This window comes from Patiria miniata, unplaced genomic scaffold (genome assembly GCF_015706575.1).
Source record: "Patiria miniata isolate m_02_andy unplaced genomic scaffold, ASM1570657v1 HiC_scaffold_8, whole genome shotgun sequence".
Taxonomy (NCBI): domain Eukaryota; kingdom Metazoa; phylum Echinodermata; class Asteroidea; order Valvatida; family Asterinidae; genus Patiria; species Patiria miniata.
The window spans coordinates 163633-307066 of NW_024037075.1; the positions used below are offsets into that span (position 1 = coordinate 163633).

The 143434-nt window shown below is 42.4% G+C and overlaps 4 protein-coding genes across 8 annotated transcripts; 2 read left to right on the top strand and 2 right to left on the bottom strand.

Annotated features, from left to right (window-relative positions):
* Positions 1–47541: 47541 nt before the first annotated feature.
* On the top strand, positions 47542–81633 carry LOC119719317 (uncharacterized protein C20orf96-like). Of its 2 annotated transcripts, XM_038188726.1 has the most exons (10): positions 47542–47651; positions 57033–57221; positions 64133–64355; positions 67859–67913; positions 68198–68242; positions 68827–68926; positions 69283–69440; positions 75154–75321; positions 77252–77394; positions 80348–81633. In XM_038188726.1, exons 2-10 carry the CDS (start codon positions 57050–57052, stop codon positions 80406–80408), a joined length of 1125 nt encoding a protein of 374 aa, XP_038044654.1. In that variant the 5' UTR covers positions 47542–47651; positions 57033–57049; the 3' UTR covers positions 80409–81633. The 2 variants fall into 2 exon arrangements, with proteins under 2 accessions (XP_038044654.1, XP_038044655.1); XM_038188727.1 differs by lacking the exons at positions 47542–47651; positions 57033–57221 and adding an exon at positions 61430–63432.
* Positions 81634–85609: 3976 nt separating this feature from the next.
* On the bottom strand, positions 85610–111947 carry LOC119719609. Of its 2 annotated transcripts, none has more exons than XM_038189090.1 (4): positions 111792–111947; positions 102956–103185; positions 87214–87345; positions 85610–86719 (listed from the first exon to the last, which is right to left on the bottom strand). In XM_038189090.1, exons 1-4 carry the CDS (start codon positions 111848–111850, stop codon positions 86583–86585), a joined length of 558 nt encoding a protein of 185 aa, XP_038045018.1. In that variant the 5' UTR covers positions 111851–111947; the 3' UTR covers positions 85610–86582. The 2 variants fall into 2 exon arrangements, with proteins under 2 accessions (XP_038045018.1, XP_038045019.1); XM_038189091.1 differs by having other exon boundaries at positions 111796–111928.
* Positions 111948–118023: 6076 nt separating this feature from the next.
* Positions 118024–123607, top strand: LOC119719610 (protein SYS1 homolog). 3 transcript variants are annotated; one of them, XM_038189092.1, is made up of 4 exons: positions 118024–118148; positions 120731–121182; positions 121977–122044; positions 122826–123607. In XM_038189092.1, the coding sequence occupies exons 2-4, from the start codon at positions 121021–121023 to the stop codon at positions 123064–123066; spliced, it is 471 nt and encodes a 156-aa protein (XP_038045020.1). In that variant the 5' UTR covers positions 118024–118148; positions 120731–121020; the 3' UTR covers positions 123067–123607. The 3 variants fall into 3 exon arrangements, with proteins under 3 accessions (XP_038045020.1, XP_038045022.1, XP_038045021.1); XM_038189094.1 differs by lacking the exon at positions 118024–118148 and adding an exon at positions 118187–118206; XM_038189093.1 differs by lacking the exon at positions 118024–118148 and adding an exon at positions 118197–118312.
* An 8484-nt stretch (positions 123608–132091) lies between these two features.
* Positions 132092–142347, bottom strand: LOC119719611. Its single transcript, XM_038189095.1, has 4 exons — positions 142109–142347; positions 136146–136339; positions 134272–134430; positions 132092–133334 (listed from the first exon to the last, which is right to left on the bottom strand). The coding sequence occupies exons 1-4, from the start codon at positions 142302–142304 to the stop codon at positions 133119–133121; spliced, it is 765 nt and encodes a 254-aa protein (XP_038045023.1). The 5' UTR covers positions 142305–142347; the 3' UTR covers positions 132092–133118.
* Between the last annotated feature and the right edge of the window lie 1087 nt (positions 142348–143434).

Sequence of the window (143434 nt, forward strand, 5' to 3'; positions counted from 1 at the left end):
TATAAAAGTTAAGTAGTTGTAATTTTACCCCCTCTTGAACTCGGGTCTGAAAAGTTGGATCACTGTCCTCTTTTCAGATCTGGGGGCAGGACAACCGTGTTGTTTTGTTTGATGTGAGTGTGGGCCCTTGTCTCTGTGTTGAAGTCTAAGAGTTTATTTCCGAAACCCGCGATCTTGCCATTTGGAACACTTGCGCAAAATGTCTGAAATTGTGCGACTGAAATTCTTATATTTTGGGAGCTTCATTGTCTCCAACAAGTCGAAATTGAGTGGGCGCAGCATGAAAAGCATAACGAAAGCATCGCGTCTGGCTGGAAGTGAACTCTTTCTTTGCATGTGTATGTGTTATTTATGTATGTGTTGAATTTTGAAAGATGTACATTTGTGACTGGTATTAACATAGTCCTGCCTATATTTGGCAGTCTTTTTTTTCTGTCTTTTTGTCCGTGTGTCCTGTGCAGGTCCATGAGGAAGAAGATGAGGGTCGCTGGTGAAGAAGATGACGGGCAGCTTTCGTCGATTTAAAAGTTAAGTAGTTGTAAATTTTACCCCCTCTTGAACTCGGGTCTGAAAAGTTGGATCACTGTCCTCTTTTCAGATCTGGGGGCAGGACAACCGTGTTGTTTTGTTTGATGTAGTGTGGGCCCTTGTCTCTGTGTTGAAGTCTAAGAGTTTATTTCCGAAACCCGCGATCTTGCCATTTGGAACACTTGCGCAAAATGTCTGAAATTGTGCGACTGAAAATTCTTATATTTTGGGAGCTTCATTGTCTCCAACAAGTCGAAATTGAGTGGGCGCAGCATGAAAAGCATAACGAAATAGCATCGCGTCTGGCTGGAAGTGAACTCTTTCTTTGCATGTGTATGTGTTATTTATGTATGTGTTGAATTTTGAAAGATGTACATTTGTGACTGGTATTAACATAGTCCTGCCTATATTTGGCAGTCTTTTTTTTCTGTCTTTTTGTCCGTGTGTCCTGTGCAGGTCCATGAGAAGAAGATGAGGGTCGCTGGTGAAGAAGATGACGGGCAGCTTTCGTCGATTTAAAAGTTAAGTAGTTGTAAATTTTACCCCTCTTGAACTCGGGTCTGAAAAGTTGGATCACTGTCCTCTTTTCAGATCTGGGGGCAGGACAACCGTGTTGTTTTGTTTGATGTAGTGTGGGCCCTTGTCTCTGTGTTGAAGTCTAAGAGTTTATTTCCGAAACCCGCGATCTTGCCATTTGGAACACTTGCGCAAAATGTCTGAAATTGTGCGACTGAAAATTCTTATATTTTGGGAGCTTCATTGTCTCCAACAAGTCGAAATTGAGTGGGCGCAGCATGAAAAGCATAACGAAATAGCATCGCGTCTGGCTGGAAGTGAACTCTTTCTTTGCATGTGTATGTGTTATTTATGTATGTGTTGAATTTTGAAAGATGTACATTTGTGACTGGTATTAACATAGTCCTGCCTATATTTGGCAGTCTTTTTTTTCTGTCTTTTTGTCCGTGTGTCCTGTGCAGGTCCATGAGGAAGAAGATGAGGGTCGCTGGTGAAGAAGATGACGGGCAGCTTTCGTCGATTTAAAAGTTAAGTAGTTGTAATTTTACCCCCTCTTGAACTCGGGTCTGAAAAGTTGGATCACTGTCCTCTTTTCAGATCTGGGGGCAGGACAACCGTGTTGTTTTGTTTGATGTAGTGTGGGCCCTTGTCTCTGTGTTGAAGTCTAAGAGTTTATTTCCGAAACCCGCGATCTTGCCATTTGGAACACTTGCGCAAAATGTCTGAAATTGTGCGACTGAAAATTCTTATATTTTGGGAGCTTCATTGTCTCCAACAAGTCGAAATTGTGGGCGCAGCATGAAAAGCATAACGAAATAGCATCGCGTCTGGCTGGAAGTGAACTCTTTCTTTGCATGTGTATGTGTTATTTATGTATGTGTTGAATTTTGAAAGATGTACATTTGTGACTGGTATTAACATAGTCCTGCCTATATTTGGCAGTCTTTTTTTTCTGTCTTTTTGTCCGTGTGTCCTGTGCAGGTCCATGAGGAAGAAGATGAGGGTCGCTGGTGAAGAAGATGACGGGCAGCTTTCGTCGATTTAAAAGTTAAGTAGTTGTAAATTTTACCCCCTCTTGAACTCGGGTCTGAAAAGTTGGATCACTGTCCTCTTTTCAGATCTGGGGGCAGGACAACCGTGTTGTTTTGTTTGATGTAGTGTGGGCCCTTGTCTCTGTGTTGAAGTCTAAGAGTTTATTTCCGAAACCCGCGATCTTGCCATTTGGAACACTTGCGCAAAATGTCTGAAATTGTGCGACTGAAAATTCTTATATTTTGGGAGCTTCATTGTCTCCAACAAGTCGAAATTGAGTGGGCGCAGCATGAAAAGCATAACGAAATAGCATCGCGTCTGGCTGGAAGTGAACTCTTTCTTTGCATGTGTATGTGTTATTTATGTATGTGTTGAATTTTGAAAGATGTACATTTGTGACTGGTATTAACATAGTCCTGCCTATATTTGGCAGTCTTTTTTTTCTGTCTTTTTGTCCGTGTGTCCTGTGCAGGTCCATGAGGAAGAAGATGAGGGTCGCTGGTGAAGAAGATGACGGGCAGCTTTCGTCGATTTAAAAGTTAAGTAGTTGTAAATTTTACCCCCTCTTGAACTCGGGTCTGAAAAGTTGGATCACTGTCCTCTTTTCAGATCTGGGGGCAGGACAACCGTGTTGTTTTGTTTGATGTAGTGTGGGCCCTTGTCTCTGTGTTGAAGTCTAAGAGTTTATTTCCGAAACCCGCGATCTTGCCATTTGGAACACTTGCGCAAAATGTCTGAAATTGTGCGACTGAAAATTCTTATATTTTGGGAGCTTCATTGTCTCCAACAAGTCGAAATTGAGTGGGCGCAGCATGAAAAGCATAACGAAATAGCATCGCGTCTGGCTGGAAGTGAACTCTTTCTTTGCATGTGTATGTGTTATTTATGTATGTGTTGAATTTTGAAAGATGTACATTTGTGACTGGTATTAACATAGTCCTGCCTATATTTGGCAGTCTTTTTTTCTGTCTTTTTGTCCGTGTGTCCTGTGCAGGTCCATGAGGAAGAAGATGAGGGTCGCTGGTGAAGAAGATGACGGGCAGCTTTCGTCGATTTAAAAGTTAAGTAGTTGTAAATTTTACCCCTCTTGAACTCGGGTCTGAAAAGTTGGATCACTGTCCTCTTTTCAGATCTGGGGGCAGGACAACCGTGTTGTTTTGTTTGATGTAGTGTGGGCCCTTGTCTCTGTGTTGAAGTCTAAGAGTTTATTTCCGAAACCCGCGATCTTGCCATTTGGAACACTTGCGCAAAATGTCTGAAATTGTGCGACTGAAAATTCTTATATTTTGGGAGCTTCATTGTCTCCAACAAGTCGAAATTGAGTGGGCGCAGCATGAAAAGCATAACGAAATAGCATCGCGTCTGGCTGGAAGTGAACTCTTTCTTTGCATGTGTATGTGTTATTTATGTATGTGTTGAATTTTGAAAGATGTACATTTGTGACTGGTATTAACATAGTCCTGCCTATATTTGGCAGTCTTTTTTTCTGTCTTTTTGTCCGTGTGTCCTGTGCAGGTCCATGAGGAAGAAGATGAGGGTCGCTGGTGAAGAAGATGACGGGCAGCTTTCGTCGATTTAAAAGTTAAGTAGTTGTAAATTTTACCCCCTCTTGAACTCGGGTCTGAAAAGTTGGATCACTGTCCTCTTTTCAGATCTGGGGGCAGGACAACCGTGTTGTTTTGTTTGATGTAGTGTGGCCCTTGTCTCTGTGTTGAAGTCTAAGAGTTTATTTCCGAAACCCGCGATCTTGCCATTTGGAACACTTGCGCAAAATGTCTGAAATTGTGCGACTGAAAATTCTTATATTTTGGAGCTTCATTGTCTCCAACAAGTCGAAATTGAGTGGGCGCAGCATGAAAAGCATAACGAAATAGCATCGCGTCTGGCTGGAAGTGAACTCTTTCTTTGCATGTGTATGTGTTATTTATGTATGTGTTGAATTTTGAAAGATGTACATTTGTGACTGGTATTAACATAGTCCTGCCTATATTTGGCAGTCTTTTTTTTCTGTCTTTTTGTCCGTGTGTCCTGTGCAGGTCCATGAGGAAGAAGATGAGGGTCGCTGGTGAAGAAGATGACGGGCAGCTTTCGTCGATTTAAAAGTTAAGTAGTTGTAAATTTTACCCCCTCTTGAACTCGGGTCTGAAAAGTTGGATCACTGTCCTCTTTTCAGATCTGGGGGCAGGACAACCGTGTTGTTTTTGTTTGATGTAGTGTGGGCCCTTGTCTCTGTGTTGAAGTCTAAGAGTTTATTTCCGAAACCCGCGATCTTGCCATTTGGAACACTTGCGCAAAATGTCTGAAATTGTGCGACTGAAAATTCTTATATTTTGGGAGCTTCATTGTCTCCAACAAGTCGAAATTGAGTGGGCGCAGCATGAAAAGCATAACGAAATAGCATCGCGTCTGGCTGGAAGTGAACTCTTTCTTTGCATGTGTATGTGTTATTTATGTATGTGTTGAATTTTGAAAGATGTACATTTGTGACTGGTATTAACATAGTCCTGCCTATATTTGGCAGTCTTTTTTGTCTTTTTGTCCGTGTGTCCTGTGCAGGTCCATGAGGAGAAGATGAGGGTCGCTGGTGAAGAAGATGACGGGCAGCTTTCGTCGATTTAAAAGTTAAGTAGTTGTAAATTTTACCCCCTCTTGAACTCGGGTCTGAAAAGTTGGATCACTGTCCTCTTTTCAGATCTGGGGGCAGGACAACCGTGTTGTTTTGTTTGATGTAGTGTGGGCCCTTGTCTCTGTGTTGAAGTCTAAGAGTTTATTTCCGAAACCCGCGATCTTGCCATTTGGAACACTTGCGCAAAATGTCTGAAATTGTGCGACTGAAAATTCTTATATTTTGGGAGCTTCATTGTCTCCAACAAGTCGAAATTGAGTGGGCGCAGCATGAAAAGCATAACGAAATAGCATCGCGTCTGGCTGGAAGTGAACTCTTTCTTTGCATGTGTATGTGTTATTTATGTATGTGTTGAATTTTGAAGATGTACATTTGTGACTGGTATTAACATAGTCCTGCCTATATTTGGCAGTCTTTTTTTTCTGTCTTTTTGTCCGTGTGTCCTGTGCAGGTCCATGAGGAAGAAGATGAGGGTCGCTGGTGAAGAAGATGACGGGCAGCTTTCGTCGATTTAAAAGTTAAGTAGTTGTAAATTTTACCCCCTCTTGAACTCGGGTCTGAAAAGTTGGATCACTGTCCTCTTTTCAGATCTGGGGGCAGGACAACCGTGTTGTTTTGTTTGATGTAGTGTGGGCCCTTGTCTCTGTGTTGAAGTCTAAGAGTTTATTTCCGAAACCCGCGATCTTGCCATTTGGAACACTTGCGCAAAATGTCTGAAATTGTGCGACTGAAAATTCTTATATTTTGGGAGCTTCATTGTCTCCAACAAGTCGAAATTGAGTGGGCGCAGCATGAAAAGCATAACGAAATAGCATCGCGTCTGGCTGGAAGTGAACTCTTTCTTTGCATGTGTATGTGTTATTTATGTATGTGTTGAATTTTGAAAGATGTACATTTGTGACTGGTATTAACATAGTCCTGCCTATATTTGGCAGTCTTTTTTTTCTGTCTTTTTGTCCGTGTGTCCTGTGCAGGTCCATGAGGAAGAAGATGAGGGTCGCTGGTGAAGAAGATGACGGGCAGCTTTCGTCGATTTAAAAGTTAAGTAGTTGTAAATTTACCCCCTCTTGAACTCGGGTCTGAAAAGTTGGATCACTGTCCTCTTTTCAGATCTGGGGGCAGGACAACCGTGTTGTTTTGTTTGATGTAGTGTGGGCCCTTGTCTCTGTGTTGAAGTCTAAGAGTTTATTTCCGAAACCCGCGATCTTGCCATTTGGAACACTTGCGCAAAATGTCTGAAATTGTGCGACTGAAAATTCTTATATTTTGGGAGCTTCATTGTCTCCAACAAGTCGAAATTGAGTGGGCGCAGCATGAAAAGCATAACGAAATAGCATCGCGTCTGGCTGGAAGTGAACTCTTTCTTTGCATGTGTATGTGTTATTTATGTATGTGTTGAATTTTGAAAGATGTACATTTGTGACTGGTATTAACATAGTCCTGCCTATATTTGGCAGTCTTTTTTTTCTGTCTTTTTGTCCGTGTGTCCTGTGCAGGTCCATGAGGAAGAAGATGAGGGTCGCTGGTGAAGAAGATGACGGGCAGCTTTCGTCGATTTAAAAGTTAAGTAGTTGTAAATTTTACCCCCTCTTGAACTCGGGTCTGAAAAGTTGGATCACTGTCCTCTTTTCAGATCTGGGGGCAGGACAACCGTGTTGTTTTGTTTGATGTAGTGTGGGCCCTTGTCTCTGTGTTGAAGTCTAAGAGTTTATTTCCGAAACCCGCGATCTTGCCATTTGGAACACTTGCGCAAAATGTCTGAAATTGTGCGACTGAAAATTCTTATATTTTGGGAGCTTCATTGTCTCCAACAAGTCGAAATTGAGTGGGCGCAGCATGAAAAGCATAACGAAATAGCATCGCGTCTGGCTGGAAGTGAACTCTTTCTTTGCATGTGTATGTGTTATTTATGTATGTGTTGAATTTTGAAAGATGTACATTTGTGACTGGTATTAACATAGTCCTGCCTATATTTGGCAGTCTTTTTTTTCTGTCTTTTTGTCCGTGTGTCCTGTGCAGGTCCATGAGGAAGAAGATGAGGGTCGCTGGTGAAGAAGATGACGGGCAGCTTTCGTCGATTTAAAAGTTAAGTAGTTGTAAATTTTACCCCCTCTTGAACTCGGGTCTGAAAAGTTGGATCACTGTCCTCTTTTCAGATCTGGGGGCAGGACAACCGTGTTGTTTTGTTTGATGTAGTGTGGGCCCTTGTCTCTGTGTTGAAGTCTAAGAGTTTATTTCCGAAACCCGCGATCTTGCCATTTGGAACACTTGCGCAAAATGTCTGAAATTGTGCGACTGAAAATTCTTATATTTGGGGAGCTTCATTGTCTCCAACAAGTCGAAATTGAGTGGGCGCAGCATGAAAAGCATAACGAAATAGCATCGCGTCTGGCTGGAAGTGAACTCTTTCTTTGCATGTGTATGTGTTATTTATGTATGTGTTGAATTTTGAAAGATGTACATTTGTGACTGGTATTAACATAGTCCTGCCTATATTTGGCAGTCTTTTTTTTCTGTCTTTTTGTCCGTGTGTCCTGTGCAGGTCCATGAGGAAGAAGATGAGGGTCGCTGGTGAAGAAGATGACGGGCAGCTTTCGTCGATTTAAAAGTTAAGTAGTTGTAAATTTTACCCCCTCTTGAACTCGGGTCTGAAAAGTTGGATCACTGTCCTCTTTTCAGATCTGGGGGCAGGACAACCGTGTTGTTTTGTTTGATGTAGTGTGGGCCCTTGTCTCTGTGTTGAAGTCTAAGAGTTTATTTCCGAAACCCGCGATCTTGCCATTTGGAACACTTGCGCAAAATGTCTGAAATTGTGCGACTGAAAATTCTTATATTTTGGGAGCTTCATTGTCTCCAACAAGTCGAAATTGAGTGGGCGCAGCATGAAAAGCATAACGAAATAGCATCGCGTCTGGCTGGAAGTGAACTCTTTCTTTGCATGTGTATGTGTTATTTATGTATGTGTTGAATTTTGAAAGATGTACATTTGTGACTGGTATTAACATAGTCCTGCCTATATTTGGCAGTCTTTTTTTTCTGTCTTTTTGTCCGTGTGTCCTGTGCAGGTCCATGAGGAAGAAGATGAGGGTCGCTGGTGAAGAAGATGACGGGCAGCTTTCGTCGATTTAAAAGTTAAGTAGTTGTAAATTTTACCCCCTCTTGAACTCGGGTCTGAAAAGTTGGATCACTGTCCTCTTTTCAGATCTGGGGGCAGGACAACCGTGTTGTTTTGTTTGATGTAGTGTGGGCCCTTGTCTCTGTGTTGAAGTCTAAGAGTTTATTTCCGAAACCCGCGATCTTGCCATTTGGAACACTTGCGCAAAATGTCTGAAATTGTGCGACTGAAAATTCTTATATTTTGGGAGCTTCATTGTCTCCAACAAGTCGAAATTGAGTGGGCGCAGCATGAAAAGCATAACGAAATAGCATCGCGTCTGGCTGGAAGTGAACTCTTTCTTTGCATGTGTATGTGTTATTTATGTATGTGTTGAATTTTGAAAGATGTACATTTGTGACTGGTATTAACATAGTCCTGCCTATATTTGGCAGTCTTTTTTTTCTGTCTTTTTGTCCGTGTGTCCTGTGCAGGTCCATGAGGAAGAAGATGAGGGTCGCTGGTGAAGAAGATGACGGGCAGCTTTCGTCGATTTAAAAGTTAAGTAGTTGTAAATTTTACCCCCTCTTGAACTCGGGTCTGAAAAGTTGGATCACTGTCCTCTTTTCAGATCTGGGGGCAGGACAACCGTGTTGTTTTGTTTGATGTAGTGTGGGCCCTTGTCTCTGTGTTGAAGTCTAAGAGTTTATTTCCGAAACCCGCGATCTTGCCATTTGGAACACTTGCGCAAAATGTCTGAAATTGTGCGACTGAAAATTCTTATATTTTGGGAGCTTCATTGTCTCCAACAAGTCGAAATTGAGTGGGCGCAGCATGAAAAGCATAACGAAATAGCATCGCGTCTGGCTGGAAGTGAACTCTTTCTTTGCATGTGTATGTGTTATTTATGTATGTGTTGAATTTTGAAAGATGTACATTTGTGACTGGTATTAACATAGTCCTGCCTATATTTGGCAGTCTTTTTTTTCTGTCTTTTTGTCCGTGTGTCCTGTGCAGGTCCATGAGGAAGAAGATGAGGGTCGCTGGTGAAGAAGATGACGGGCAGCTTTCGTCGATTTAAAAGTTAAGTAGTTGTAAATTTTACCCCCTCTTGAACTCGGGTCTGAAAAGTTGGATCACTGTCCTCTTTTCAGATCTGGGGGCAGGACAACCGTGTTGTTTTGTTTGATGTAGTGTGGGCCCTGTGTCTCTGTGTTGAAGTCTAAGAGTTTATTTCCGAAACCCGCGATCTTGCCATTTGGAACACTTGCGCAAAATGTCTGAAATTGTGCGACTGAAAATTCTTATATTTTGGGAGCTTCATTGTCTCCAACAAGTCGAAATTGAGTGGGCGCAGCATGAAAAGCATAACGAAATAGCATCGCGTCTGGCTGGAAGTGAACTCTTTCTTTGCATGTGTATGTGTTATTTATGTATGTGTTGAATTTTGAAAGATGTACATTTGTGACTGGTATTAACATAGTCCTGCCTATATTTGGCAGTCTTTTTTTTCTGTCTTTTTGTCCGTGTGTCCTGTGCAGGTCCATGAGGAAGAAGATGAGGGTCGCTGGTGAAGAAGATGACGGGCAGCTTTCGTCGATTTAAAAGTTAAGTAGTTGTAATTTTACCCCCTCTTGAACTCGGGTCTGAAAAGTTGGATCACTGTCCTCTTTTCAGATCTGGGGGCAGGACAACCGTGTTGTTTTGTTTGATGTAGTGTGGGCCCTTGTCTCTGTGTTGAAGTCTAAGAGTTTATTTCCGAAACCCGCGATCTTGCCATTTGGAACACTTGCGCAAAATGTCTGAAATTGTGCGACTGAAAATTCTTATATTTTGGGAGCTTCATTGTCTCCAACAAGTCGAAATTGAGTGGGCGCAGCATGAAAAGCATAACGAAATAGCATCGCGTCTGGCTGGAAGTGAACTCTTTCTTTGCATGTGTATGTGTTATTTATGTATGTGTTGAATTTTGAAAGATGTACATTTGTGACTGGTATTAACATAGTCCTGCCTATATTTGGCAGTCTTTTTTTTCTGTCTTTTTGTCCGTGTGTCCTGTGCAGGTCCATGAGGAAGAAGATGAGGGTCGCTGGTGAAGAAGATGACGGGCAGCTTTCGTCGATTTAAAAGTTAAGTAGTTGTAAATTTTACCCCCTCTTGAACTCGGGTCTGAAAAGTTGGATCACTGTCCTCTTTTCAGATCTGGGGGCAGGACAACCGTGTTGTTTTGTTTGATGTAGTGTGGGCCCTTGTCTCTGTGTTGAAGTCTAAGAGTTTATTTCCGAAACCCGCGATCTTGCCATTTGGAACACTTGCGCAAAATGTCTGAAATTGTGCGACTGAAAATTCTTATATTTTGGGAGCTTCATTGTCTCCAACAAGTCGAAATTGAGTGGGCGCAGCATGAAAAGCATAACGAAATAGCATCGCGTCTGGCTGGAAGTGAACTCTTTCTTTGCATGTGTATGTGTTATTTATGTATGTGTTGAATTTTGAAAGATGTACATTTGTGACTGGTATTAACATAGTCCTGCCTATATTTGGCAGTCTTTTTTTTCTGTCTTTTTGTCCGTGTGTCCTGTGCAGGTCCATGAGGAAGAAGATGAGGGTCGCTGGTGAAGAAGATGACGGGCAGCTTTCGTCGATTTAAAAGTTAAGTAGTTGTAAATTTTACCCCCTCTTGAACTCGGGTCTGAAAAGTTGGATCACTGTCCTCTTTTCAGATCTGGGGGCAGGACAACCGTGTTGTTTTGTTTGATGTAGTGTGGGCCCTTGTCTCTGTGTTGAAGTCTAAGAGTTTATTTCCGAAACCCGCGATCTTGCCATTTGGAACACTTGCGCAAAATGTCTGAAATTGTGCGACTGAAAATTCTTATATTTTGGGAGCTTCATTGTCTCCAACAAGTCGAAATTGAGTGGGCGCAGCATGAAAAAAGCATGAAACATAACGAATAGCATCGCGTCTGGCTGGAAGTGAACTCTTTCTTTGCATGTGTATGTGTTATTTATGTATGTGTTGAATTTTGAAAGATGTACATTTGTGACTGGTATTAACATAGTCCTGCCTATATTTGGCAGTCTTTTTTTTTCTGTCTTTTTGTCCGTGTGTCCTGTGCAGGTCCATGAGGAAGAAGATGAGGGTCGCTGGTGAAGAAGATGACGGGCAGCTTTCGTCGATTTAAAAGTTAAGTAGTTGTAAATTTTACCCCCTCTTGAACTCGGGTCTGAAAAGTTGGATCACTGTCCTCTTTTCAGATCTGGGGGCAGGACAACCGTGTTGTTTTGTTTGATGTAGTGTGGGCCCTTGTCTCTGTGTTGAAGTCTAAGAGTTTATTTCCGAAACCCGCGATCTTGCCATTTGGAACACTTGCGCAAAATGTCTGAAATTGTGCGACTGAAAATTCTTATATTTTGGGAGCTTCATTGTCTCCAACAAGTCGAAATTGAGTGGGCGCAGCATGAAAAGCATAACGAAATAGCATCGCGTCTGGCTGGAAGTGAACTCTTTCTTTGCATGTGTATGTGTTATTTATGTATGTGTTGAATTTTGAAAGATGTACATTTGTGACTGGTATTAACATAGTCCTGCCTATATTTGGCAGTCTTTTTTTCTGTCTTTTTGTCCGTGTGTCCTGTGCAGGTCCATGAGGAAGAAGATGAGGGTCGCTGGTGAAGAAGATGACGGGCAGCTTTCGTCGATTTAAAAGTTAAGTAGTTGTAAATTTTACCCCCTCTTGAACTCGGGTCTGAAAAGTTGGATCACTGTCCTCTTTTCAGATCTGGGGGCAGGACAACCGTGTTGTTTTGTTTGATGTAGTGTGGGCCCTTGTCTCTGTGTTGAAGTCTAAGAGTTTATTTCCGAAACCCGCGATCTTGCCATTTGGAACACTTGCGCAAAATGTCTGAAATTGTGCGACTGAAAATTCTTATATTTTGGGAGCTTCATTGTCTCCAACAAGTCGAAATTGAGTGGGCGCAGCATGAAAAGCATAACGAAATAGCATCGCGTCTGGCTGGAAGTGAACTCTTTCTTTGCATGTGTATGTGTTATTTATGTATGTGTTGAATTTTGAAAGATGTACATTTGTGACTGGTATTAACATAGTCCTGCCTATATTTGGCAGTCTTTTTTTTCTGTCTTTTTGTCCGTGTGTCCTGTGCAGGTCCATGAGGAAGAAGATGAGGGTCGCTGGTGAAGAAGATGACGGGCAGCTTTCGTCGATTTAAAGTTAAGTAGTTGTAAATTTTACCCCCTCTTGAACTCGGGTCTGAAAAGTTGGATCACTGTCCTCTTTTCAGATCTGGGGGCAGGACAACCGTGTTGTTTTGTTTGATGTAGTGTGGGCCCTTGTCTCTGTGTTGAAGTCTAAGAGTTTATTTCCGAAACCCGCGATCTTGCCATTTGGAACACTTGCGCAAAATGTCTGAAATTGTGCGACTGAAAATTCTTATATTTTGGGAGCTTCATTGTCTCCAACAAGTCGAAATTGAGTGGGCGCAGCATGAAAAGCATAACGAAATAGCATCGCGTCTGGCTGGAAGTGAACTCTTTCTTTGCATGTGTATGTGTTATTTATGTATGTGTTGAATTTTGAAAGATGTACATTTGTGACTGGTATTAACATAGTCCTGCCTATATTTGGCAGTCTTTTTTTTCTGTCTTTTTGTCCGTGTGTCCTGTGCAGGTCCATGAGGAAGAAGATGAGGGTCGCTGGTGAAGAAGATGACGGGCAGCTTTCGTCGATTTAAAAGTTAAGTAGTTGTAAATTTTACCCCCTCTTGAACTCGGGTCTGAAAAGTTGGATCACTGTCCTCTTTTCAGATCTGGGGGCAGGACAACCGTGTTGTTTTGTTTGATGTAGTGTGGGCCCTTGTCTCTGTGTTGAAGTCTAAGAGTTTATTTCCGAAACCCGCGATCTTGCCATTTGGAACACTTGCGCAAAATGTCTGAAATTGTGCGACTGAAAATTCTTATATTTTGGGAGCTTCATTGTCTCCAACAAGTCGAAATTGAGTGGGCGCAGCATGAAAAGCATAACGAAATAGCATCGCGTCTGGCTGGAAGTGAACTCTTTCTTTGCATGTGTATGTGTTATTTATGTATGTGTTGAATTTTGAAAGATGTACATTTGTGACTGGTATTAACATAGTCCTGCCTATATTTGGCAGTCTTTTTTTTCTGTCTTTTTGTCCGTGTGTCCTGTGCAGGTCCATGAGGAAGAAGATGAGGGTCGCTGGTGAAGAAGATGACGGGCAGCTTTCGTCGATTTAAAAGTTAAGTAGTTGTAAATTTTACCCCCTCTTGAACTCGGGTCTGAAAAGTTGGATCACTGTCCTCTTTTCAGATCTGGGGGCAGGACAACCGTGTTGTTTTGTTTGATGTAGTGTGGGCCCTTGTCTCTGTGTTGAAGTCTAAGAGTTTATTTCCGAAACCCGCGATCTTGCCATTTGGAACACTTGCGCAAAATGTCTGAAATTGTGCGACTGAAAATTCTTATATTTTGGGAGCTTCATTGTCTCCAACAAGTCGAAATTGAGTGGGCGCAGCATGAAAAGCATAACGAAATAGCATCGCGTCTGGCTGGAAGTGAACTCTTTCTTTGCATGTGTATGTGTTATTTATGTATGTGTTGAATTTTGAAAGATGTACATTTGTGACTGGTATTAACATAGTCCTGCCTATATTTGGCAGTCTTTTTTTTCTGTCTTTTTGTCCGTGTGTCCTGTGCAGGTCCATGAGGAAGAAGATGAGGGTCGCTGGTGAAGAAGATGACGGGCAGCTTTCGTCGATTTAAAAGTTAAGTAGTTGTAAATTTTACCCCCTCTTGAACTCGGGTCTGAAAAGTTGGATCACTGTCCTCTTTTCAGATCTGGGGGCAGGACAACCGTGTTGTTTTGTTTGATGTAGTGTGGGCCCTTGTCTCTGTGTTGAAGTCTAAGAGTTTATTTCCGAAACCCGCGATCTTGCCATTTGGAACACTTGCGCAAAATGTCTGAAATTGTGCGACTGAAAATTCTTATATTTTGGGAGCTTCATTGTCTCCAACAAGTCGAAATTGAGTGGGCGCAGCATGAAAAGCATAACGAAATAGCATCGCGTCTGGCTGGAAGTGAACTCTTTCTTTGCATGTGTATGTGTTATTTATGTATGTGTTGAATTTTGAAAGATGTACATTTGTGACTGGTATTAACATAGTCCTGCCTATATTTGGCAGTCTTTTTTTTCTGTCTTTTTGTCCGTGTGTCCTGTGCAGGTCCATGAGGAAGAAGATGAGGGTCGCTGGTGAAGAAGATGACGGGCAGCTTTCGTCGATTTAAAAGTTAAGTAGTTGTAAATTTTACCCCCTCTTGAACTCGGGTCTGAAAAGTTGGATCACTGTCCTCTTTTCAGATCTGGGGGCAGGACAACCGTGTTGTTTTGTTTGATGTAGTGTGGGCCCTTGTCTCTGTGTTGAAGTCTAAGAGTTTATTTCCGAAACCCGCGATCTTGCCATTTGGAACACTTGCGCAAAATGTCTGAAATTGTGCGACTGAAAATTCTTATATTTTGGGAGCTTCATTGTCTCCAACAAGTCGAAATTGAGTGGGCGCAGCATGAAAAGCATAACGAAATAGCATCGCGTCTGGCTGGAAGTGAACTCTTTCTTTGCATGTGTATGTGTTATTTATGTATGTGTTGAATTTTGAAAGATGTACATTTGTGACTGGTATTAACATAGTCCTGCCTATATTTGGCAGTCTTTTTTTTCTGTCTTTTTGTCCGTGTGTCCTGTGCAGGTCCATGAGGAAGAAGATGAGGGTCGCTGGTGAAGAAGATGACGGGCAGCTTTCGTCGATTTAAAAGTTAAGTAGTTGTAAATTTTACCCCCTCTTGAACTCGGGTCTGAAAAGTTGGATCACTGTCCTCTTTTCAGATCTGGGGGCAGGACAACCGTGTTGTTTTGTTTGATGTAGTGTGGGCCCTTGTCTCTGTGTTGAAGTCTAAGAGTTTATTTCCGAAACCCGCGATCTTGCCATTTGGAACACTTGCGCAAAATGTCTGAAATTGTGCGACTGAAAATTCTTATATTTTGGGAGCTTCATTGTCTCCAACAAGTCGAAATTGAGTGGGCGCAGCATGAAAAGCATAACGAAATAGCATCGCGTCTGGCTGGAAGTGAACTCTTTCTTTGCATGTGTATGTGTTATTTATGTATGTGTTGAATTTTGAAAGATGTACATTTGTGACTGGTATTAACATAGTCCTGCCTATATTTGGCAGTCTTTTTTTCTGTCTTTTTGTCCGTGTGTCCTGTGCAGGTCCATGAGGAAGAAGATGAGGGTCGCTGGTGAAGAAGATGACGGGCAGCTTTCGTCGATTTAAAAGTTAAGTAGTTGTAAATTTTACCCCCTCTTGAACTCGGGTCTGAAAAGTTGGATCACTGTCCTCTTTTCAGATCTGGGGGCAGGACAACCGTTGTTTTGTTTGATGTAGTGTGGGCCCTTGTCTCTGTGTTGAAGTCTAAGAGTTTATTTCCAAAACCCGCGATCTTGCCATTTGGAACACTTGCGCAAAATGTCTGAAATTGTGCGACTGAAAATTCTTATATTTTGGGAGCTTCATTGTCTCCAACAAGTCGAAATTGAGTGGGCGCAGCATGAAAAGCATAACGAAATAGCATCGCGTCTGGCTGGAAGTGAACTCTTTCTTTGCATGTGTATGTGTTATTTATGTATGTGTTGAATTTTGAAAGATGTACATTTGTGACTGGTATTAACATAGTCCTGCCTATATTTGGCAGTCTTTTTTTTCTGTCTTTTTGTCCGTGTGTCCTGTGCAGGTCCATGAGGAAGAAGATGAGGGTCGCTGGTGAAGAAGATGACGGGCAGCTTTCGTCGATTTAAAAGTTAAGTAGTTGTAAATTTTACCCCCTCTTGAACTCGGGTCTGAAAAGTTGGATCACTGTCCTCTTTTCAGATCTGGGGGCAGGACAACCGTGTTGTTTTGTTTGATGTAGTGTGGGCCCTTGTCTCTGTGTTGAAGTCTAAGAGTTTATTTCCGAAACCCGCGATCTTGCCATTTGGAACACTTGCGCAAAATGTCTGAAATTGTGCGACTGAAAATTCTTATATTTTGGGAGCTTCATTGTCTCCAACAAGTCGAAATTGAGTGGGCGCAGCATGAAAAGCATAACGAAATAGCATCGCGTCTGGCTGGAAGTGAAATCTTTCTTTGCATGTGTATGTGTTATTTATGTATGTGTTGAATTTTGAAAGATGTACATTTGTGACTGGTATTAACATAGTCCTGCCTATATTTGGCAGTCTTTTTTTCCTGTCTTTTTGTCCGTGTGTCCTGTGCAGGTCCATGAGGAAGAAGATGAGGGTCGCTGGTGAAGAAGATGACGGGCAGCTTTCGTCCATTTAAAAGTTAAGTAGTTTTAAATTTTACCCCCTCTTGAACTCGGGTCTGAAAAGTTGGATCACTGTCCTCTTTTCAGATCTGGGGGCAGGACAACCGTGTTGTTTTGTTTGATGTAGTGTGGGCCCTTGTCTCTGTGTTGAAGTCTAAGAGTTTATTTCCGAAACCCGCGATCTTGCCATTTGGAACACTTGCGCAAAATGTCTGAAATTGTGCAACTGAAAATTCTTATATTTTGGGAGCTTCATTGTCTCCAACAAGTCGAAATTGAGTGGGCGCAGCATGAAAAGCATAACGAAATAGCATCGCGTCTGTCTGGAAGTGAACTCTTTCTTTGCATGTGTATGTGTTATTTATGTATGTGTTGAATTTTGAAAGATGTACATTTGTGACTGGTATTAACATAGTCCTGCCTATATTTGGCAGTCTTTTTTTTCTGTCTTTTTGTCCGTGTGTCCTGTGCAGGTCCATGAGGAAGAAGATGAGGGTCGCTGGTGAAGAAGATGACGGGCAGCTTTCGTCCATTTAAAAGTTAAGTAGTTGTAAATTTTACCCCCTCTTGAACTCGGGTCTGAAAAGTTGGATCACTGTCCTCTTTTCAGATCTGGGGGCAGGACAACCGTGTTGTTTTGTTTGATGTAGTGTGGGCCCTTGTCTCTGTGTTGAAGTCTAAGAGTTTATTTCCGAAACCCGCGATCTTGCCATTTGGAACACTTGCGCAAAATGTCTGAAATTGTGCGACTGAAAATTCTTATATTTTGGGAGCTTCATTGTCTCCAACAAGTCGAAATTGAGTGGGCGCAGCATGAAAAGCATAACGAAATAGCATCGCGTCTGTCTGGAAGTGAACTCTTTCTTTGCATGTGTATGTGTTATTTATGTATGTGTTGAATTTTGAAAGATGTACATTTGTGACTGGTATTAACATAGTCCTGCCTATATTTGGCAGTCTTTTTTTTCTGTCTTTTTGTCCGTGTGTCCTGTGCAGGTCCATGAGGAAGAAGATGAGGGTCGCTGGTGAAGAAGATGACGGGCAGCTTTCGTCCATTTAAAAGTTAAGTAGTTGTAAATTTTACCCCCTCTTGAACTCGGGTCTGAAAAGTTGGATCACTGTCCTCTTTTCAGATCTGGGGGCAGGACAACCGTGTTGTTTTGTTTGATGTAGTGTGGGCCCTTGTCTCTGTGTTGAAGTCTAAGAGTTTATTTCCGAAACCCGCGATCTTGCCATTTGGAACACTTGCGCAAAATGTCTGAAATTGTGCGACTGAAAATTCTTATATTTTGGGAGCTTCATTGTCTCCAACAAGTCGAAATTGAGTGGGCGCAGCATGAAAAGCATAACGAAATAGCATCGCGTCTGGCTGGAAGTGAACTCTTTCTTTGCATGTGTATGTGTTATTTATGTATGTGTTGAATTTTGAAAGATGTACATTTGTGACTGGTATTAACATAGTCCTGCCTATATTTGGCAGTCTTTTTTTTCTGTCTTTTTGTCCGTGTGTCCTGTGCAGGTCCATGAGGAAGAAGATGAGGGTCGCTGGTGAAGAAGATGACGGGCAGCTTTCGTCCATTTAAAAGTTAAGTAGTTTTAAATTTTACCCCCTCTTGAACTCGGGTCTGAAAAGTTGGATCACTGTCCTCTTTTCAGATCTGGGGGCAGGACAACCGTGTTGTTTTGTTTGATGTAGTGTGGGCCCTTGTCTCTGTGTTGAAGTCTAAGAGTTTATTTCCGAAACCCGCGATCTTGCCATTTGGAACACTTGCGCAAAATGTCTGAAATTGTGCAACTGAAAATTCTTATATTTTGGGAGCTTCATTGTCTCCAACAAGTCGAAATTGAGTGGGCGCAGCATGAAAAGCATAACGAAATAGCATCGCGTCTGTCTGGAAGTGAACTCTTTCTTTGCATGTGTATGTGTTATTTATGTATGTGTTGAATTTTGAAAGATGTACATTTGTGACTGGTATTAACATAGTCCTGCCTATATTTGGCAGTCTTTTTTTTCTGTCTTTTTGTCCGTGTGTCCTGTGCAGGTCCATGAGGAAGAAGATGAGGGTCGCTGGTGAAGAAGATGACGGGCAGCTTTCGTCCATTTAAAAGTTAAGTAGTTGTAAATTTTACCCCCTCTTGAACTCGGGTCTGAAAAGTTGGATCACTGTCCTCTTTTCAGATCTGGGGGCAGGACAACCGTGTTGTTTTGTTTGATGTAGTGTGGGCCCTTGTCTCTGTGTTGAAGTCTAAGAGTTTATTTCCAAAACCCGCGATCTTGCCATTTGGAACACTTGCACAAAATGTCTGAAATTGTGCGACTGAAAATTCTTTTATTTTGGGAGCTTCATTGTCTCCAACAAGTCGAAATTGAGTGGGCGCAGCATGAAAAGCATAACGAAATAGCATCGCGTCTGTCTGGAAGTGAACTCTTTCTTTGCATGTGTATGTGTTATTTATGTATGTATTGAATTTTGAAAGATGTACATTTGTGACTGGTATTAACATAGTCCTGCCTATATTTGGCAGTCTTTTTTTTCTGTCTTTTTGTCCGTGTGTCCTGTGCAGGTCCATGAGGAAGAAGATGAGGGTCGCTGGTGAAGAAGATGACGGGCAGCTTTCGTCCATTTAAAAGTTAAGTAGTTGTAAATTTTACCCCCTCTTGAACTCGGGTCTGAAAAGTTGGATCACTGTCCTCTTTTCAGATCTGGGGGCAGGACAACCGTGTTGTTTTGTTTGATGTAGTGTGGGCCCTTGTCTCTGTGTTGATGTCTAAGAGTTTATTTCCGAAACCCGCGATCTTGCCATTTGGAACACTTGCGCAAAATGTCTGAAATTGTGCCACTGAAAATTCTTATATTTTGGGAGCTTCATTGTCTCCAACAAGTCGAAATTGAGTGGGCGCAGCATGAAAAGCATAACGAAATAGCATCGCGTCTGGCTGGAAGTGAACTCTTTCTTTGCATGTGTATGTGTTATTGATGTATGTGTTGAATTTTGAAAGATGTACATTTGTGACTGGTATTAACAGAGTCCTGCCTATATTTGGCAGTCTTTTTTTTTCTGTCTTTTTGTCCGTGTGTCCTGTGCAGGTCCATGAGGAAGAAGATGAGGGTCGCTGGTGAAGAAGATGACGGGCAGCTTTCGTCGATTTAAAAGTTGAGTAGTTGTAAATTTTACCCCCTCTTGAACTCGAGTCTGAAAAGTTGGATCACTGTCCTCTTTTTAGATCTGGGGGCAGGACAACCGTGTTGTTTTGTTTGATGTAGTGTGGGCCCTTGTCTCTGTGTTGAAGTCTAAGAGTTTATTTCCGAAACCCGCGATCTTGCCATTTGGAACACTTGCGCAAAATGTCTGAAATTGTGCGACTGAAAATTCTTATATGTTGGGAGCTTCATTGTCTCCAACAAGTCGAAATTGAGTGGGCGCAGCATGAAAAGCATAACGAAATAGCATCGCATCTGGCTGGAAGTGAAATCTTTCTTTGCATGGGTATGTGTTATTTATGTATGTGTTGAATTTTGAAAGATGTACATTTGTGACTGGTATTAACATAGTCCTGCCTATATTTGGCAGTCTTTTTTTTCTGTCTTTTTGTCCGTGTGTCCTGTGCAGGTCCATGAGGAAGAAGATGAGGGTCGCTGGTGAAGAAGATGACGGGCAGCTTTCGTCGATTTAAAAGTTAAGTAGTTGTAAATTTTACCCCCTCTTGAACTCGGGTCTGAAAAGTTGGATCACTGTTCTCTTTTCAGATCTGGGGGCAGGACAACCGTGTTGTTTTGTTTGATGTAGTGTGGGCCCTTGTCTCTGTGTTGAAGTCTAAGAGTTTATTTCCGAAACCCGCTATCTTGCCATTTGGAACACTTGCGCAAAATGTCTGAAATTGTGCCACTGAAAATTCTTATATTTTGGGAGCTTCATTGTCTCCAACAAGTCGAAATTGAGTGGGCGCAGCATGAAAAGCATAACGAAATGGCATCGCGTCTGGCTGGAAGTGAACTCTTTCTTTGCATGTGTATGTGTTATTTATGTATGTGTTGAATTTTGAAAGATGTACATTTGTGACTGGTATTAACATAGTCCTGCCTATATTTGGCAGTCTTTTTTTTCTGTCTTTTTGTCCGTGTGTCCTGTGCAGGTCCATGAGGAAGAAGATGAGGGTCGCTGGTGAAGAAGATGACGGGCAGCTTTCGTCCATTTAAAAGTTAAGTAGTTTTAAATTTTACCCCCTCTTGAACTCGGGTCTGAAAAGTTGGATCACTGTCCTCTTTTCAGATCTGGGGGCAGGACAACCGTGTTGTTTTGTTTGATGTAGTGTGGGCCCTTGTCTCTGTGTTGAAGTCTAAGAGTTTATTTCCGAAACCCGCGATCTTGCCATTTGGAACACTTGCGCAAAATGTCTGAAATTGTGCAACTGAAAATTCTTATATTTTGGGAGCTTCATTGTCTCCAACAAGTCGAAATTGAGTGGGCGCAGCATGAAAAGCATAACGAAATAGCATCGCGTCTGTCTGGAAGTGAACTCTTTCTTTGCATGTGTATGTGTTATTTATGTATGTGTTGAATTTTGAAAGATGTACATTTGTGACTGGTATTAACATAGTCCTGCCTATATTTGGCAGTCTTTTTTTCCTGTCTTTTTGTCCGTGTGTCCTGTGCAGGTCCATGAGGAAGAAGATGAGGGTCGCTGGTGAAGAAGATGACGGGCAGCTTTCGTCCATTTAAAAGTTAAGTAGTTGTAAATTTTACCCCCTCTTGAACTCGGGTCTGAAAAGTTGGATCACTGTCCTCTTTTCAGATCTGGGGGCAGGACAACCGTGTTGTTTTGTTTGATGTAGTGTGGGCCCTTGTCTCTGTGTTGAAGTCTAAGAGTTTATTTCCAAAACCCGCGATCTTGCCATTTGGAACACTTGCACAAAATGTCTGAAATTGTGCGACTGAAAATTCTTTTATTTTGGGAGCTTCATTGTCTCCAACAAGTCGAAATTGAGTGGGCGCAGCATGAAAAGCATAACGAAATAGCATCGCGTCTGTCTGGAAGTGAACTCTTTCTTTGCATGTGTATGTGTTATTTATGTATGTATTGAATTTTGAAAGATGTACATTTGTGACTGGTATTAACATAGTCCTGCCTATATTTGGCAGTCTTTTTTTTCTGTCTTTTTGTCCGTGTGTCCTGTGCAGGTCCATGAGGAAGAAGATGAGGGTCGCTGGTGAAGAAGATGACGGGCAGCTTTCGTCCATTTAAAAGTTAAGTAGTTGTAAATTTTACCCCCTCTTGAACTCGGGTCTGAAAAGTTGGATCACTGTCCTCTTTTCAGATCTGGGGGCAGGACAACCGTCTTGTTTTGTTTGATGTAGTGTGGGCCCTTGTCTCTGTGTTGATGTCTAAGAGTTTATTTCCGAAACCCGCGATCTTGCCATTTGGAACACTTGCGCAAAATGTCTGAAATTGTGCCACTGAAAATTCTTATATTTTGGGAGCTTCATTGTCTCCAACAAGTCGAAATTGAGTGGGCGCAGCATGAAAAGCATAACGAAATAGCATCGCGTCTGGCTGGAAGTGAACTCTTTCTTTGCATGTGTATGTGTTATTGATGTATGTGTTGAATTTTGAAAGATGTACATTTGTGACTGGTATTAACAGAGTCCTGCCTATATTTGGCAGTCTTTTTTTTTCTGTCTTTTTGTCCGTGTGTCCTGTGCAGGTCCATGAGGAAGAAGATGAGGGTCGCTGGTGAAGAAGATGACGGGCAGCTTTCGTCGATTTAAAAGTTGAGTAGTTGTAAATTTTACCCCCTCTTGAACTCGAGTCTGAAAAGTTGGATCACTGTCCTCTTTTTAGATCTGGGGGCAGGACAACCGTGTTGTTTTGTTTGATGTAGTGTGGGCCCTTGTCTCTGTGTTGAAGTCTAAGAGTTTATTTCCGAAACCCGCGATCTTGCCATTTGGAACACTTGCGCAAAATGTCTGAAATTGTGCGACTGAAAATTCTTATATGTTGGGAGCTTCATTGTCTCCAACAAGTCGAAATTGAGTGGGCGCAGCATGAAAAGCATAACGAAATAGCATCGCATCTGGCTGGAAGTGAAATCTTTCTTTGCATGGGTATGTGTTATTTATGTATGTGTTGAATTTTGAAAGATGTACATTTGTGACTGGTATTAACATAGTCCTGCCTATATTTGGCAGTCTTTTTTTTCTGTCTTTTTGTCCGTGTGTCCTGTGCAGGTCCATGAGGAAGAAGATGAGGGTCGCTGGTGAAGAAGATGACGGGCAGCTTTCGTCGATTTAAAAGTTAAGTAGTTGTAAATTTTACCCCCTCTTGAACTCGGGTCTGAAAAGTTGGATCACTGTTCTCTTTTCAGATCTGGGGGCAGGACAACCGTGTTGTTTTGTTTGATGTAGTGTGTGGGCCCTTGTCTCTGTGTTGAAGTCTAAGAGTTTATTTCCGAAACCCGCTATCTTGCCATTTGGAACACTTGCGCAAAATGTCTGAAATTGTGCGACTGAAAATTCTTATATTTTGGGAGCTTCATTGTCTCCAACAAGTCGAAATTGAGTGGGTGCAGCATGAAAAGCATAACGAAATAGCATCGCGTCTGGCTGGAAGTGAACTCTTTTTTTGCATGGGTATGTGTTATTTATGTATGTGTTGAATTTTGAAAGATGTACATTTGTGACTGGTATTAACATAGTCCTGCCTATATTTGGCAGTCTTTTTTTTCTGTCTTTTTGTCCGTGTGTCCTGTGCAGGTCCATGAGGAAGAAGATGAGGGTCGCTGGTGAAGAAGATGACGGGCAGCTTTCGTCGATTTAAAAGTTGAGTAGTTGTAAATTTTACCCCCTCTTGAACTCGGGTCTGAAAAGTTGGATCACTGTCCTCTTTTCAGATCTGGGGGCAGGACAACCGTGTTGTTTTGTTTGATGTAGTGTGGGCCCTTGTCTCTGTGTTGAAGTCTAAGAGTTTATTTCCGAAACCCGCGATCTTGCCATTTGGAACACTTGCGCAAAATGTCTGAAATTGTGCGACTGAAAATTCTTATATGTTGGGAGCTTCATTGTCTCCAACAAGACGAAATTGAGTGGGCGCAGCATGAAAAGCAAGGAGCAACCTCGCCGGCTCCGCTCCATTGACTCTCGTGCGGAGCAAGTCCATTGGATCCGCTCCATAGAATTACGTGCGGAGCAACCTCGCCCGCTCCGCTCCATTGAATCCTGTGCGGAGCAACTCTACCGGCTCCGCTCCATTGACTCGTGCGCGGAGCAAGTCCACGGGCTCCACCCCACTGACTCGTCCGCGGAGCAAGTCCACTGGTCCCGTCCCATAGAGTCGTGCAGTGCGAGCCTGCTCCGAGTGGAGGTCAGGACTCGCCATACTGCGATAGTGGGGATGAACGTACTGCTGGGGGAGATCCACTCCCGGTCGTGCCGCCTGAGGCGCGCTCGGACGGTTTCCCGCCCCCGGTGTATGGGCAAATCCAGCCTGGGGGCGCCCAGAATGAGAGGCCGCACCAGTCATATCCATGTTAGCACCGAGTGGTGCTTCCATGTGGGGCCTAGCGCTATTTTCATTAGCGTAGGGGTTCTGGGTTGCCCCAGGACGAAAACCCGCCCCCGCTGCATCAACCAGCACAGCTCGGAATCGCTCCGAATGGAACAAGACGTCTGCTGCGCCAGTGTCTACAGCACGGGGCGGCCCCTCGTGGGACTTGGCATGTACTGTGTTATTACCAGCAAACTGGGGTCTGTCCCGACGAAGCCCCGCCCCCGCTGCATCGGACAGCACAAATCGGGATCGCTCCGAGCGGAATGAACCGTCTGTTGCGCCATCGTCTACAGCACGGGGCGACCCCTCGTGGGACCTGGCACGTGTGTTGATGCGGGGTGTCTCCAGACGATCAAGCCCGGCCAGCCCCGCTTTATGAACAGGCGCAACTCGGCAGTGTTCCGAGTGTTGCGCCGTGGTGCACAGCGTGACGCGATTCTCCATGGGATTTAGCATGTGGGCCTAGCTGGCTCCCCGAAACCCTGAAAAAGTCCAACTCCGAGTCATCCAACGTGACGAACGCTTTGCTGGCCATCTCACCAGGTTGGTTTACGCTCTGCTAGGCCCTGATCCAGCGGGCGTACCCGCCACGTGGCGAGTCGGACGCCAGACTAACTCGACCCGGTGTATTCATGGCGAAAAACACTCCAAATTCTACCTGTTTTTCCTCCGTCAGACACGCCACGGCTGCCACCAATGTAACGTAGAACGAATCTGGGGTTCTCACACGCCAGACGAAGGAAACCACAGACACTATTCTTCAGGGTTTCGGGGCTCTCAAGCCATTTATTCTTGCCACTTTCTTTACACGAGGCTCTCCTTTGTACAACTCACAACAAAAAAGGCGCTATTCAAAAGTCACACTACTGAGTCGGCGCAGTCTGGCAACGGGTCTCCCCGGCCCAGCAGCAGTGGTCCCAACGCTACGGTTGCACCGTGGGTCCGTGCTGGCAACGGGTCTCCCCGGCCCAGCAGCAGTGGTCCCAACGCTACGGTTGCACCGTGGGTCCGTGCTGGCAACGGGTCTCCCCGGCCCAGCAGCAGTGGTCCCAACGCTACGGTTGCACCGTGGGTCCGTGCTGGCGCCCTCTGCCGGCGGCCCGGCACCGCCGTTACAGTATCAATGTGTAAAATGCGCAATGCACCAAAAGGTATGTCGTGTTAGAAAAAAAGTGACACGGTATATTACACACGTATATAAACAATTTGGCGGGTAGGCCTATATGGAATGGTATTTCAACGTACAATATTTAGCAATGCAAAGGACACAATTGTGTTTATAAACAAAATGGTAATTGTGTGTACAAACAAAATAGTAATTGTGTAGACAAACAAAATGGACATTTAATAATTGTACAAATGCATGGTACCTTTTGACAAATTGTGTTTCACAAAGATATGGCCGAAATTAATTGTACTCACGTATGCATAGTGCCTTTTCTTGTTTTCATATAAGCACATAAAAAGGGCAATTTAAATGAAAAAATGGCAGCTTTATGGTACAATATTCAATAATGCAAAATACAACCTCATGTACAAAGAGCACACGGATGACAACTTTTCTTAGCAATAACTATCATTCTTATATGTCAACACAATATTTAGCAATAAGACTAATTCATCGCTTTGCTCACGAAGTGACAAAAACCTCGAAAATCGATAATTATTCGATTTTGAGTTTTACTAGCCATTTTATTATAGTTGTCTCAAGGAACAATTTGACCAAGTTTCAAGGCAAATTTTGTTTATTTTCTTAATTATTGTAAACAAACAATTGGCAAAAAGCCTGAAATCAGTGATTTTCATTTTTACGAAGTGTAAAAAAGTGTAAAATGTTTTCACGAAGTGACAAAAAGTCACCTCGTGAACAAGGCCGGAGGAATTATACATTGGTCTACACGCGGCAGGATGGGAGCATACACGCGCGCGCGAACGATGTTGAAAAAGAACAGAAGGGCGCGCGCTCAACTGTCGTGACGCGCAAAAGTAACAAGTTTGTTGCGTCGAAAAAAGTACAAATAGTTAAAGCCTCCGCGAATTATGATCCCACGAAGTAACAAAAACTGCCGAGTTGCGCCTGTTCATAAAGCGGGGCTGGCCGGGCTTGATCGTCCGGAGACACCCCGCATCAACACACGTGCCAGGTCCCACGAGGGGTCGCCCCGTGCTGTAGACGATGGCGCAACAGACGGTACATTCCACTCATTACAAACAGTTCAGTCGCATCTTCCATAGACAACCATGCGCGTGTACTTGTAGTGGCATGAACACGATGCGCTCTACTCCATAGCGATTCTACATAAAGCAAAGAAAAATGACGGCCTCACGGCTGTTTCCAAGACTGTCAGATTAATGTACACCGAGTTTAAACTAGAAGATATATTACTTAAACATTCTGGAGGCAAAGTTTTACAAAATGAACAATTAAACATCCGTACCTGGTACATTTCCCTACTTGTGACAACACGCACATTTTGACTAACAGCAGAATGAGCAACGGAGATTTGCACGTAATTGACAGTGTGCCCGGCGGACTACCGCAGTGTGCGTACTGCACTGAAAGTTCCAGGATTCATGACGCGCCGTTACTTCGAGTAATAAATGCACACTTGGCACTCTAAAGAGGATTTTGTAAGCTTCATTTTGATCGGTCATTCAATGCAGTTGGTAAAACTAATACCCCGTACCAAGGACCAAACAAATTTGTCAACTAAACAGTCCTTTGGCCGCCATAAAATACGGCGAACATCATTTTGCTACGCTCCACCACTGTGTTGTTACAAAGTAACAACTCAGCGCGCGCGCGCCCGCGCGATCAGGCGATGGTAGACTTGTACTGACACACACGGCGTATACACACATGCAAGGGATAAACGCAATTGCTGCGACAAAAAACGTTCCACACGCACTTCACGTAATCAATAACTGACTTAATGAAGTTTAATACCGCTGTTCATGTTGCGACTCGCCGTGTACAAACTGTTTGTAATGTCGGAGCGATCCCGATTTGTGCTGTCCGATGCAGCGGGGGCGGGGCTTCGTCGGGACAGACCCCAGTTTGCTGGTAATAACACAGTACATGCCAGGTCCCGCGAGGGGCCGCCCCGTGCTGCAGACGCTGGCGCAGCAGACGTCTCGTTCCATTCGGAGCGATTCCGAGCTGTGCTGGTTGATGCAGCGGGGGCGGGTTTTCGTCCTGGGGCAACCCACAACCCCTACGCTCATGAAAATAGCGCTAGGCCCCACATGGAAGCACCACTCGGTGCTTACATGGATACGACTGGTGCGGCCTCCCATTCAGGGCGCCCCCAGGCTGGATTTGCCCATACACCGGGGGCGGGAAACCGTCCGAGCGCGCCTCAGGCGGCACGACCGGGAGTGGATCTCCCCCAGCAGTACGTTCATCCCCACTATCGCAGTATGGCGAGTCCTGACCTCCACTCGGAGCAGGCTCGCACTGCACGACTCTATGGGACGGGACCAGTGGACTTGCTCCGCGCACGAGTCAGTGGGTTGGAGCCCGTGGACTTGCTCCGCGCACGAGTCAATGGAGCGGAGCCGGTAGAGTTGCTCCGCACAGGATTCAATGGAGCGGAGCCGGCGAGGTTGCTCCGCACGTAATTCTATGGAGCGGATCCGATGGACTTGCTCCGCACGAGAGTCAATGGAGCGGAGCCGGCGAGGTTGCTCCGCATTGGAGTCTATGGAGCGGAGCCGATGGAGTTGCTCCGCACGGGAGTCAATGGAGTGGAGCCGACAGAGTGGCTCCGCACGGGAGTTAATGGAGCGGAACCGTGGAGTTGCTCCGCACGGGAGTCAATGGAGAGGAGCCGGCGCAGTTGCTCCGCACGGGACTCAATGGAGAGGAGCCAATGGAGTTGCTCCGCACAGGAGTCAATGGAGAGGAGACCCGGGGTGGGCCCAGAGGAGAACCCAGAGGTGATCCCAGAGGTGATCCAAGCGGAGCCCCAGAGGAAAACCCAGAGGAGACCCCAGAGGTGACACCAGAGGAGACCAGGAGACCCAAGCGGATACCCCAGCGGAGGCGCCGCCTTGTTCGGGGACGAACAAGGGTCCTCGGAGGGGGCTGTGTAACAGCGGTGCCGGGCCGCCGGCAGAGGGCGCCAGCACGGACCCAAGGTGCAACCTTAGCGTTGGGACCCCTGCTGCTGGGCCAGGGAGACCCGTTGCCAGACTGCGCCGACTCAGTAGTGTGACTTTTGAATAGCGCCTTTTTTGTTGTGAGTTGTATAAAGGGAGAGCCTCGTGTAAAGAAAGTGGCAAGAATAAATGGCTGGAGAGCCGCGAAACCCTGAAGAGTAGTGTCTGTGGTTTCCTTCGTCTGGCGTGTGAGAATCCCAGATTCGTTCTACGTTACAATACAAAAGCCATTTGAATACGAGGCCGGCGCACTGGGCGTGGTCATTGACTCCGGTGGTTCTTATTGATAAAAAAAAATGAAAGCCCGCGCGCGCGTTATCTGGCCAGGTGCACGTACTGTCCGTGCTAAACTTTCAAAGACATTCCAACGAAGGGCTTTTATAGGGATTTACTCTAAAGCTAACGCAAACATGTTTAAATTTCAATTGAAAATGGAGAGTTCCTTGGAATTAAGTTGCCTTTGCCGTTATAATTGCATTCAAATAATGTTTCGTTTAAAGACTGAATAATTACATCAGAACTGTTTCCAGCTTCTACATAATTATTTAAGATAAAACAAACGACACCATGAAATCGAGGAGCTAACAGCGGAGCCAACGGATTTATCGGATGCAAGTATAATTATTTAGTTTACTGTAAAGCGGTATTCCAATGGGCCAAACAAATTTTAGGGACAATGTTGTATCCACGCATTTCATAGGTTTTTTTTCAAATTGCTAAAAATAAAGATCTTTACACCATTAATCTTTAAGCGATTTGTATATATATATTATAATGTACATGCTATTCAGTTCAAGAAGACGGCAGAAGAAAACAAATTTATTCAGGGCTGTTTTGACAATTATGATTCTATAAATTGAGATTTTGAGAGATGGCCGACAGAATTATTTGAAGCTCACAAGTACAATTGGAGAAGACCTACTGTTGAGGATCGCGATGACCAGCGATAATTGGACTTTTGAAACGAGGGAAATAATCCAAAGATTTATTAATGTATTTAATTACCAATTACGACATTTTAAGGTCAAGGTGTAGGATTCGGGCGGTGTGGAGTTGGGTACAGGCACATGGCAGCCGAACACATCAGCAGCATTAAATTAATCATTACCTGGCGCCGTCGTGTACAAATTAAATTATTGAAATATTTTGAAAACTAAAGTTTTCTAAACATAAAATTCCCAAGTCAGGCAAAAAGACAAATAATAGCGAATAATAAGTAATTATTATTACCTTATATACGATCATCATACAAGACAGTCAACCAATAATTTGTATAGAGATAGCAAGGGTTGAAAAAATACACTATATCGAAATAATAATCCGGCTTTTCTATGAAATTTGGTTTTGAAATCAGTGAGCATGAATACCAGAGCTCTTGTATCTTGTATAAATATTTTGAAAACTAAACTTTTCTAAACATAAACTTCCCAAATTAGGCAAAAGGAAAATAATGGCAGATAATAAGTAATTATTATTACCTGAACGATAATCATACAAGACAGTCAACTAATAATGTGTAGAAAGATGGCAAGGGTTAAAAAATACACTTATCAATATACTAATCCGGCTTTTCTATGAAATTCGGTTTTGAAATCAGTGGGCATGAATACCAGAGCTCTTGTGCGGTACATGGGTTTATGAGGATCTTTTTTAAGTATCGCGGGAGGACATTTTAGGAGTATGGCTAGTCGCCATGTTACCTTAATTGTCGTATCGTCAAACCATCATGGCAGGCGCGGTTCTACGGGGGGGGGGGGGGCTGGGGGGGGCTTTAGCCCCCCCAACATTTTGTCTAGCCCCCCAAAAATAAATTCCTTAAAAAAAATTGTGATGTACATGCGAAGGGTCTCCCCCTCAAGAAATAGTCGTGACAAGGGTGCATTAGTTAATATAGTGTGAATGATTTTAGGATTTTATTGGCGCTCCCCATTGAAAATATGGCATGGCCCCCCCCCCCCCCCCCCCCCCCCCCCCCCCCAATTGATTTTCGGAGGCCTAAGTGTCTGGAGAAAATAACCGGTCTACATTTCAGCACACCTCCCTGAAAAAAATCTGGATCCACCCTGCAGGCCCCCCCCCCCTCCGGTGTCGACTAAAAGTTCGCTGTCTTGGTCGCATATCTGCACTCGCAAAAATGCAGACATGCCTTGAAATTGCTGTCTACCCATTCGGATAGTGTTCTGTTCATTGGGACGGACCGGTGCCAGGCCGGACGGCACGGTCCGCGTTAGTTTTCCGTCTGTATGACGACGACCTCCTTGGCCGCTATGTCGGGGCACTTGTTTGCAAAGTGGCCGGGCTTGCCACATTTGAAACAAGTAACATTCATCTGCTGTTTCTTGGCTTCAGCAGGCTTGGCGGATTTCTGCTTGTTGGCGGTCTTATCTTTGATCAGTTTGACAATTCCGTTTAACCGTCGGTCGAGGTTGCCTCAGATGCTGCCTGTACGGTGTTCACACGATGTGATTTTCCCGAGCTTGTGGTGTCACGGAGGCTCAGGAAGTTTTCCACCGCCGTTGTTGCCTCCTCAAGGGACTTGGGATTCGTCAACGGAAACTGCCATCTGCTGGTCGGGGAGGCCCTTCAGAAAATGGCGAAGGGCGATGCTCTCTCTGGTAACTGGATCTGCCGTAGGGTAGCCACGAAAGACGAGGCGGCGAATGTCGGCTACAAACTCCGCCAGCTTCTCCTTCGGCTGATGTCTCCTCGCTTCTAGCTGGGCGATGTAGTAATTTGGCAATTGTCGTTCGCCAAATCGTTTACCAAGCTCGTTCACCAGGGTGTCGGACGACTTGATTGCTTCAGGATCCAGTTGCTGGTACACGTACTCGGCCGCCTTTCCACGTAGACTGCTGACAAGTCGGAAGCGCTTTTCTTCCTCGGACCAGCCGCAAGCCTCGGCGAGACCCATCTGCTGCTTTTGGTTTAGGGGCGTCAGCTTGTGGAACGGTGGAAGGGGCAGTACTGGGAGCGGACATCACTGGCTGTGAGTCCTTGGGCGATTTCGCTGAAACATTGGCATCTGTCTGCTCAGCCGTTGATGGGCTGTGTAATGCCAGCAGTTGCTCGGAGTTGTTTCAGCTCTTTCTCCGCCTCCACCGAACGAAGCTTGAAAAGTTCGAACTGTTTTTTAAGTTCTTGGAGTTCTGCACTCTCTGCCTGTAGACTTGAATACAGGTTGGTGTCATCATCATCGTACAACGACTATAACCTGCGAGATTTTCGCTTGGCAGGCATGTTGGCTGTTGAAATTGACAAGCAGAAAGTCAGAGTCTAAAGCTGGGAGATCCGTTCAGTGGAGGGGTACATGAAGTGACTTAATTAAAAGTCATGGTATAGCGCGATGGTGTGTGTAAGTTCGTATCCCACCGCTTGCCACCAGTGTAACGTCTCTCTCGGGTGAGAGACATTATCAAATAAAGAGTCAGATACAAATATCTTACACACACACTAGTACTTTATTCGGGATTATTTACATCTCAGGTCAATAGAGGGCGCACTATATGCATGTAAAGTTAAGGCGTACATGATTATCTGTGTACAGACGTAGGTCTATGGCCAGTGAGCGGACAGCTCGATAATCTGCGTGTACATGTCGGGCACTCTGTCGGGGTCAGAGCCCAGATCAACAATCTAATGCATCATATGCGGGAGCTCTGTGTAGGTCAGAGCTCAGCAGAAGAACCTACTGGGGAAGAGCCCAGTTCAACAATGACCAGAACTGCCATTTCTGCGCGCTTTTGGGTGCGCGTCTTAGCCAATGGGAGCATTGGATTCCGGTAGTGATGAATAATGCATACGTGTACAAAGGCATGGGGAAAGTTCTCTATGGGAGATTTGTACACGACTGACTTAGACAATCTACTGGAAGAAAGTCCGAGAGCAGTGGTTAGCGGGCGAAGTAGGATCACTCGTGGGTGCCTTACGGGGAACTGATCCTCAAGGAAAAGGAAAAGGGAATAGCTTTCTCGGTACATAGGGTTGTGTACAAGACTTAGTCCCTAGACTAGGTAAGAATCTACACACTAATGCTATGGAGTAAAACTATGAGATGAAGGGCGTAACCTGACCTCTAGCTACCGTAGGTCTCGGCCAGTGGGTAATTCCTTCCTCCATGGCGGGACACACTCGCTGGGGTGTACGGGGTCACTAAGGGGTGAATACACGGATAGGTTTTAGCGAGCCACATTCGCTAAATGCTTGGGGTCAATGTGGGTCGGATGCGAGGTAAGGTGTGTGAGGGGAATTCGCATCGACTCCGGGGAAAGGTGGAGCGAAAATGGCTAAGTCCTAAGTACATGTCCCATGGCGGTACATGTTCAATAGCAGTGAGCGCTACATGCATTGCGCGCTATACAATAGCGTACTGTACAACGTGCTGCACTATGGGCGGCCATTAGGGCAAAAAAGACAAAAACAAAAATAAAACAAAACCACAAAATTAAACGAAAACACACAGAAATAAACGAACAACTCAGAAATAAACGAATATAACTCAGAAATAAACGAACAACTAAGAAATAAACGAACAATTCAGAAATAAACAAACAATTCAGAAATAAACAAATATAACTCAGAAATAAACGAACAACTCAAAACTAAACGAACAACTCAAAAATAAACGTACAACTCAGAAATGAACGAACAACTCAGAAATAAACGAACAACTCAAAAATAAACGTACAACTCTGAAATAAACGAACAACTTAAAAATAAACGTACTACTCAGAAATAAACGAACAACTCAAAAATAAACCATCAACGAAGAAATAAACCATCAACTCAGAATTAAACGATCAACTCAGAAATAAACGATCAACTCAGAAATATATACGAACTCAGAAATAAACGAACAACTCAGAAATAAATGAAGAACTCAGAAATAAACGAACAACATCCCCAGGGTGTCGAGCAGCAGTATGCGCCCACCATGTGTACCAATGCAGTACAGTACAACATAATGTTTACCGCGGCATCCAAAATGGCGGACACCTTGCATCGCTTCACGCGATGAACACCGTAGAAAAACGGAGGGTAAAAATGTGGTGATTTTTCGTCGACGACCTCTGAAGCCAGAAAGAAGTCTATGCGAAAGGTAAGCCTGGGATGCAGTTTAATTTTTATGATGAAAAACGTTGACTTTGTAAACGTTTACCATGGCATTCCGTCATATGTCTAGTCTGTACGTCATGTGTACCAACGGTATGCCGATACCGGCCGGGTTTGGCCACATGTACTGGGCTGGGATGGCGCGGTGTGGTACTGCGCCATGACCACGGTGGTCAGACTGGAAAGAATTACATATACGTACGCCACTAGTTTTTCCCTGCAATGACTTAGTAATAGTACTAGTAGTAGCCACCAGAAAGCGGTAACATGTCCTAAAAAGTGATATTTAGCAGGGAAAATATTGAAATATTTAGTCAGAAAACACATAATTTTTCAGACCAGTCTCATCATACTGGTTTGTACACAGGGTGTGAAGTAACGTCCATCTAGACATGGAGGTAGACTATGTAATTCTTTCCCCGGACGGGCATGGTCCATATGTCTTGTTTATTTTTTGAGCATTTTGCCGCTTTAAAGATCAAACGACTTCCGCGACTCTAAAATTGTATTCATAATTCTAATAAAAGAGACTTTTTACCCATTATTTTTCAGTTCGAGTTGAATTTTTTTAGTATCTTTACACAACAGTTTTTACAAACGCAAAAGGCCCCTAGCCCCCTAGTTCTAGTATTAATGTTGAGCGCGATTGGTTGATCGTGATGCTATTTGTCGATTGCGCTGCCACCAGTCGAACCGCTTCGCCATTGACACGGTTAGTTAACTGTTTAGCCAGAAATACTCGGTGAACTCCAAATAAACTGTGAACTACTGTGTGCATATTGCATTATTTTGGTGACCCACAGAAAATATCATGCATTGTGTGTTTGGAAGCAGAGAAAATGAAGAAAAAATGAATTGGATTTACTTAAACAAAATCAGCAGTTCATATCAGTTCTCTTTGGTTCCACTGGTTGCACAGGGTACAAGGGTAATGGTAGTAATCAGAACAGGATGTCAGCATGATGATTAATTTGTAACTCTCAAATGTTGGTTTCAGGACGATTCTAGTAACATGGAAGGGAAGCCTGTGATGAAACAAGATCCTGCCGAGAAGCAACCATGAAGCGGAAACTACAACTTTAATATGCCTCATTTTCACATGGGACTGGAGCAGACCAAATGCAGCCTCATCAGCTGGTTAAGTCTGTTGCAGTAGCATGTGCGACTGTTCAACGGTAAATGGGAAAACAGTGACATTTTCTTGGAAAGAAGATACCCCTAACCTACAGGAAGCGTTCAAAGTACGCTGCTATGCTACAATATTTTGCCCTCACTAAATGAAGTAGGCCTACTTTTTTGTCTGTGTAGCCTACATATGTTCATGTACATGTACATGTAGGCCCTACTTTAGTCTTTGTTGTCACTCCAAGTCTAATCCATGTCACATTTGCAGTTCTACATGTACATGTAAATTGTAACTGTACAACTTCTGCACACAGAAACTAAAAGAGGTGCTACATTTTATTCTGCAGATATTTGTAAAAATTATTAAATTTAAATAGATACATACAGTGCTAGATACATGTAATGTAGCCGCCAAACTCAGATTTCTTCTTTTTGCCTAGTGAGGGCACTGTACCAGAAAGACGGTAACCAAGCGCTCCATAGCAACATAGCTTTAGCGTTGTAGAGTTTGCAACTTGTGTGTTAAATTCTTCGCCCAAAGCAATAATCCCGCTGAGGTTTATTAAACGGTTGGTACAGCAGTTTACTGTTCAACAATTTCTATAAATTATTTAGTGATTAGTGTGATATTTAGTACCGTTTTATAAGCCTAAAAGTTGTATTTTCAACGCATTTGTTGGTTGCATAGTCACAGTATTGTGGAACCTGTTAAAAGCACATACTGCAGGTCGAGATTTATACAGGGTGTACATAAACCCTTCTTGCATTTAGACATCAGTATTCTTTAAATGTGGAGTAGCTAGTATAAATGCAAATTGTTGGACTGACACTGGATTTAGGTCATAGTTGATACACTCACTCCATGTACATTGTAGGGGCCTACATGTGTATTTACATAAACATTGCTTTGGACATGTGTGAGCGTGTGTTTAGAACATGTAAGTGATATGTAATGACCTAATTCTGTTAGAATAAGGTTACACAAACACTAGGTAATTTCTTGTAACAAACACATACATTTTATTTTCTATTTTATTGAAGTCAGTCTGTGCCTGACATCATGTACCACTACAAAACTGTATCAGGAGAAGTTGTACTACATGTACACAGTAAAGTTTCTGGATCTGCAGCACAGCATTGTTGTCTTTAATCTTTGGCTGATTCAAGTAAATTTTACAGAGAGTTGTTAGGGGCCAATCACAATTTTAAACTTCACACTCCCCCCATCCCCCACCCAATTCACCAAATGTCCCATCCTCCAGTGCCTCCAGCCCAACCCCCACCCCACCCCTGTCCCCCACCTTTGTCAAACAGATATCAGGATATTCATGGGGACCATCAGAACACTAGAAAAACAGTGACCAAGGTTCACATATGCCACATAGTTTGCACAAAATTTAGAATGGTGCACCTTTATTTCATTTTGTTCAAATATTTGTGTAATCTCATGAAATGCTGTTACAGGTTGAGCATGGTTAACTTGTGTACATGTACATACATGATATTTTGAAAAGCACAATTGTATACATTGTGTCAGTGATGTAGTGCCTTGATGCTGGGCCTTGGCCTTAAGGCTGCCTTAAGGCTGGATTTTAGGGCCTTGGCCTTGGCCTCGAGGCTTGAGGGCAAAAGCCTTGGCCTTGGCCTTGCCCTTGAGGGTTCAGGGCCTTGCAATTTTGAGTCAAGGCTCTTCAAGGCCCATAGATTTTTGCATTTTCCAGATAAATCTGTTCGAAATTTGCTGTTACCATTTTAATTGTATTACCATGGAGGAGGGAAGCACCCTATAGATTTGTGTGTTGGGCACACTTCCACTTTTGTAGCCTCACATTTTGTTACCATTGTAGTAGATTTGCTGCAAAAATATTCCGTACACTTGTGGGCTAATGAGATGATCACTTTAATTGCATATAACTATGGAATTGATCTGATTGGTTGTATATGTCTCCTTGAAAAGTGCTAAAGATTTGCATCTATCTGTTTTAGATAATGCTGATATTTCTGACCTTGTTGGGCAAGCAAATAAAAATTTCCTAAATCAGTTTCTTGGATCCCCCTTTTGTTACACTTGGGAGAATTGTGTGTCAATATAGAAGTAAATCATTATTTTGTTTAGTTAAACCATATTGAAGACCTGAACTTATACTTTAATAGATACAGTGCAGTCCTATGTAGGCCTATGCGAGCATGTTGATTGCAATTAAAGAAATGATGTTCTTCGTAACGAGCAATTCGTGATGATAAGGGCGGATCCAGGGGGGCCAAAAGGGGCCATGCCCCCCCCCCCCCCTAAAAAAAAACGAAACCATTTTTTTAATGTGAGGTCGTAATAAAGGCAGGCAATGAGTACACCACCATCTTTTCCTCAAAAAACATCAGTTAAAATGGTCAGAAATTGCCTCAAATCGCACCACAGAGCATCTCGAATCCAAAAATTTTTCGGGGCCCTTAAACGGGCTCCGAAGCCCAAACCGTAATTTTTTGACCCACTTTTTTTTGGGGGGGACCAAAATTTCTTTGCCCCCCCCCCCCCCAAAAAAAATTGTGTTCTGGATCCGCCCTTGCGTGATGATGTGTCACTCATGTGACTATAATTAGTTCTATATCAGTGGTCATTTCATAAAACAGGGCCTTGGCCTTGGCCTTGGCCTTGAGGGTTAAGCCTTGGCCTTGAGGCTTGAGGGTCAAAGCCTTGGCCTTGGCCTTGGCCTTGAGGGTCAAAGCCTTTGCTCCAACACTGTATTGTGTGCTTCTCAAAAAAATGTTTTACAACACAAGTGATATTAATATAACTGCTAATTTAACATTACAATGTGTTGTTTTTTTATGAGATATTAAAGCAACAGTTTAATAATTAATTTGTGAAATGTGAATTGTACTTTTTTTCAGGCAGTTACACACAAATAATGCTTGCCCCAGTCTAGTACAATGCAATAAATTAAAGCTCAAGATTGAAAGGAAACCTTAAAATGCTGTTTAAAAAATCCTTTTGCTAAACATAACAAGAACATGTGGGAAAGAATTCGATATACGGACGTCAATAATGTTTCCTTGCAATGACCTACCAGCCATCAGAAAGCGATAACATGTCGTACAAAGTCAAATATAGCAGGGAAAACATTGAAGAATTTAGTGAGAAAACAGAAATGTTCAGACCACCCTCAAAGTTGTATACAGGGTCTCAAGTGACGTCCGTATGTGGAATTCTTCCCAAACTGTGGACTGTCGTATAATTAACAGTTAACATTCAGTCTCTGAAGTTGGTTTCCAAAACCAAACTTGTTGAAATACATCCAATCCTTGTACAGATACATGTTCAGTAGCTCCTATTCTTAATGACACATTTAGCTCAGTAGAAAAACTAATTGCTTAGTAGAAACATGTATTTGAACTGTCCTAGGTGCATATATATTTCACCTAAAATTGCACTAACTATTCATAGAAAAGTATAGATTTTTAAAGATGACTAAAAAGTCTGCAATTTGTTGACAAACATTTTAATGTCTAAAATATAATTTTAATAACATGTACATGTACATGCACTTTTACTCTTTGAACTAGAGCAATCACATTTATGGCAAGACCAATTAACTAGTTTTGCCAAATAAAATTTGTGCAAGGTGTCTTGATAAAAAGTGCAACCTTAACTTTTTATCCCCAAACCCTGGGCTATATGGTAAATCATTGACCTTTATGAAATTGGAGAATCCTCAATGGTTTCAAAAATGCCTCAATGAATGAAACATGTACATTTTTGTACTATGAGCACATCGCTGTGGTATTGGTGAAAATTCGAAGGTCACAACAAGGCACACCTACAACTGCCATCTGCATCTGCACCTGGTAAAACTATGCATGATTTCTCTTTCATCATGGGTTTTGATTCCTTCAGTTGCAGAGGAAAGTTGCAGTCCTTTTTGGCTAGAATCACTTCCTTTAGTGTCACCTCTCTCAACCTTGACAGACTCTTCACCTCAATAAGTCCTCAGACAGAATCCTCAATGACAACCTGGACAGGGGTTGCAGCAAGTTCCAAACTATAAATTGAATCCTCTGCATAGATGCTCATCAGTGGTTGCGAGTGAACTTTCTCTCATACATGTATTTGTGGATTTTCGGGGGTCTTATAATAAAAAAATCTCTTTAACTTTAATAGTGCATTTGCCATTTTACAAGGTATTCGGGGAGCCGCAGCTACTAGTAGCCAGCTGCTGTCTACATACTTGTATGTAAGATCTAGTAGTTCAGCCAGAATTTCAGTCCATACTTGGCATGGGCTGTGGAACGCATGCAGCACTTATCAGACAAGACTAAAGTTGCTTTCTTTCAGTTGAGTTTCTGTTGTTTTTCCATCTGGATCATTGATGTAGCCAGCTTGAACACCGTTCATAATATCCTGCACTCTGTTGGGACAAATGACAAAATATATGAAACGGTTTAGCATGAAAAGTTGCCAAAATCTCATCAAAAACTATTTAGACCAGGCCTACATACAAATGTAGATGTTAATCAAGTTGTAATCAAAGGACTGATGATGGCAGTGTAGAGTAAAATACAGTGCAATCACCTATCATAAAGCTATCCGGAAATAGTTGTATACCTAGAAATCACCATGACAGTGACCATGGTGACCCTATGCACAAACAAAGGCGTCGCCAGGATTTTTTCTAATGGGGGGTAAAACATATTTTTTCCCCCACAAATCCTGTATTTCTCAACATATTCTCGATTTATCAGGAACATTTTGCCCCCCCCCCCAACCCATTAAATTTACACAAATATGAGATCGCACTTCTTTTTCTTAAATTTCTTTTTTCTTGATTTTTCTTCCCTTTTTTTTGGGGGGGGGGGCAGCGCCCTCCCCCTTGCCTCCCCTCTCTCATTTTTTTCTCGGTAAATACTTCAATATGGCTGTTAACACTGCAGGGAACAATTAGTGATGGGAACCTGGCCATCCCTGTGCACAAACCGTATGAGACTGGTCTACATTTCTATTCCAAGTGTTTCCTAAATATTTCAATATTTTCCCCAGCTAAATTTTACTTGTTTGGACATATTATCACTTTCTGATGCATGATAGGTCACTGAAGGGGAAAAATAGTGATGGCCAGATATGGGAATCTTTCCACCTCGGATATAGCTCGATGGTCGGTCTGACCATGTACCACAGACCATTTAATGGTCCGTGGTCTGCCCACCGCACCGGCGCGCCAGCACAGTCATGACAGTGGCCAAACCCGGCCGTACACATGACATTACGTACAGACATGACGGCAGGATATGCCATTGTAAACGTTAAACAATTAAAGTCGACGTTTTCCATCATAAAAATCTAACTGTAACAAGGCTTACCTTTCGCATAGACTTCTTTTTGGCGTCGGAGGTCGTCGACGAAAACCCACTACATCCGTCATGTGTCCGTATCGCGTGAAGCGATGCAAGGTGTCCGCCATCTTGGATGCCGCGGTAAACAATTATGTCGTCTGCACTTCTATAATGTATGGTATATAGTGGGCGCATACTGCTGCTCGACACCCTGGGGATGTTGTTCGTTTATTTCTGAGTTCTTCGTTTATTTCTGAGTTCTTCGTTTATTTCTGAGTTCGTATATATTTCTAAGTTGATCGTTTATTTGAGTTGATCGTTTATTTCTGAGTTGATTGTTTTACTTCTGAGTTGATGGTTTATTTTTGAGTTGTTCGTTTATTTCTGAGTTGTTCGTTTATTTCTGAGTTGTACGTTTATTTTTAAGTTGTTCGTTTATTTCTGAGTTGTACGTTTATTTTTAAGTTGTTCGTTTAGTTTTGAGTTGTTCGTTTATTTCTGAGTTGTTCGTTTATTTCTGAGTTATATTTGTTTATTTCTGAATTGTTTGTTTATTTCTGAATTGTTCGTTTATTTCTTAGTTGTTCGTTTATTTCTGAGTTATATTCGTTTATTTCTGTGTTGTTCGTTTATTTCTGTGTGTTTTCGTTTAATTTTGTGGTTTTGTTTTATTTTTGTTTTTGTCTTTTTTGCCCTAATGGCCGCCCATACTGCACACTTGTACGTGCGTCTAAAACTTCGTGGTAAGCTTCGCGCTGTGTGAGGAGGGCACACGTACAGGATCGCTGCAAGCATTACGCTGTGCACAGAGTGGAATGGATTGGTTAGGAAAGAAGTAAACTACGCAATTTGCGGGAACGCAACAATATGTTTAATTTCCCAACCCAATCCTGTCAAACCTGACAGAGTGGACATTACCACTTTGACGAAAACACCCAAACCCGTACATACTGTGGCGGGGATCTCCCCGGGCCAAACCTAAGTTCGTTGGGACCAAGTATGACACCTATTAGAGTGTAGCTGATCTTCCCGAACACAAGCTTTCCCAAGACGAGAGACCACTCAGAGCGACCTCAAGGCCTGGGGAGCAGGTCCGTTTTGGAGGAAATATACCGCCGATTATGATGATTGTGATTACCCACTGTTAATTGCACAATAAACCAACAACAAATACACATGGACAACAGGAATGTCGGCACCACAAATATAATCGTAATTTATTATACAATAATCAAGAATTAGGCAGTAGTGATTGAGTCGTAATGAGGTTGTTAATTATCAGGGTCACTTAATTACACTTGGGAGTTAACTGACAGCTCAACTAAGCAGCAACGCGCACAGCTTGAACAATGCGCCCAATGTAAACAATGCACTGCTAAGTCAACAATGTACACTAATGTAAACAATGCACGGCAAGTCAGCAACGTTCACTCAGTAAACAATGTACACTAAGTAAATAACACACGCCAATGTAAATAACACACGCCAATGTAAGCAATGCACGCCAATGTAAGTAATACACGCTGTCAGCCTTAACCTGATTTACGCCTTACCCATGCAAGCTAGCGTCAGCATCGTACCGTACATTCACTTGTACGGCTGCGCGTCAGCATCACACAGCGTAACTTCAGCACAGTCAGGGCCAGCGCCTTACACAGTGCGCGTCAGCATTACCCAAAACACAGAACGCGAGCAATACACGACCGTACCGTCCGCTGTCCACAGCACAACTCCTTCGCGCGATCACGTGAATAGCCCTCACGTGAACATGCATACGCCGCACAAACACAAATGCATGCACTAAACTTATGGGCCTTAGGCAACCAATAGCGTACGCGCATTCAGTCACTGGGCTATTATGCTCCGCCCAGTCACCAACACACAGTGAATTTACGTTAGTGCAATAGGGATGACGTTGTAAATAAACTAGCTATAAGTCCCTACACTTTCCGCTACATAGGCCGGAGCTTGGTGGGGTATGGCCTCATACTCCATAACCATAATAAAAAATAAAAGGAAAGTGTACCTAAACCTTAACTTCCTCTTTATCATTCAATATAAAACATAAGGTTTAACTTTTCCTTTAAAGTTCAAAAGAAAACATAAGATTTAACTTTTTCTTTATAAATCAATAGAAAACATACGACTTAACTTTTTCTTTATAAATCAATAGAAAACATAAGACTTAACTTTTTGTTTATAATTCAATATAAAACATAAGAAGGGGGCAGATTTCTGAGCTCCTTAAATATTCACAAGATTCCTGTGCACAGTCAAAGATACACAAGAACACCAAAATTTACCTCATTAAATATTCACAAAATTTCACAGGGTGAGATTATACAGAATCTGAATCAAATTTCGCTCATTAAATATCCACCAGAATTTTACAGAAAATGTACACAGCATTTTACACAAATTTAGAGGATTATTTAACTGTTGAAATTAGGCGATGCATTAACTGTTAAATTTACAAATTTACAAGATTTTGAAGATTATGAAAATAGAGGAATCTTGATTCATTGATTTTTCCTAATCGACAATAAACATTTAATTTTAGTGAAAACTATAACTCAACATTTTACGGTGAAACTGTTCGAAGCTCGTCGCTCGCTGTCTCCCATCGGACTAACTTCGTCCGCCTAGACTTGACCTGCTCGAAGTATCCCCTGTTGTGCTCGTCGGTGGCGACTCTGTTGCCATCCAGCCACATCTGGGTCGTGGTACCATCATGCATCGGGTCTCCGTCCTAGTCCTCTTCATGGATGGGGTCGACTCCTTTAGTCGTGTCGCTGATGCCTTGAAGCTCTGGGCAGGCTCGTCCCTTAGACGACTGGTTCTCCTGGCTTGCTTCGCCGGTTTAACCATCTCCATGCCAAGCTTGGCAAAGACACTCGACTACCACAGGATGACGACATGCAGAACTCCTGAGCTCGAACCAAAAACATGAACATTTATACACAACTATTTACAGATTTTGCTGGGCATTTCAATGAAACGTCCAACGGTTCCATTGTCCATCATGGGCAATGGCCCAAGCAAGCCTTTTGCTACTCGTTATTTTGACACTCCAACTCGGTTCTGCTATGAGGGGCAACCCTTCTCTTAGCAGCCGACTTCCTCCTGGCCCTACTGCGACCATTGGTCTTGCACACTGCTGATGAGTGGGAAATTGTCTTCCACTCTGGTCGACTTTGACCCTCTTCTTTCAACCTTATGAGCCAACTCACAGTGTCATCCTGCAACTGTGCTTGTCTTAAAGCAACTTGTGACAGGGTTGGTTGGGCAGCAACGCCCCTAACCAAGAACTCACTCCCTTGAGGTTTACCCTCGGGTACTTCACCAGTTGTCTCATATTCTTCATCACGGCCGCACTGTTTGCATGGCCGTCTGGACATCCCATCAGCATTTCGAAGCTTATTTTTGCCTCTGTGCTCTTTGATCGACCCAGCATCACCAGTGCTTATGTGATGCTTGATCACGTCCGTGCGACCAATGTCATGGTCAACCTTGGACAATTCATCCTGGAAGTCTTTCGGACATTCCCGGACATCAACATTGTACTTAGCCTCTACATTGGCGGTACCCCACTCAATTAAGTCTTGCGAACACAGGGGCAACTCCTTCCCTGTGTTTGCCTTCATGTTCAATTCGTCATGAATTGGACTGGCCTCAATTTGGGAGACCACTCTCGCTGCTGTTCCCTCAAGGCCAACTCTTTTCTCCCTTCCGGGATGGAAGACCTGCAGCGGAACAACCTCGGCTTCAGTCTCAACCAGAGATCTGGCCAACTCCAAGCCTTTCTTGGCTATGTCACCACCACCTTCCACCGGTCTTACCATGGCTGGCCCGAGCAAGTCGGGACCCTTCCGAGCAATTTTGCCGGGGACCACAGCTTCATGACCTGGTGGGGTTACCTTAGTTTTAAAAACTACCACACGACCCAAAAAGGGCTCGCCTGCATCATTTGTGCACTTGATTCGCTCACCATTGAGCCTCCACTCCCTTAACTGGAAGTCTATGTTTCCACCTGTTGACATGAGAAAATCCATGCCCAGGATGCCACTGTATTTGATCTCAGCAAATACAACCTTCACTTGGTGCGTGGTCCTGCCAACTTGCACCTCAACCAGAGCCATGCCAAGCACAGCTAACTGGCTTCCGTCCACCTGTTTGACTTGGACATCTACCGTCTCCAAGACGGGTCTTTTCCCTTTTGGGATTTGGTAATACACCGCACTACTGATTAGAGTGTCGGTGGACTCCGTGTCAATCAAGAATCGACACTTGGTTGCGCTTACCATCCCATCCACAAACAACCCATACTGAGGACCACGGCTTGGATCAGGCAGAGTACATGTAATTACTCGTTGCCCATCCTCACGTTTGGACCTCACTTCTCCACCCTTGGGTTCACGGAGTCTGCATTTGGACCCTCTAGACCCTTCAGCCTTCCCACGGGTCTTCCGGGGGGCTGACTTACACTCCCGGGCAAAATGCCCTTTCTCACCACATTTGAAACACTTCAAGGTTCCAGGTTCGGCTTTCCCGGGCTTGTGTGTCTTGGGAGACAACACGCCCTTGCCTTGACCCTGGCCTTTGATCTGGTCGGACAATATGACTTGACCAACTCGGCCACAGATTTCAATGTCTTGGCCTGCTCTTTAAGACTTTGCTCTAAATTCACGAGCCTCCGCTCTGTGCCAAAGTCCAGAGCCCTCGCCAATTTGGCGGGCTGCCGGTCCAGCAATCTGTGCTGTTCGACCGTGTCAAAATTCTCAGTCTCCAGGGCAGCCTGGACTGCTTCATCCAAAGTTTTTGGACGGGCTCTATTGATGCCCTCTCTAATTGAGAGGCTGTCAACGGCATCTATGAAGTGGTTCTTTGCCAACTTCTCTCGAGCTTCTTCCTGTATTTCAGGGTATGCTCGCACCGTTAACTCATGGATTGCTTGCCCTAATTCGAGCAATCCCTCTTTCTGCTTTTGGCGCCGGTGTCTTAACTCAACGAGATAATTCTCACTCTGTCGAGCTGACCCAAACCTACGCTCAAGCAACTTGACAAGCGCACTGTACGTGTGCTTTTGCCCAGAGTCGCCCACCAACCGTAGAGCATCCCCTTGCAAGCTTGCGGATAACCACTTCGCAGCTTGCTCTTTGCTCCACTGGTTTACCTCACGGCATGACTCAAAATGGCGGAAGTACTCTTTCCAGAGCACTTTCCCGCTGTACCGGTCAGGGGTTATGTTTGGCCTACGATTTGGTGGCCTTTCACTTCCCTTCAGACCTAAGTCGCCATGGACACGTGCCTCTCGTTTCAGGGGCCAAGGACCTACTGACGAGCTGTCCACTCTTTCAGCTGAACTGCTGTTTTTCGCCTCGACTGGTCGAGTTGCAAAACTTAGCAGATCGCTGTGCACTTGTGTAGGGTTCACTTTCTCCCTATCCCGAATGAACGGGTTAGTACTTGGCTTACCCTGTTCCACGCCATCTTGCCCGGACAGGAACAGCGTCAAGTCGTCTATGACTTGACTCTCGCGTTCCAGGGCGATTGGCGACGACCCTGCTCGGGGTTTTATCCTTGAGCCTGAGTCTTTCAGAGGCGTACTTTCCATAAAGCTCACCTCTCTCCCACGTTTGTGGGCCCCGTCAGTCACCATTTTTGTGTCTGACTCTGGTTTCCCCGTTGCTCCGGAGACATACCCAGTAGTCTCTTCGGGCAACCTCAGCTCAACATCGGTATCTACCTGATGGAACATACGCCGGCTCCCACCTGGCGTGATCGTGTTCCTTCCATTTGGGGAACCACCCGACTGCATCTCCATGGCAGCCTTCAACTTCTTTGCAATGAGATCTTTTTCCCACTGCAGAAATTGAGCTTCCATTCGCAGTCGCTGCACCTCGGCCTCAGCACTTGAGGTGCCCGCTTGACCCTGCGAGCCTTTGCTCATAATTGGAAACAACCACAACAATCACACACGAAAACAAACAACAAACAACCGATTAAACCACAGTACAATTAGCAATACTAGTCAAAACACAATGTGCAATCAAATAACTTAGCAGAGAAATCACTTAATCAATCAAAATCATCCCACTTCTGACACCATTTGTGGCGGGGATCTCCCCGGGCCAAACCTAAGTTCGTTGGGACCAAGTCTGACACCTATTAGAGTGTAGCTGATCTTCCCGAACGCAAGCTTTCCCAAGACGAGAGACCACTCAGAGTGACCTCAAGGCCTGGGGAGCAGGTCCGTTTTGGAGGAAATATACCGCCGATTATGATGATTGTGATTACCCACTGTTAATTGCACAATAAACCAACAACAAATACACATGGACAACAGGAATGTCGGCACCACAAATATAATCGTAATTTATTATACAATAATCAAGAAATAGGCAGTAGTGATTGAGTCGTAATGAGGTTGTTAATTATCAGGGTCACTTAATTACACTTGGGAGTTAACTGACAGCTCAACTAAGCAGCAACGCGCACAGCTTGAACAATGCGCCCAATGTAAACAATGCACTGCTAAGTCAACAATGTACACTAATGTAAACAATGCACGGCAAGTCAGCAACGTTCACTCAGTAAACAATGTACACTAAGTAAATAACACACGCCAACGTAAATAACACACGCCAATGTAAGCAATGCACGCCAATGTAAGTAATACACGCTGTCAGCCTTAACCTGATTTACGCCTTACCCATGCAAGCTAGCGTCAGCATCGTACCGTACATTCACTTGTACGGCTGCGCGTCAGCATCACACAGCGTAACTTCAGCACAGTCAGGGCCAGCGCCTTACACAGTGCGCGTCAGCATTACCCAAAACACAGAACGCGAGCAATACACGACCGTACCGTCCGCTGTCCACAGCACAACTCCTTCGCGCGATCACGTGAATAGCCCTCACGTGAACATGCATACGCCGCACAAACACAAATGCATGCACTAAACTTATGGGCCTTAGGCAACCAATAGCGTACGCGCATTCAGCCACTGGGCTATTATGCTCCGCCCAGTCACCAACACACAGTGAATTTACGTTAGTGCAATAGGAATGACGTTGTAAATAAACTAGCTATAAGTCCCTACACTTTCCGCTACAATACTTACGGGCATTGTCAGTTTATAAGAAAGAGCATCGCTGAATGGGTCTGATGAGCCACCATTTTCCTTATCCTTCGATCTCGTGCGCACGGGACCGTAAAGCATTTTTTTAAAGTTTTTCTTTTGTACCCCCCCCCCCCCCCGCCAAAAAAAAACCACTTACTTTGACCAGAAAGTAATAATAATAGATTTCAGGGACTTTTTCAAAGAAAAGCGGGACAAATAACTGATTATTTGGGGACTGGACCATATAGTTTGGGGAGGTCAGGTACCGAGTTGGTGAGGTGCCGTGTTGGAAGTCGGGAGAAGGAGGCAAAATTAGGGTGCCGAGTTGACATTCACACGCCGGAGGAGACCTTCGCTCGTCCGGCGGGCGGCGCGGGGGGTGGGTACGAGCGAAAGTGAGACCGTGACACCAGCTGCGCCCGTACTGCGCATGCGTTGTGTCGTAGCAACATTCAGGGTGACCGTTTTAGCCGAATTTCGGCTAAATTTGACAGAATTTTGTTAACAAAACAAGTTTGACAGAAAATTTGACAGAATGGATTTTTTTGGCAGATTTCTGGCAGAATTCTCCAAAAAAATGGTTTTTTAACAGAAAAAAAAATAGCAAATTTGAAAAAAAGGTACATTTTGTTTAAAAAAGGAAAATGTTGCCAATCTATTCAAGCAAACCCTTGCATAAATGCCATAATGGGACATGCAGGTTGCCTGCTGCTGAGGTTCACTTGGAACCAGATTTTGCCTGAAATTTACGCAACTTCATGACATCTTTATGTGACTACAAATTGTTTACAATGTAATTTGATCCTTAATTAAGGCAATACTACAACATCTGCATGTGATTTTAAGTGTTTATAGTGTATTTCGAGTGATTCTGGGGAATTTGGCAGATTTTTTTATTAATCTGACAGATTTTTGAAGTGCATTTAGCAGAATTTGGGCATGACCTTACGGTCACCCTGGCAACATTTTTCAGCATTATTATATCATGACATGCAAGATGGCGGCCTGCAGTGCTCGTGTTCAGGAAATGCAAGTTTGAATCATGTTTCTGGAGATGTTTTCATAGCCACAGGTATATTATTGACCATCGTTTTTTGGTGGATTGAGAGGTTTAGGACCCCGTTCCCAAAAGAGAACGAAAATCCACTAGGTCACTGCGCTGGACAGCACTAGCTAGGGCCTAGCTCTAGTGACTGTAGCCCGACTGCGTCTGGCCGTACAGTACTATCGCAAGCTCTGTAGTACGGCCAGACGCCCGATGCTTCCACAGAGACTGAATTTTGTTGGCCGCCGATGTAGCGATTTTGCTACATCTTTCGATCGCAATTATCTTTTCATCCAGGACACAAATTTCCAAAGTTAAGGTTCGTAGTCGTAGAGCAACTCATATCTTTTCGAAAAAACGTTGTTTGGTCTCAATATTTTCATCCATCTGGCCACAAGACGAATTTCAGTCATCAGATTCCACAAATATCGTCCCCCATGCGATCCCCCATGCGATTTCAAAATGGCGGCCGCGCTGTAATGTATGCAATATGCAGGCGCGCCCGCGCAAACTCATGAATATGCATAACAGTCTGTGACGTATGACCTCGTGTTTTTGGACGTGCGTGCGGCGGGGCCGTACGTCCAAAAACACGAGGTCATACGGCCAACAAAATTCAGTCTCTGTGGAAGCATCGGGCGTCTGGCTGTACTACAGAGCTTGCGATAGTACTGTACAGCCAGACGCAGTCGGGCTATAGTGACTGTAGACCCGTGAACGTGGCGTTGTATACAACTTCAAGTTACAACGCCACGCTGTTGTGTATTTTCGAACTTAGCGAAATCGATCCGCCATACATAATTTCGTATGGATGTTGAGTATTCACCTAGAATTTAAAAATCTAAATTTGCCTGTCCGCGTGTTCAGGATGTGTCATTTCGGCGAAATTTGCCATCAATGAAGACCCCAGACAGGGCTCTGGAGTGCTCTGAAACGTGCAAAACTAAATCAGGCCCACTTTACTCACAGTTTAGCCAGCAAATTTCTCCAAAAATTCCACTGGGCAAAAGAAAAGGTCCTCAGTATTTCACCAACCAAGTTTGCAGACCAAATTCAAATTTTAAAGGAGACTTTTCTTCAATATTTTACACATGAGAGGGAAGGCAACTGATTTCAAAATGGGGCTAAAGACTAGACTGGTACATGTCCAGCCATGGTCCAACTATTTGAAAAGACTGACCTCTTCATTCAGTGTCAATAGTCTGGTGGCTTGACTATGGAGAAATGTGTAGTAAATTGAGACTAGTTCCCGCTTCATGCCACATGTTTCTTAAATTCTTTTGGCATGGTTGATTGATGCAATACTGAAGCTGTGTTGGACTGGTTGTTTTAGGTGCCAGTCTATTTTCTTGTTTTGCATGTTTTCAATACCTTAAGTTTTGGGACTCTCATACACAGTATTGATGAGAGTCCCAAATTTTCGGACTATGAAGACCCTAGCCCTAGTATAGTGTGGCCGTCGGTATGCTGCGCTGAACCTAAGGCACACACCGTGGTCCGCGCACTACTGAGGACGTTTTCATAAAAATTGCAGGGAATTTCTTACATATGGTTGTATTCTACGATGTCCCATCTATCACTTCTGGGATGCTTAGGTGTAATGATGTTCAATTTTCCAAGATATTCTTGGGCGAAGTAAAAAAAAAAACATGTTTAGCGTCCCCGCCCGCTTCCTTTTTAGAGGCCGCCTCCTTTTTTTTTTTTTTTTTTTTTTTTTTTAAGACAAAAATTGATAAATTTTAACGATCTCTGACGAAAGAAATCGTATTTTTAGACTTTTATACCGTGTATAAAGCCCATAAGAAGCCAATATGTCATTTCCTGAGTCCAAGTGGCGGCCATTTTGAAAAAAGCTGGTAACCATCTTGAAAAATAGCCCGGCCGCGTTGTCTTGAAAAATGTGTCGGACGGCCATTTTGAAAAGAAAAAAAAAAAAAAAAAAAGGGCCTCCTCCTTCCTTTTTGTCAAAGAGGCAGGACGCTAAACATGGTTTTTTTTTTATTTTGCCTTGAATCTTTCTGGAGCCCATATGCACTCGTGAAACGTCCGGTGATGGCAGCCATTTTGAATGTGACAAGAGATGACCTCAAGCTGTGACGTCGCGGTTTATGCAAATCGCTTGTCGAGCAAGGGCGCGAGTTGCAAATGCGACGGCTGTTTCCTGTACCATGCATTTATCGTCTGGGGGCCACGTGCACTGATCTCCCTTCAGGATCTACGGCACAGGAAACAGCCGTCGCATTTGCAACTCGCGCCCTCGCTCGACAAGCGATTTGCATAAACGCGACGTCACAGCTTGAGGTCATCTCTTGTCACATTCAAAATGGCTGCCATCACCGGACGTTTCACGAGTGCATATGGGCTCCAGAAAGATTCGAGAATATCTCGGAAAATTGAACATCATTACACCTAAGCATCCCAGAAGTGATAGATGGGACATCGTAGAATACAACCATATGTAAGAAATTCCCTGCAATTTTTATGAAAACGTCCTCAGTAGTGCGCGGACCACGGTGTGTGGCCTAAGGTTCAGCGCAGCATACCGACGGCCACACTAGTGGGGCTATGAAGACCCATACGAACGTGTAGAAATTAATTAGATATTAACCAGACAAGTGACCCTGACAAATGACCCTGGACGAGTACCCAGGTGGCCCAGGGTCATTTGCGTGCAAAATTATCAGAGCCCTCCGAGCTACCCGTCTGCTTCATGTGGCTCTTATGATAGGCGGCGTCTGATTGGTCAATATTAACGAGACCACGTGATAAACGCCGGTCATACTATAAAGCGTCAACACAGCGTCAGCACACTCGAAAGCGTCAACACAGCGTCAACACATCCAAAATGCATTAAAAGTGACAAAAGCAGTATGTAGCCCATATAGTATGGTCAGAAACAAGATTTTGGTTTAAAATTAATAGGTTAAACGTCTGAAAAGTGCGATTTTCAGTTCAAGAAAATTGGCTCTCTGTGCCGCTCCGAAATCGGCTACCATGTTGCCTCAGTGGCAGTGCGGACCATACCGTTATGCTAAAGGGTGATAGCATTGTACAATAAACCAACAGAGAGGGCACGGCCGGCCAATACCAAAAGATGTCCATTTCAATAAAGTAAATGAAACATAAACACAACTCACAAAATAATGATCCACCACTCCGTTCCTCAGTCCTCACAGATCTGGTATCCCTCTGTTGTTTATGACAAGATAATGTCATTACCTACACACCCCTACTTGAAATGGTGTAGTCCAAGCTTTGTGCGAAGTCAAGATGGCGGACAACGGCCGTGCAAGCGAAAGGTCATTTTTTCGCGTGAAAATACTATATTTTTAACAACGAAATGGAAACTCAAACCAATGGAAATTCTCTTTTATTCTATGCTTTACAATTATATATCATTTTTGTTAATTCAGAATGTGTTTTGGATGTGTTGACGGTGTGTTGACGCTTCTGTCATGTGTTGACGCTGTGTTGACACTTTTTAGTGGGACCCATAAACGCAGCTAATAATTTGGAATCGCACTTATGATCCGGACATCAGGAGTGCCCGGAGCGTCAGTGCGATACCAAATTATCTGCAGCATTTTATATCACGTGGTAAATCACATGCATCAGGAGGAGGTTGCAGGACGTCGAGATCTTGCCAGATTTTACCTCGAATATCGTTTAAATGCCAGATTTGGCGTAAAAGCAGATTTCAACATGTTCAAGAAAGCTTGATATTTGAATACTTATCACACAGTAAGGCAATGTTCAGTCTTTGTCACGGAAGGATGATTTCGCTTGGTTCGAACATGTACAAGAGCTTGGCGTAGTTTACAAGCCACGTTCACGGGTCTATACTGAGTGGAGCGTTGAACTACGGTACGGAGTAGCTTGAGTAACTCCAGCTGACATGTTCCATATTCATTCACATGTAACGCTGGAGGCATAACCTGTTCGTTAGAATGTGGTAGCAAGAGACCCTAAAATAATGGCCTCTCAAAAATTGTTAATTTTCACCTCTAATATCCCACCCCAGATTTCATTTACATACCTCATACATTCCGCAGTCATTTATGAAACCTGATGATCGACTTGAAACAGACCACCCAAAAAAATGTGAAAAATCTCGACGATTTCGGTGGCTTGTCCGTAAAAAAATGCCAGTTCCAACGGCTGTCGTCCATTTTGTTTTGCTAATTATGTAAATTGTATGCATCACGTGGAGAGCTTTCTCGTTGTCTTGCTTTCCGCGACAACGCACCAGACGAAAACTGAACTCACTTGTGGCGCCTGAAAACGGTGTGGTACCCACATACATCGCGCGCGCAGGGTTTTTTTTTATGTCATCATGTGATGCATACAATTTAAATAATTAGCAAAACAAAATGGACGACAGCCGTTGGAACTGGCATTTTTTTACAGACAAGCCACCGAAATCGTCGAGATTTTTCACTTTTTTTTTTGTGGTCTGTTTCAAGTCGATCATTAGGCTTCGTAAATGACTGCTGAATGTATGAGGTATGATGAACTCTGGGGTGGGATATTAGAGGTGAAAATGAACAATTTTTGAGAGGCCATTTTTTTAGGGTCTCTTGCTACCACATTCTAACGAACAGGTTATGCCTCCAGCGTTACATGTGAATGAATATGAGCATGTCAGCTGGAGTTACTCAAGCTAGGTACGGAGGTAGCCCAGGTGGACTCCCTTTCTTCCCTATGACATTACGGAGGGAGTCCAGGGTATGAAGTGCTCAAAACCGGGCAAAAGAATTTATGACCAAGATTTTCAATATTTTTACCATGTTGCAGAAGCTAATTTTTACGTCTTAGTATTCTATGTAGCCTTATCTACTGGGCCGCTGGGTTCAGGAATTCCATATGCGATGCTGACCGACGTTAATCAGGAAAATAAACTCTAAAGTAACGTTAAACTTGTACGTGTTTGTAGACTCTTTTCATTGGTTTCTCACACGTACCGAGTCCAGTCGTAAATGGCGTACGTACGGCCGGCCGTGCACGTGCAACGTGAACGTGCAGTGCGCATGTGCGACTTCCTTAGTAACCGCCCTCATACGCATGCGCACTAACTTGTAGGCGCGGTCGTCTATCCAATGACCGAGCGTGTTTTTGCGACAGTTACCAGAAACATGTTTTCGCGACTTCGGTCAGCTGGAGTGACGTCACTGTTCCAACCAAAATGAAACAAAGGAGGGCGCTAGCGATTCGGTGAAAAACTGATGAAAAGAGACTACAAAAAGTACAAGTTTAACGTTGCTTTAGAGTTTATTTTCCTGATTAACGTCGGTTAGCATCACATGTGGAATTCCTGAACCCGCCGGCCCAATAGATAAGGATACATAGAGTATGTAGGCGTGAAACGATGGTATTATGTAGAGATTTCTCATCCTGGATGTCAGTCGTAATGCAATAAAGACTTTGTCCAACCTGGGCTAGGTACGGAGGGTACTGTAGTTCAACGCTCCACTCAGTAGAGCTACACTAGGCCTAGCCTAGCTTGAGTAACTCCAGCTAACAATGGCTGACATGCTTTCACATGTAGCGCTGGAGACATAACCTAGTCGTGAGAGTGTGGTAGCAAGAGACCCTAAAATAATGGCCTCTCAAAAATTGTCGATTTTCACCTCTAATATCCCACTAGTCAGAAAATTTGGGACTCTCAATACTGTGTAATATCCCACCCCAGATTTCATTTATAGTCGTGTTCCCTAACGTGGCGTACTCCGAAGCTTACCCAACTTTCCTCGTGTAGTGTTGCCAAACCTCTTTGTTGACGAACCTCAAATTTCATGCAGTGAAATACTGGTACTTTTACCTTATTAATGCTTGCTATTTAATCTCTGTGAACAATTCGGTTTCATAAAATTTAAGCCAAAATTTAAAAAACGGTGACATCCGGAAATTGGGCACAAATTGGCAGAGTATTCCCTAACGTGGCGCACTTCAATAAATCTCGGAAAATTCCAAATAACATTTAAGAATTTCTGTAAACTTGATAAATTCTGATAAATCATTATTATCTCTACGTACATACCCAGCCAGATGTTTGTCAGAAAATTATTTCCTTATTTTTTGGGGCATTTTCAAAGGGTTCACTTTGCACTTGAAAATAAAATCGGAAAATCACACCAAAATAATTGTTTCTTCTAACTTTGTAGCGGGTAAATAAACTCGCGATTTATGAACGGGAGTGTTTAGAACTTGATGAAATTTCACTTTCTGTGAAATTTCAATTAAAACTTTTGCTCTAGCTAGGCGCTACAGGCAAAAAGTTTAAGTGCGCCACGTTAGGGGCCGCGCCACGTTAGGGTACATCAACAATACATACCTCATACATTCAGCAGTCATTCACGAAGCTAATAATCGACTTGAAACAGACCACAAAAAAAACAAATGTGAAAAATCTTGACGCTTTCAGGCGCCGCAAGTGGGTTCAGTTTTCGTCTGGTGCATTTTCGCGGAAAGCAAGACAACGAGAATGCTTTCCACAACAACGCACCAGACGAAAATTGAACTCACTCGCAGCGCCTGAAAGCGGTGTGGTACCCACATACATCGCGCGCGCAGATTTTTTTCGATTTCATCACGTGATGCATGCATTTACATAATAAACCAAACAAAATGGACGACAGCCATTGGAACTGGACATTTTTTTTAGGGACAAGCCACTGATATAGTCAAGATTTTTCACATTTGTTTTTTTATGTGGTCTGTTTCAAGTCGATCATTAGCTTCGTGAATGACTCCTGAATGTATGAGGTATGTAAATGAAATCTGGGGTGGGATATTAGAGGTGAAAATCGACAATTTTTGAGAGGCCATTATTTTAGGGTCTCTTGCTACCACACTCTCACGACTAGGTTATGTCTCCAGCGCTACATGTGAATGAATATGAGCATGTCAGCTGGAGTTTATACTCAAGCTAGGCCTAGCCTAGGTTGGACGACGTCTTCATTGCATTACGAGGGTAGTCCGAGTAGCTTGGACCCAACTTATCGCCTTTTTAACATTCGGACATGGTCTGGTGATAGTAGGGTCCAAGCTAATCCTTATATGCCGAGCAACACAATTTTGTCCTTTAACAAAAAACCCAACATTGCCCAACAAAAACATCGGATTTCACCCTCAAAATTGCTTAAAAATTACTAGGGGGCCTAGATATGTCACCTGAGGTACAAGTAGACATTGATGATTAAGATGGTTGTACTGAAGTTTACTTACGATCCGGATGAAAGTGAAATTTCCCGTTAAATTCCGAGAGCTTCCCTCGCGATCGTGAACTCTTTAAATTACCGATTCGTGTTAATGTTTGAACGAAGCAATGTGGTCTTCATGCTCAGCGTACATTCGATGGTCCCCCTATCCTGAGTGCGATTCCGTTACCGAGCGCAATGCATCGATTATGATAATGAGAAGACTAGATCTCGTTTGGGGTCGTAAACACAAGTACGTTTCGAACGATAATAGGGAGTCCGAACTAGGGCAGCTTTTATGGGCGGAAACCAGTTCAAGCTAGTTCCCTACTCCTTTTACCTTTCGAAATGCACTTGTGAAATTGGCATAGTCTTGGGGTAAAAGTATACAGCGGCCGCTTCAAAGCTCAACTCTACTTTTTTGCTCGTTGATTGTGTATTATTCGTAGAGTATACACATGTAGCATGTTGGTGTTGATATGCCTACCTATGGGTCTTACGTGTAAGACCCATAGTTCTAGGGGTAGACAAACTTACCGTGCAAATATTGGTTTCGCGGAATCCATGCCAACATTGCCATGTCGCGGTCCTACTAAAATGCGTCAACAAGCATCAACCCAGCGTCAACAAATTTTGTATAGACATTGGAACATCGAAAGTAGTTAAATTATACCATAGACATTATAAAAGCAAACGCTTTCTGCATAACAACGCTAGTTAAAATTGTTTAAAAAACTTTTTCAGTGAAAAAAGTATGAGTTTGTCGATTTAGTTTTGGCCGAAATCTTGTTTGTGGAGCACTAGTTGGGCCATTCCCTTTAACTATATAGGTATAAGTCTGGTGTATGGAATTGTCGACATATAGTTTAATATATAAAAATTATGGGGTTTTTTGGGCCCTATGCATTTTTCGTATAGAAAAATAAAATGTTTGTTAAAAAAAAATGTTTTCAAGAACAAACACCCTAGTTGGTAACAAAGCAATTTGTTTGCACGGAATTCCCACTTTTAATAATGGTACACTCCACCCTTGCGTTGTGTGTAAATCTAGGCTTCACTTAAACAAGATGGCGGCCAATACTCGTCCTAGTTTTGACACTTATAAAACTACTTTTAAACAATTTTAACTTGATTTTTTTACACAGGAAGCATTCCTTGTCACCTTTTATATTACCTGAAGATACTTTCAAGGTTCAAAAGCCTATTCAAAGTTTGTTGATGCTGGGTTGATGACCGTTGATGCTTGTTGATGCCGTTTTTGGGATGAAATTTTTTTTTTAAACGTCGCCACCTGGGATTGAACCCTGCTGGGGTTCTCTCACTCATGAGATATAAGCGCTATTTACTCGGTCGCAGGTGCTGTCTTGCAAAAATATTGAAAAGACATGAATCTGGAACTGAGAATTTTGTCATAAAAATACTACTCTTCATAGACTTGGTGCACAAACAACCACAGAAGTTGCGTCAAGATACTGCAATCTTATGTTTTTTGAAAGGTAATTTGTTAGTATACAACTATTAAAATATGGTTTATTTCGAGTGGATAGTCGTTTAGCTCCCTGACGTATTGGAAGTTGACAGACTAGTTCCCTCGGCCACGTACAAACACCTAGAAGGTTGTCGACATCCGTTGGTCAGGGTCAGGTGTGCAGCAACTAAACTCTTGATTGGGTTTTCAGGAAGCCATTGAAGTACGCACCTCAGCATAAAATCTTAAGAGATTCTTTGTCCAGCTTACTGGAAGAATATTGATCAACCTCAGAAAAAGGCAATTCTTTAGCAATACAGTAGTAACTTGCATGTAATGGTGAATAGACAAGTGAGAATTTGGCTCTCGATCATGCAAAAAAATGTGAGTCACAACTCATATGTAAGTGCCAAGTCCACTTGGGGAAAAAAATGTTGCAACCTGACACCTCTTGTTTCCTCATATCATCTTTATGAAGGTCATTCATTGCAAAAAATGATAATACATGAATCTGGGACTGAGAAACATTTCCAATTTTGTTAGGAAATACTTAAGAAAATGTTCTTGATTCTCCATAGACTGTACACAATCGCGGAAGTGGTGTCAGGTTGCAACATTTTTTCTGTCCAATTTGTGATAGTGAGTCTGAGTCTAGTCGATGTGAGTCGAGTCAAGTCCGAGTCACCTTGACGTGGGTCAACACTGACTGATGATAACAATTCCAAATTGTTTACTGTTGGACAGGTCTATGCACATGAGCAATGGCAAGCCTGGGGGTGCAACCATCTGATCTCCAGAAACCGTTGGCAAACATTGAACTGGTGTCCACAGACTACAACCAATGGGAACGTAGTTCCAGGCGCATAGCAAAGAGTTCAGCAAAAGCAAGAGAGGGTCGGAGGTTAACAGAGGAAAGTACCAGAACTGGATCATGTTAGTATTACTATTAACTTCCCAGAATTTTTGAGGCGATCATTAAGCCTAACTCTCTTGGCATGTTTGCTTGGATGCACCCTCATTCCTGCAAATTCATCCAACTGACTTCATATAAAAATTGCAAACAGCCTCAATGCTGCAAAATCCTTCAACAATCACTGTCTATATGTTGAGGCAGAGCCAGTGACATCTTGGAGCAGTGCAGAGGATTTCAAGTATAATCTAGGCCAAAATTTATGCACGGCTGAGCATTTACAGCACAAGGTCTGGCCTAAGACCTAGACACAGCGCAGCCTCAAAAATGCAAAATCCTCCTTTTTGCAAGGATGATTTTGGAGGATTTGGGAAGGTTAGGGTTAATTGATTTTGTCCTACAGGGTTTAACCCATTGGCAACCATAGTGGACCCACTACATTGCAGGGTTGGCTGATTTAAATCACGTTGATTTAAATCCACTGATTTACATCGTGATTTAAATCAAATGATTTTTTTTTTAAATCACTGATTTCAATCCCTTTTTGTAAATTCTGAATTTTGTCAAAATAAATTTATTGAGGGTCATTTTTATCACTTAAATCAAGTGATTCCACCTAATTACAAAGTGTAAGATGTTGTTAACACATTCAAACATCCCATACATACCGGTACTTCATCAGCATGGACTCAACTTACATTGTACCATGCTTACATGTAGGTTTTGCATAATTCCGCAAAATCATTGCTTTGATTAAAGTCAAGATCTGAGTTTAAAGGTTTTGATCGAAGTTTGAGTTTTAAAGACAGCACACTCACTCTCATCATTCCTTGATCTGTTTACAGCAATATGGTGGATCAGCTGTGCTGGTGTAGGCTTACCTGAACCATCTAAAGGTGTATATTACACAGAGATGCCACTTTTCCGGTTTTAACCGGAATTACGGTTTTTAAAAGAAATCTCACAAAATTCCGGTTTTTCTGGCCGTCAAATTTACCAGAAAAAGAGAAAAAAAACTGTGGAAATGCGTTGATTTTTACCTGGATTTAGTACATTTAGGCACACGCATGGCACAACGTTGTTCGTTGAAGTAGTCTTAAAAACAGTCTTTGTGTATGTTGTTGCCGAGCCTGCATGCGATACAAGCGGCCAACGTACTTGCACGCAATATACAACGGCGCCTTGCGCGAGCTTCACCGCATGCGGGCGTGTTGTGTGCTTAGCACACGTAGCATTCAGCCTGGAAATCAATCTATCATTTCAGCTATCGGTGGTTTCCGATCGCAGTGATATATGTGAATACAAAAAATGCGGGTACCAACCATGTTTTCGTTGAGGGCATCGCGCGCGTAGTGCAAGGATCATGTACACCGACAGCACTGTGTTGTGGAATCATGCACTTTTCGTGTCGAATATTACGTTGGAAATTCGGGTAGGCAGAATAAATATTAGGAATATGGAAAAAGTCAAAGTGATTGAACGAACCAACAGCTTTTAAAGGCCATAGAAGCAAAATTAAAAAATAAACAGAACTTGGCTTGGCTACCCACAAGATAAAGATGACAACGGGACTTTGTGTCGGACACGGAGTGGCTTTTTCACACACAAAAAAGTTCCATTTTTTCAAGCAGCCATTCCGGGGTTTTTTTCAAGCAGACCCAGTTCCGTTTTTTTCAAGCAGACCCTGTGGCATCTCTGATTACAGTCACAATTGATCCATCTTATTCCTAACATTTCTCCATAAAAGTTACATTGAGATTTGTATAATATCTTTTAAAGATCTATGCAGGGCCTGATTTCTATATTTGACCTTGTATGAAGGACCATCAATCAAACACTATAAGTTACACAAGGATCAGTGCTACCAGTTTTGAAATTAGAAGCATTCTTATGAAATATACATGCCCATGGAGAAGTGTAATTTTTTTGTATGTCAATTGTCATACCATAATTGTCCCCAAGATCAACATAATGAAACTTCACCATGGAGCAGCACCTCAGTGTCATCCCGATGAGGGGCCTTTATCAAGGCCGGCCCTGACAGTGCTTTCATGGAATGCTGAAGGCCTATCAGACGCCAAGGAGGAAATCCTCGCAACTCTGTGCAAGAATCTCGACTGCGACATGTTATGTCTCCAAGAGACACACCGTGGCAGTGACAATCCACGACCCAAGGTCAAGGGTATGAAGCTTGCCATCGAACGACCGCACCGCCAATATGGAAGTGCTATCTTCACCAAGGAGAAGATCAGACCGGACTCCACATCGAGTACTCATAATGACGACATCGAAGTGCTGAATGTGACCACCAAGGGACTAACCATCTCATCCATCTACAAGCCACCAAACATCGGCTTTTTGTACCCCTCTGCCACCACCAACAGGCATATCGTCATTGGTGATTACAACAGCCACAGCACACAATGGGGCTATGACACTACTGGAGATGATGGAGTACTAGTTGAAACATGGGCCCAGGACAACGAACTAAAGCTAATCCACGACCCAAAGCTCCCAAAGTCTTTTGCAAGCATTCGCTGGAAGAGACGATACAACCCAGATCTAGTCTTCTGCAGCCGACTGCTTGCCCCCACCAGCCGCAAGCTTGTAGCTGAGCCAATCCCAAGATCCCAACACCGACCTATTGGTATCCAACTCACTGCAGTCATCACTCCAAACAAAACCACGTTCAAGCGCAGGTTCAACTTTGCTAAGGCAGACTGGCCTGCTTTCACAGAAAGCCTTGATCGTGCCCTGACAAACCTCCCAACAGACCCAAAGAACTACGAATCCTTCGTAGAAATCGTCAAACAGATAGCTCGTAAACATATACCAAGAGGCTGCCGCACGTCATACATCCCAGGCATCGACGAGGAATCCAGCCAACTCCTGGCACAGTATACCTCAGCCTATGACACAGATCCAGTGCGTGAAATTACAGTCGGACATCGGACATTTTCCGACCACTTTCATGGTTTGTCCGACCAAATGCAGATGTGCTCGGACAAAATGTCCGAGCGAATTTATGTATTCTTTGTGGAGTTGTCTTTTTCAGAAGTATGAAATAAACGCTTGCACTCAAAAGTATTTTGTTGTTTATTTCCGATGATCCGGTCTGTAATACTTACCGTACGCTGAGCGGCTGCTAACTACATGTACGTGTTGTCTTATATTCACGCAATAGATGCAACGCGTTTACACCCCAATCATTACACAGTCTAGTACAGCGCGGCGTGCACAGCGATAGATTGGCATTCGTACGTACGTGCCGTTTGCCAAAAAATAGACGTGAAATCAAGTCGATAAATTGTGTTTCGATCAGCAGTCTTCGTGTTTCTTCTACAAATCAGTTAATACAACTTTTTGTACTTTTCAAGTCATTTTATGGAAACGAGCAGTGGCCGTTTGCGGAATTCCCAGTTAATTTCTATTGGGCAAAAGTGTTAAATTGGACCTGATTCAACCTCTATTCCTTGCTATAATGATTCGATCGAGCCTTTTTGGACATTCAGAACTGCAATTTCACCCAGTTTAAGTTATGTGTTCTGCAGACTTGAATCGAGTCTGTATAGTGACGAGTCTAAATAGTATTATAAGGACATTGACGCGCATACATGTAATGAGAATTTAGCAAGATCAAAGTACGTTGTGTTGCGCGGTATGCTTTAAGTGCGTGATTGTTACTAAATTCTCACAACGTGGCTTACTACAGAAACGAGCGCGTGAATGCCCGGCGCTTGTCATTGCAACTACATGGTGTGTATTATGGATACGTACGTACGTAAACATACATACTGTACATGTACACACGTGTATGTACCGTCCACGTGTTTGAAGTATAGTAAACGCGGCCTTTTGAAAGTTCGTCTCGCAAGGTTTCACAGAGTAATTTACTTGGGAAAAAGGACGCATTTCAAGTTTTCAATCATGAAGAGAGCACTATCTACAGCCGATACTGAGAAAGCCAAGAGACGGAAAGTCAAGCATGATACTTTTAAGAAATGGGTGTCACAGTACGATCGTGATTCCCAGACCATGACGTGGCTTGACTGCGAGACAGAGGTCGAGGGAGGTGTGAAAGTTGTGACACAACTGAGATGCCGTATGTGACCTTCAAATTTGGAACGCTAAATGGCAGATCAAAACTTGACAATGGCAGAACACTTTTGATTGTGCTCGGATATTTTGTCTGACCACTTTTTTTGTCTAATTTCACGCACTGCAGATCCCTTTACAGAGGATACCATCACCTTAGGAGAAGAGCTCATCTCCAGGATATCTGAACGACATAGGCAGATGTGGCAGCACAGATTGAAACGACAGACCTCAGACACAGCAGCAGGAAAGCATGGGCTACCATACGCAAGCTTGGCATTGACAACACCCGAGCTGAACAGCATTACAATGTTACAGCTGACCAAGTAGCAAACCAACTGTTGCTGAACGGAAAGGCCCCCAAAACAACAAATACAGACAGGCACAAGCTACCTGGAGCTGACCATAACCTGTCATATTTCACCAGACCTCTCTCTGCTGAAGAGCTACAGAAAGGTATCTCCACCCTACAGGTCAATAAGGCAGCAGGCATCGACGACCTAAGAACAGAGCAGATCGAACACATGGGCCCTGCAGCCCAACAATGGCTACTAGACATGTTCAACAACTGCATAGAGAACACCTGTGTCCCAAAAATAGTGGCTTCGAACCAAAGTCGTTGCCATCCTCAAGCCAGGAAAGGATCCAAACGAAGCAAAGAACTTTTGACCGATCTCACTCCTGTGCCAAACTTACAAGCTTCTCGAACGCCTTATTCTCAACAGAATTGTACCCCATGTTGACAGCCAACTAAACTGTGAGCAGGCAGGCTTCCGACCAGGAAAATCCACCACAGGACAACTTCTTAACCTGACCCAACACATCGAAGACGGCTTTCAGAACAACCTCATCACCGGCGCAGTATTTGTAGACCTTTCTGCTGCATACGACACTGTCAACCACCAAAGGCTACTGACAAAACTTCATGACATCACAAATGACCTTAAACTCACCAGATTCATCCAGAAGATGATGCAGAACAGACGCTTCTTTGTCAAACTCGATGGACTGAAGAGCAGATGGCGGAAACAGAAGAACGGTCTTCCCCAGGGTGGCGTCCTGGCGCCTACACTCTACAACATCTACACTGCCGACATTCCATCAACTGAGAACACTCGAAACTTCATCTATGCAGATGACACCTGCATCACATCCCAGCATAACACCTTTGAAGCTGTTGAACACCACCTCAACAAAGCGCTCGCAAACCTGTCAGAATACTACCAAGCAAACTACCTGCGAGCAAACCCGTCCAAGACCCAGGTGTGTGTCTTCCACCTCAAGAACAGGGAGGCCAAGAGGGAACTGAAGATAGAGTGGAACAATGTGCAGCTAAAACACTGCGAACATCCAGTGTACCTAGGCGTGCAACTCGATCGCACCTTATCCTATAAGCAGCACATCCAGAAGGCAATAGGTAAAGTGGGATCTCGAAATGCCATCATCGGGAAGCTCGCAACATCACACTATGGTGTTGACCCCAAAACCGTACAAACAGCAGCTGTTGCCCTCTGCATGTCATCCGCAGAATACGCTTGTCCCGTATGGAGCAGATCAGCTCATGTGAAAAAGCTTGACACCACACTCAACAACACATACCGAAAGATAACAGGCTGCCTGAGACCAACAAAAGCTGAGAAGATATACCATCTCTCTGGGGTCGGATCTCCAGACCAAAGGCGCACTAACATCTGCCTAAAGGAACGATTGAAACAGTGCACAGATGACAGACACATGCTGTACGGACACCAACCGCCTCACAAGCGCCTTGTATCCCGGCACAGCTTTCTGGATTCTGTCCCACCACCTGAGCAGAATCCCCCACCACCAGTCAAGCCTCTACCCATCAGAGGACTCAACTTGAAGTGGCCAGAGTGGCAATGTCTGAACCGGCTGCGGACCAGAATGGGGCGGTGCAGGGCCAACATGGCAAGATGGGGGTATACCGATAAAGAAGATACCCTCTGTGACTGCGGACAGATCCAAACGATGGATCATGTTCTGGAGTGCGGCGGAATAAACTGCACGGACGAGGACCTGACCCTTGTCACTGAGACGGCCATCACAAGCATCCAGAGATGGAAGGACATTATATGATCTATGGAGGAGACACGAACGAACGATACCATACACATACATGTAAATCACGTTTTTCATTCATACCCACACACAATGAACATGTATCTCAGCTGTACGCACCTTTAAAGTGTCTTCAGTATTAATGTACCATTGAACCAATGAGGTGGACTACATGTGTACATGTACGTAGTTGAAATCATGCGATTTTTTTGTATCACTGATTCCATACATTTTGTCCAAAAACATATATCAATTTATGGAGTTTTGTGGATGATGGGTATTGTAGAAACCTGTAAACTCCTTAGTGATGGGTGTAAGGGTGCATTGGGAGATTTACACACATTTTTATATCAATATTTTGAAAGTTAAAAAAAAAATTTAAATTAAAAAAATCTGATTTTAAATCAAATAAATCCGATTTTTTTTTTGATTTAAAAAAAAAAAAAAAACAACCCTGCTACATTGTTATCCATTGTGTTTGTTCAGCGATGATTCCATAAAACCATAGAGTGTTGGGGAGGTTTGGGGCATTACAGGGAGTAATAGATGGGTCAGTGACCGGCTCGCAGTGAGCGAGGCCGGAAATATGAGTGTGCTGCCTAAGGATGATGGCTTCATCAACCCGCCTGTATTGAGGTTGGGTGAAAAGTAATCCTGTGCCTTGTTCCGTTCTTGTCAAAATATACCCGGCGTGAACTGGTTAAGTAGAAGTGGAAATTCAAAAGTCACCTGTTTTTTGGTTCCTATTTATTTTCCAAAGCCCTTGTGGTAGGATCGCGACCCCAGGAATCGCCAACCAAGCAGTTCCACTACTACGCTGGCCCTGCCTGCGCCCACCAGCATAAGTCCAGGAGTAGAACCACCCCAGCTGAAGAGGAGGACGATAGCTTGAAGGAGAGACAGAGAGAAAACAAGGTGCTAGAGTTGCTGATCAGGTCCCGGAGGAAAGCCCTAGCCAACTACAAGGCCAGGCAGGAAACACTGTATCCTTGCTTTTCACAGTAAATGTACATGTGATGTGTTGATTCAAAAGCAGGTATCTCCGAGCAGCTGGTAAAAAAAATAGATGATGTAAGTAAGTACTAAAATATAGATCTTACTCTTGACGTGATGTCCGGTTTGAATTGTTGCAGATTTGATGTATGTGATGTCGCAAGAAGACAACAGAGAAATTACATAAGGATTTTCCTCTTGCATTTATCATGTTTATTATACCCCATTTATCCTAAAAAAAATCACATCTGTGGCACAATTATTGTCTTCAACATTAAAGGCAGTTTATATGTAAGACATATTTAGGATCTAAAATTAATAAAAAAAACAAACAAGCTCAATCGGAAATATCTTGGGAGCTGCATGCAAACGAAATCTGTGTTTATGCGTGAGTCACGTGATTGTACCATGTAATTTCTGGAAGGAGTAGTGTTATGTTTTGAGTAAAACAAAATCAGTGACTCCATGATGACCTTTGACCCCAGTTTGGTCTTGTGACATATTGGGGCTTGGCTACTTATAAATGCTTTTGACAAAGTTTTGTTGAAATCGGTCCAAATATGTAGGAGCATAGACAATGTCAACGTTTATTACTAATGGACTAACGAGAGACATGATGATTTGTTGAGCTGCTATCCCGCAGCTAAAAAAACAAAACTAGAGATCTGTGTCTGTTTGCAACAGAACATAAGGCTTTTCCGCATTATGCTTTTTGTTTTTATCAGTAAGACGTCCCAGACTATGCATGTACAACGTTTCAAATTATACAGTACCAGAAATTTTTAATTTAGCATGTAGCCTCTGTGAGATATATTATCATCAAAAAGAAATAAATCCATATTAAATCAGACGTATCGGCCTCCCTTCATACGCAATTTTGAACCATTCGGACTGATAGTTTTCTCAATATAAAAAAATGCACCATTATGATGACGTCACATGCCTTACGATGACGTCATCTTGATAACACTTGTCAATGCACATTTTTTGCATTGTGGTCTTGGTTTGTACCAAGCTTGAAGTCAATCCAATGAAAGGAAGTGTTAGATTTTGGAAGGGGAATGAAATTGTACATAGTAAAAAAATCATACAAAATCATGCGAAGACGTTATGGTGACGTCATTTCAGATTTAGCATTCTAGTACCATTATCTAGCTATCTACCACGTTTCATGACGATCGGATTTTCCCTTATATGTGTTTTAAAAAATTGCATTTTTGATGACATCGTGATGACATCACACATTTTTCAAAATTTTGTACATATACCTGTTACCTAACAAACATAATACAAAAAGAATTTTGCATCTTGCATTCGTGAGATATGGCTTAAAAGTCCAAAAATTCAAAAAAATCATATAAAATTGCACGATGACGTCATCATGATGTCACCTCAATTTTTACCTATAACACATCCCGGTCTACCTACATACAGAGTTACAACCCAATCGGACTTACAGTTCTGTAGATATAGGACTTCAAAATATGCACATTTATGATGACGTCACGTGACCCAGGATTACGTCATCATGACGTCACCTTCGGGGCACATCTCTGCTATAAGAACTATGACTATGCTTACTTTGAATGATGTATGACAAAGATTAATGGCAAGAGTGGCACTGAGAAAAAAACGTGTACAAAGTCTATGGGATTTAGGGGACAAAAAGAAGAAAAAGAAGAAGAAAGAAAACGAGAGATCTAGTCTGTTTGCAACAGGACATAGGGCTTTTCCGCGTTATAATTTTTTTTTATCAATAACATATCCCTGACTATGCATGTACAATGTTTTAATCGAATCAAACTTGGCGTGAACAGGTTCCTGTATTGAAAGAAAATGTGACAATTGTAAATTTATCGAAATGTTTTTCCTCACAAACATTTTCTCTGTATGACCGAAAACACAAAGTATAGTATACAGATACATCTATACATGTGTTGTACAGCCTAAATGCACCATTTGTTGTCTAGTTTTCAAGTGAATTTTCCAAAATTAAACCAACTGTCTTCATAAAAAGCACACATTCATAGCTGGATATATCCCATCTATAAATAAGGACAATTGCAAAACAAAACATACAGAAAAAAAGGAATTTAACATGCATGACATGAAACAAATTAGCATCCTCAAAACGAGCCACCCCCCCCCTGAAATTATATGTGTTCGTGTGCATGATGATTTGCTGTACACCGTCCTCCGCCCGCGTCCAAGCTAATAGGCAGAAAACCTACGAAAATGTCGCCACAAGGACTAGCACAAGCTAATCAAACAAAAGCTCGTTGCTTTCTTTATCGATGTGTGGTGATCATTTTTTGTCCTAATCTAGTCAATTAGTCACGGCGAAGGAACTAAAAAAGAACAACAAAATTCATCCTCAAATTCACACCCCAACTTCTAGTGAACCAAATTCTGCCAAAATATACTGAATCTATTACTGAATCCACATATCATTCAGAAAAGAAAAAAAATGTTTGCTTTCAACAACCATGCATGCCATCTTGGAGAATCGCTACTTCTTTTGTAAACATGTAGTTCGTAAAAACAGAGCTGTCGAACACTCCGGCCGATTCGTGACGAAGCCCTGCAGATAAAGGTCGGGATTTGACCTCGGCAACACGTGCGCTGCGGGCACTGCTTCGAAAACTTCGAAATGTTTTAGACCTACCCTTAAATCGAATTAAATTAAAAATTAATATAAAAACTGTCATGGTTGATTTTTCAGGAATTTTCAGAGGAAAAAAGGTCTTTTCTTTATAATTTCTGGGCTGATGACGTCATCATTTTTTTTTCGCGTACAGGTGTTGTCTGCATTGAGGTCATCATATACACCAATTTGAAGCGATTATCGCAAACTTCGTCACAGACATTGACTGAAAAATTTTTTTTTTTCACTTTTTTCAACCTGCCCGTAGAGGGCGCTCTAACATGTTATGACGTCACCTGTGTTTTTTTCGTAAAGTACAATCTAGCCACAGACTAACATCGTTGCAAGCAAGTTCACATCTTTTTTCCAATTTTAAATTATAAGGCTATTCGAGTTACTTCCGGTTTAGACCGGAAGGAAAGGTCACATGATTTTGCTCACACGAGATAAAATGAAGATCCTGGATTATTCTATCGATTCCCGCAAACGTCAAGTTCGGGTCTCTCACGGCTGATTTTATACTGATTTCCAAAGATTTAATCTATTAATCTTTAACGTGACGTCACGTGACCCACGATGACGTCACGATGACGTCACTCTTCGGGACACAACTATGCTATAAGGACTATGCCTATGTTGACTTTGAATGATGTACGACAAAGATTATTGCCAAAAGTGGCGTTGAGAAAAAAAACGTGTACAAAGTCTATGGGGTTTAGGCGACAAAAAGAAAAAGAAGAAGAGGAAGAAAGAAAAATCTTAACAAAAAGAAAGGCTTTTCCGCTACTATGCGGAAAAGCCAATTAGTTTCTTAAGTGTGTAATTACTCCTTAAGAGCAATTTTTCCAGTCTTGACGAGAATACTAAGCTGAGAGAAGAGATTGAAGGCAAAGAGAAAGAAGTGGTGAGTCGTTCGTATGCAATCCAGGACGTTTCTTACTTTTAAGTTTTTAAAATCAATTTCGAGCAAGCTGTGCCAGAATTGAAAAATCTTAATTGTAATATTGTACAAAATTGAACAGTTATTTTGTTTGTCAACAAATTAAAACTTAAACAGGTGGGTTTTGCTTTTTCCAAATGTTGATATACTTGTTGAGTAATTGTCTTAAGATAAGGATGGAAAGGAAACAGATCCTATGATTTTTAATTTCATTCCTTTCATTATTTTTTTCTCCTTTCCTTTCCTAGCATGATGAGGTGAAATCATTACTACGAAAGTATGAGAGATTTAGGGTAAGATTGTAGTTTAATTTTACAAAGTTCGGAAATTATGTACAACTATGTACTTTGATGAAGAGAACTTCAAGTCGCTGGTCCAATATGTCCTCAATTAAGTGTGTGATCATATTTAAAATAACTGTACATATCTATTCTTTTTTTAAAGAATTTTTAAGGAACTTTTACTTTTACTGCTCTGATGTGGCAGAATGAAGAATCTATTAACCCCCATGCGAACATACATTCTGTGCCAAGTTGTGCCTTTAGTCAAAGTCGATCGAGTGACTGCTTGCAACAGTTAGAAATTCCAAGCCTTATTTCACAAAGCCGGATTGACTGGCTGTGACTGATAATAACTTTATACAGCTTTACTTTGACTGTGGGTAATTGATAAGCCAGCTGTGCCCACAACTTGCCGGCTTTGTCTGTTCATGGTCTTGGACTGAGTTTGACTAGTCATGGTGCTTGCTTGACATATGATCTGACTGCTGGTGACTGGGGGAAAGTGGATGGAAAATTTGACTGTCTGTGACTGTTTAAATAGCAGGAGAGTTAGCATGATTTTTAAAAATCTGTAAATTTTGTATTCATTTTTTCAGGGAGCTGTTTCAACACTGACTTCAAAGTTTGAAACTGAAAAGGTTCTTGCAAGAAAAGCTTACGACGAGGCAACAGCGAAAGTGGCCAAGGAGGTCGAAGGTAAAATTAAACCCCAAACGCCAAAACAAAAAGTTGAAGGCATTATTCTTGAGAGCCTGTAATTTTCACAGTGTATGAGTTTATTACAGCAAATCTGGCATTTACATGTAATCCAAATTATAGCTGTTACTCTTAAGGGTACACAGGATCATTTGCATTTGTTGTAGTTTCGTGAAATAGACCGATTGGGTTTTTTTAATTGTGGTTTTGATTTTACTATGGAGGGGGAATCTTTGATTCTGTTTTCATTCATAGCCACATACCAAGATGCAGAATTCTCTGAATTACTCACACTTTGTCGCAATCCTGAGTAACATCTTCAAAGTTTGTTTTGATCATCTTGTCTTCAATTCTAGCACTTGAGAAGCAAGGCCAAGCTTTGGACAACAAGCTGAGAGAAAGAAAGACGGAGCTGTCTGTCCTGATGAGTTACAAGGACAAGGAATACCCAGTCAGAGCAATGAAGATTGCCGAGCTACAGAAGCAGATTCAGTATCTCTCCACAGAATATGAGGTATTAACCAGTTCGCGCCGGAAACCGTGATGTACACGCATTGGCTGTTTTTGTACACAGGCAAGACTGACAGGTTAAGACTTAGATTGCCTCGACTCGCCTCTGGGTGGCATCAAACTCGCTAATCCCTCATGCCTGTTGTACACACACTCAAAGTCCATGTAGTCTGTGGAGCGGACCGTGTGCTGACCATTGTGTGGGCCGTTGTGCATGGCATGCACACCCTGGAGTGTTGAAACTATGACGTTTCAAATAATGTTGAAATCACTCTTGCGAACCAGTATTTGTGGCGTGTGGCTGTATATCAGAAGTTGGCTGGAAATTTTGCCTTTTGAAATTTTGGGCAAAAATAAACCCTGCACGACGTGGTTAAATCGTTTACAGGAGGGGTAATTCCAGCGCTATGAAAGGAAGTGTAATGTCCATGACAGAGCCAATTAACCATAATATATATTAATGATTCAGAGAAATGATCCAAACTCCTACTCCTTAATCTCCTTGAGTGAAACATTACTAGATGATGGCAGGCGCGGTTCTAGAACCAATATTTTGGGGGGCTAGCACGGTGGATCCAGAATTTTTTCAGGGAGGCGTGCTGAAATGTAGACCGGTTATTTTTTCCAGACACTTAGGCCTCCGAAAATCAATAAGTGGGGGTGGGGGGGGGGGGGGGGGGGGGCTCATGCCGTATTTTCAATGGGGAGCGCCAATAAAATCCTAAAATCGTTCACACTATATTAACTAATGCACCCTTGTCACGGCTATTTCTTCTTTAGGGGGAGACCGTTCGCATGTACATCACAATCCTTCTTTTTGCTAATGCAATTTTTTTTTTACGGAATTTAATTTGGGGGGGTTACAGCCCCCCCCCCCCCCCCCCCGCCCTATCACGGTAGAATAGCAGTAGAATCGCATCAAGGCAGCTTGTGAAATAATGTCCAATTACGTGATATACTAATGGACAGGGAACGCGCAAAATCTGAGACAAACAAAACTCAGCGTACAAAAATTCCATAGGGTTGTCTAAGGGCGTGGCTAACTCGAAAATGGCGATAGGTCAATTGGGTATAGGTTGCAGGATTCAATGACCACTGCAAGCCTGTTCGGTATGACGATATTTCACAATATTTCGATTAGATTTTTTTTTATATCGGAAATCGTATCGATCTCATAAAAAAAAATCGGCACATCGTGAAGTCTGATATGCCGAAAAATATCGCGATATTCTTTTGAGGTACCGCTTTTGTAACCATAGTCAATCCCTTAAGGTTTGAAACTGTCGCTAAAGCGCTCCCATGAAAAACCGCAAACCACAAATTCACTGTTACCGCATTGTACCGCGAGGTCTTACCTATTCAGGGGCGGAACCAACTGACTAATGTCATGTGTATTGGATTTTGCGTCTTCCACGCTGCACGTGGCAGTACAAACAACACAATTTCACCCCACATACCAAGTGCCAAAATCGTAATCACGTGCATGGAGTTAACCGAGGGGAAACAAGTCTCTGACATTTCCCAAAGCAAATACGAAGCCTGTTTTGTTTTGACGGAAATGTGAAGTTGTACAGACAAAACACCACAAATACATGTACTTGAATTGTAGATTACGACGTTGAGAAGTGAATGTTTCGTTTCGGCACGCGGCCAAACGACATACGCACGTTAAGCGCCCACTACAATACTTTTATAATACGTGGGCACTATATATTTATTAGTTTTCCACCTTTGAAGCAAGCAGTGCGACAGCTCAGTCGATAATACATTGTGTTTTACACCGCAAGGTTGCGGGTTCGAATGACAGTATTGCATATGATTTTTTTTTTTTTTTTCTAACCTGAGGCTTGGGAGGATTTTTTTAAAAAGGGAAATAAAGCCCGAATTTCATATATTTATATTTTTGATTTTCTTCTCATGTTTTTAGAAAAGTATAGTCCAAAACGCCATAGCGTATTGCGGATGTCGTTTGGGAGAGAACAAAAATCGCCGCTGGGCTGGGCCGACTCCGCGCAGGCGAACTAGATCAAATTTTCCTGCACGTATTTTCCTGACTCGTTCCTTCTCTTCCGTGGTTGTGCCTGGGCACTTACACTTGCTTAGTGCCAAAACTGTCCCAAACTTATGAAATCTGTTCATATTTTCAGCAACAAAAAACGTCGAAAACCAACTGTTCAGTCGTGCCTTTTATTTCGTTCACAGAACAGAAAATGCGTCACAAGAAATTGGACTGATCCATTAATTTTTGTAAAGGTGTGCTTCACCCTCATTTTGGAGTTAACATCGTTTTTCGAAAAAAATCTTTAGAAAAAAAAATATTTTGCTCTTTTGTAACGATGAAGAACTTTTTCTGAACCAGGAAATATTTCGGACTCCATTAAAAAAAATATTATTTGTAATTCTGAAAAGGTGGAAATACTGGTAAATTGTTTTCAATGAAGCACACCCTTGACCGCAAATGGTGTGGGCTGTACTATGAGTGCACGTGGGGATCAATGCGGCGTGCATTGCGTGCTAGTGCTTCATTCTTTCCTCGATATGGATTTCTATTTGCACATTTTTATCCAACATTTCAAGGTAATTTTGTTTTCGATATTTGAATGTGGAATCTGTTTTCTACCTAAATTGGCAAAGTAAATGAGACTCTAGTCAAATAAAATTGACGATTTTGTTCAGGACATATTGGGGGTTTTTTCGCGGCAGTGGATCGTGTGTTTTTTGTTTTCTTTTGTGTATTTTTGTTATTCCATTGTTCCATGAATGGAAAAATGACGTCATCATGATCATATCGCGATATCCGATATTTTTTTCACGATATGCCGATTTAAAAATAAATAGATATTGAACAGGCTTAGACCACTGGGCCTTTACAAAAACACTCCAGAGTTGTAATGTTGAAAAACTGGGTGTCAACTGTTTTATAAGTCCAATGGGTAGGCTAGTCATTCACTTGAAGACCACTTGCAAGTGAATGCAGTAACTACATGTATCAGAGACCATGGGGCAAATTGGGAGATGTTCCAGTTTCTTCTTCAGCCTGTGTCACAAAAAAATGGAAGGCTTAATTGTTTTGTAAGGTTGGTTTTGTATGTCCAATTTCCAAAATCGTAAAGTGGGATTCAAACCGAATTGTAAAAAATCCGGATTTAAATCCTTCCTCTATGCTGAAATTGCCCAAAAATAGAAACAGCAAACAAATCAACAAATAGTTCTGAAACAATGATGATTGCGTGGGAAATTTAGAGAACTATGGAAGTATTTTTGTGCTTCCAGAAATCGGGCTTGTAAAACATATGTCTAGTGAACCAGCCAACAAAAAAATTCTGACTGACTTCATTGAAAAAGCACTAAGGCCAAAAACAAAATTATTCTGCTTCCAGTTACCCGACCGACCCTATTTTTAGGCCGCAACCCTAAAAATTTTATCAGCAATTCCAAAAAAAAATTAAAAATTAATGATTGAATAAATAAATATAAAATGCTGTTGTCTTTTCTGTCTTCACAAAATACCTCTCAACAACCCTTTTGCGTAAAAAAAATTTGTATTTATTTGTTTTCTTACTTACATTCGATATTTTTTTCAAAAGAAGCCTCCGTTTTTTTTACAAATTCGCTTCGCGATATAACTACTTTGCAATTCGATGTCATGGTGACTATAATCACGTGTGTAAACCTAGCTCAATGCAGCGACGACTGGTTCCCGCTGCGCCGTGCAGGGGCCAATTTAGAAGACATGATGAAAATGCGGTAACCAGTCTGTGCATGGCTATGCGATCTATAGCGCTAGCATGGCCATGCATTGCAGGCCGGTGCACTGTCAACTGGTCGGATTCGACATCGTAAAAATGCCAAGAAAACACCGATGGAGAAAGAACCATTTGTGCAAGTTAATGCACAGAATTGATCTAGCTTGTCCGTGTATGTATTTGCCGTGTTCAAGAGTTCATTTTGTGATCGCACTACTCGTATATGGTGAGATACATGCAACGTGTTTCCCGAAATTTTCGACTGTAAAAAAGAGGTCTGTCGGCTGCGCGCCACACATGCACAGTGCATCACACACTACGGAGTTTTGGCCAGTGACTAGCGTTGTGCATATGGTGCGAACGACCTTAATTTTTCCATTATTTTTTAAGAATTATCGAACTTAAATTTATTGACAATAATTAAGGTAGGTTTTTTTCACTTTTTGTGGCCATTTTGTGTATATCTTTCGTAGTGCAATGGAAATAGTTCAGGCAAAAACTTCGCATATAAATGAATGCCCCATTCAATCTGCATAAAAAAAATTGGCCAAAAAAATAATAAATTCCGACCGACCCTATTTTTGTAAGGCATGTAAGCCTAAGCTCAATCACCCAGCAAACGTGAACACAATGAATTTTTTTGACAGCTCTGGATAAGAGCTTTGTGTCATTTTGTCGAAGAGGTCACACTGGTGTTCCAGAGGCTCACACAGCGCGACATGAGGTTTATGCGCATGCGCCAGTTTTTCCAGGCTGTGCTGTAAAATGGATATTCATGAGCTCGTTCATAAAAACAAGTCGCTGAGAACGGCCTTACAAAAAAATGCTCATAAATGCACAAAATATGTCCCAAAGTAGGTTAAAAACTATATATCCTTAGCATCTACATCGAATATTTTAAATGCAATATAGTTATTTTCGCGAAATACACAAAAACGAAGGCCTCTTTCACTGAACGAAAGCCAGCAACAAGCGGAAAAAAGGGTCCAAAAGAAAGCATTTTTTCTGCAATCAAGTAAGTTCAGCTAGCATTAAGCCTGCCATGAAAACATCAATTAGACTTTAAATTTTGTATTAACGGTGATTTCAAAAGAGCAAACCCCTAAACTTGCTTGCACATGGGGGATTCCCTGGTGGGTTTACTGAACCTGGAGTGTGGTTTTCCCACTCAACTGCACAATATAACTCATAACTCGGGGTTTGCAATTCAAACAACCATGCCAACTAGTGATTGGCCTGTGCCCCGCGTGTATACATTTCACAGGGACGGGGATATACCGTACGCGTAGTGCCGCGCCTGCATGCTATATGGATTTGTGCACACATGGCGCAGTTTGTTTACATTTAGTGTACGTATTTAATAGCTACGTACGTGGCTCCAACAGGGTTTGCTCTCAAAAGTCTTCCACATTGGTATTCTCCTTTATTTACTCTTTCCAATGGTAATTTACTTGATTTGGAATGAATTCCCAGGATGACAAAAAATCCTACAAAACGTGACCATTATTTTCGTTCCGATTGAGACATCTATAAACGTTGCAATCAGAGGTAATTTTCCGGAGGTGTTTTCTCATCAAGTGTCTTTGTCAAAAGTTTACAGTCCCATCTGATAAAAAAATATAGTCCTTTTTCTGTCGATTTATTGTTATATCTCTAATAATATCAAAAACTTATTTGTAATATAAAAAGGTGATTAAAAAGACGTCCTCCGTTGAGCTGTTTGTTACGCAAAATGTGACTGGATACATTCGGTCCCAAGAGGGCATTTCATACGAGCTGAAGCACGGACATGCGCACAAACTTAGTGTCGCCCTGAAAACAGCGGTGGTCACAGTCAAAAGGGGTATTTTATGTGGGCGAGGGCATATATTTCTAAGTGTCAAGTCTCAATGAATTACTGGAACACAAGGAAGCTAGCAAAATGTTTTGTCGGGCAAGCTCAAAGATAACTTTATTGTGGTTCTGTTACAGGCCGAAATAAACGACCTGATCAGTATAACGGCCATTGAGAAGGACAAGTACTATCAGGAGAGTGAAGAGAGACTCCATGGCATCAAGGAGACGGTGACAGACAACGCCATTGACTCTATGCATGACAGCCTCAAGGAAATGGCCATGCAAAACATCGTCATGAGAAAGGTCAGTCTCTCTTAAATGCATATAGATAGGATCATTTGTGACCGGCTCCACAAAAAAGGGTAGTATGTTGCAAAAAAAGTAAAATGAGTAATGTACATGGTTCGGAAGCCCACAAGCTCTTTATTTGGTATGCTCCATAGCCTCTCCTGTTCTGGAGATATGACGTATTTGCGTCCTTGTCGTTCAATTACACAACTGAGAAAACAGGTTTGAAATAGCTGGCTCTTTGGTAGAACAACAGAATTTTGCACACAAAATGGTTGTTTTTTTCCACTTCAGTTGTTCATAAAAATCAACATATCTGTGAATAAAACTTGAAACTGTAGGTATTGAATATTTTATGCTCAGTGCGACTTTATACCATTTTTGGGGAGCCGGTAACATTTGCGTGTCATGTATTTTGTTCGTTTCCAATAATAGGGTACTTCAAGTTACAAATTGGTATATTAAACAGTTTGGTATATTCAATCATACATGTAGGTGCCGGTACATCATTCGTTTTTACCCCTCAGCCGAGAGGCTCGAGGGGTATTGTCATCGCCTAGGGCGTCCGTCCGTCCGTCCGTCCGTTCTGACCATACCACCCTTGTGGGGTGAAGTTCCTTTCAGGACACATCACCCCACTTTTTTTTACAATAGAAAAACATCACCCCAGAAGGGAATCTTTAGAAAAAGGGATAATGGGAACACAATGCTATCACCCCACAATTCCGTCTGGCTGGAACGGACGCCCGTATGTCAGTGTGTCCGTCCGGGCAGCTTAGTTTCCGGATGATAACTTGAGTTAGAAATGTTGTTTGGGATTGTAACTTCGGTAGGGGGTTGCCCTTGGGAGTAGGCAAGTTGGGATTGGTTTTGAGGTCAAAAGGTAAAAGGTCAAGGTCACTGTGGTGAGTTAAAGATAAATGGTTTCCGGATGATAACTTCAGTTAGAAATCAGATTTTGGTGTCAAACTTTGGTAGGGGGTTGCCCTTGGGAGTAGGCAAGTTGGGATTGGTTTTGGGGTCAAAAGGTCAAAGGTCAAGGTCAGTGTGGTGAGTTAAAGGTAAATGGTTTCCGGATGATAACTTGAGTTAGAAATGAGATTTTGGTGTCAAACTTTGGTAGGGGGTTGCCCTTGAGAGTAGGCAAGTTGGGATTGGTTTTGGGGTCAAAAGGTCAAAGGTCAAGGTCGCCATGGTGAGTTTAATGTAAATGGTTTCCGGATGATAACTTGAGTTAGAAATGAGATTTTGGTGTCAAACTTTGGTAGGGGGTTGCCCTTGAGAGTAGGCAAGTTGGGATTGGTTTTGGGGTCAAAAGGTCAAAGGTCAAGGCCAGCATGGTGAGTTTAAAGGTAAATGGTTTCCGGATGGTAACTTGAGTTACAAATGAGATTTTGATGTCTAACTTTGGTAGGGGGTTGCCCTTGGGAGTAGGCAAGTTGGGATTGGTTTTGAGGTCAAAAGGTCAAAGGTCAAGGTTACCGTGGTGAGTTACATGTAAATGGTTTCCAGATGATAACTTGAGTTAGAAATGAAATTTTGGTGTCTAACTTCGGTAGGGGGCTTCCCCATTGGTACAGGCATGTTGGGACTGCATGGTTCTGGGGTCAAAGGTCAAGGTCACCATGTTCAGTTAAAGGTTAATGGTTTCCGGATGATAACTTGACTCTGGCTGAGGGGTTTCAACAGCAACGCTGTTATTTTTAGTAGTAGCGTTACAGTCTGTAAAAAAGTGTTGCCAAATAGCTTCAAAAGTGTACATTTGGTGCATCAACATTGTGATGCAGGGATGTGTAGATTCCACAGAAGGATGAATCATGATTGGAAAAATGTACGTCTTCAAGGGGGTCTGGGGTGCACCTTATAGGTGCAATTTACCTTGTCCACTGAAGCTCAGTGATTACAGTCCATATTATGACGTGTATCTGTACTGTTTGCTTGGCAGGAGATTGAAGGGCACAATGGTCTGCTGGAGGAGTTAGAATCTACCATCCAGGACCTCACCCAGCAGGTGTCGCAGCTGAGGGTGGACCCCAAGACTAGCACCAGACAGGTCATGTTCCCGCATTTATTCAAAGAAACACCAAAGTGAGTAGAAAGGCTTCTTTGTTTCATTTCTCACTGAAACTGAAAGCATGAGTGTTGACAACGCCGTTAAAAACGTCACAAGTGAAATCGCAAGTCAGTCTGGAGTCACAAGTGACAGGGCATGAATTTATAAATGTAACCCAAGGTTTTCTTCCAAATAGCAGGAACCAATTACATTAATTAACTCCTTTTAGGAAAACAAACTCAGTTCAGCAATTCATATATGCACACACAACAACTCTGTTTTATTTCATAAAGTAAATTCAAGAATGAGAAGCAATGCAATAATTTCAACACATGATTAGGATCCTGTAAATTCAGATACAATAGTGCAAATAATACCGGTATGTAATCTAATGCGCCATAAAAAAATAGTTCAGTCCTCAATGAACTTGTAGTGGTGGTCGTTCCCAAAGCAGAGGCTCGCAGGGAAAATGTCTCGACGATTACCGGAAGGGTAACGGTATACTTGCGGCAGGGTTACGGTGTAACGGTGTACTTGTGGCGGGGTTACGGTGACTACTTTTGTTCTCGGACGTCACGGAAGGGATGCTTGTCCTGTGCGCCGGAGGCAGTAGTGGATCTTGAGTTCAGCAGTAGCGGGTGGATCTCTGGGGATACTGGAGTCCTCTTTGGGATGCTTGGACGGCGGATCAGGAACGTCTAGATGGCCAGTCTAGTCCTCCTCGGAACCAATGCAGCCCAGTATTCTGATGCTAAAAGAGAGCCAACATTCGAATATCGTGGAAATCTACAAGTCAAGTCGTTTGTAGAATCATTCGTTTGCAGATTCTTGCACAAAGCAGTGGAAATGTGCTGACGAGCAGTTCAAATGATCAGTTGTTTGCAGTACGATGGCAGGGTTCGGAATGCCACATGTCCCAAAATTTGGACAGACTGTTACTACCACAAACAGGTGGTTCCCTGATTGGGCATCTCAGAGGAGAAATTAGGTGATGGAGGGTAAGCAGAGGTGCCAGATCCTCCCACTTCCTTAATCCAAACTTCTCAGAAGGAGGTTGTAAATCTTAAGAAGGAAAGGATGTCACAGTTTAGAAGAGCAGAAAGGAAATCACACCTCTATTGTGCAGGTAAACTCTTGGTGTTTATTTCACCACTGAGTCACCTTGGCTCACTCAACCATGGGTGTAACTCATAGTGAAAACAGCTAAACACAGCTTGGGCCAATGACCTATACAGACAGTCATCATTGGCAAACCAGGAAATATTTAGGAGAAAATAGGAAATATGAATAATACAAAAGAATACGTTCACCTAGTCAATATAAAACATAGAAACCTAAGACCTTAATGAGGTCTGGGTTACACAACAATCACTCACCTTTCTAAGGATGGACGGAGCACACTGTCCAAAACGTCGAGTTCTACACTCAACCAACTGGTTCGTTTCAGAACCACACTTCTTCCAAGAAGAGATTACTTTCCACATGGTGTTACCTGCAATCTTTCCACTTTATCTCATCCGCCATGAAAAGCATCAAGTCGTATATAGGGCGACCCAAATAAAATGCAACCCTAAAACATTTGCCTTTTAAAAACAACAGGATCAGTGGATTTTTATGTTTCAAATATTGAACAAATCATGTAAATAGCACTTTGGGTTGTTGAGAAATGCCAATTATGTAAAAGTAGTATTTTTCATCCTGTACACAAACAATTACCACAGTGAGGGATTTTCACTGTACCTAAATTTGTGCATGTCATAATCCTTACAAACAACACGGCACATAATATGACAAGATTACATATGAATTTGGTGGAAATACCTTTTATTTGCCACCTGAACAGGTATCGCATCCTTTTTAGTCCTGTTTTAAAGGGAATGTACATCATTTGCTTTTGCTGGAATTTTCAGAAACAAATGGATTTGGAGGATTAGTATGTTAGAGAAAATATTGTTAAACTGACTTGTTTCACGTTTTGGGCTTGTAGATGCTGGAAAAACCAAGAAAACCGATCATGTTCTTGTAGTCTGGTTCCCTGACCCCACTTAAGATGAAACGGAGCAAGTAATTCACTTTGGGGAATTGTAAGGTCAAAGAATCAGTCTAGCAGGCTTGTACCCCTTCATAGGAGTGTATTCAATTGCAAAGAAAAGTCAGAATAACTAAATATGAAAAATTAGGAACAGTTGTTGGGGAAAAAAAACAGCTTTCTCCAACGCTGGTCGGCCGACCAGCGTTGGAAAAATACAGTTTTTCTTCAAAATGTCAGCACACCAGGAGCCACGATTTTAAAGGATGCTTTAGAATGTCAGTCCCTAACAATTCAGTAAGGTATTTCGTGATAATTTGATCATTTCGTGTTTTGATGTTTGCAAATGTTGTATCTTTCCTTTAAACCTTTTCAGCATCATAAATATGTCAAAATATTAAAGAAATTGCACAAATGAAGGATAATTGCATAGTAGGCTGACAGTAAAATGTTTCACTGTTTGAAGTACTTGTGTACAGGATAAAAAATGACTACTTTGAAATAATTGACATTTTCCCAGCAACCCAAGGTGCAATTTTCATGATTTGTTTTCAGTATTTAAAAGAAAAAGCTCTCAGCTTTAACCTGATACCCAAAACATAAAAATCCACCAATCCCTTTTTGTTTTAAAGGCAAACGTTTTTAGGGTTGCATTTTTTTGGGTCACCCTGTATTAATAATCACAATACAAACTTCTTGTCACGGTTTAAATTTGAATAGCTTGACAGTTGACTTGAGACTGAACGACAAGTGACAGACTAGCAAGGACTTGGAGACAGCTGCAAAGTAACTAGCGACATGTATAGACCATGCGCAGCACCATCCTAGAAGAATGAATATTTTTTTTACTGTTTAGAACAAAAAAAATCCATTCTTGATTTGTCATTTCAAATATTTGTTACACATTTTTAAAAACCTTTTGATTTTCACACGTTTGTCTTCTTTTTCTTCTTGTTCAGGTGCACACCAGATATGGACGTAGTTCTAGATATCCCAACCCAACAGTGGCTTCCAATCTAAGGCACTGCACTCTACAGATAGACACTTGATTCTTGCTGGACTGGCATACATTGGCCATGGAGAACTGATTTGGTTCCGTCTCCAGTAACACATGTGCAAGTCCACAGACTGAACAGAAGAAGTCCACCTTCAGCGTAATTATCCACAAAGCGTGCATAGTGAACCGTAAGCCCTGCCCACTTTTGGCTTGCTACCAAGTTTGACCGAGCTAATGAAGACACCTGACCAAGTCATGATCTAATTGGTCAGTGGTCACTGTTTGATTAACAGGCAGGAAGGGTCCATTGAAATACCATATAAACTTGTGCAAAAGGTCCAAAAAGATCTTGGCAAACAGTGGGTTAACCCTTTAGTCACTGTGGCGCCCGAAACCGCCCCGCCTATTACTTACTGTAATGCATGAAACCGCCCGAGCACTCCAAGGATTCTTCAGTGAATAAACACAATGTAATTCACTAATGGGTTAATTAATACTGTACCTGTAGTCTGTCATGCAGTAATCAGGCTAAAGCCCTAAAAAGTACTGCAAAATTGGTTCTGGAGTTTGATGGTTCACTTTCAGATGCCCTATTTGCATGTTTTATCATGAAGGTGACCTTTTAGGAAGGGATTCAAGTTTTATGTATTATGTATATGTGTATATATACCATGAGGTTGCCTTTTAATTTTTTAGATTTGAAAGTCAGTATTTAAAGATGTACTGTCTGTGCTCTTCAACAAATTCATATTTGTTTTTTAATTCTAATGAATTTACAACTAACACTGTGATTTTGTCCCCTATTTTTGAGATCTTTGTGGCACACAAAACAGATAAGCAGACAAGTTACAAGTTGGTTTCAATGGAGAGGGGGAACAGACTGAGACTACCCTGCAAGAACAGAATTATTGTCAGCCGCAAAAAAAATGTTTGCTAAAAAATAGCAATTGAAAGAAAAGATCAATTTTTGGGTGGAACTAAAAATAGTACAGACAATACATTTTAAACAATTTCCTAGTTGTACTTGACACAGTTTCACATTATTCCATTTCTCATGCTTTTGGGATAGCATGCGAGATAGAGAAATAACATCCAGTCAAATATATAATCCACCAACTATACATTACTCTGTTAAGAACTTCTGTCTATAATCTTTGTAAATTGCTTGGTTCACATGTAAATATTTTAAAGAAAACCTTTTTAATAAGAAATGCTATCATGGAAAATTCACAAGTTGTCGAAGTGGTATTTTGGGTTTGTAGTATTCATACATCTATTAATTCCTTGGTCAAATGGTTGGGATTTCGTTTCTTTCAACTTTTCTATTAAAGCTATAGTCCATCATTTGCAGCCATCCGCATGGGCGTCGCCAGGATTTTTTCTAGAGGGGGCAAAAAAATTTTGCCAAAAAAATGCTTGTATTTCTCGACACATTTTCGATTTATCAGTTTTAGAGGGGAGCAGGGACATTTTGCCCCCCCCCCCCCAACTCATTAAATTTACACCACTTTGTCTTCGCGCCTCTTTTTCTGTTTTCTTTTTTCTTTTCTTTTTTTTCTTTTTTTCTTTTTTTTTTTTTTTTTTTTTTTTTTGCTTTTCCAGGGGGGGGGGGCAAGTGCCCCCCCTTGCCCCCCCTCGCGACGCCCATGGCCATCCGAAAAGTAACACGCGTAATTATTGCTGAAAAACATACTTGGTTGAAAGATAGTAAGTGGACTAAACTCCCTGTGAAATTATTCTTTCTGGCAAGCTGTCATTTTTAAGTAATCAACGAAAGAAGACCTTTCCAACGGTGCGTCTTAAGACACCGTAGGAAAATTTAAATTAGTAGTTTGTTTTCTTATTCGGCAAAGCGCAAGCAATGGCACGACGCACACGTGCGCGCAGTTGCTATAATTCGTCGGATCGGCGTGCAACATCGCGTAGCTGCAATCGGCTCGGTGAGAACGCATCTCGGACGCTGAATTGCTGTTTTTCTCGGAATATACAGCTGAAGCTGAGCTGAAACTTCATCAGGTTAGTTGTTCAGTATCCTTCATTAGATTTTGAACACTTTTGTTGCTTCAAACGAACAAAATGTACAAATTACAAATGATGGACTATATCTTTAAAAGGAATCCTACAGGGCGAGTCAAAAACAAGGGCGGATCCAGAACACAATTTTGGGGGGGGGGCAAAAAAAAAATCGTCCCCCAAAAAAGTGGGTCTAAAAAAATTACGGCGTGGGGTTCGGGGCCCCGAAAAATTTTCGGATTCTAGATGCTCTGTGGTGCGATCTGAGGCAATTTCTGACCACTTTAACCAATTTATTTTGAGGAAAAGATGGTGGTGTACTCATTGCCTGCCTTTATTGCGATGTCACTTTAAAAAAAAAAATTGGTTTCGTTTTGGGGGGGGCCATGGCCCCCTTTGCCCCCCCCCCCCCCGGATCCGCCCTTGGTCAAAAAAAAAGCGGAACCCAAACCCCAAAAATTATATTTCATATTTAAAAAAATATGTAGCACCAAACATCATAATGACTGGAAAGCCAATTTCATAAGCTACTTTTAGATGAAATAATTACTGAAATTGCTCAATGTGATTTCGAGAATCGCCGTCACAATTGTCTTCAAACATCACCAGCGATAAATCTCGGTTTAAAAGTTAAAAAAATATTCAACAAAGTCCTTTTGAAGGCCCGTCTTTTAAAAGAAGTGGATTCTATAAATCATATTGTTTGCCTAACCAGGGTTGTTAATAAAGATATTGTGTACTACAGTTGTTGACAGCTGTTGAAACAAGTATTCTTTGTCATTTTCTTTGTTGTTCCAAACAATCAGAATACACAATAAACTGCTTTTTTATGAACGGAACAGGTTTTAGGGTCATTACGTTTAAATGCCAATATTCTTTGAACGGAATGAGCAATTTCAGTATTTTTTTCATCTAAAAGTAGCATATGAAATTGGCTTTCCAGTCATTATGTTTGGTGCTACATATTTTTTTAAATATGAAATATAATTTTGGGGGTTTGGGTTCCGCTTTTTTTGACTCGCCCCGTATTTTGATTATATAAGAGGGAGTTTAACTCGGCCTCCGAGACGATGTGTGCTCATGAAAGGATCCGAGACCGCGGTCTCCCACGGCGCCAAAATCGCTCCACGTCCGTGGAAAAATGCGGAGGGTCGTCCTGATTTTCCCGTACGGACCGGCGATCCGTTTCGTCGATTTTTCGTGACTGCGTTTTTGCGCAGGAATTTGCCGTCGTGTGCGCTTTCACGTTGACTGCCTGGCCGCCCCCTGTGCTGGCTTTTCTGCGTGTCTAGACTGTGCGAGGTCAGCGGCTTCGACTTAGGGGTTGCGTTTACGTGTTCTACTTGGCTGTTCTGCAAAAGTGTTCACCAAACGGTAGCATGGGGTGACCTTGGCAAAATATTTTTTCTCCATGGTGCGTGGCCATCAAGTGTCCCTACTGTTTCCTATGCTTTGCTTGCTGCCCCTGCGCCGAGTGCAACGAATACTCAGAAGGACTACACATTAGTACGCCTTGCGCGGTCTGACCAATTGAAAGTCTACACTGCGTAGTACTTCCGGGCTATGCGTAAAACCGTCGATGGCAACGCGTACTGCAGCCTGCTCAACACCCTGGAAACGAGGTTGGGTCTACAGTGCTTGCTATTTGAAGCACAAGCGTGTGACGTGATATAGTGATCTGTTGCTTCCAGCATGTGCGTGTTTATAGCTTCATGCTTCCACCACCAAGGCTGAGCGTTGTGAGTTCGCTGCCCGCCACGTATAATTCAGTGTCGCGTTGATAATTTCGGGGGCCTGTTTGGGATCAACGAAGGATCGATGCATTGCTTCAACAATTAATATCGCGATCTTAAACGCAGTCACAAAAAAATCGACGAAAAAGTGTCCGACCCGGCGGAAGACACCCTCCACATTTTTCCATGGACGTGGAGCCATTTTGGCGTCGCGGGAGACCGCGGTCTCGGATCCTTTCAGGAGCAAACATTTCTCAGACTAGAAAAGGTCGAGTAAAACTTGCTCTTATACAGATGGTTGAACCAACTTGAATAAAAGTTGAATCGAATTTTTCCTCGCAGACGGTCTCGCAAATTGTAAGAAATTCAAGTTTACGTTTGTTGAAGAGTCCAATACTGAAAGTTAATTATGACCTTCCTCCATGATTCAGACTTTGTAATTTTATGGTAACACTCAACATTTTCATTTCAAATGACACCTTCACGTTTTATTGCATTATGATTTATTGTCAAAACTGTACAATCAGGCTTCGCCTGTGTACTACGGTAACCTTTTCACTACGTTTTCCAAATGCGACTGCCTCACAAAATGCCAATTTAACAGACCAACGGGAACATTTACAGACAGTTGCCATGGTACATAATTATCATGTGCATAAATCGACGGGGGACGGGGACCCCCCCCCCCTCTCCCCACACACATTTTTCAAGCGGGGGACATTGTTTGGCCCCCCTTCCCCCACTTTTTCTTCCCCGAATAAAAATTGTAGCCTACAATAATGATCTACTGCTCAGAATACATGTAGCTGATTCAATTACTCCAAACTCAAAACTTTAAAAGATGATTTTCGCTGAAATTGATTTTAGTGGTCAGAATTTGCCTCAGATCACACCACAGAAATTGCTTTTCTATAACTGCATGTCCTCAACTATATCCCCCATTTACATTTAACTCCCCACATTTTTCATCCCCAACACAACGCCCTACCCGATCTATGATCGGGTAAATCAGCTTGTAAATCCTAATGCCCGGGTCATACTCCACGCAAAAGCAAATGGGGATGCGAATTTGTGACGTCAGGGCAAATTTTCACGCCCTAAAATTCGCATGAAATTGAACCGGGCTTCACTTCCTCGGATGCAACCTCAACCCTGCAAATCTTCCAACTGCCTCCATGTATCAATTGCAAAGCCTCAATCCTGCAAAATCTTTCAGCAATCACTGTCAACTCAATGTGTTGAGGTAGAGCCGGTGACATCCTGGAGCAGTGCAGAGGATTTCAAGCATAATTTAGGCCTAAATTTATGCATGGCTCAGCATATACAACAAGGTCCGGCCCAATGTCTTGACACAGTGCATCCTCCAAAATAGGATTTTGGAGGAATTGGGAAGGTTACGCTTAATTAATATATTGTGTTTAACAAGATTCATTTTCAAGCCAAGACACTTCACTTATTAAAGAAAAACATCAAAAATGTAAGTTTTTGAACAAACGAAAACATTTTATTATGTATCGAACACTGCACACGTAAATAAAGTTAAGTGGTTAAAAGTGTATTGTGTTCAGGATGGATCAAATAAGGTTTAATCTCTGCAGTCAGTTGCCCTAAAATCAAAGCATGCATCCTTTCTCAAAAAAATGAAAGATTTGGTAAGAGAATTGTCATTTTGTTATGAAGTGGTGGCAATGAATTTCATCTTCAAGCTAACTTGAATCCTTGTTCCTGATCAATCCATGACAACCCCCCATGCTACATTATCCCATATACCACGGTCCACAGCTTATCATGCTATTCCAAGATGTGCATACCATTCTTGCTGCACGCACGTGTAGTATAACCGCTGAAAAGCATGCTCGTGTAAAGCGTGCTCGTTCCAACTTTACAGTGCGTCAAGTTTGCTTGAAGATAAATTCGCTTTTCCACTCTCGCTCGTGGAACACGGAAAATGTAGCGCGTCTGTGTCCCACACACTGACGCACTACTTTATTCTGTGCTCCATTCGCGGGATAAGATTCCAGTGCTAAATGCATGTACAAAACAGTTAAATATGTTTTGGGGTGACAGGTGTATTACAAGATGCAAAAACACGGTTTTATACTCGGAGTTTGAAATGAACTTTGCATCCCTACATAGTTTAATATCCACACGAGTAGCATCTCACATTCAAGGTACACTGTAGTAGGCCAAACAAAAACCCAGTTTACATTTGTAAATTTTGTTTCATATTCTTTAATGTCATCACAGTTGATTTCATAGTGATTTTAGAGGATATGAAAGCACAAGTCTTTTTCCAAATCTATTCAAATTAATTACGAAAAATGACGTGTTCTAAAATCTGTTCTAAACATTCAACACATTACAACCAGGATGCCCTATATAAAATCCGCTCATATCTGGACAGTAATTGTACCTAAATTGAAACTTATTCTTCCTGGGATTCTCCTGTCATCACTTCTTCCAGTCGTTCTTTTCGTAGTCCCATTTGGACGCAAGGCCAGTGACTGGGTTATTGCGGATGGCGATGTTGTACTTCATCTGGTCCTGCTGCCACTCTTTAGTCATCGTTATCGGCAGGGGCGGGGCAACTGCAGGGGGAGGGGAAACAGTAAAAAGGACCTGTTGATTGCACAGTACATAGCCCGACAGAAACACGCCACCAACATGATTGTGATCGATCAACGGCTGACTGTGCCAGTCAAGCTCTTAAGAACAACGTTATAGCCCACAAGATTATTGTCACCAAGTTTGGTAGAGATTGAAGTCTGACTTCTCATATGACAGCACTTTTCAGTTAAACAAACCAAAAACAACAATGACCTCATTTTGATCTCTAGATGACCTTCAATGTCTCAAGTGATCTGAATTACCCCCCCCCCCCCCCCCTACCCAAAGATTATTGTCACCAAGTTCGGTTGAGATAGAAGTCTGACTTTATATGACAGAACTAAACAGTTAACCTAACCAAAATGGAACCTTCATACAAACGGACACACAGAAGCAATACACTATCGCAAGAACCCCCTTTCTTGGCTAAAGCCAGGGGCATAAAAATGAAATGTTAAAAAAGCATTTTTCATACTAAATTTTTTCTGTAGACCATAAAAGAAAATAGCGACGGAGAGCAGTCCAAAGACCCCGCCGATGATGTACTTCCATTCGCCAGTAGGCGCTCGCATCTCGGAGTAACTCTTATCAAAACTCAACCTGTACACTGATAGAATACAAACCAAAAAATAACAAATAAAAAAAAAATAAACTATGCAATTTAACTTGCTGTAATGTGATACTTGCTAACAAAACTGGCCCACGAAGAATTTCAGGTACAAGTAGTCCATTAAGGTAACATTTTGCGAATTTCTTTTGTATGCACATGTAACTTGAAAATGTAACTAAGCAAATTTTAAAGAAAAAAATAAGACAACTTAAGAACTCAACTTTTGCACACAGCCCATACACTTTCATATCGCAACTAAAACGGCAGTTATGCACCCGTCAATTGTACGATGCACCCTCGGACCCCCGGGGCATGTGCGTCAATGTACACAGTACAGTCAAACTTTGGGGTCCAATGACGCACCCTTGCGTCTTGTTCATGACAAACCATTCCCGCATGTTGACGCTATTTATTGACGCACCATTTCTGGATAACAACTCACCAATGACGCACATGTGACGGACATAATGATCGACGAACAAATCTCGATAGCACGGCATGGAACACGCACACTGTGTGGACATGACTTGTGTGGGTACCGTATTGTTATAACGATGTTTAATTTCCATTGTGGCCCATGGGCACCAGTGGGGCTGGGGCGAGCGTCCGAGCGAATGCACCTCCAACTGAGTTGAGAAGAGGAAACCAGCGAACCAATTGTGGCGAAGGCTTTCAATGCGTGCAGCGCAAGCGCTGCCAGGGTGAAATTTCCTAAAATCCAAAGGAATTTTCCATTCTAGTAAGAAAACTCTCACCTCTGTTTACCTACATTTGCATATCAGCGCGCATGTGCACGAACATTCGCTGAAAAGAACCCACTTCATGTCCCTTAAATAGCCCTGTTACACAAAGAAAACTCCTAGTTTTTTGGGGGTTTTTGTTTTGTTTTTTTTAATTGGGAGGGATGGCAAACAGAGGTGAGTGTTTTCTTACTAGAATGGAAAATCCCTTTGGATTTTAGGAATTCCATTACAGAAAACATCTCACCTCTGTTTACCTACATTTGCAGAGTAGCACCGAAAGACTCTAGGGAGGGAAGGGACATGTTAGGCCTGTCTGTTTACGGTTTTGACTGGAACCGGGTACCCTTTCCCGGTCAAGGTCGGGTACCCGGGTACCCGTAAAAGCCCCGTGTCATATGAAAATCAGACTCGTATGAAAGTCAGACTCTTTTTCCCTTTTATTGGTTAAACCCTTTCACGTGACCAGTCCCTCTCCTAATTATCTATGCATAAGCATGCGTAATACCACCAATGAGTCCGTATTTCATAAAACCTAAATTCATGCTACACCGGCACGGCAGTCAGTACTATAAACGGTAAGTGAAAGCATGTGCAAAAATGGTGTCGTGCTTTATCATAGGGACCCGGCGCATGCGTCTTGTACTACGCTAATCGCTAGTCAAGTTGCACTTCTTACGTGCGTTGTGATTGGCCAGTTCCGCAGAAAATATGGGTGCGCGGTTATTTTTTTTTATTATATCATTTGTTGTTAAAGGTATATTTTTTATCTACACTTTGTTCGATCATAGTTATAAATGCCCTTAAAACTTTCTCAGACTTTGAGACATCGTACATCAGAAAAAAATTGGGTGTTTTGGGATGGATTTCGCATACGCGACATTTAACAGAGGGCGCTAGATACCCGGAAGTAAAGGGGATCGCGAAAACCACGTTTGTCAGTTTCGTAGAACTCACTAGAAGAAATCATTTAGTTTGTCAAGGTTTATAGGACCCTGGATCCCAAACCAGCGGTAAGGAGTTTCCCTTGTTTTTCTAAATGCTCTGTATAGTGGACATTTTGTAGTGTGGTAGATTTAGAAGGGAAATTTGGGAGGTAAAATTAGCTGTGTTTTGTCGTGGGATGGGTTTATTGTCAGTTATAAAACTAGTGCATTTATTGTATGCTTGCATCGTGACACTTTGTTATACTCTGGTATAATTTCTGTCCTCATCGGGGCCTCACTTATTCTTTATCTAATTATTCCAACTCATAGGCCGAACATCTGTAGTAAATTTGTAGTGATTTTGGATAGATTTAATTATCATGGGGCTCAGTTCGTAACGTACGTTGCCGTTTTAGGCAACAGCGCCCTCTTGGGGTGGAGTTCCATACTTCCTTGCTTTTGGGAGCTTGTTCCTTGCTCTATGTTATACTAATTTTGGCTGTTCATTATACACTTATTGTTTACTTCTTTTCTGTATTTTGATTATAGTTGACGTGGCATCAGGCAGCTGTAGTGGCATTAAAGGGCAGTTGTATGTCCGTACCCAGAGAGAGAATAAACAAGTATTTTCATTTAAACCGACGTTGCAGTCAATGCTGATGGATAAACCCAGAGTCAATAGCCAAGAGACAATTTACTTGAGATCAACACTGGATAATTAGAGCAAATAATGGAGGCCCAAGTCAATGGTATAGAAACCAAGGCCACAGCTATGGCCACGCGGGCCAAAGTGAAGTCAACGATGGAGAGTCGGCGAGACAGCGCCCAGGCTCTTATCGAAATGAAGGACAGCATTCAACCATTGCTGTTAGTACTTCCACCAGACGTGAAGAAAGTCAGAGCTGAGCACTCAAGATGGCTTCAGGAATATAAACGGTTCTTGACTCACCACGGTGAATATTTAGCACTGGTTACGGATGACCGGCGGCCTACAGTGCAGGTAGAGCTACAGCCTGAGCTCAGCAGTTTCCAGGACTTTAAGGACACACTAGATGAATGGCTAGTGTACCACACCAGCATACATGATGGGGACAGTGGGAGGTCAGTGAGGTCAGTGAGGATCAAGTGTCATTTGGACGCTCAAGTGATGCTCAGGAGGGCAGCGAGAGTCAGAACCCGTTGGTAGTGTCAACTGTGTCCGTAGCGCAACACCTAGTCAAGGAGATCAGGAAGCCCGCCTCTGACCTGGCTAAGTTTAAGGGACATCCCCTGGAGTACACGAGATTCATCCGCCAGTTTAAGGCTAGAGTTGTCGCCAACACAGTGGACGATGACGAACGGATGAACTACCTAGAGCAGTTTACCGAGGGAGAGCCACACCACATCGTGAATGGCTATAGCTGTCTCCCTGCTGATGTCGGCTACCCGGCTGCACTCACAGAAATGGAGAAACGGTATGGAGATGTGGATTTGCTGGCCAATGCTTACGTACAGAGGGCTCTTGGATGGCCAGAGATCAGACCCGATAACCCGTCTGGACTTGACGCCTTTGCTATTTTCCTGGTGGAGTGTAAAAATGCAGTACACTCCATAAATGCGGCAAAGGTTCTGGAGTATTCCGAGAACATCAAGCAACTGGTCTCCAAGCTCCCCTTCTATCTACACGATAGATGGCGAAATATAGTCATGAACAAGAAAGATAACACCGAGCCGGTGACCTTCACCTATCTGGTACACTTCGTCGAAAGAGAAGCCAGGAAGGCAACAGACCCAGTATATGGACGTGTTGCATTGGCAGGCAAGCCCAAGGAAGCTAAACATGTGGGAGGAGGAGGACGCCCTCAGCCATCGGTCAGAAAGATTGGGTGTGCTTCCGGAGCAGCTGAGTCTGTTGGTGTCAGTAAGCAGGAGAAGCAAGTCTACGCAGACTCGGGCACCAAGTTCGCAGCCGATATAGCAAGCTCAAAGCCATGTAGTTTCTGTCAGGGATCAGGACACGCAATGCAAGAGTGCCGAAAGCTCATAGCCAAGTCACTCGAAGACCGGTTGCAATTCCTGAAGTCTAAGGGACTTTGCTTTGGTTGCCTGAAGTATGGCCATCTGAGTAAACGATGCAGAGCCAAGGCCAAGTGCAAGGAGTGCAACGCCCTGCATCCCACAGTTCTTCACAAGGAAAGGGAACAACAAGAGAAAAAGGGAGAAGAGTCTCCAAAGCCCGAGACACCCGAGACCACCGACAGGGGGAAGTCATGTTCCACTTACATGGCTCCATGCAAGGACAGGGCTAGCTCTCACATGGGAGCCGGCGCGGGTCTTTGCACCATGGCCATCATACCAGTAAGGGTCAGGTCCCCAACTACCAATACCACAGTGGAGACCTATGCCTTCCTCGACCCGGGCAGCAACGTGACTTTCTGTACTGAGAACCTTGCACAGCAGCTTGGAGTAACTGGCAAGGCCACTTCCATGGAATTATGCACCATGGGACAGACTCAGAATTTCACCACACACCGTATCTCGGGGCTAGAGGTTTGTGGGCTGGACTCAGGTCCTGCTGTAAAGCTCCCTGTGGTCTACACCAGATCCGAGATGCCTGTCACCAGAGATCTCATGCCAACGCAAGAAGACATTGATGGGTTTGAACACCTCAGAGAGATTAAGCTTCCAGTTATTCAGGCCGAGGTGGGGATGCTGATAGGCAATAACGTCCCAGCCGCATATACACCACAAGAGCTGAAGACAGGTCCGTTACGTGAGCCTCATGGAGCCAGATCGGACCTTGGATGGATAATATGGGGCATGGTCAGAGACGGAGAGGAGCCGCGCCACCTTTCCAACCTTCAACTAGCTAGAGAAGAGGCAGGACAACTTCAGAAGTTGGAAGACATGGTCAGATCGTCCATAGACATTGACTTTCCAGAGCGACTAGTGGACAGTAAGAAGGAGCTTTCAGTTGAAGATAAGCAATTTGAGGAAATCATTGGAAGATCGTTGAAGCTGGTAGATGGTCACTATCAGTGTGACCTGCCATTTCGGGATCCAGCTTGCAAGCTAGAAGACAACAAGTGTCTTGCCATGGACCGTTTGATGTCCCTAAAGAAGAAACTCAGAAACAATCCGATCTTCCACCAAGAACTGAGGAGGCCTATCACCAAGCTATGCCTCTTGCTGGAAGCGGACTAATGTCGCCAGCTTAGACTTTAGAGCAGACTTTAACTCACATTTCATGAAGCAATGTTGGTTTTCTTAGGTTGAATTTGTATGCGCGTCTTAGTTGTGGTAATTGCTCCTGACCTTACGTCCCACAATTAGGGAGCCGGGATGTTTTGGGATGGATTTCGCATACGCGACATTCAACAGAGGGCGCTAGATACCCGGAAGTAAAGGAGAACACGAAAACCACGTTGGTCAGTTTCGTAGAACTCACTAGAAGAAATCATTTAGTTTGTCAAGGTTTATAGGACCCAGGATCCCAAACCAGCGGTAAGGAGTTTCCCTTGTTTTTCTAAATGCTCTGGTAGATTTAGAAGTGTGGTAGATTTAGAAGGGAAATTTGGGAGGTAAAATTAGCTATGTTTTGTCGTGGGATGGGTTTATTGTCAGTTATAAAACTAGTGCATTTATTGTATGCTTGTATCGTGACACTTTGTTAGACTCTGGTATAATTTCTGTCCTCATCGGGGCCTCACTTATTCTTTATCTAATTATTCCAACTCATAGGCCGAACATCTGTAGTAAATTTGTAGTGATTTTGGATAGATTTAATTATCATGGGGCTCAGTTCATAACGTACGTTGCCGTTTTAGGCAACAGCGCCCTCTTGGGGTGGAGTTCCATACTTCCTTGCTTTTGGGAGCTTGTTCCTTGCTCTATGTTATACTAATTTTGGCTGTTCATTATACACTTATTGTTTACTTCTTTTCTGTATTTTGATTAAAGTTGACGTGGCATCAGGCAGCTGTAGTGGCATTAAAGGGCAGTTGTATGTCGGTACCCAGAGAGAAAAATAACAAGTATTTTCATTTAAACCGACGTTACATTGGGTTAAAGAAAAATAATTAATTAATAAACAGTTTTGACTTTTTCTCAAAATGTGACCAAACATGGCTACTTCCTGAACGTGGCCTGATGATCACCGGACAGCAAGGTTATGAGACAGGGAATGTCAGGGACAAGAAATAATTTTATTGTTCGTGACTGCAATTAAAACGCCAATCACTTAGTATCGTTTGTTTATTTCGCCATCTGCGGTGCATCAAAGAAGATCATTTCCTGGCGGCCCGCTACGAGAAACTTATTAAAAACATGATGGGTCAACTTTCGTGCTTCTGGAGACACATCAATTCAAACTTCAAAGATAGTCAACAAAACTGAATACAAACTAAAAACCGCAAGATGGAGTTTTCAGTGAATGATCGGTAATTCACTTTGAACTTTGTAAATCTTAGGTAACAGACTTGTTATGGGTACTACCCGCCATCTGCGGCGCATCAAAGAATATGATTTCCTGGCTAGCGGCTACAAGAAGCTTTATTACAAACACAAACAATGGGTTGATACTATCGTGTTTCGCCACTTTCGGGCTTCTGGAGACGCATCAAAGATAGTCTAAATAAAACTGAAAACAAAATACATGTATAAACCGCAAAATGAAGTTTTGGAATCGTCGGTAAACTCACTCTGAACTTTGTAAATCTTCTGTTGGTGATATTTGAATGCACGTACTTGTGGTTTTTTTGTCTCGGACGTTGCGTCGAAATTTATAAATTCGGTTACGCGTACCTGACCCGATAAAATGGAACCGGCTCTTGGCCTCCGCGGGCGGGTACCCGGCTTAGGACATGTAGCAGCAACGGCAAAGTCTAAAGTAGGCCTACATGCAATTCTAAATGGCATGAAAAGGTTGCTGCCTATCATACCCGGGTGCTGCATATCTATTCTAAAGGAGCTTTGCAGGCTGCTGATTGTGCAGTTTCCTGGAAGAATTTCTGCTAATGCAACCCTCTGCTTTGCACAACAGCTATAAACAAGGTGTGACAGTGTAAGGGTTCTTCCAGCAGTCCGCTTTTCTGATACCTGAAAAAGAGAGTCCTGTTCCCTGTATCTGAAAAGGAAGCTCCAAGCAGTTGAGTTCAGGAAGTTGTCATGCTGGGTGTTTCCTGAGCTTGAGATTTTGATCCTCGATTACGGGAGGTCACTCTATGGTGGCACCGACAATCGAGCGATCATGGTCACAGAGGCTTGAAGATGATGCTAGATGACTGTACGAGCATTTGCTTGATGATGAAGCCTCTTAAAGGCTCAGTGCGAGCATTGTAGTTCTGCAGAGCTCACATGGGGCACCACCATATCCTCTGCTACTAAAGAAGAGGATGTCAACTTGGCCGGAAATATCTGGTCTGGAAATAAGTTGATTTATTCCATGTGTTGAACTTCACCTATGGAATAAAGTAAATGCGGTCATGTGCCAATGGCTATGACCAGGTAAATTAGTGAAATTCCCTTCTTAAGGCAAGCTCCTGCAGCAGCCAGTAAGAATATGGGTTTCGCAAGCTGACAGAAAGGAGAGCTTCAATGTACCCGTTGGTTCCAAACGGGGCTTAGGCGAGTGACCCAAGGATGGTGCTTGGATCCAAAGATGGTAGGCGTATCTACCGGTACTTCACAGTAGGAGGTCAACTGATAAACCTGGGGTAATTTTGGTTCGACGACTAATGCAAGCGCGGAGCGCGAAGCCCTTACGGCGTGGGGTCCGGGGCCCGCTTAAGGGCCCAGGAAAATTTTGGACTCTAGATGCTCTGTGGTGCAATCTGAGGCGATTCCCTACCACTTTCCCCTAATTTTTTTTTAGCAGAAGTGTTTAAAATTATAAGAAATTTTGTTTTATTTGTTTCAATGATTGATACTCTTGCTCCTGTAAAGTTTCTCCTGTTTTCAATTTTTAGAACATGTTTACAATGTATAAATTGTTCCAAGATCGATGCTTTCTGTTTAACCATTTTTAGTAGTTCCTCAATGTTTTATAAAAAATTGAGATTTACTTTGTCAATATTAAGTGTGAGAACAAATCGCATGAACATTTCATATTCATGTAACGATTCATTGAATTCAAGTTTGAAGTCAGTGTAATTTAATCAATCTAAAACTAAAACAGGGAGTAATTAGGCATGCGTGTACAAGGTTTTACATGGAGGAATAAGAACCATCTCATTCTCATGAGACACTGACAGCCCAGTTTCAATTTCAAGAAGCCTTGTGTTGTGTAGCGCTGCCGTAGTAGCAGTAGTTCCAATTTTAAATTTGTAAATTATAAAACCATCCAGCATCCGATCGGCAGGGAGAGAAATTGTAAAACCATGGACATGATGGAGGTGTCAGACAGAAAAAGTCGTCGGCGATTGCAATTTCAACATGCTACAACACAATGTGAAGGAGAAATGTCATTTTTGTTGTGTTAAAAAATATAATTGTAGATAATGACGATGAGAAATAATCACCGGGAATTGCTTCCTATCCCGGCCGCGGCCGGCCCAGCGTGCGGGCGCGGGCCAGCCCACGCTGGCTACGTCGGCGAACTACGCGACCAAATTTAAATTTAAAATTAAAGCACTAAAAAACTTGCTTTGTTGCAATACTTGCTGATTGGTTTTGTCCTAAGAACAAACAGATCCGTTTTTACTACCAAACTTATCGAACTGTTATTATCAGCACAGAGTAGTGTAGTCAAAAATCCAAATTTTCGACAGCGACATTCTTCGAGAAGAATTCTTCACGTGCGGCCATCTTTGTGGACGGATCCATTGATATCATAGGTGTGCTTAACCTTTCTTTGGACATCGTTTCTCGAATAAATCCTTTACGAAAATTATGTTCCGACGTTGAAGAACTTATTTTCAAACAGTAACATGTTTCGGACTTGATAAAAAGTGTTATTCATAATTTCAAAACAGTTGTAATGCTTGTAAATATTGACCTTAGGAAAGCACACCCGATACCGCAAAATGGTGTGGTCCACAGAGCGTTCTGTACATGACATGTTGGTGACACGTACGTCCGTACGGAGCGCTGTATCTACGCAGCACAAAACAGCACGTGCTAATTGCTTTCATAGCGAATGCGTGTGGCGCAGCATCACGGTAGGGGTATTGTACGGGGTACGTGCGGTGGGATCGTTGTTTATTTTTCGCTGTGTCGTACGGCCAGTGCGCAATGCTCAAAGCCGCTGCGCTTGTATACGAACACACGGCAGATATTTTTTTTTCGCGACCAAAATTTATAGCGTAGCAGTAGCGTAGCGGCGCGATTTAAGAGTAGCGCTTATTTCAGAAAGCGTAGCAGGTGCTAGCGCTATTTGATGCCTGGCTAGAACACTGACTACAATTATGGCTCATCGGTAACCCTGGACAGTAGTATATCTGAAATTGGTGTGAAAGATTGTCAGCGAAATCCCAAATGAAGGTGCAGATGCAGATCGGGGATTGGCAGCTTCTATCATACCCCATGGGGAATCAAATTGCTTCTGACTGTAAAGACTGTAGCTTTCAGATAATGATAGCATCCAGGCACAAAGATGGAGAGTACATGTAGCCGTGTCTGCGTGTAGAATTATTGTTGTGAGACCAAGGTGGTCCAGGAGTAAAGGGATTATGGCTGCTGTGGCCAAAAAGGAGCTACATGTATGAGTGCTACAATTATTTTCATAACTCTGTCTATCAAATGCATGAGTTCCTGTCGCGTTGAAGCTGAAGGATTCTTCTAGACCAGAGGACCATAGGATGAGTATAAACTTGGCGAAAGACTGGAATTGGAAGCTGGTAGCCTGGAAGGGATGCAAATACATGTAGATAGGTGCAAGTACCGGTAGCATTCTGAGAATGTTGAGGACCTTTATCTGAATACTGATGGGAGAAGAAATCATTCTGTTGAAATGAATTCAATACCTTCTTTCTGGCCAGGTGGAACGTTAGAAGGAACAGCCAACTGGGTGGCTCTGAAGTGGACAGGCAGGAAGAAGAGTGAGTTCCTCGGACGAAGCATGTAGTACACTACGTCTCAACTGTGGAATTGTCCGTCTGGACCAAGACAAGCTTGATTAGGACTCTGGATATGAGCAAATGCAAGGCCTTGAGCACTGTCAAAAGCTCTGGTTGAAGGAATGCAACTGGCTCTCTTTAGTTGGCCAAGTGCTTGGTACTAAATGACCATCCAGATGGAATCTCAAACCCTGTCCGAGGTACCCATTGCGATGGTAGATGTACACATAGTTACCCAGTACATTGTCCTGAAAAGGCCATCAGTGCAGTAGGTCATAGCTAAGATGGGTAACTGGAATCCCTTTGGAGATGACTCTTAGCGTAGATGGGAAGACAAAGGAAAGGCTGCACAGAGCGTCTGTGTGTCATGCACTAGGGAACTAGGTCTATCATCAAGATGCCAGAAGGTTCTGATGCCATCACGTTGTGTCTAACGTTCCCCAGTAATGCCTGAAACAAAGTTGCAAAATGTTTCGAGGTAGGTCAGCTGTCGTGAAGGAGCTTGATACTGAAGATGAAAAACAACATCAAGTGCGAGTTAGGCAGACTGTTAAAGGCTATACTGGAGATACATGTATGGTCTGTTATAGCCTATTATCTAAGTACAAGAGCAAATTGATCTGTTTTGCTGTAAAAAGGTGACAACGGTGATTCTTATAAAGACCCAACGGAGCTGTGAAAATCCAAAAGATCTGTAACGAACCCCTGTAGGTATGCGAAACTCCAACTTCTGATGATCCACGTATGGGTACTGTACAAGGACATTAGTATCCCAATTATTGATGGAAGCAGCAAACCAACCGTCTTAAGAGACTGGAGGGAAGTAGAAAGCATTTCCATCTGAATTCCTTTGCTGCGTGTCAAAGTTTGATAATGGGCCGCCATATGTCAGACTGCTACCGACTGGGAAAAGGGTGAAGTAAGTCAAAACCCGATCCAGTTGGAAGTATCCTGATCTAGTTCATTCCTTAAGGGAAGATATCCTTCTCTAAAGCAACAAACAAGAGTATGTTGAGGCAGAAGCTCGTGGTCAGGAGAACCGAGGTAGATAAGAATTCCAGACAATGCTTTGAAGAAGTGTCTGACAAACCCCTTATGTATGAAGTTATATAAAACCTCATCTGGCCGGATTCTGTAGGACAAATACTTGTTCTAAAGACTCGAAGCAGTGAAGATATGTCAAGATTCTGCTGTAAGCTAAGGATGAAGAAGAAGACCGGCCTCCAAAACTCATGGCTGAAGAAATTAATCTCAGTCAGTTGAATCATGCTGGTTTGAGACCCGGTAGGAGACCGACGTAGAATATGTACGTGCATGCTAAGCACGGATGTGGATAAACTTATCTCAAAGTATGGAATCCTGCACCATAGTCTTGCCATAACCAAACATTATGCAAGAGAAACATTCATCCAAGACAAGAATGCCATATAGCCAGAATTTGCAACAAGTCCCAATGCAATTCCAACAATCTAGACAATAAAGCAGAATGATAAAATCTCCAATAAAAACTTCATCAGTGAAGAGAGATATCATGGCAACTTGCAAGGGCACCAGACAAAAGAAGAATATTCTGTGAAGGCCCCGTGGCATAGATGGATTGAAAAGTAAGGCAGTAATATTGCAATTGTCTATTGTAATAATCAACAAACCATCCCAACAGGCTGATGAATATAAACAGGCCAGCTGAGCAAGTTATTCAAGTGATAGAATATCAAGGAATCTGTAGAAGGAATCTGTAGAAGGAATCCTGGAAGAAGCAGAGAAAGAATGCAGCATCCAGATGCCAGTAACGTTTGAGTACAAGTCTATGGAGAGTCAAGACTATTTTTTTTTTTTTTTTTTTTTAACAATCTTGTTAATGATATCAAACCAAAAGAGGCATCAGATTGCAACATACTATCCAAAGGTAGCTTGAGCGTAGATACATGTGAGCCTGTATTATGAACATGTTCAAGAGGACCAATCCACTGTCATAGGATGGAAAAACTGAAAGCTTACCCTTAGCCGGTCGAGTGCTGCTAATGGAAAGGCTGTTATCACATATTCACTGAATAAATGGAATTAGAAGAGAAAACCCAGAAGGCAATCTCAAACATGGGAGACGACTCCAATGAGTAATAAAGTAATCACAATCCAATCGGCCCGAATGTCCAAAGTGAATCCTCCATCAGATTCCAATTGAAATCGCAAGTTGGAACCAAAAACAGGCTGGGCTTGGGAGGCGGTCCACGCCGGGACGATCCCCCGGCGCCATGGACAGTCGAGCAGCTGGCACCATGGACAGTCGAGCAGCTAGTTAGATTAACCGGAGTCATGTTGAGAAAACATCACTATGATGCGTACATTGGATGAAAAATCCACAGTAGAATGGAATCTTTGTCTCAGAGTTAAAAAGGAACCCCAAAAATCCTTTTAAGAGTGTGGAGAAATCCCACGACAATTGACGAGTACCCATCAGTAACGCAAGGTCGCTTAACTGGTTTAGAAAGTGCGCCCTCTGTTGGGTAAAAACCACGTACATGTGGTGACTCCTTGGGATTAGTTTTCCATTGTCTTGGGAATTCTTGGGAATTTTCCATTTTGATGTGTGGCCACGCTGCACCATGTGTCGATATCGCGTGGCGTGGCAGTGCAGTGCATGCAGTCCTTGTTAAGTTTCTCAAAATTTCAGTTCATTTAAATCCAGTGTTCACAATAAAAGCACATCAAACCTTGTTACTTGTATTTTTAAAGTCAGAACATGATAAATTATATAAAATATATAAAATACACGCAAAAGTCCACTTGGTGCTGAAGGCGATGGAGAAAATCTCGGGCTCGCCCGGAAAGCTTGATCATAGTGTGTCCTTGCGTGTAGTGTAGATGAAGCTGGCGGTGGTCGGGTGGTGCCCCGCCTCTGTGACCGGGCGGGCAGGTCGAATTACCTAGGGACCTATGGGTATCGAACGCCAAGCCTTGCCTACCCGCAAGCACATGAGTGGAAATCTCTGATTCTGCTGCTTGCATGTGCTGTGTGCGGGATTTTTCGGGAATCTTGCAGTGACTCTCGCTGGAGAGAAGTGCCTGTTCCCGGGGTATTTCCTACTGTCGAACCCGTGGATTAGACCCGGTCGTAGTGGCGGAAATATCACGCTTGTATGAAGCCTGGGAAGGGACAGGGTGGAAATTTGTTTTGGAATTTCCTAATTTGTTCGCACGAATTACTAATTCGTTCGCACGAATTGCTAATTCGTTCGCACGAATTCCTCTTTCGTTCGCACGAATTCCTCATTCGTTCGCACGAATTCCTATTTTGTTCGCACGAATTCCTAATTCGTTCGCACGAATTACTAATTCGTGGGAAGGAATTAGTAATTCGTTCGAACGAATTAGTAATTCGTTCGCACAAATTCCTATTTGTAATTCGTGGGAACGAATTAGTAATTCGTGGGAACGAATTAGTAATTCGTGCGAACGAATTACTAATTCGTTCCCACGAATTACTAACTCGTTCGCACGAATTCGTAATTCGTGGGAACGAATTAGTAATTCGTGCAAACGAATTAGTAATTCGTGCGAACGAATTAGCAAACTCCCCCAAAAAAATTCCACCCTGTCCCTTCCCGGGCTTTATACGCTTGGAGTGTTGGATGGTAGGGTGATTTAATTTCCTTCGGAAGAACGACTTGAGCTAACAGTAACAGTTTTACTAATTTTGGCGGAGTCTGCCATGTTTTTACAGGCACAGCGAGTACGGTTATATTGTACGTGTTGGCGCTACGCGTCGCTGAAAAAACTAGGAGTCTTGTTTGTGTAACAGGGCTATTAAAGGGACATGTAGTGGGCGCAGAGGGTGAGGCTTGGGCGCTATTCTTTTCAGCGAATGTTTGTGTGCATGCGCACTGATATGCAAATGTAGGTAAACAGAGGATGTTTTCTGTAATGGAATGCGAGTTGTGTTGCGATGCTAAAACTTGATGATCATTAATTTGGAAGCATTTAAGAATGATTTGTTCCCTCCTGTGATTAATATTCTAATCTGAATATAGTGACTCAGAAATCTCCGAGCTTAACAAAAATTTTGTTTGCAAAATTTTGTACACCAAAAAAAAAAATGGGATGTTAAATGGGTTGGCCATAGGGTTAGGAATGTACATGTATGTAGGCTCAAGAGATTTTCGCTTTGGGGAAAAAACAATTTGCTATTCAGCTCGTGACTTTTCGGGACAAAGTTTAGCACATTGTTTAATTTTGAAAACTTGTTTAATTGGCATTAATTAAAATAGAAAATGTTAATATTTTTTGCTCACACTAATGAAATGAATAAATACATTTTGTTGTAAATGGGGATAGACGATCGGCCTTGGCAAGTCAGCTAGGATTCCAGGAGGGTTGAGCCAATTGTATGCACAAATAATGCATACATGCCATTTCTGTTACTTTCAGGTTGTTTGACTTGTTTCCTCCTCGCCATGGAAAATCAAAGATGTGCTTGCAAAATTTTGACCGAGTCGGAAATATATTTGACAAACATCAGACTTCAGGACAAATCTTGCCAAATTTCCGAAATTCAAAAAGGGACCCTACATGTGTATTCGGACCAATTTATTCAAAGAATCTTACAGCAGCAGTTCCATTCTTGAAATCATTAAAGTAAAGGTTGCTTTCAAGCAGGCCGCATTAATGTCAAAGGAAGCTTATTACCATGGTGTATGCATGTTGGTAGAAAATTGTGGGTTTTTGTCCCCTCCGAGTGCATGAATCCGGAGGCTTAGGAAATCATGGTCGCAAAACCCTAATCCTAATCCACTGCGATTGGGGCCTCATGGCTGCTATTACGTCAAAAAAAAAATTCATCAGGACAGCACCAACATGAACAACATTTCTCATTTATCAATCAACGTACTTTGGACATGTGCGTAACTGGCACTGCATTGACAAACCCTCAAACGCTACTCGAATCCCCACGAGCCAGCAAGCACTCTGCTGTGTCCGGAAACTGGACGCAGCTATATCCATAAATGCATCCGATGCTCATGGTTAAAATATAGTGATTTGGAAAATGTGGCCATATTTATTTATCAGCAGCAATGTGAACAAGCTGAAGGTTATCGAAGATTTGGGGTGAAAAGAGTTGAAAATAGCCAGCAAAAAAATTAAGACAAATGCGAATGGTTCCGGTGTCCTATGAAAATCGGACTTGTATGAAAATTGGACTATGCATGAATCTATGCATGAGCATGCGCAATACCACCAGTGAGTCCGTATTTCATAAAACCTAAATTCATGCTACACCGGAGCGCCCAGGATTTGTCCGCACGTACGTAAGTACGTGCTCAATGCCAGGCTGTACTTTGTGCATATTATGTGCCGCATGCATGCAGCGACCTGCAGCTCTAGATCCTACACAAAAGGAGGGTGCATGTACATGTACACACTGAACGTGCGCTCATAGGCTGTACACCGTACCGGTGTACATTCATCGGAACGGTAAGTTCCCGGTCCGATCGGCTTAATACTGGAATTGAAGATTTAATTACTCGACCTATACAAAAGCAACACAAGTACACGTCTGCACTCAGCAGTTCGTTTTATTCAACAAAACATCACTATCTGGGCTAAAAGCTTTATTTAAAAATGGGCCTATAAAATGTTGACAGCTGAAACTGATACGTTGCAATTGCATGGTGACGAAACATGACGCACCCCTACGCATCTCATGATGTGTTTGTGTCACACCAAAATCATACTTGACGCACCCCCTTTGTGGCGATTTGACTAAACCATTTTAGAGACATGACGCACCTGCGGGTGTGTCTTACAATTGACTGGTGCATTAATTTCCTGTTTATTTTTGTTTTGCTTGAAAAGTAGTAATTTAAAAATAGAACGAAACCTGAAAATGAAAAACAACTTGAACAGAACTCACAGGCTCTCTTCTCGTCTACAGACAGGCTCTTCCAGTCGCCTTGCTCCTTGGCCTTCAGTGACTGCATGTCGGCCGAGAGGTCTACATCATCGACGAAGCGACATGGCGGGGCCGGGTAGTCCAGACGATCAGCGTAGGCCAACGTGGAGCTCGATCGCTGGCAGGTAGAGGCCACAAAGCGCCTGCTAGTTACCCTCAGCATGTTGACAGCCATGACTGAACCTTCACAGCTGGAAGTTAGAAAAATGCAATTAAAAGGGCCATGACATGAATTTTAAACTTAAATATAATTGTGCAAATATCCATTCCTCTAAAATGTATTTACAAATTCAGATGCAAATGCGATAGGAAACAATAAAAACGCCAAATGCAGACGTCTGTTCGGAAATTGGACCCAATCATAAATTCATATGCTGTGCAGCACGCACGGCTAGCCCCACTTGTGTGGCCTCCGTTTTGCTGCGCTGTACATGACACACGTCTGGTTTTTCAACCTACTGAGGAGTTCAGCCCAAACACTGGCGCACCCTTTTTTTGGATTTTTTTTACATAGGGCCTACCACTGTCATGACTGTATATGGTTGTATTCTAGCTGGAGTTACCCAGCCCTAAATTTTATCATTGGGTTGTCATTTGGGGCTGGAGGAAGTTTTTCACTTGAACCAGCAGCATTGGCAGGTCCCAAATTTTTTTTTTCGAAAACGTGCAATTTTGTCCCCGTAACACACTCATTTCAACTGGAACTCACACAAACCTTGCCTGGCATAACCACTACACAGGTCCTTGAAGTAAAAAAAAACGATCCACGATGAAGATTCAGCCCACAATTGCAGTGAAAAAACGAGGGATAACTGACAACCGTGATGATGCCTGGAGCTAGATTTGTGCACAAACAAAACTGCGTGTACATGTACAATTAAGGAATGGCAATGCGCGGTCGATTACCATGCACAGCACGCGAACCAGTAGCTCTTGCTAGCTGGCTGCTGGCGCATGACGTCACGCGGAAGCGTAACACCTGACTGTTTCATGCACTAATATGAGGTTTACCACTCGCATCACAGCTGCGGTACTGGAACGGCAGCCGAAGTTGGGCGGTTATCATGCATTCATAGTGCAGTGTTATTTACGTTCATTTAAAGACAGGGACAATAAATAGTTAGTTCCATAATAAAAAGGGGGGGGGGGGGAAACAGAGGAGTGATAAATGATACATGAGATTATGGAACTAACTATTTGTTGTCCCTGTCTTTAAATGAACGTTAATAACACTGCACTATGAATGCATGATAACCGGCCAACTTCGGCTGCCGTTCTAGTACCGCAGCTGTAATGCGAGTGGTAAACCTCATATCAGTGCATGAAACAGTCGCCGGGTGTACGCTTCCACGTGACGTCATGCGCAAGCAGCCAGCTAGCAAGAGCGTCTGGTTCACGCACTGTGCATGGTAATTGACCGCGCATTGCCATTCCTTAATTGTACATGCAGTTTGTTTGTGCACAAATCTAGCTCCGGGCATCATCATGACCGCACGGTTGTCCGTTATACCTCCTTTTTTCACTGCAATTGTAGGCTGAATCTTCATCGTGGATCGTTTTTTTTCTTCAAGGACCTGTGTAGTGGTTATGCCAGGCAAGGTTTGGGGGAGTTCAAGTTGAAATTAGTGTGTTACGGGGACAAAATTGCACATTTTTCGAAAATATTTTTGGGACCTGCCAATGCTGCTGGTTCAAGTAAAAAACTTCCTCCAGCCCTAAATGACAACCCATGATAAAATTTAGGGCTGGGTACCTTGTACCTTGTAGTTCAAACTCCCGAACGGTCCACCAGGGACTAAACTTGAAGTTGACAAGAGTGGATTAATGTCTAGCAGGGGCTGTGATGTTTTTGTTGGTTTTGGATGGAGCTTTTGAAGGTTACAGAGGAAGTTGTGTTGACAGTTTGATGTGGTAGGGTATTCCAAAGTAAAATGGCTTCAGGAAAAAAAGACTGAATAAAGGGGGTAGATGTATGATGGTAGACTTCAAACTGCTTGTTGTGGGTTCTCCTGGATCTGATAGTTTTCTGAGGTATAAGTTGGCGTCAATGTCAATGTCCTGGTTAAGAATTCTGTGGAGTGTGACTAGTCGTTGCGTCGCCTGGTTTCGATGGATCCCAATTGAGGTCAGTGAGCATCTTGGTCTCACTGGTTTTGGCTCTATAGTCGCCACACACAAACCTGGCTGCTCTTCGTTGGACTTTTTGAAGACTGTCCCTGTTTTTCTTGGTTCCTGGGTTCCAAGCGGCAGAGGCATACTCCAAATGTGGTTGGACGATGGTTTGGTAAAGGTTTTCTTTAACAGTCTTTGAGCACTGGTAGAAATTTCTTTGCACAAAATTTAGCATCTTGGTAGCTTTGTTTGCTGCATAATGAGATTGTTTGTCCCATTTCAAGTTATTTTGAATAACAACACCAAGGTACATGTATTTGTCCTCAGAGACTTCCTGCAGGGTTTCACCGAGCATAGTATATTTTGGTGCTCCTGCTTGACGTTTCCTAGACATTCTCATTATTTTACACTTTGAAGCGTTGAATCTCATACCTCACTAGTTTGACCAGTTAACAAGTCTGGTAAGGTCTGACTGAAGAGAGACTTCGTCCTCATGAGAGTTTATGGTTTTGTAGATGATGTAGTCGTCTGCCAAAAAGCCTTGTGGTGGCTTTTACAGCTTCAATGATGTCGTTTATGAAGAGAATGAAGAGATGCGGACCTAGTACCGTGCCCTTGGGGACGCCACTCAGAACTGGTTTCCAAGGTGATGTTCTCCCATTGACAATAACTCTCTGGGAATGATTGATGAGGAACGATTCAATCCATTGTAAGCACTTGCTCCTGATGCCATAGTAGTTCAGCTTCTGAAGCAGGCGCTGATGTGGGACAACGTCAAATGCCTTGCTGAAATCAAGGATGGCAATGTCTGTAGTCTGGTTACTATTATGATTTGAAGCCAGGTCGTGCAGTGTTGTGATGAGCTGGGTGTCACAAGATCTAGATTTTCTAAATGCGTGCTGTGCGTCAGAAAGGATGTTGTACGCAGATACAAACTTCATGATCCGACTGTCAATGATGTGTTCCATGAGCTTGCAACAGACACACGTCAGTGAGATAGGACGGTAGTTAGCTGGGTCGGATTTCGAGCCTTTTTTGAAGATGGGCGAAATATTTGCTTTCTTCCAGTCCTCTGGGAGTTCACTCTGGTCTAAACTTTGGCTGAAAATAAACTGCAAGACAGGTGCCCATTGGACTGAAGCAGTTTTCAGGGCAGCATTTGGTATCTCGTCTGGTCCAACAGCCTTGTTGACTTTGAGGGAGGAGAGTAGTTTCTCTACACCGTCAACAGTGATCTCCAGGTCTGGAATATCTGGGTAAGGACTGGGCGGCATTGAGGGGAGAACTGGATCTTCACATGAGAAAACACTTTGAAACTGGTCGGCGTGCTTGTTGGCCTTGGTTTGGTCGTCGACAACTGTCACATTACCAACTTTCAAGGTCTGGATACCAACATTATCCTTTCGCCGAGATCTTACGTAGTTCCAGAATTTCTTGGTGTTGTTAGAAGATGATAGATCAGCTACATACTCTCGGTTTGCCTTATGGAGTTCTTTATCAACTTCATTTCAGATTTTCTTGAACTGGTCCCAATGTTGTTGACTGCCGTGTTTTATGGCTTTTAAGTAGAAGCGCTCTCTCTTCCTGCAGAGTCTTTTATGTCTCTGTGTGAACCATGGCGGGCGTTGCTGACCTTTGACCTGCTTACTAGAGACATGTTTCCTGACAAGGTTCGTGATGGTGTTTTTGAGGGAGCACCAGTTTTCGTTAACAGTCTTTTGTTCCGGTTTACTCTCCAGAAACTTGTCAGCGAAGTTTTGGGCGTCCTCCTTAAAACCTTGCTCATTCAACTTGCTCCAAATATAAAACAGTCCTTGGTGGTTTCACAGGGATGGAAGTTTGTGTCTCTATTTCAACCATAACAGTACTGTGGTCGGCAAAGGAAGTGTGGGGATACACGTTGATCACATGTGAAGGTCTTGTTGAGAAACAAAGATCAAGGAAGTTTGCCGTTCCATTCACATTTCTACGTGTCGGAAAGGTCACAATCTGCTCCATACTGTGGTCACCGGCGATATCGATAATCTGTTCCTGAAGAAGGCCATGAAAATCAATTGAGTCAGTGTTCCACTTCATGTTCGGGATATTGAAATCCCCTCCAACGATAATGTACGGTGATTTCGATTCCTGTTAAATTGATTAAGGCTGGCGTCTAACATATATATCCAAGTCGTCTTTAGCAGCCGGGGGCCTGTAGTAGCTTCTAATAAAGATGCTCTCTGGTCCCATCTGCAACTGACACCAGGCTTGTTCACTGGATTTGTGAACAAGATCTGGTCTTTCTATACGGGGCAAAGCTGGTTTTGTTGATGATACTCATACGATCTATTTGAGACCTCAGTACAACCTACATGTATATCATATGTGCCCACATGTCACACCCATTACACTGCATGGCTTTGTCATTGTTCTTGACAGAGAAGGTACACATAACACATGGGTCTTTTGGTTTACGGCCACGCCTTGTTGGGCCTGGATTAAGTTCAATGTCCCCACTAAGCATGTTAACTAATAAAACAGTAGCACATAGTCCTTTCGGTAGTTGTTGCGGGTATACGCCATACTTCATGCCCCGTCCAAAACTTGGTCGGATTGTACAGGCATACGAGATGAAATATATAGTTTGCAGTCTTGGTCTAACAGCATAACACAGTTTGGTACAGGGATAAGAAAAAGGAACATTCCTACCATAGTTCTGATGTTTTGCAAACATGTAGATACTGTGGGTGGGATTGGTGGCTTGTTTAGGGGTGGCATGATGACATCAAAAACGTGCTCCACAGTTTCACAACGGAAAAAAGTTCACGATTGTAGATAAAATAAACGAGGATGTGCGAGTAAAAACATGGATAAAAAGGGATAAAGATCAAGGGGGTCGGAGGTTATAAAAACGCGTCCACTCTCGTTGAATAGCGCCCTCGCGGTAACTCCACTCTCCAGCTAGTTGTATTCTATGATTTCTCATCTTTTGCCCTCCTAGTACTAGATTAGGTAATCTTTCTTCAAATTTTTCGGGAAATTTAGACATCTTTCTGGAGTCCATATGCGCCAGTTTTTAAAACTCCTCAGTACTCAGTGGGTTGGGAAACCAGACGTGTGGTCTATCGTACAGCGCAGCAATACGGAGGCCACACAAGTGGGGCTAACGCACGGCTGGCATGCCATGGCGGAAACAGGTCAACTCGTACGCGAACCAACTCGTACGCGAGACAACTCGTACGCGGATTGGTCAACTCGTACGCGAGACAACTCGTACGCCAGCCAACTCGTACGCAAGACAACTCGTACGCGGACCAACTCGTACGCGAACCAACTCGTACACCAGGCAACTCGTACGCGGACCGAAATAAGCAAATTTAAAATGAACGATGTTTACGATCGCCAAAAGTTTACCCCAAAACACACGCCAAAGTTATCGATTTATCACAGTACACAGTACGATTGTATGACTGAATTACTATGATTGTAGCATATGTATTTTCAACAGTTTAAATTCCATAAATACAACGATGTCAAGTTCAAAAGTTTCAATGATACAAAAAAACATGATCCATTTTTGCGACCGATGTGTAGTGCAATGCTGCGGCATGCGCTTCCAACCACGCAGCTAGTGTGGAGAATTTGTCAAGACGTACAACGATTTGATTTACACATATCGCGGGGCCACTATAGCAATGTATTGTTGGAAGTCTACAAATGCAGCGGACATTATACGATTTAAATTCTCACTACGTGGCAATATCTTGTCGTATAGCGTACGGTGTGAGCCAGGATCAGACATCGACAGTGTGCGAGTGGTCCGGGAAAACAAATCATAACTTTTTTGTTATGAGCCAAAAAAGCTGATTTAAAACTGAACTAATTGGGACCACTCAGTAACACAAAATTATCCCCTTAACTTAAGAAAAAAAGAATGTGCAGGACAACTGACCGACCCTAATTTCCTACACGCCCGAACCAACGGTTTCAGTCTAGTCTATACTCACGCGTACGAGTTAGCTCGCGTACGAGTAGGTCCGCGTACGAGTTATCACGCGTACGAGTTGGCCCGCGTACGAGTTTGTCCGTGTACGAGTTGTCCTGCGTTCGAGTTGGTCGCATATGAGTTGGCTCGCGTACGAGCTGGCCTGTATTCGCCTAGCCCCATAAATGTGGCCTATTTACTGGACTGCCTCCGTAAACATAGGCCACACATCCACATGTACAAAAAACGTGTCGACTTTGCCAAATTTTGATTTTCACATTTAGGCTTACTTTGTAGATTTTTTTTGCTTTAGAAGCATTCTCACCCTCTATATAGGCTAATCAGAAAGTGCTGCCTTTTTCAGATGTTTAATTTTTGTGAAATTTCATGTTGAAATTTTGATACGCAAACGTGTGCAAATGTATCTGGAAATTTCACGAAAAATAGACATCTGAAAAAGGCAGCACTTTCTGATTAGCCTATATAGAGGGTGAGAATGCTTCTAAAGCAAAAAACGTAAAAAGTAAGCCTAAATGTGAAAATCTAAATTTGGCAAAGTCAACACGTTTTTTGTACATGTGGATGTGTGGCCTATGTTTACGGAGGCAGTCCAGTAAATAGGCCACATTTATGGGGCTAGTATTCGCCATGGCATGCATGCATGGCAACTATCTAGCTGGAGTTATCCAGCCCTGAGTTTTATCATTGGGTTGTCATCTAGGGCTGGAGCGAGTTTTTCTCGTAACTTGTAGTATAGGCAAAAAATTTGGGAAAATGTTCAATTTTGTCCCCGTTACACACTAATTGCATCTGCAACTCAACCCAAACTTGCCTGGAATAACCATTACACAGGTCCTTGAAGTAAAAAACGATCCACGATGAAGATTCAGCCTACAATTGCAGTGAAAACAGGAGGAATAACCGCTAACCTGACAACCTTGCTGGCATGGCCAGGACCGCAATTGGTTTGTGCACAAAAAAAAATTGTGTACAAATGAATGGCGGTCGATTATCAGGCACAGAGCGCTGTCAACTACTCGTTTTTGCCAGCTGCGCTGGCTGTTGGCGCGTGACGTCACGCGGAAGCGTAACACCCAATGACTGTTTCATGCACAATCGGTTGCGGTTCCAGTACCAAAGCTGTGATGCGAGTGGTAAACCTCATATTAGTGCATGAAACAGTCATCGGGTGTTACGCTTCCGCGTGACGTCATGCGCCAACAGCCAGCGCAGCCGGCAAAAACGAGTAGTTGACAGCGCTCTGTGCCTGTTAATCGACCGCCATTCATTGTACACAATTTTTTTTGTGCACAAACCAATTGCGGTCCTGGCCTCCATGGGCCAATCCAGCAAGGTTGTCAAGTTAGCGGTTATTCCTCCTGTTTTCACTGCAATTGTAGGCTGAATCTTCATCGTGGATCGTTTTTTACTTCAAGGACCTGTGTAATGGTTATTCCAGGCAAGTTTGGGGTGAGTTGCAGTTGCAATTAGTGTGTAAGTAACGCCTAACGGGGACAAAATTGAACATTTTCCAAAAAATTTTGCCTATACTACAAGTTACGAGAAAAATTCGCTCCAGCCCTAATAGACAACCCAATGATAAAACTCAGGGCTGGGTAACTCCAGCTAAACATTTTCCAAAAATGTTTGCCTATAGGCCTACTACAAGTTACGAGAAAAACTCGCTCCAGCCCTAGATGACAACCCAATGATAAAACTCAGGGCTGGATAACTCCAGCTAGCAACTATCTAGCCCCACTAGTGTGGCCGTCGGTATGCTGCGCTGAACCAAAGGCCACACACCGTGGTACCGCGCGCTACTGAGGACGAAGTTTCATAAAATCTGCGGTCCGTTTCTTACATTCTCAGTTTCTTACTTTCTTATGGTTGTATTCTATGATGTCTCACCTATCACTTCTGGGATGCTTAGGTCTCTAATGATGTTCCATTTTCCGAGATATTCTTCAATCTTTCTGGAGCCCATATGCACTCGTGAAACGTCTGGTGATGGCAGCCATTTTGAATGGGACAAGAGATGACCTCAAGTTGTGACGTCGCGTTTATGCAAATTGCTTGTCGAGCACGCGAGGGCGCGAGTTGCAAATGCGACGGCTGTTTCCTGTGCCGTAGATCCTGAGGGGAGATCGGTGCACGTGGCCCCCTGACGATAAATGCATGGTACAGGAAACAGCCGTCGCATTTGCAACTCGCGCCCTCGCGCGCTCGACAAGCAATTTGCATAAACGCGACGTCACAGCTTGAGGTCATCTCTTGTCACATTCAAAATGGTTGCCATCACCAGACGTTTCACGAGTTCATATGGGCTCCAGAAAGATTGAAGAATATCTCGGAAAATGGAACATCATTACATCTAAGCATCCAGAAGTGATAGGTGAGACATCATAGAATACAACCATAAGAAAATAAGAAACTGAGAATGTAAGAAACGGACCGCAGATTTTATGAAAACGTCCTCAGTAGTGCGCGCACCACGGTGTGTGGCCTTTGGTTCAGCGCAGCATACCGACGGCCACACTAGTGGGGCTAGCAACTATCCAAAATGTATCAAATTAAACTGGAGAAAAAATGTGTCACGAACAAATTTATACGCCCACTTATAGCACAAACTTGTTAAGTATTCTCAAAATTATTGAAATCCCTTGTTTTAAGTACGATACAAACTACAATCTACCGAATAACAGACGTATTAACAGAACATACTTGCCGGTAAAATCACGGTGTTCGTATGGAAATGGCGTACGTGACGCGTGATCGATCATACACTTTCCTGTCAGTAGAGGGCGCACCAAGTATTTTTTTAGATAGTGGATATTTTGCCGGAGGTAATGACGGCAAACTAACGTTTACTAAAGGTTTGCCGGCGGCAATCCATATCAACAGAGGGCGCTGTACTCTTTAAGATAGGGCTGAAATAAGATATATTAAATTCCCACCATAAGTTGTGTAGCACGTTTGGTGTAGTGGTTAAGCAAAAGCTCTAGTGAGCTGAGCGGGATGACTCGGGTTCGTACGGTGGCCCACAACTGTCACGGCAAAAGCAAAAGCGCCACGGCAAGCGCAAAAGCGCCGCGGCAAGCGTAACAGCGCCGCGGCAAGCGCAACAGCGCCACGGCAAGCGCAAAAGCGCCACGGCAAAAGAAAAAGCGCCACGGCAAAACAAAAAGCGCCGCGGCAAAAGAAAAAGCGCCACGGCAAAACAAAAAGCGCCACGGCAAAAGAAAAAGCGCCACGGCAAAACAAAAAGCGCCGCGGCAAGCGCAAAAGCGCCGCGGCAAGCGCAAAAGCGCCACGGCAAGCGCAAAAGCGCCACGGCGAAAGCAAAAGCGCCACGGCGAAGGCAAAAGTGCCACGGGTTTATTGGGAAGGGGCGTAATCATACATGCCGCTACTACATCAAAAAATAAAATGGGAAGGAGAATGGCCGCCACCAGGAATTCTTATTAAGCACAGAATTTAATTCTTTGAGAAGTGATTTTATGGCTGAGAAAATAGCAAGGCCAAGGAAAACCGGTCAGGAAATAAATCGTCGATATTAATTTGTTGTAGGATAATTATTATTCCAAGAGAGTTGCTGCCGTGAATCAGAGTTTATCAAGGAGTGGGACTCGCTATCGGCACCATCAGGGCCGTTCCTCATTTCTTTACATTTCGTGGGATGCAAACAATTACAAGGACGGGAGGCTCTGTGAGCTGATGCATTTTTGAAAACTTTTTTTTCCCCTTCCGACTAGCATGCAGAGAAGAGTTCCGTTAATTTGAGCCATTTTTCACAGGTGTGTATACCAGTGTAGGCACGAAAGTGAGCTGCCCAGAGTGTATGAGTTATTTTTTTTTTCTTTTTCAGTATATCATACACATCTATAGGAAGTCGATTAAGGCTCTCCTGCAGGGCTGCGGCAGTGGGGGGGGGGGGGGGGGGGGGGGGGTAAGGCTTGTCAACACGTAACTCGCCCGCGGGCCCATTAGGTTAGAAATTCCCAGAGAGCGGGAATTTCAAAACTCTTCGCTGAACGTTGCTTGCACTGACCGGTTTTCCTTGCTATTTTCTCAGCCATAAAATCACTTCTCAATTCATGGTGGCGGCCATACTCCTTTCCATTTAATTTTAGATGTAGTGGCGGCATGTATGATTACGCCCCTTCCCAATAAACACGACTGAGTTGAAGCCTAACTCACAAATCGAGAAATGGATCGTTCTATTAGACAGTTGCAACGCTTTCGACAGAGGAGGTTAGGTCGTGGATTTCATGTACGGAACGTAACACAGGCGAAGACTTTGGATATAGAATAAGAAAGAAAGAAATTAACTTAAAAAAGGGGGGGGGGTAAGGGAGAGACACTAAACAAAGGAGAAGTGTTATCGTTGAGATGCACAGTTCTAAGCTCTTCTATGAAAATTTGGTGGCTCTGAAAAGAGCCGTTTGCTTTGTTTCGAGTGAATACGGAACTATTTGATGCCGGAAACAAGCCCTCTTTCTGCCCTGCAGGCTGATTCTGCGATGATGTGGAAGACTTTCCACAGGGCAACTCATCATCGCTATCGCTAAGCATCATGAGGTCTTGTTCGGCTTGTTGGTTTCTTGAGCCGGGGGTGGGTGGGCCAATGAGTTCTAGGTTCTGAGTTAATTTCTTTCTTTCTTATTCTATATCCAAACTCTGGGCAGCTCAATTGTGTGCCTACACTGGTATACACACCGGTGAACTCATGGGCGTCGCCAGAATTTTTTCTAAAGGGGGCAAAACATATTTTTCCCAAAAAAATCTTGTATTTCTGAACAAATTCTCGATTTCTCAGTTTTAGACGGGGGCAGGGACATTTTGCCCCCCCCCCCCCAACTCATTCAATTTACACCACTATGACTTCGCGCCTCTTTTTCTTTTCTTTTTTTCTCTCAGTTTTTTCCCCTTCCTTTTTTGTGTGCTATTCCAGGGGGGGGAGCGCCCCCTTGCCCCCCTCGCGACGCCCATGGGTGAACTAAGTCTCAAATTAACGGAACTCTTCTCTGCATGCTAGTCGGAAGGAAAAAACTCTTCAAAAAAATGCATCAGCTCACAGAGCCTCCCGTCCTCGTAATTGTTTGCATCCCAAGAAATGTAAAGAAATGAGGAACGGCCCTGATGGTGCTGATAGCGAGTCCCACTCCTTGATAAACTCTGATTCACGGCAGCAACTCTCTTGGAATAATAATTATCCTACAACAAATTAATATCGACGATTTATTTCCTGACCGGTTTTCCTTGGCCTTGCTATTTTCTCAGCCATAAAATCACTTCTCAAAAAATTAAATTCTGTGCTTAATAAGAATTCCTGGTGGTGGCCATTCTCCTTCCCATTTTATTTTTTGATGTAGTAGCGGCATGTATGATTACGCCCCTTCCCAATAAACCCGTGGCACTTTTGCCTTCGCCGCGGCGCTTTTGCTTTCGCCGTGGCGCTTTTGCGCTTGCCGTGGCGCTTTTGCGCTTGCCGTGGCGCTTTTGCGCTTGCCGCGGCGCTTTTTGTTTTGCCGTGGCGTTTTTTCTTTTGCCGTGGCGCTTTTTGTTTTGCCGTGGCGCTTTTTCTTTTGCCGCGGCGCTTTTTGTTTTGCCGTGGCGCTTTTTCTTTTGCCGTGGCGCTTTTGCGCTTGCCGTGGCGCTGTTGCGCTTGCCGCGGCGCTGTTGCGCTTGCCGCGGCGCTTTTGCGCTTGCCGTGGCGCTTTTGCTTTTGCCGTGACAGTTGTGGGCCACCGTAGGGTTCGATCCCGATCCCCGCCACATTTTTAAGGTTTTTTTTCCCATCCCCAAATAAATAAGGGAAATAAAGTCTGAAATTATAAAATGGTTTGAATCCCATCTTGTGAATACGAGGTTACAACGATAATATTGGCATGGAGCCAGACTAAAATTTGTCACCGAAAAAAGTACAAAAAAAACAGTAACTGCGCATGTTCAGTGATATCCGGCAAATTAACGTTTACTAAAGGTTTGCCGTCTCCGGCAAAATATCCACTGCCTATTTTTTAGCAGGAGCTGGCTCGCAAAGTTGGTGGCGCGGCATGGATCATAGTAGAGGACAAATCAAATCGAGGCCGACCTTGATTAGAAAATGTGTACAAAACCAATGAGAGCTGTTGCAAACAAATTTAAGGAGTCTAAACAAAAGATCGAAGTTGAAAAAAATCCTCGATTTGCACCATAAATAAATCTGTTGGAGGACCGTCACCGCGTTAATGGGAAGGGTTTTTTTTTTTATTGTTAGGCAAAAATATTAGGAATGATCGAGTTCTGCTGTCATGTAATATATTTGTTCCCATGTTGGGAATATTTTTTTATTATTTTATTGTTTGAAAAGTTTAAGATGTTATCATTGTTCACATGCTTTTCCATAAGGTTTTAATAGGGTGACTGTACCAGTAAGCAACATGGTGAATTTGAAGTTCATCAATAGTTCAACAAATAATGGGAACAAATATATTAAACGACGGGTATTAAAGATTTATGCAACTTAGGTATATTTCTCCTAAAAATCCAGCTTGGTATTCATCATTTTCGGATTCAGCACCCCCAATAAGGTGAAAATAGCTCGATTACCAACTTCTACTAACAAAAATGCCTCGTGTGAGAACATCAGACCTAATTCGTAATAACGAATTAATAATCCGTAATAACGAATTAAATAATCCGTAATAACGAATTAATAATCCGTAATAACGAATTAATAATCCGTAATAACGAATTAAATAATCCGTTATAACGAATTAGTAATCCGTAATAACGAATTAAATAATCCGTAATAACGAATTAATAATCCGTAATAACGAATTAAATAATCCGTAATAACGAATTAATAATCCGTTATAACGAATTAATAATCCGTAATAACGAATTAATAATCCGTAATAACGAATTAATAATCCGTAATAACGAATTAAATAATCCGTTATAACGAATTAATAATCCGTAATAACGAATTACACAATCTGTAACATATATACTTGCAGTGGCGCTAATGGGCTTTCGTAGCTATGCGTCTCTGTTATCCTCTAATTTTTTTTGGGGGGGGGGATTTTTTGGGTTGGCCGCGCCAATGCAAGGTGCGGAACTTCCGACCAAAGTGCGTCAAGGGTCAACATTTTAATGTGATAATTAATGTGATTTGATTTCTCCTACGATAATGATGATTCTTTGTCGAATGCATAGGCGTAGCCAAGGGGGGAGCCAAGGCCCCCCCCCCCCCCCCCCCGCTGTAAAAAAAAAATGTAATACAAAAATGGTAAAGACATTTTACCAAAACCCGACGCTAATTACGAATACGAGTACGAAATGCGAGTACATGTATGTGTATTTGGTTGTCCGAAAGTCATGTTATGCCTTTTCCTCTCAAAAAAGTCTAAAATAATTGCTCAAATAATTCAGGGGGAAAGGGCCAGGAATCACCTCAGAGCACAGAGCACGGTAGGATCAACAATTTCCCGAGGCCCTTAAGCGGGCCCCGGACCCCATGCCGTATATATAAAACACGTTCTTGACCAAATTAAATACAAAGAAAAAATCTTTTATACTGTATACGGAGTAAAATCAGGCAAAAACAAAGGAATACAAAAACATATAAGGCAAAAGAAAATTTTAATTCGCAATTAACAAAGTCCAGACATTTCCAAAGCAGGCAACAAGATGTTCGCTGGTAGGGGCGGATCTGGGGGCGTGGGGCGTTGGGCGCCTTTTTTACTTCAAAAAATAAAAGCAAGATGTAGAGCGGGAGTGAGACCCAAAAAGTGAAGAAAGGGAAGGGAGAGACACAATTGGTACGACAGTTCACGTCAGACCATAGCCTGCTAGGATTAGTTGCATACAAGACAGCAATTATTATTGGGGGTCTGTCATACTTTTAGTCAGTTACTAAAATTAAAAAACAACGGGATCAAGAACTGTGACAAGACAGCGCGCGGCGACGAAACCTATGCTAATATGTTGTACATTACATGAAAACTGCACCCAGACCCCATAGCATGCAGGACGCATGGCGGACAAGCCTTCGGCATGGGCGTCAATCGGGGGGGGGGGAGGACATGTCCTTATTGCAAATTTCTTAAAGTTGGGGTATCGTATCGTTTGTCCCACCCTCTTTCTCATCCCCGAATAAATCCTGTAGCCTACTACAGTTTGATTTTAGAGTTCTCATGATAGCTGATTCAATTACTCCAAGCTCGATGTTTTAAAGATGATCTTTTGCTAAAAAAAAACTGGTTAAAGTGGTCAGATATTGCCTGAGATCGCACCACAGAACATCTAGAATCCAACATTTTTCGGGGCCCTTAAGCGGGCCCCGGACCCCACGCCACGCGCTCACAATGATTACTTTTCATCACCACCCTCTTTGGCCTTCAGCGTAGGCGCCACAACTTGCCTTTTTCACACCCACCCCCACCCCACCCCCTTTGGACAATCCTGGTTCCGCCTCTGGTTGGGGTTTGTAAAGGCCGGTTGGACCCCCCCCCCCCCCCCCCGCTCCAAATTCCTGGCTACACCTGTTATCGAATGATGAGATATAATAGCAACATGCGGTGCTAAAATGTCACTCAGGCACTTCAGAGAAAATAATTATTTGATAGAAAATTAGATCAATTGATTATTATTTTAACTTTTTATTCACCAGCAAATCCAGAAAACTGAATCAAAAGTGACTTGAAATTCAGAACAAAATTTTCAGGTTGGAAAAACAGTTGCCTCTGATTTCCGCCGACTTGGCCCTGATCTGAAGCGACATCACACATCGCAAAATATCTTTGCAAATATTTGCAATGTTCCAAATATTTTTGCAAAATCACCATTTCTATGTGTAGCTTAAATACCTGTGAGATTTCTGAGTATTTTTCAAAGAATTTTGAAGTATGGGCATTTAGCACTGGTGTCTATTTTAATACAGGGTTGCATTCGTCGTTCGATCGCAGCGACACGTTTTATCACAAGAGGGCGGTATTAATCTTTTCTGTGCGTGGCGTTTTCTGTTTTGATGATGACTCAGTCTCACTCTCAGACAAGAGACAAACTTTAGTCAGGATAATTTGTTCATTGTTGGTAAGTGAAACGTGGACACGGTATGGGTGAATCTGTGTTTTTATGTCTGACGTTAGGAGTGAGTTAATAATAGATTGTTATGTTGCTCAGAAATACATGTGAAGATGGTACCGGGTACAATTAGCATACGGAACAGATTCCACGGAACATACACGATACCTATGGTAAAACTTAGTCCGAGTAACTTGGACCCAACTTATCGCCTTTTTTAACATTTGGACATGGTCTGGCGATAGTAAGCTGTTGTGCTCACGTTCAATGGCGTCTGACAATGGCGTCTGACCTCGACCTCATGCAAATGTCGTGACGGCGCGCTTGCGCATAATGCAACGGCAGATTCCCCTGCGCCGCGCCGACGACTGTTTCCTGATGTAGAGTGCTGTGTAAGTTCGCGGTACGCCTAGGAGTCGCGCTGGCTAGCCAGGCGCATGGCTGGCGCTCTACATCAGGAAACAGTCGTCGGCGCGGCGCAGGGGAACCTGCCGTGCATGCAGTGCATTATGCGCAAGCGCGCCGTCACGACATTTGCATGAGGTCGAGGTCAGACGCCATTATCATGCAGTTTTGAACGTGAGCACAACAACGACAACCTAGGCAGAGGGGGTCTTCAGAATTGAAGGGAAAATTTCACTTTTTTCCGGATCGTAAGTAAACTTAAGTACAACCATCTTAATTATCTATGTCTACTTGTACCTCAGGTGACATATCTAGTACTTTGGAGGCCGTTTTGAAGGTGAAATCTGATGTTTTTTGTTGGAAAATGTTGGTTTTTGGGACTGTGTTGTCTAGGTCTCGGTATTAGCTTGGACCTTACTATTGCCAGACCATGTCCAAATGTTAAAAAAGGGGATAAGTTGGGTCCAAGTTACTCGGACTAGGTAAAACTACACGATCATCATGATCATGACGATGATTTATCAGGTGAAGGCGTATCGTACTGTCTGTAGCCTACATCATGCACTCGACCATTTGCCAACTCGACTCGGCCCAATTGCAGAATACCCTGCCACTCGATCTATTTTTTTAAAATGTTTTTGGACGTGCGTGCGGCAGCGCCGTACGTACATGTACGTACATGTACATTACTTGTAGACAACAGCCCAGTACGTGCATGCACACGTACGTCCGTGCGGCGGTGTGCATGCACGTACTGGGCTGTTGTCTACAAGTAATGTACATGTACATATGTACGTACGGCCCCGCCGCACGCACGTCCAAAAACACGAGGTCATACGTCACAGACTGTTTATGCATATTCATGAGTTACAGCACGGCCGTCATTTTGAAATCGCATAGGGGAGCATTTTCGGGACGATATTTGTGGAAGATGATGACTGAAAGTCGTCTTTTGGCCAGATGGATGAAAATATTGAGACCAAAGAACGTTTTTTTCGAAAAGGTATGAGTTGCTCTACGACTAAGAACCTTAACTGTGGAAATTTTTGTCCTGGATGAAAAGATAATCTCGATCAAAAGATGTAGCAAAATCGCTACATCAGCGGCCAAAATTTTTTTTGTCTTTTTGGAAGCATTCAGCGTCTGGCCGTACTACAGAGCTTGCGATAGTACTGTACGGCCAGACGCAGTCGGGCTACTATGCGTCATGCTCCATTCCATTGCACTCCCACTTCGTGACCGCGTAGCCGCCAACAGGGTAGTTGGTTTGGACTTAGAATTTTTTCAGCAACTCCCATTCCTTTTGTGTTGCTTCGTTCTCAAGCATATTCAAGGGGACTCCCACTCCGTAGCCTCGTAGCCGCCAACGCAACCACATCGCAATTCAAACACAAATCGGAATTTAACGTGTTCACGGTCGCGATAGGAGCTCTCAGAATTTAACGGGAAATTTAACTTTTCATCCAGATCATAAGTAAATTTCAGTACAACCATCTTAATTATCGATCTCTACTTGTACCTCAGGTGGCGTATTTAGTAATTTGGAGGCCGTTTTGACGGTGAAATCTGATGTTTTTGTTGGGCAATGTTGGGTTTTTGCATCAAGGACAAAATTGTGTTGCTTTGCATATACGGATTAGCTTGGACCCTACTATCGCCAGACCATGTCCGAATGTTAAAAAGGCGATAAGTTGGGTCCAAGTTACTCGGACTAGGCCGCCCTAGCCTTCACGGACGTTGTTTGTCTTGCGTCACTGGAATGTTGGTCAAATGCCAAGCATGGTGCTGCTTGGAGTTGTTTTTAAGTAATCGTGTTAATGAGTTTAAAATGCCAGGTTACGGGGCTGAGAATTTGCCAGGATGGGCGTGATAAAAAGTTGCACTGAAGAATCAGACTTCTAAACCATGTTGGCCTACGGGCCCTTTTAAAAAAAAAAAATTATGATATGGCTGTTCACAAGAATATTCTCGCATGCTGAATGAATATGTGTGCAAGGAGGTCTATGGTTGGTATTTAAATGGCTTGTAGCTGTATTGTGAAGAGTTCGGTAGTCTTCTTAAAGGTAAGGACACTGCTATGTTACGAGCATTCTTTTTTCCTGAGGCGACCTTAGGAAAAGCAGAACACTCATTTGTTTTCAGCTTTCTATGCTTTCCATTCAATTGTTGTATTCTGTTTCTTATAGGTTTGGTGAGACAACAGTCACAGCAGAATTGTTCTGCCATATTGGCCTCGTAGATGAAGAGTACACCACTGCTAAAACAACGAGTAACAGAGATCCACATCAAATCAAGTTACCGCTGAAAAGCATGACAAGAACTCGGCAATGAATGTGTCGTTTGTGACAATACAGACACAACACTGGAAATTTACCCCGACACTAGATTGATATTCTCTGATACCCGCGGCATCCATTTCAAGTTTGAATTGTCACAACAGACGTTTTACCACTTCCCGAACCCTTGCCCCGTCGCCATGGTGGGAATGTTCCGGAGTCACGTCTGGGATCCGGTTCTCCTGGTCTCCCAGATTATTGCCATGCAGTGTACTTTCTACGTCTTCTATGGATTCTGGCTGGTATTCGTTGACTTAATCCTGGATAATCCCAAAATTCTTGATCAAGTCTTCAAGTATGAGGTTAGTACATGTAGATTGCGATTAATTTATGAGGGATACCAGGGGCACGTGTGGTCTAGCGGTAGAGCATAGGATTCATGATCTTGAGATTGTGGGTTCGAGCCCCGCCATGGCCATGCATGTTGTGCCCTTTAGTAAGGCGCTTTTCCTCAATTACTCCTCTCAACCCAAGTGTTGAATAGGTACCGGCATGCTTGCTGTGGAAGAGGTGTGGCGATCCCCCACAGCAGCATTGCATGGACTTGAGTCTGGCCCAATCACTTTGAAAGAGAGATGGGCACTCCATTCCTGTGAACACAGGTTCATCCTCTTTACCTTTCACTGGGATACCGATTTCGATTCTGTACAGGGGACGCAGTCCTAATGCTGTTCGGAATATGGAGACCTACCTTTAAAAATTGCAAACATCATGAAATTGCTGTCAGGTTTGCACATGTAAGAGAAGTACATGTGCATGTAGCACACACAAAACATAATCTTGGTCATGTGGTCAACTTCGAGAGTTCCCGGTAGAACGGGGCAGGATGATTTTGCATTAAAACAAAGGATCTTCACCAAAATATTTACGAAAGTTGTCATTCAAAATGGGTATTTCAATGATTCCGCAGGAGACAGGCACATTGACACATTTCATACACGCTCCATGAGTGAATAATGAATTTTTCATTGTGAAATATTAATCTTTTTCCATAAAGCTGTTCAGAATCGGAAGTGTTTTGGTTTCAAATTATTGTCAACTTGTTTGGTTTTAATGAATTTTAAACCCCTAAATGATTTCTTTATCCTCCACACAGTGCTTAGAGTTTGGCAGCTCCAAAGGTAGAACCATTGTGGCAGTGTACGTCTTGAATTCATTAACATGGTGAGTTGAACTTTGACCAAGACGTCATATGCAATGTACCAGATGGAAACAAAGGATTTTGTACCATGCATCTGGTGTACGGCCGCATCTCTCTTAATACTTCTTGGTCGTACACAACTTGACAATAACACACGTTTATGAAAAGTGGATTCAACCGCTTCCATAGCCACTTGTATTATTACCAGCCCTAGCCAAGCAATTTGGACGTACATGTAGCCTAAAGGTCAGTTCATACTCCGCACAACAAGCGAACGCGAACGTGAATTTGTCATGTCATGGCATTTCCCTGCTGTGAATTCGCAAAAGTTTTAACATATTTCAACTCTGGTGAATTTTACAGCAAATATTTCCTGAAGTTGAAATCCCTTTGCCTTTGCTTTCGTGTGAAGTATGAACCGGCCTTTAGTTACATGTGCATTATTAAAGACCTTTTAACCCGGTTTACACTGGTGTTCAAAAGTCGCGCCGTACCAAATTAAAGTCAAGATTTGAATTAAGTACATGAAAAGTTTGATGCCTGAAACAATTAGGAGCGACTAGACGCGCCAGATGGTGAAAGATTGCTGTGGGTACAGCAGAAAGTCCCCGCAACTCGGTCCTAATTTTCCTAACAATAAAAAACTTCCCCATAACGAGGTGTTGGCCTGCCTACATGTAGATACTTTCTCTATTGGAGGTGGTGATCGAGACATTCAGCCTGTGCTTGAGCTCCAAATGTAAACATTATTACTTAACAATTGGAACACAATGATTCTGATCTAATTTTTATTTTTGTTTGCAGTGCCTTGGGATTGTGGGTTGCCGTCGGGAGAGCCAAGCAGTGTACAGACTTTGCCTTCACAGTGCACCTGTTTCACCTGATAGTGTGCTGGATCTACAACAGACAGTTCCCCCACACAGTGTCCTGGTGGCTGGTCAATATCGTCTGCATCGCCATGATGACGGTACTGGGCGAGTTCCTGTGCATGAGGAGCGAGATGAAGGCGATCCCGCTGAGCACAGTGGCAAGGTCGGACTTATGACCTCGTGAGGACGTGTCTGTTAACCTCCTGACATTTGTCATTTTTTGTGTGCCCAAGATTTTTTACAGACCCAACTATCTAGACCCAACATATATACATGTAAATTCCTGGATGGTCAACATTGTCAGCAAACTCCAGTCGTTTGCGTGCTTCCCATTGACCTTTGACATTTGCTGGGCTACGTTAATAACTAGACTGGGGACCTAAACCTGAAATCACATACAGTAAACTCTCGTTAGCTCAAAACTCTGTTTATCTCAAAGTAATACCCCATTCCCATCAAGAGAATATGATTTTATGTACATAAATACCCCCGTACCTTGAAATACCCCATCGGTCTGAACTGGCCTGAACTTTTGTTTGGCCAATCCATAGAAAACACCGCCAAAGTAGTCATAAAGAAGCATATAAAACAACATCACAAAAATGTTTAGCTCCAAAATGTTTAGCTCAGGTTAGAACAATATGAAATCTGAGGAAAATGATCTGAGGAAAAATACACCATAAGAATTTTAATAAAGAAGGAAAGTGTGCCAAATAACGTGCCAATGATTGAATAGTCAGTAACGGAAGAAGCCATTCATGTACAATTTTTTTATCCATTTGCTTGAGGTTCAACTTAAAGCTATAGTCCATCATTTGCAGCTATCCAAAAAAGTAACTGGCGTAATTATTGTTGAAAAACGTGCTTGGTTGAAAGATAGTAATGGGACTAAACTCCCTGTGAAATTATTCTTTCTGGCAAGCTGTAGTTTTGAAGAAATCAACGAAAGAAGGCCTTTCCAAAAGGAAATTTCCATTAGTAGTTCTTTTTTTTATTCGGCGCTGGCACTACATCGCGTAGCTGCATTCAGCTCAGTGAGAGCGTGTCTCGAACGCTGAATTCAGGCCCAATTCAAAACTTGATTCAGCACCTTTTGATATGAAATCGAGATCCTAGAATGCTGTTTTTCTCGGAATATACAGTTTATCTGTCTAGAACCACCATAGCCCCCAATTCTTAGTATGCTATCAATTAGTGTAATTCTAAGTATGCTATCAATTAGTGTTGTGCAAACTCAACCCGAAACCAACCCTACCTGAAACCGACTTCAGGTCGGATCAGATTGGTTTATCCATCATTTCAGTCAGGTCGGGTTGGTTTCAGTTTTGCGTTTGCGAATTTTGCGTCGGGTTGGTCAAGGCCAAAAAAAAAAAGTCTCCGGTTTCTGGTATGCGCGCGCAATGAAGATGATGTCTCAAAACCGCCAAACTCACTGGTTTGACTGGAATCCTGCTGCTGCACAATTTTAACGTGTTTTTAGATGGAGTTATGGTCGAGAATAAGCTTTATGTGGCCTCTCTGGACTCCCAATCCCATATAGGCCTATTTGTACTAAGTTTAGTCGGGCACCATTTGCAGTCATCCGCCGACATTTGAAGCAAAAAAGTCGGGGGAGGGGGAGGGGAAAGCCGCGTCGCCGCACCACTTTTTGGGCAAGCTCCATACCAGAAACCGGAGACTTTTTTTTTTGGCCTAAGCCATTTCGGAAAGAAACAAAATTCACATGGTGCACTATTTAGTGCAAAGTCACTGTGCCCGGTACGACCAAAATGGTTTCCGGTCTGTCATGCACGGTCTATAACATGTAGGCCCACCAGTAGTTCGCGTTATGAGTGCCATACAGTATGATTCATTTGCCGAGAGATGACGATTTTCACGCCACACTGTTAAGGCACAAAAAGTGGACACAGTTGCCAGATATTCAGGGTTTTTTTGGGTCGGTTTGGTTTCGGGTCAGTTCGGGTCGGTTTACCTTGAATTTTTGACGAGTCCGGTCAGTTTTAGGGAGTTCAGATAGGTTTGGCTCAAATTTGATTTATACCAGGTACATGTATCTACATGTATAATGTTTCAGGTCATTTTTGGCATGGTCAACCTGACCCGATGCACAAAACTACTATCAATTAGCGTACATACATGTACATGTATTGTACATGTATTTCTATCCTTTGGGTCACTTCGCAAAAATTGTACACATTTTAAAAAGTATTTTTGCAAAATCTCGATGTAAAAAAATCACTTTAAATTCCATGTGGGCCGGAAGAATTACTCTGAAAGTCTACATCTTCGCACGAGAACAGAGGGCTTGTAATGTTGAACTGCAAATTTTGTTTTTGTTTTTAGAGACATTACAGGATAACTTTAACTATTAATTACAAAATTACTGCCAAAGCATTAAGAAACAAGAGCTGACAACAAGAAGATTTGTTAACTTATTATCTGAGAGGACACGTGTATGTAAAATAATGTAATTTATTGTTTTTTTATGTCTCGATCTAGCTGGAAATGTATAAACGTGTAAGGATATTTAATTTGTGCTTGGTAAAACCCTTAGATATTTGTTAATGGTGTCAAAAATTGTGTTAATCAGTTCTTAATTACATTGTTTCCTGTTATTAGTGTAATGAGTGTGTTAGAATGGTTGTTGACAAACAGCTTAACAACTGACCAGATTTAAGGAAAGTTTCCCAATTTATAAAAAAATATTTGGCTAGCCCTTTTTTCCAATTTTCATATGAATTTTTTAACATTTGAAAAGTTTCAACTTTCAACCCTGTTCCTTAAGTTCCTATTTCAAAAAATTTACTTATTGTAATTACAGTGTTGGAAAATCATTTTTTAAAACGACATGTAAATGTTTTTATTTCGCACAAATATGCATGCAAGAGATTATTATTTTAATGTAAAATAAAAGTACGTGTGAACCTCTTTATATAAACAAAACAAAAACATAGTACAAGCTGGAATTAATACATGTAATGTCATATTTTAATAAATAAATGCATGTGTAAATGTTTCAAACATGCTCAGTGAACTGTCTCGTCCGTGTCTGAAAATGTAAAACTATAAATTTCAACCTCTTCACAGCTGCCTTAAAAACACCATTAAATTATAAAGGAAACTTGCAAAAGTTAATGTTAGTATCTACATGTACATAATAAAATATGTACATCACTGAAGAGCCAAAGTGGCACCATGTTATATTCTGAATTCTTTGAATACCTTGAAAGGAGAAGTTGCCAAGAGATATATCTGAAAAGTGGAATTTGTCTTAAAGCTATAGTCCATCATTTGCAGCCATCCAAAAAGTAACTGACGTAATTATTGTTGAAAAACATACTTGGTTGAAAGATAGTAAGGGGACTAAACTCCCTGTGAAATTATTCTTTCTGGCCAGCTGTCATTTTGAAGAAATCAACAAAAGAAGGCCTTTCCAACAGTGCGTCCTAAGACCCATCGTTGGAAATTTCCGTTAGTAGTTCATTTTTTTATTCGGTGAAGCGCGCGCAAGCATTGAAACGACGTACACGCGCGCGCGCGCGGTTGCTATAATTCGTCACATCAGTGCGCGACATCGCATAGCTGCAATGGGCTCAGTGAGAACATGTCTTGGATGCTGAATTCAGGCCCAATTCAACACATGATTCAGCAACTTTTGATTTGAAATCGAGATCCTAAAATGCTGTTTTTCTCGAAATATACAGCTGAAGCTGAGCTGAAACTTCATCAGGTTAGTTGTTCAGCACCCTTCTTTAGATTTTGAGCACGTTTGTTGCTTCAAACGAACAAAATGTACAAACTAGATGTGGTTGTAACTGAACAACCACAGAGCTGTTCCCAACTTGTTTTGATTGTCTATTGGACAGTAGAAAATAATGTAATGATTTTAGATATGCTAATTAGGGTCTTAAATTAACACTTCCGGTAACACCGGAAGTAGAGGTCACATGACCCGGACATACCAATTTTTATCTATAACACTTTCCAGTCTGTATACCTGCCAGGTTTGAGATCAATCGGTCAAATGGTTCTATAGTTATAGGTCTGTAAAGATTGTCTCATTAAATATTCATGACATCATTATATGACAATAATTAAGTGCACAGTAATAATAATGCAATATAATTATCTGTCATCATAGCTTTGTATTAATGTGAAGTTTCAACCCAATCAGATTAATAATTCATGAAATATGATATAGGGGTCTAAAATTACCACTTCCGGTAAAACCAGAAGTGAAGGTCACGTGACCTTGACATATCAATTTTCATCTATAACTCTTCCCTGTCTGTATACCTACCAAATTTGAGATCAATCGGTCAAATAGTTCTATACAGTTATAAGGCTGTAAAATTGAATCTATAAATAGATGTCACGTGACCCCTGATGACGTCACGATGACGAAAAGTTTCGGCATACATCTTCAGATGATGGTTAATGACTTATGCTGAGTTTAAAGTTGATCTGATTTAAAATAATTCCCAAAGTGGCTTGTAGAATAAAAACGTGTACAAAACCTATGGGGAAAAGTGGAAAAAGAAAATGAAACTAGAAATGTATTTGTGGACAAACACTGAGCTGCTTCGACTGTTTTATTAATGACTGCCGTAAAGGAGTTTCATCCAGGTCGAATGAACATGTACATGCGTATTCTATACAAAAAGTGTCCATCCTATGAAAAAAAAAGAAATTCATGACGTCATGATGACGGCACACATTTTTTGAAATCTATCTACGACCTAACAAACCTTTTGCAAAAAGAATTTCGAATTAACCACGTTCCATTGATGAGATATGAGTAAAAGGTCCAAAAACTGAATAATTCATATAAAATCGTCATCGTAACGTTACTGCGATTTTTGTCTATAACACTTCCTGGAATATCTGCATACCGAGATTGATACTCAGGTTCTCAAAATATAGTAACTTAAACTATGCAGTTTTAGGATGACGTTAAGTGACACGTGATGATGTCATGATGACGTCATGATTCGACCTGAATCTTCAGATGGTGGTTTAAGTGTGTGCCAGGTTTGAAGTCGATCGGACCCTATTTTATATCATTTTTGCCAAATTTGAAGAAAATATTAAAATCTGAAAAATTCATAAAATATCAGATGATGACATCATGATGACGTCACTACAGATTTTGAATGCTTTTATCTAAACCTACCTACCCACCAAGTTTCAAAACGATCGGACATACCCTTATATGTGAATCACAAAATCACGTTTTTGATGAACTCATGATGACGTCACACATTTTATGAAATTTTGTGCATCTATCTTTCACCTAACAAACATGTTACAAAAAGAATTTTGAATTTACCATGTTCCATTGATGAGATTTGAGTAAAAGGTCCAAAAATTGAATAATTCATATAAAATCACATGATGACGTCATCGTGACGTCACTGCAATTTTCGTCTATAACACGTCCCGGAATACTTGCATACCAAGTTTGAACCCACTTGGACCTCTGGTTCAGTAGATATAGGGCCTTAAAGTATGCACTTTTAGGATGACGTCATGTGACACATGATGACGTCATGATGACGTCATGTTTCGGCATACATCTTCAGATGGTTGTTTAAGTGTGTGCCAGGTTTGAAGTCGATCGGACCCTATGTTATATAATTTTTGCAAAATTTGAAGAAAATATTTCAATTTGAAAATTTCATAAAAAATCAGATGATGACGTCATGATGACGTCACTTCCGATTTTGGATGCTGTTATCTATACCTACCTACCCACCAAGTTTCATAACGATCCGACATACTACCCTTATATGTGAATTTAAAAAAATCATGTTTTTGATGAAATTTTATGCATCTATCTATGACCTAATAAACCTGTTACAAAAAGAATTTCGAATTTACCACATTCTTTTATGAGATATAAAAATTGAATAATTTATGTAAAATCACACGTTGACGTCATCATGACGTCACTGCAATTTTCGTCTATAACACGTCCCGGAATACTTGCATACCAAGTTTGAACCAAATCGGACTTCCGGTTCTGTAGATATAGGGCCTTATAGTATGCTCCTTAAGGATGACGTCACGTGACACGTGATGACGTCATGATGACTTCATGATTCGGCATACATCTTCAGATGGTGGTCTAAGTGTGTGCCAGGTTTGAAGTCGATCGGATTTGAAAAAAAGCCAAAAGTGACTTGTAGAACGAAAACACGTGTTATCCTATGAGAAAAAAAGTGGGGGAAAAAAATAGAAAAAAAAATAACAGAAACAAGAGCTGTTTCGATGTGTACATCGAAACAGCTAAAAAAAGAAAGAAAAAAACAAGGAAAAAAAAAACCTTAAACGAAAACAATAGCTGTTCCCAATTGAAATTGGGAACAGCTAATGATGGACTATACCTTTAAACTGGTTCGAATTCATTATCCAAAAAGCTACCACTGGCAAACGCAAAGAAGGCTGCATGTGCATTAAACACCATGAGTTGTTTCAAGGTATTTGTCATGTACACATTTTTGTAACCACTAAAAATTCTAAGTTGTCATAAACAATAACTCATTAATAATGTCTTTCATAGTTTGAGAGAAACTGGAGCAGAGATACATGATGAACATGTACATGTTACAGATTTGCATGAAAGCACACCCAACACGATATCTTTGCACTCCTCATTTACAGCTTTCAGTAGAGGTTTCTTGAAATTTCGGACGGAACAGAGTAAATGTTATTCTACTAAATTAACTAGTAGAAAGTGCAATACATGAAAATACATAATGCAGCTGTGAGTATTTGTAAATTATTTACACGAGTTTTTTTAGCACGTTGAGTTGGAATGTTTTTGAATACACCATCCCAATCTTCGGAAAAACTGTTACTAAAAATGTCCACACATTCAAAGTTGTCTTTAAAATCATATCCTTAAAATGAATTTCAGCAGATTAGGAAAATGTTTGGAAAGTAAAAATAAGAACCCCCCCCCTTTCTTTTAAAACTTATAGTTGATAAATCAGATACATCTATGTGATTTACATTACAAACTTGCATAAAAGTTTGGCTGTTTTTGGAGAGTATATTTCATCAAAGAACAAAAAACACCCTATTTCATCACCAAAAAAGCTAATACAGAGATGACACAATTTCATAAATACATATACCTTAAACAATTTTGCCAAGTTGATGTGTGTTTCTACCCTGTTAGAGTTACAGTAAAAACCAAGTCATGACAGTCTACCCACAAAACACTGGATCTGGCAAATGCTTCTATGTGTTAATGTAATCCATATCATTGCATAACCCAATGACACAGAATATTCACTTTGTACTGGAGAAAATTGCTTGGACTTGACCAACTTACAATAACATCTTTAAGACACGTTTTAAGGCACAGATCTTGAAATATTCACAATGACAATAATACAGCTGAAAGTGAACATGGGTTGTTTGAAAAGTCTTAAGTTGTAAACAGCATCTGTAGATTAATCCAACATTAACCCACCAATTTGGTATGAATAATCAAACGTTAACACCAGAACAGCAAGAGTAAGGTGCAACATACAAGATAAGTAATTCAACAAATGTATATACATTGTACTTATGAAACTGTTTACACATTAAATTTGAACTGTTAAAACCAATAATATTTAAACGTTCTTGCATTGAATACTTGTATATAGCCAGGCACTTGTAGATATGCATATTAAGTCGTAAATGTTTATTATTGCTTACATATAATGTAGTAATGCTAACATATCAAATGGCATGCTAAAAATTGCCTTGTAACAGGTTACTTACTTTAGGTTAACAAATACAAATTTAAAGTCATCCAAAGTACATGTAGGAGCGATTACTGAAGTGTAACTTTTACTTTCCCAGCACCACACTATTGCCATGGCCTTTCAACTGAACTGTCTTCACTGGTACACATGTACACTCTCATAAACATCAATAGATGTCAGCCACGTGCAAACCAGAGAAAACTATAAGTCGGTCATTCTATAAATTACATCTACAATCTGTGATTTTATAATTCTGATGCACTCCTTAATGCAGTCGTCCTCTAAGAGTGATGCTGAATAGCAAACTACCTACCCGACAAATAGAAATCATTTGAAAAACCATTCTTAATCATGATGATGCTTGAGAGGTAAATTACAAAGTGTGTAACTTACAAAGTGTCAAGGTAACGGGCAAAGAAAAATGTCCTGCTTTGGACCTTAAATTTATACGACCAAAGTACCCTTGCTGCAAGGCAATACAGAGCAATGCCTTTAGTATTTGTGTGGACTCCGAGTCCACTACCAGACTTAATGTGCACCTTGAATTGAGTTTTAAGGGTAAAATGCATGGTACTACCCAAAGTTTGCCTTTAACATGTAAATGTGCCCTGGCCTACACTGCGTTATGGGGAAGTTTTTTATTGTTAGGCAAATAAGGACTGAGTTATGGGCACTTTCTGCTGTCCCCACGGCATTTTTGGTCCCCACAAATACCTCGTACAGACGAGTGTACATGTATGTCCCACAACTACGGAACAAGACAATGTGTACTTGTTCTACATAACCCCCCCAAGGACAGACACACAAAGGGAGAACAACAGATCCTTTCAGTCCTTGGGCATGTTGGGAGTTGGGTCTTTTTTTTCAAAACAGTCCTCTGTAGTAGGTTTGTGTGCTTAGTCTATGGGAGAGTGTTATATTACAGGGACAAAGGAAAACACAAAGCATTGTCCTCGGGAGTATAGTAAAACAAGAGTGTGTGTACTTGTTATGTATTACCCTCTATGTTTCTTACACAGCATGCGGCTCTCAAGGCAAACAATGAACCCCCCCCCCTCAAAAAAGAGTAAAATAGAAGAAATAAAATTCTCAAACTTCACTTTCATTGGAGATATGGAGAGAAGATAAGCTCTTTTTATGTTTACAACACTGTCAGGCTGTAAAACGTCTGTGAAATTGGAAAATTCAAGAACTTACTTAAGCAAATTGCATCTTTAAAAAAAGGTTTATTGGCAAATGCTACCTTGCAACTTACATGTATACTCCCAATTTGTGGAAGGTTTCATACAATAAATTCTCCACATAAACAATTCATTGCCACTATCAAACTTAGCATTACAATTAGCACACAACAGTGAATATTTGCACCCTCAATGCTCATAAAGTTGGCTCAGTGGGCAATTAAACAACAACAAAACTCTTCAAAATTTCTTTAAAACAATTACAATAACAATCAAATGTACATTTTTAAATAATTATTTAATGTTTGGTCACGGAGTAAGCAACGGACTGCAATTTTATTTGCTTGTTTATTTACAAATAAACACTTCTTAAAGTGAACTATGACTAAGACTAAAAATAACAGAAGGTATACTTTGGTCCGCTATGAAAGGCAACACGGTGTGTCAAAATGCCTTTGAAACCTTCAACTTACAAGGCAGCAAAAATATTGATTTAAAAAAGTGAGGAAAAGATCTTACCCTGGTTGAGTTTTATCCTGCATTATTTTTTTTTTTTCAACAAAACTAAAGTGTATTTGTTTTTACAAGAATATTACCCAGTTGACTCTGAAGGCACATTAAGTAACTTGGATTCGGTCTGTAGAATTTAAGAAAGGCTTTCAATTGTCTTGAATGTATTTCAAGACCTTAGCACAGCTTGAATAGCGCAGTGTTCAAAGAAGCTATAATAACTCATTCAATTCAGCTAGTCACCCTTTTCCCTGTAACACCGTAAAATGAACAAAAGGAAGGAAATCAAGGCTCAACTTTGAAAGTGTTGTTCCTCAGACATATTAAGTAGAAGGTTCTACAAAGAAACGTCAACCAAAAGCAGGATTTGATGCTTCCTTGTTACGCAAGAGAAATCGATCAACTGATGATGGAAGATTTAAGCTTCTTTCTTATGAGTAGTTTGGATGTCTTTTACCCTGGACTAGACATCCTTCAAGGAACCCTCATTTGTAGAAAAGCTCCAGCCATTGTTATTGTTTGATTGAATTTGTCTACCCTGTAGAGGCTCCTCACCTGATTTAGACATGGCTAAGGAAACAACAGAAACTCAATATTTTTTTAGTTATCTGGTTGTCTTTTACATTACCCTGGACAGATAGAATGTGCATCAACTGACTTGGACCTCTTCAGGGATACTTGACTTGCTGTACAGCTTCATGCTTTCTGGATATTAAATTGTGTTTGGCTACCCTGGAGAGTCTCAACATGACAAGAATATTAATAAGAAACATGTACTTATAGCATAGCTCCATTCTTCCTAGTTGTCTGGTTGTCTTCAACATTACCCTGGACAGTTAGAAGGCTCATCAACTGACTTGAACAGCTCTCTGGCAAGCACTCTTTGGGACATTTCCCCTCCTGATTGACAGTATCTAGAGATGCTGAATTATGAATTAAAAGCTCTGCCATCTCAAGGTTGCCTTTTATGGCAGCCACCATCAAGGGGGTGTTCTGTATAAAGTAAATATAATTTTTACAATAGACTGTTAGAAATTGATCAAAACACGTTGGAAAAGACTAAATTCTGCAAAACGTGTGGTTGAATATGTCCTACATGTGTATGCCTTATTGACATCCTGAGAACAAGATTTGATTTTTATTTAATTGGTAGTATACATTTTTGTACTACCATAGTCTTCAACAGTTTAAAAAACTGCACAATTTGCCTTAAGGGCCCGTGTCAAATCATATCCGGGACAAGTTCCAGATACTGTATGGGGTATAATTGGCAGGTTTCTGAACAACTTCCCGTAATCTTCCCGCAATGAAATTATCAGTATTGGTGAGTCAAGCAGTTGCTTATGAAACTTTCCCCGGAACATGTCCGGGACAAATGCAGAACATCTTCTGGACAACTCAAATGATTCTACCCGCAACTTGTCCGGAACTCTTCCCATTCGTAAATCAATTAATCACACCATTTAGATTGACAGAAGTCAGCTGAGAAACAATTAAAACCATAAAACATTCTATCGCTTATATTTGAGAACAACTTCAATCCTTATCACATCGGGAACTTGTATGGTTAAACTATCACATAAAAATGGACCCAAGAAAACTAAGAAACTTAAAATACATAGCTCCTTTTTTCCAAAAAAATGACAACTCAGACAGTAGAATGTCTCTGAATACTTGATGCTGGCACAAGATTTTAAAGAAAAGAACTCCCAGATTTTATCAGCACAAAATGCAACCAAGAATCACATGTCACACAGGGAAATGCCCCAAACAAATTTAATCCTTTATAAACCTACAGTATCAAGTGAAGCTAGACAAACCCAATCCGCACAGTGCAGTGATTTTCAGTTGAGATTCGAACCATGGTCACTAGAGACAGAGGAAAAAGGAAATCACCACTGTCCCATACCAGTCCTGGCTCAGAGTTTACCTTGCACTTTGCATCTCTGACGTCTGGGTCCATCTTTGCTTCTTGCAGCAGATACTCTGCCACTCTCAATGCATCATGCTCAGCAGCAACGTGAAGGGCCGAGGTCTGTTCATACATGAAACTCAGATTGACATACTGCTCCTGGTGTAGTCTTTGCACCTAAAATGGACAAGAAAGCATAGTGCCAGTATATCCACATCATTTTTACTGTATTTTACAAAGCATCTTGCAAGACGACACATATACACCACAAGACTCAAAGCTGTACTCCATGCAAAATTCAGTGCATGGAAAACTTGTTAGGGTAGCAGCAAACATCACAGTAAAACTTCATTTACAATTCATTTTCTTCGTGTATTTCTGTTTGCCTTTTGATTGTTTTGTTTGTTTATTTTGTGTAAGATTATAATGAATTTGTTGTCTATCATTCATTTTGTTTGCTCACTAATTCGTTACTGTTAACTTTATTGTGTTTGAGTTTTTTCCCATTATTTATTTGATCAGCTGAAATAGCCTGGTCGGGCGGCCATTTTGGAGGGGGAAAAAAGGGCCTCCCCCTTCCTTTACATTCATCACTTTTGATTGTAGTTATGTTTGTCCGATTGTTAGTCTGCCTCTGTATTTGTTGAGTTGTTATTTGGGTTTGGTTTTGTCAAGGCATCTCCATATAAGCCCCCGGCTTCAGCAGATGCCTCCATAATTACCCATTGATTTATTGTTCTTTCTTTCTTATCTATAAGATCTACATGTATAATCTTAATAATATTATTTATTACTTCACTTTGTTACACTGTTTTATGAAAATTGTGGCATTATGGAAATAAATGTTGATTAAATTGAAAAAATTTACTTGAAGTCTGAACCAGCCTTCAGAGTGTACTTGAACCCACAATGTGCTAAATAACCCACACAATTTTGCGTTTGACACCCCAGACTACAAGGCCACAGCCTTTGAAATTGAAGTCTTAACAGTGTTTGGCTGACTTTCACTCGGGAGGTAACACACTGAGTATACAGTGTTTAAAAAACGTCGGTGAAGGGCAAAACCTAATTTGATTTATATCGCCCCGATGCAAAATTCCATCTTATAATAGTTTATGCGGTACCCGCTGCTATGTACATCAGATTCGAACCGGCCAACCGATCCCGTTAGCTCGGTGGTCGAGTGGTAAGACATCTGCACTAGAAAGCAGGAGGTCGTGGGTTCGAGTCCCACCCGAGTGATTTTTTCCAACTTTCACTCGGGAGGTAACACACTGAGTATACAGTGTTTAAAAAACGTCGGTGAAGGGCAAAACCTAATTTGATTTATATCGCCCCGACGCAAAATTCCATCTTATAATAGTGTTTGGCTGGTCAACTATCTTATAATTACAATTGTGATATAACAAAAACACTTGACGGGGCAGTTAGAAATGCTCTAACTATTGTGCATGGCTAGCCATGTCACCAAGCCTTTAACTATTGTGCATGGCTAGCCATGTCACCAAGCCTGTAACTATTGTGCATGGCTAGCCATGTCACCAAGCCTTTACCAGTTTGTGGACTGCGGTCTCATGGACATTTTGACACCAACTACATTTAAATAGGACATAGTGTTCTCAGGGTACTGAAATGTCTTGTTCTCTCAACTGACCATGTAAAGAAAAATGCACTAATTCATGGATGGATATGTGGAATTCTGTAGATCATACTTACAAACACTAAATCGATTGAGCTCAAACTGTGCATGCATGAGCATGAAAATGTTTACTGGCCTACCAAATAGCACTTATATCGGGCGGGGGGGGGGGGGGGGGGGGGGGGAGGGGCCAAATTCTCCTTCCCCCGGTTGCAAGATTACAAAAAAAAACAGCTCAATGAATACAGCCTACCTCCGTCACATCGTCTTGCTGTACAGCTGTCCACATGCATCTCATCTCATCGTCATCGTAGATAGCAACAAAGGAGGAGGAGGGGGAGGCTATGTCATCATCGTCATCTTCATTGCCGTGACTACCAGAGAACATGTCGCTGGATACCACCACCTCAGGGATGGGCGTGGTCAGGGTGTGTGGGTAGGACTTGGCTGTGTACAAAGAGGCAGAATTTCCTAAAATCCAAAGGGATTTTCCATTCTAGTAAGAAAATACTCACCTCTGTTTACCTACATTTGCATATCAGCGCGCATGCGCACAAACATTCGCTGAAAAGAATAGCGCCCAAGCCACACCCTCATTGTCCACTGCATGCCCCAAGCCCACAAAGGACCCTGTATAGGTTACAGGGTCCTTTGTGGGCTTGGGGCATGCAGTGGACAATGAGGGTGTGGCTTGGGCGCTATTCTTTTCAGCGAATGTTTGTGCTCACCTCTGCGAAATACCTCACCTCTGTTTACCTACATTTGCAGAGTAGCACCGAAAGTCTCAAGGGGGGAAGGGACATGCAGCTCGTCCTAGTTTTTGTTTGTTTTTTTTTTAAAGGGAGGGATGGTAAACAGAGGTGAGTATTTTCTTACTAGAATGGAAAATCCCTTTGGATTTTAGGAATTCCATTACAGAAAATACCTCACCTCTGTTTACCTACATTTGCAGAGTAGCACCGAAAGTCTCAAGGGGGGAAGGGACATGCAGTGGTACTTGAAAGTCTAAACTAGGCCTACATGCAATTCTAAATGGCATGAAAAGGTTGCTTATATAGACATACCCGGGTGCTGCCGATCTATTCTAAAGGAGCTTTGCGGGCTTTGCGGGCTGCTGATTGTGCAGTTTCCTTGAAGACTTTCTGCTAATGCAACCCTCTGCTTGCACAACAGCTATAAGCAAGGTGTGACAGTGTAAGGGTTCTTCCGGCAGTCCGCTTTTCTGATACCTGAAAAAGAGAGCCCTGTTCCCTGTATCTGAAAAGGAGGCTCCAAGCAGTTGAGTTCAGGAAGTTGTCACGCTGGGTGTTTCCTGAGCTTGAGATTTTGATCCTCGATTTTTGGGAGGGCACTCTTTGGTGGCACCGACAATCGAGCGATCATGGTCACAGAGGCTTGAAGTAAATTTACAGTCATGTGCCAATGGCTATGACCTGGTAACTTAGTGAAATTCCCTTCTTAAGGCAAGCTACTACAGCAGCCAGTAAGAATATGGGTTTCGCAACCCGACAGAAAGGAGAGTTTCAATGTACCTGTTGGTTCCGCAAGGGGCTAAGGCGAGTGACCCAATGATGATACTTGGATCCAAAGATGGTAGGCCTATCTACCGGTACTTTACAGTAGGCGGTCAACTGATAAACCTGCCGTGCATCCGAGTGATTTTGAGGAAACTGTAGATGTATCATTGGAACCCTGATAGAGGACTACAATTATGGTTCATCAGTAACCCTGGACAGTAGATATCTGAAACTGGATTGACTGTCAGCGAAATCCCAAATGAAGGTGCAGATGCAGATCGGGGATTGGCAGCTACTATCATACCCCATGGGGAATCAACTTGCTTCTGACTCTAAAGACTGTAGCTTTCAGATAATGAAAGCATCCAGGTACAAGATGGAGAGTACATGTACATGTAGCAATGTCTGCGTGTAGAATTATTGTTGTGAGACCAAGGTGGTCCAGGAGTAAAGGGATTATGGCTGCTGTAGCCAAAAAGGAGCTACATGTATGAATTCCTGCCGCGTTGAAGCTGAAGGATTCTTCTAGACCAGAGGACTACAGGATGAGTATAAACTTGGCGAAAGGCTGGAATTGGAAGCTGGTAGCCTGGAAGGGATGTAAATACATGTAGATAGGTGCAAGTACTGGTAGCATACTGAGAATGTTGAGGACCTGTGTCTGAATACTGAAGGGAGAAGAAATCATTCTGTTGAAGTGAATTCAACACCTTCTTTCTGGCCAGGTGTGAAACGTAAAGCAACAGCCAACTGGGTGTCTCTAAAGTGGACAGGCAAGAAGAAAGAGCGAGTTCCCCGGATGAAGCAAGTAGTACACTACATCTGAACTGTGGAATTGTCCATCCGGACCAAGACAAGCTTGATTGTGACTTTGGATGAGCAAATGCCAGGTCTTGAGCACTGTCAATAGCTTTAGTTGAAGGAATGCAACTGGCTCTCTATAGTTGGCCAAGTGCTAGGTATTAAATGACCATCCAGATGGAATCTCAAACCCTGTCCGAGGTACCCAATGCGATGGTAGAAGGTGTAGTTACCGGTACATAGTCCTAAAAGGTGCAGTGGGTCATAGCTAAGATGGGTAACTGGAATCGCTTTGGAGGTGACTCTTAGCGTAGATGGGAAGACAAAGGAAAGGCTGCACAGAGCTTCTGTGTGTCATGCACCAGGGAACTAGGTCTATCATCAAGATGCCAGAAGGTTCTGATGCCATCACGTTGTGTTTAACCTTCCCCAGTAAAGCCTGAAACGAAGTTGAAGGAGCTTAATACTGAAGATGAAAAACCACCTCAAGTGCGAGTAAGGTAGACTGTTAAAGGCTAAACTGGAGATACATTTACATGTAAGGTCTGCTGTAGCCTAACATCTAAGTACCACAGCAAATAGATCTGTTTTGCTGTAAAAAGGAATGTTGTCACAACAACGGTGATTCTTATAAAGACCCAAAGGAGGTGTGAAAATCCAAAGGTCTGTAGCGAAACCTTGTAGGTATGTGGAACTCCAACTTCTGATGATCCATGAATGGGTACTGTACAAGGACATTATTATCCCAAAGATTGATGGAAGCAGCAAACCAACCGTCTCAAGAGACTGGAGGGAAGTAGAAAGCATTTCCATCTGAATTCCTTGCTGCATGTCGAGTCTGATAATGGGCTGCCATTCGTCAAACTGCTACTGACTGAGAAAGGTTGAAGTAAGCCGAAACCTGATCCAGTTGGAAGTATCCTGGTCTAGTTCATTCCTTAAGGAAAGATAACTTTCTCTAAAGCAACAAACAAGTGTATGTTGAGGCAGAAGCTCGTGGTCAGGGATAACCGAGGTAGATAAGAATTCTGAACAATGCTTCGAAGAAGTGTCTGACAACCCCTTTATGTATGAAGTTACATAAAACCACATCTGGCCGGACTCTGTAGGACAAATACTTGTTCTAAAGACTCGAAGCAGTGGAGATATGTCGAGATTCTGCTGTAAGCCAAGGATGAAGAGAAGGCCGGTCTACAAACTCCTAGCTGAATCATGCTGGTTTGAGACCCGGTTGGAGACCGACGTAGAAGATGTACATGCATGCCAAGCACCTATGAGGATTAACTTATCTCAAAGTATGGAATCCTGCACCATAGTCTTGCTATATAACCTGATATTATGCAAAGAAACATTCATTCAAGACAAAAATGCCCAATAGCCAGAATTAGCAATAAGTCCAAATGCAATTCCACCAATCTAGACAATAAAGCAGAATGATAAAATCTCCAATAAAAACTGTATCAGTTAAGGGAGATATCATGGCAACTTGCAAGGGCACCAGACAAAGAAGAATATTCTGTGAAGGCCCCGTGGCATAGATAGATTGAAGAGTAAGGCAATAATCCTTGGTCTATTGTAAAAATCAACGAAGCATCCCAACAGGCTGATGAATATATAAACAGGCCAGCTAAGCAAGATATTCAAATGACAGAATATCAAAGAATCCAAATAAGGAATCCTCCTACACAACAAACCCCAACCCAATCGTATATATTGGGAAGAAGCAGGGAAAGAATGCTGCATCCAGACGCCAGTAACGTTTGAGTAACAATCTTGTAATGATATCAAACTAAAGTGGCATCAGGTTGCATCCTACTAAAAAGTACTATCCAAAGGTAGCTTGAGCGTAGATACATGTGAGCCTGTAATATGAACATGCTCAAAAGGACCAACCCACTGTTATAGGATGGAGAAACTGAAAGCTTACCGATAGCCGGTCGAGTGCTGCTAATGGAAAGGCGGCAAGGCTGTAGTGTTATCACGCATTTTCACTGAATAAATAACATTATAAGAGAAAACCCAGAAGGCAATCTCGAACATGGGAGACGACTCCAAAGAATAACTAATCACAATCCAATCGGCCCGAATGTCCGAAGTCAATCCTCCGTCCGAGTCCAATTGAAAACGCAAGTTGGAACCGCAAACAGGCTGGGCTCGGAAGGCGGTCCGCGCCGGGTCAAATCCCAGTGCCGTGGACAGTCGAGCAGTTGGTAAGATTAACTGCTGAAGTCATGTTGAAAAACTTCACGACGGTGTGTACCTGGATGAAAAATCCACGGTAGAATGGAATCCTAGTCTCCGAGTTAAAAAGGAACCCCAAAATCCTTCAAAGAGTGTGGAGAAATCCCAAGACGATCGACGAGTACCCATCGGTAACGCAAAGTCATGAAGGTCACTTAAGAAAGTGCGCCCTCTGTAGGGCAAAACCACGTACATATGGCAAGTCTGGTTCCATGTGTACATGTAGCCATGCTGCACCGCACCACGTGTCGATATCGCGTGGCATGCATGGCCCCGTCCTTGTAAATGTTCTCAAAATTTGAAATTTCAGTTCATTTAAATCCAGTGTTCACAATAAAGTAAATATTTAAAATACACAAAAAAGCCCACTTAGTGTTGATTCTATTGAAGGCGATGGAGAAATCTCGGGCTCGCCCGGAAAGCTTGATCATGGTGTACGTCTGTACTTGCGTGTAGTGTTGATGAAGAAGGCGGTGGTGGGTGGTGCCCCGCCTCTGTGACCGGGCGGGCTGGTCGAATTACCGAGGGACCATTGGGTTTGAACGCCAAGCCTCGCCTACCCGCAAGCACATGAGTGGCGATCTCTGATTCCGCTGCTTGCATGTGCTGTAGTACTAGTAGACCGTCGAATGTGCGGGATTTTCCGGGAATCTTGCAGTGACTCTCTCTGGAGAGAAGTGCTTGTTCCCGGGGTGTTTCCTACCGTCGAGCCCGGGAATTACATGTAGACCCGGTCGTAGTGGCGGGATTTTCCGGAAATCTTGCAGTGACTCTCGCTGGAGAGACGTGCCTATTCCCGGGTATTTCCTACCGTCGAACCCGGGGATTAAATCCGGTTGAAGTGGCGTAAATATCACGCTTGGAGTGTACGATGGAGGGTGATTTAATTTCCTTTAGAAGAATGACTTGGGCTAACAGTAATAGTTTACTTTTTTTGGCGGAGGCCGCCATGTTTTTTTTTGTTTTTTTAACAGGCACAGCGAGTACAGTTAATTTGTACGTGTTGACGCTACGCGTCGCTGAAAAAACTAGGACGAGCTATTAGGTTACAGGGTCCTTTGTGGGCTTGGGGCATGCAGTGGACAATGAGGGTGTGGCTTGGGCGCTATTCTTTTCAGCGAATGTTTGTGCGCATGCGCGCTGATATGCAAATGTAGGTAAACAGAGGTGAGGTATTTTCTGTAATGGAAATTTATAATCAAGCATTTGCTTAAAACAAAAAGCAAGCAGAGGGCACAGCAGAACAATAAACACCTAAGAAGTTATACAGAACAGTCCTTTTCAGGACTACCATTCTTCCAAAGAGAGAAATGACAATTTTTGCCCACAAAAAAATAAAAACAAACAAACAAACAAAATTACGAAATTAAGACAGCAAAATTCCTTCACTCCAAATCCATTTCAATCCTTGTAAGTGGAAATTCAGACCATGGAACCCCCCCCCAAAAAAAAGACGCACTTTTTTTAGTGACCATAACTCACTAAATGTTTTTCTAATTCAAAAGATGTTTGTCGTAGGAAAGCTAAGGAACTAAACTTGTAAAATACGTATCAAGATTTCTGTTGTATTTTTAAAAACCTGTGAAAAAGAGGGTGCTTTGAGGTGTTTTTTTTTTTTGGACACCCTGTTATAGGCCACAATAGCACTGACTCATACCAGCGTAATGCAATGGAGTGTTGTTATTGTCCGTCAGCTGTATCTCGAGTTCCTCCTTGTAATCAAGTATGAACTGCGATTGGCGATCCGTCAAGTGGTGGCGCTCTTCTTGGGTCAGATGGAAGATGCGTCCCTCCACTGTTGGTGAGATGGTGCACTGGGCCCTCTCGGCCAGGTCTAGGCTGGCCTGACGCATTAAACTGTGACGTCTTCATATTAAGTAGAAAGAGACATACCACTTTAGACCATGCAGCACCCTGTAATAGGGCTCACTCAATGACGGCCATCTCTGTAGAAAAACTGCAACTGCAAATTTTACGCAATCAAGCACGCATTGCACAGTGTTAAAAATGTTCCAAACACGCATGCTTGTTGCTCGAAATGTGTTTGAAATATGACGCAGCCGATGCACGTTATGCAAGTTGACGCTCAAAATGCCAATGCACATGGATGTCTGTAGGAAATGACGTCATTTGAATGAGACCTACAACTACCTCAACTCTTGAACTATAGAGTTCACTAGGCAATTCCATGAGACAGTGGACACGGCTAAAAATGGAAAATGTATATCTTCAGAACTGCAGAACATCACAACCTCAACTGTGGTATCAAATTATAAATTGTGGTACACGATCCCATAATCTGGAACCAGATCCTGCCATCAACGGTCAGGTACTCGGGAACCCGGTTCCAATGCACAGCCCTATAATTAGCTACGATCTAGTGAGCCCACTGATAAGCCATATATGTCAGCTTAACAAACACAAAATTTAGTGCCATCAAATTTGCGAGTAAATATTTTTTGCATTGATTTTTACCAGCAATATTCATATCTTTAGCAAGGCAGAGTCAACAACATTTAACAAATTAATGTGCATCCACAATGTCATTTCAGGTACATCATTCCCTTTGGAAGAAGACTAACGCATCAGATCAAATAATTAATTTTCCTCAAAGTCAAATAGGATTACCATACACAAAATTGCAAAAGGGCACTAATTAATGAAAGACAGCCTGCTTTAGAAATCATGAAGCTTGAACGTTGACCATGTTGGAGACCATTCCAGGCTATCTCTCCTCCCCCCAAACAAACAAAAACACCACTTCTCTCCCCATCCCAAAATAACTCTTTGTCTACAGAATGATTAGTGCCAATGTTTTTCAAAAGACTTAGGGCGCACTATCAATTCATATCCGTCCGGGATGAGTTCCGGAAAAATGCAGACATTTAATGGTATAAATTAAGGAATCGACAAAACTTACCCGCAATCTTCTGCAAGGTAGTTATCAGTATTGGTGAGTCAAGTAGTTTGCTAATGAACATTT

Coding starts and splice junctions, on each gene's coding strand:
- LOC119719317 (XM_038188726.1), top strand. CDS start 57,050: ATGGCAAGCCTGGGGGTGCAACCATCTGATCTCCAGAAACCGTTGGCA. Junction 68,243..68,826: donor GAAAGTATGAGAGATTTAGG/GTAAGATTGTAG, acceptor TCATTTTTTCAG/GGAGCTGTTTCAACACTGAC. Junction 75,322..77,251: donor AAAACATCGTCATGAGAAAG/GTCAGTCTCTCT, acceptor TTTGCTTGGCAG/GAGATTGAAGGGCACAATGG.
- LOC119719609 (XM_038189090.1), bottom strand. CDS start 111,850: ATGATCGATCACGCGTCACGTACGCCATTTCCATACGAACACCGTGAT. Junction 103,186..111,791: donor CACCGTGATTTTACCGGCAA/GTATGTTCTGTT, acceptor TCTAACTTCCAG/CTGTGAAGGTTCAGTCATGG. Junction 86,720..87,213: donor TGGTCTACAGAAAAAATTTA/GTATGAAAAATG, acceptor CTCCCCCTGCAG/TTGCCCCGCCCCTGCCGATA.
- LOC119719610 (XM_038189092.1), top strand. CDS start 121,021: ATGGTGGGAATGTTCCGGAGTCACGTCTGGGATCCGGTTCTCCTGGTC. Junction 121,183..121,976: donor ATCAAGTCTTCAAGTATGAG/GTTAGTACATGT, acceptor TCCTCCACACAG/TGCTTAGAGTTTGGCAGCTC. Junction 122,045..122,825: donor GTCTTGAATTCATTAACATG/GTGAGTTGAACT, acceptor TTTTGTTTGCAG/TGCCTTGGGATTGTGGGTTG.
- LOC119719611 (XM_038189095.1), bottom strand. CDS start 142,304: ATGCGTCAGGCCAGCCTAGACCTGGCCGAGAGGGCCCAGTGCACCATC. Junction 136,340..142,108: donor CACTCCATTGCATTACGCTG/GTATGAGTCAGT, acceptor CTTTGTACACAG/CCAAGTCCTACCCACACACC. Junction 134,431..136,145: donor AGCAAGACGATGTGACGGAG/GTAGGCTGTATT, acceptor TGTCCATTTTAG/GTGCAAAGACTACACCAGGA.